At 37.4% G+C, this 144,179-nt stretch overlaps 2 protein-coding genes across 3 annotated transcripts; both read left to right on the plus strand.

Annotated features, from left to right (window-relative positions):
• Positions 1-7,264: 7,264 nt before the first annotated feature.
• On the plus strand, positions 7,265-17,547 carry OTUD6B (OTU deubiquitinase 6B). Its single transcript, XM_021543193.4, has 7 exons — positions 7,265-7,398; positions 9,785-9,939; positions 10,970-11,065; positions 12,458-12,770; positions 14,224-14,285; positions 14,856-14,962; positions 15,461-17,547. The coding sequence occupies exons 1-7, from the start codon at positions 7,308-7,310 to the stop codon at positions 15,543-15,545; spliced, it is 909 nt and encodes a 302-aa protein (XP_021398868.1). The 5' UTR covers positions 7,265-7,307; the 3' UTR covers positions 15,546-17,547.
• A 21,696-nt stretch (positions 17,548-39,243) lies between these two features.
• On the plus strand, positions 39,244-109,839 carry SLC26A7 (solute carrier family 26 member 7). 2 transcript variants are annotated; one of them, XM_077782926.2, is made up of 19 exons: positions 39,244-41,107; positions 41,287-41,584; positions 53,272-53,382; positions 56,992-57,164; positions 64,742-64,906; positions 72,389-72,541; positions 73,884-73,966; positions 75,512-75,659; positions 76,955-77,068; positions 80,302-80,379; positions 81,872-81,967; positions 88,723-88,829; positions 90,961-91,027; positions 94,660-94,776; positions 97,870-97,918; positions 100,534-100,634; positions 102,856-102,910; positions 103,000-103,103; positions 105,085-109,839. In XM_077782926.2, the coding sequence occupies exons 2-19, from the start codon at positions 41,392-41,394 to the stop codon at positions 105,118-105,120; spliced, it is 1,950 nt and encodes a 649-aa protein (XP_077639052.2). In that variant the 5' UTR covers positions 39,244-41,107; positions 41,287-41,391; the 3' UTR covers positions 105,121-109,839. The 2 variants fall into 2 exon arrangements, with proteins under 2 accessions (XP_077639052.2, XP_021398949.2); XM_021543274.3 differs by having other exon boundaries at positions 39,244-41,584.
• Positions 109,840-144,179: the final 34,340 nt, after the last annotated feature.

Below are 144,179 nucleotides of genomic sequence, written 5' to 3' on the forward strand. Positions count from 1 at the left end.
AAGAAAAGGAGAGTTTAACTACTTTTGCTTCAGTATCTGGGCTCAGGTGACCCAGATTCACTGATTATATAGCACATAAATGAGAAAACTCTCAACAAAAACTTAGTGAAACAACAGAGCCATTCCAACAGTTTCATGTATAGCTGTAACCAGCCTATAATTCACTTTAATGCTCTGCAAGAAACATCTTGTAGATAATAGGGGGGATTGAGGTACAAGCTGATGTAAAAGCAGTAAGATAACTTCTTTGCTTGACCAATGTTTTATATAATTTAGCTGAGTAAGATTTGGGTAGCCTTTACTGCTGTCATGAAAACTGTCTGCCAAACAGCTTATTGGCTTTGCAACTGAAGAAATAAAATCAAGACTTTTGGAGAGAACAGAAGTAGTGGGGGAGTTCCACCTCAGCTTACTTGTGAACGAACAACCAACCTTCCTGAAGTTCAGATGTTACTAAATACTGTGACACCACTGAGAGAACGATGCTAGAAAGGATGTCAAAGTGCTTTTAATAATTAATAATTTTAAATACTTTTAATAGCCATGCATGCTTTCCTTCCCAGAAAACAAATATGAAAGAAAGCAAACACAGCAGCTGGTTAATTCACTGTCCAAATCAGCTGATATCACAGGTATGAAGTTACTGACTTCAGTGACTTACTTGACAATATTCAGCCACATTACATTTAATTCTGAAAGTTTCCAATTTGTCAGTGTATAAGACAGACTGTGCTTAGTACAGAGCCTCTTAAGCTATCATTGACTTCAAATGGGAGGCTCAAATTCCTACAGTATGGATTAATGAAGTCATAAATTTTAAAGATAGCTATTTTATTTACAATAAAATTAAAGATGGCTATTTTAATTTACAATAAAATAGTCATCTTTAATTTTAATACCAGAAAGGACCATTATGGCAATCCACTCAGACTGCTTTGAATTCTGAAAGTCAGTAAATGCTGTTTGTATGAAGTCTGTAACTTAGACCTGAGCTAACACATATCCATAGGAAGTTTTTCAGTCTTAATTTAAAGACTTGTGTGACATGAAACCTATCGGACCCTAGATAAAGTGCTTCACAGCTGGTTACCTCAGATTTCAGTTATCTTTTTTTTTTCTCATTTCAACTTCTAACCATTACGTTTCATTACGACTTTATCTGTTAAACCACCCTTTCTACTCAGGAACTAGATAAGCTGAGCTTACATGCAGGAAGGCTCAAGCTAGGTGCTGTAAGACTATCAGAGAAGAAAACCAGAATATGTGGAAAGGAAAATGCTGATGAGCTGGCAGATCAAGAGGCCCCTGAGGAATGAGGGACCCTGGTGCAAGCAGGCAAGGAACAGGCAGGAATAGGGAAGGCCCTGGAGCAGGTGCAGGCACAGGCAGGGGGAGAAGGTGGCACACATGCTGCCCTGGCAGTCCCACAGGGATGTCTCGACTTCGAGTCCCTGTGATGACAGTTTCCCCAAATTCAGATGTTTTTTACAAGAGGATTTCTGATCAGCCAGCAGCCTTTGGTCTCCACCCCCTAGGCTATACTCACACTTGGCGATACCGGAGAGCGTCATTTTCTCAGGTCTCAGCAAATGCCTCCTCCTGCTGCTTGGTTGATCCTCTCTAGCTCAGCTGCTGCTTCCCTTTGATAGGCTCAAAGCAGTTGTCTCCATAAGTTGCGATGTGGCTTTTTTCAAGCAGTAATTTGATATCAGTTGGTTTATAATGCTGGGTCCTCTGTTGTCAGTATTTTCAAGGCCTTTGCCATTATCCCACATTAAACTCGAGTTCGTAACAGCCGTCTTGGCACAAAGCTTTAGTTCCCAGGACAGGCTCTCACCACAGGCTGATAACAAGCACTGCAGGCCAGAACTGGGGCATTGAGCCTGTAGCCTGCTGCTAACAATGGAAGTGCATTTCTTAATAGCTTTCATTTATTCCAGGTTTCATGTCAGTAGAGGAAACTCATCATTAGCTGGCTGTGCAGCATGACCTGCCCAGCATTTATGGTACTGCTGTTCTCAAACGTGTACTCCCTCATACTTAGTGTGCACTAAAATCTCCACTCCTGTGTCAATTTGAGTTCAGTTATATTAAGTGCTGCTCAAATGAGGCTAGCTTTAATCAACTCAACACTGTCCACTTGCTGATTTGAGGTATTTATTATTCTATGTTCTTTTGAGTTAGTCCTAAAGATATGGCAGAAGCCTGGACTAAAAACAGTGATAACTGCAGACTTCACTGGATCCCTGTAGTGACTACCCTTTGACTGGGGATAGCTCTGCTAGAGGCAAGAAACCTCAGCTACCTTTTTTTTTTCCTGAAAGATTTAAGGCTGTAGTCTCCTAAAATACAGGAGAGCTCAGCCTGTGTGAATGACAGAGTGTGTCATATGTCTGAACATCTAATTTTAGTGTCTTGTATGGTAAAAAGAGAATTATTTTTTGTTTTTTTTTTTTTTTACTATGCTGTGATTTCTAACATTCTGAAAAAAACCCTGGAAATGTAGAAGGCTATATGTTAAACAAACTCTCCCATCTGACCATTCTGATGGCAATCTAGGAGTCTCACTTGCACTGCTCCAAATTTTAATGCTGGCACAGATGCTCCTTTGCAGCAAGTAGATCCAGTGACCTAACAGGTTTGACTCCCTGCACACCCTACACTCAGACCTAAGTTCCCCGCATCAGCTTGACCCCGGGTTTCCCATAGCAGAGCCCCAGATGTCCTGTACCTTTCAAGTAATTGAATTGTGATGCAGCAACTTAGAGAGCCTCTGGGGGCTCTGTGAGCCTCTGGGGAAGAACTCCCAAGGAAAAATGACTGGGGTTTTATACCCTTACAGTCTGTGCACCTGTGCTTCAAGCGCCTCTTGATCCAGTGGTGGTTTTGGTCTGGGATCTTCTCATTGTTCACTAGGTCCTGCAGAGTCTCTGTGTGACGACCATCCCTGCCTGGTTGGTGTTGCAGATCCACATGCCCTTTGTCAGGCAAAAGGTCAGGGCTCCTTCATGGCTCCTTGCTTGTGGTTCCAGCCATCTAGTGAGCACATCACACACCAAGCAATCTGAACTGGGTGTATTGCTCAACAGTCCTCCTGCTAATATACTGAAAGGAAAAAGAAAAAACTCTTTTGGTGCTAACTTGGATTTTCTAGAGAATAACTTAAAACTTCATCTCCAGGCTATATACTATATACCTATATTTCAGATGGCATGTGCTGATACAATTGAGCATACTCTTTTCTGCTCTTACATGCTCTTTTTGAATCTACAAAATACACTGTGTCAACAGTACATTTTGAAGGCAAACAAAGGTTGACTTCCTTCATCTATTGGGATGCTGAAAAAGCTAGCTGTTAAATTATTTACAATAAAATAGCCATCTTTAAGTGGTATTTATAAAAGTATAGTCAAGGGGCCTAGCACCACTGGGTGAGGGGTCACTGCATTTTGGTTAATCACCCACAAATCCTGCACAAGTACTCAGGGTCTCCATCTAACCTATTCTGGTTTACAGGCAATATAGGAATGTTATATGTAGACACACATGCTTTAAAATTCCTTTATCTAAGTCTTGGTCTATCTGGTTTTGGACACTTTTCCCAGCTTCCAGAGGAATAGGATATTGTCTCACAGAGGGTGGCATGTCTGCCTTAGTTTTAATGCACATGGGTGGTTCCCCACCTGTAGTGGTCTTAGTCCAGAACTCTAATAATACAGCTTTCAATATTTCTAGTACCTTTTGTCCATTTTTGAAGCTCTCAGTAATCACACTCAGTGCCATTATTAAATCCATTCCTTCTGGTGACACATGCAATTCTGCATCTAAGGCCTGTGGAAGGTCTCTCCCTAAGAAGCACACTGAGAAATCTTTTACTAATACAAATCTTCCCAGCACACTCTTATGTCCAATCATTCATAATATAGGTTTACTTAAATTTTTCCCTGCCTAGTGGCTCCATGTATGAATACTTTGTCTGCTATTGACCCTCTTGGGGCAAAGTTTAAGAGGGCTCCTTTATCTACTAGAAATTCAACAATGACACCCAATCCCCACATACGATATGTCCCTGTTGATGTGGGTGTTCTCCACAAATTGTACAGTTCTAATAGTATGACTTCCTCAAATTCAGTAGAATTGCTGACCTCGTCATTGTGACAATCTATCCTTGCACAACTACTCCCCCACTTGGTTGAAAAGGCCATTCCCTTTGCCTATGTCCTAAATTTCTACAATAGTAACACTCCATTTCCACATTCCTTTTCTGTCTCTTTCTGCCTTCTGATTTAGGTCTACTAATTGTATTTGGTCTTTCTCTCTTCCATTTTCTCCCCTGGAGATTTCCTGTCATGGCAATAGCCATCAGATTTTCCACTTTCTCCAGTTTCCCTTTTCTCCTCTATTTGCTTTGCCCTCTGTTTTTTCTTTCTCCCATCACACACAAATACTGCAACACATTAATTTTCTGTAGTTTTACTCCCTGCCACCCTGGCATATGCTCCTTAAATTACTTTTGGCTGTCTGGTGCTGCCTGACCTACAAAGACACTAATTGTAAGTGTACCATTAAAGTTTTGTGAAGCCATTGCTTCATATTCTAGCAAAACCTGTTGGAGGCAGCTCCAAAAATCTCTAGGATTTTTGTCCATTCTCTTTCTGCATTCCATTATTTTAGTCTAGTTAACCTTTCATTCCCCATTATCATATTGCTTCAACCAGGTTTTGCTAGAAACCTGGTTGAAGCAATATGCAGGCCTGTCGTCTGGGGTATTATCATTCTAATTCGGGTCATTCACTGGCCAGGGGTTCCAGCTTCCTTCTGCTTGCAGTGGCCGTTCTGCTTTTCTATTACTTTTCCCTTTTCACCTGGCCAGAACCATTCTTTCAAAAGCACCTGCATGCCCCCCCAGCTTGCACTTATACTACAGCTGAGCACATTTCTTGCTACCTTCCCTCAGCCTTGGCATCTCACTTCCCTATAATGCCAAATGACTCGGGCTCCACTGGTGTTTGGTGAACACCTGGAGCAGCCCCGCAGGAGAAAAGTTAGATGGTGTTGAAGGAGTTTTTAATGAGCAGGGCGGTGCCGAGGCAGAAAGAGCGCCGGCATTCTGCTTTGGAGATGAATCCCCGCGATCCGGCAGGGCGGTGCCGATGGAGGCAGAACGCCAGGATTCCTGCTTTGAGGCTCAGCCCCTGCCGCCGCCCGGGTCACCGTCGGTTCGGCTTCCCTCTGCCGGCTTCTCATCCGTGCACAGCTGTTCCAAACATGACAATAATCCATGTGATCTAGGAATCCATTTTCCAGACATTGCCGCAGGAAAGTTAATTAGTGTAGATCAAAAAGTGCCTTGTGATGGCCACTGTTCTGCCACTGAGGTACCACTACAGGTTACAGCCGGGAATGCTCCTGGCACAGTTGCTGCCTGCTCTTCTAATAACAGCAGAGCGCCACAAGCGCTGTTCACCTCCAAGTGATTTAATCGTGGTGCAGCTGGGGGCCTCTGGGGAAGGACCCTCCCAAAAAAGATCCCTGGAGTTTTATTCCCTCACAGTCTGTGCGCTCACTCTTCTCACAGCTCTTGGTCCAGTGGTGAGTTTTGGTCTGAGGTCTCCTCGTCCCGCAGAGCCTTGGGGTGACCGGCCGCCCGCTGGCTGGTGTTGCCCCCTGCCCATTCGCACTCGCTGCCGGGGTCCCCAGCCACTTTCCCCAGCCAAGCCACACCAAGATATCCGCAAGGGGTGTTTTTCAAACAGTATAAACCGGTATTCTACTTTTAAATATACAGTATATTCAATATGTACTAAATGTAATAATATTCATATATAGATAAATGTGGGGACAAATATATGCCATAGACAAACTGATATATGTTAGTCAAACCAAATCCAACATGAATTTGTCTCTGGAATAGCAGAATATTTAAAAGGCCACCCTAGTACTTTCCAGTGCTACACTGTTTTCCTAGCTAAAAGCCAATTGTCTCTTTTCTCTTTTCCTAGCAGATTTGTGATATCTTTTATTCTAACAACATGTGAGTAACAGGAGGAAGTAAAAGAAAATTGTACTTTCAGGTATGGATATATGAATCTGAAATGATACAGCATAATTAGAATTATGTTTAGAATTCAACGTAATTCTAAAGGGGATCTAAAAATAGGTGGTTCTATACAGCAAGGGAGTTTCATATATCATGTTATGATTCTGTTTTAGACTCGTGTCCCTTCTTTACACTTGGCACTGTACTCCATAGAATCTCAGGATTGTCTAGGTTGGAAAAGATGTGTATGATGTCTAGCTCTTAACCCAGCACTGCCAAGTCCATCACCAAATCATGTCTCTAAGAAACATATTTGCTGTTTTCAAATATCTCCAGGGAGGTATCATTGTAGACATTCTGTTCATAAAAATGTAAAATGAGTAACAGCAATGACATTAAGAGTCAAGACTATGTCATCTGGCAGTTCCATTACCGGTTTTTGACCAGTTTGAGTAAATTTAAGAACCTTTAAAATATTAACTTTCATAGTCTATATTTTGTCCATATCAACCAAATGTTCCAGCGTTGGTGCCTGCACCAAACAGAAAAGCATCTCACTATGCAACAATTTGTAGTTCACACTTTGGGATGCTGATTTGATCCCAAACGCGAAGTCTGGCTTTTTACTGTAACAAAAATGTTTCACTTTCTAAGGAATAATTTCACAATGGCGAGGAGACGCAAGCACCGCAACGTTGAAGAGTTATCTTTTTCGTGAGCCTTTCTAGTGTTTTTGAGCTTCATGAGAAAAACCAGCACACTGCGTATTTTGCACAAAATGAACAGGTTAAATATTTTTTTTCCTAAATGTGATAAACTGTGTAAAACCCCTAACCGATTCCCTTCTCACCTCCCTGTTTAACAGGATCTACCCCTAGTTGAACTAAACCTATGGCTTTTTCCGAGAGTCCTTTAGCGGGACACTGCGGCGGGAGGGAGTACCCAGCGGAGGCCAGCGGACAGCAACGCCCACGGCCCCCGAACAAACCGAGCGCCGCTTCGGCTGCCCGAGCCCAGCCCGGGTCCCGGCGCCCAGCGGAGGCCGGGCCGCTCCGCCCCTCGGCCGGGCCGCTCCGCCCCTCGGCCGGGCCGCTCCGCCCCTCGGCCGGGCCGCTCCGCCCCTCGGCCGGGCCGCTCCGCCCCTCGGCCGGCCGGTCCGCCCCTCGGCCGGGCCGCTCCGCCCCTCGGCCGGGCCGGCGGAAGCGCGGCGAGCTCCCGCCTCCCGCCGGGGTCGGGGGTGAGCCGCGCCCGCGGGCTCCGGGCGCCCATGGAGGGCTCGGAGGACGAGGAGCCGGGGCCCGAGGGGCCGCTGCAGCGGCTGCTGAAGCGGCAGCGCAAGGAGAAGCGGGAGCTCCAGGGTGAGGGGCGCCACGGCCGGCGCAGGGCGGGCGGGGAGCGGGCTGGGGAGCGGCGGCGGGACACGCGGGGCCGGCTGGGCTCGGCGCGGCCTCTTCCCCCGCGGGGAGCGCGGGGCCGGGAGGGACGGCGGCGGCTGCGGAGGAGGAGGGAGCGGCCCTGGCAGCGCGCTGGCGGGGCACGAGCACGGCGGTGGCGGGCGGTGTGCGGTGTGCGGGGCTGCCTGGACGCCTCGCCCCGGCCGCGGGAGCCGGGCGATGCGCGGGGGCTGAGACCTAATGCTGGGCCATTGGTTCGCGGTCTGGTGCTTAGTTTCAAGGTGAAGAAGGTGTGGTTTTTTAAGGCATTTTAGATTGAAAAGCCTGCATAGGGGCTCTTCCTGCCCTGCCTGTTACGTTTGTTATTCCAACTGCAGTTGACCTGAACTGAATTTTTACGTCCTGTCCAGCCATAATAAAATACTTAAAGTAAAAGATCTGAATGGTCTTAACAGTGCTTCAATATGAGCTTGTAACGCTTTGCATCATTTGACCTATGCTATTACAATATATTAGTATAATTAAGGAGGTCAAATAGATGGACTCTGTTGAATTCCGTAGCTGTTATAACATTTTTGTTAAGCCTTTTCCATTGCTAGTATATTGATTAGGCCTTTTCCTTGTTTGGTTTTTTTGGTATGTGATGAAATAAACCCAGCTACAACCTCTTAACAGAGGGCTAAAGAAGAAAGCAGTCAGGTTACATATTGTCACTAATTCTATAGGAACTTACTGTTCTAAGATGCCTGTTCCTCCCTCAGAATCGGTTGAAATTTAAGAAGCTTAGGAATCAAGCATTGTCCTAGGGTGGCTGGAGTGCATGGCACGTTGATTGGGAGTGGCTGAGGAGCAGAGGGTTTTTACACCTTAGAGAAGATGATAATGGTAGTTCTCCATTACCAAATGGTGGGAGAGGTGTATACATGGCAGAGTCCCTCCCTTTCTTCCCAGCTGGGAGAGGCAGGTGACTTATAGGTACATGTTTGCCTACTAGTAAAATACATTCCTGGTATGTGCATTGATAGCTGTTTACCAGAGAGCAAAACTAAGAATTAGCACAAGGTGCATCTCAACCTCTGAAAATCCAACACCTTCTCAGGTTGATGGTACTTGTCTCCACAGCCCCCTCCCTGCTTTCCACCACTCATACTCTCTCCTGTGTATTTGTGTGTGCCTTTTATGTTCTGTATTCCCTTCTCCTCTATTATGCTAATTTTAGTGAACAAGGCTGCTTTTCTGTCATACTCAGCTTATTCATCTGTGGGGCTGAATGCTTAACATAAATCTTTCAGTATGAGCATTCTTCCTGCCTCCCTTTGAAAAGTTTCATTATCATTGCCATCATCTTCAGCTCAATTGGGTCAGTCAAGGATGAAGGACAGGAAGATGTACAGGTGATGAATAGCAAGCAGGGTGTTAAATAATTGCTGCTGTAACTCTAAAAGTGAATACAGAAGTGACGGAGGTAGAGGGAGTGGTCATTTAGGAACACATGAGAAGAAGAGAAGACTATAGGGGAATGTGGTTGTAGTTTCTGTAGAGCCAGACTCATCAAAGAATGGAGAATGAACTAGAGACATGGGCTGAAGAGCAACAAGAAAAATCTTCATGGGAAGAGTAAGGGAAAATATTTTCATAGCAAGAATCATTAAATACCGGGAAAAAAAGTTTCCCAGAAAGGTTGCAGAATGCCTGTCCCTGGAGAGTGTACAGTCACTTGAATGAATTTCAGGTACATCTGAATTAGCATAACCTGATGCAGCTTTGAATTCAGCCCAGCTTTGAGCAGGAGATAGAACTAGGTAACCTCTGGACACCATTTCTAACCAAACTATTCTGTGATTTTAGAAATGAAGCATTGAATTGCAGCCTAGAAATACTTAGGGACTTTAATCAAGATGTTTTTGTTTTCAAATACCCATTTTGCTTTGAGAAACTTTGTCTCAAGGATGGGTAAACTCAGTTTTTAATTTTAGTCTGCTGATTGTGCGATTAAAAAATTACACACCTTTCCTGTGAGATCTGATATGTTGATGCCCATGTAATCTTTCTGAAGGCAACAGGCAAAAGTGCTACTTTGATGAAATTCATATGTATTTTTATTACTAACCTGGCATAAGTTTTTCTCTTCTTCAGAGAAAGAAAGAAAAGGCAGTTTGCATCTTAAAAAAAAAAAATATAGCCATTTGGAAAATGTTAGGATTAGAACCATCAGTCTCACAGCTAAACTGTAATACTGATTTGTTGATGTTTGTAAATTAGTTTTTCTGTGTGATTTGCAGTTATTTTCTGTGATGATCATAGAGTATATATTAAGAAATAATGTTTTATTTCACTGCTTCTCTAACAGCAAAAATTCAAGGCATGAAAAATGCTGTTCCCAAGAATGATAAGAAGAGACGAAAACAGCTGGCAGATGAAGTTGCCAAACTAGAGGCAGAACTTGAACAGAAGCACAAGGAGGAATTAAAGCAGCTGAAGGAAGCTTCACCTGAACAGAATAAGGTAGGTGCCCTAACTTCAGCTGAAGTTATACAGGTACAATTTGTGTTATGGTTTTTTTAACTTTAAAAAATTTTGATGAAATAATACTTCAAAGTAGTTATCCTATTCTTCACAGTATTAGTAATTGCCTATGTAACTGTGGGGGATTTTTGTTGTTGAGCACTGTTGAGAGAATGGCTTGGTTGCCTAAAGAATCACTGTAAAAGATATTTCAAAAGCAGGTTTATAAATTTGCAAAACCATGACAAAATTCGATGGCAAGATTTACTCTGGTACTGGATCCATGGATGAGGTGTACAAGGAAAATTATTACACAAATACCAAGCTGTGACAGAAATTAAATGTAGGGTAGGAGGAAAGATGCACCACCACAGGGAGTATTTTGTGTTGCTTTTAAGGCTCCATGAGTAAATCAGTAATATTAGAGAATTATTTTTTTAAGTTACTGTTACATTGCCACTCTGATTATCTTATGTAGACTACTCAAGTATTGATAACCTTCAGCAGGTGTTTGACTCATCCAGTCTGTTTTGTCTTGCAGTTTTGTCAACAGTGTGACTGATCTTTTGTATAGCTCATACAGTTACTGAGTTAGGTTTGTGATTTTTCTTGAGAAGTTTCAACTCTCTGTGTTTTTCAACTGCTGGTTATGCTTTGATATAGAGGATAGACCCTTCTGCTTTAGTTTTCACAGAACTTGCTAATGGCTGTTTAGATACCTCACTGGCTGGCATGATAAGGAAGGCTTTTCCTTTCAGCCAGTAAGCAGTGTTCACACTCCAGTATGTTAGAGAACATAGAGCTTAAATTTGAGATGCACATCACTCCGTTGGGACTGCGGAAAAGTAACTAAATGCAAGACAGTAGTTTGGGATGTGGAATGCTTTGATGGCTTCTGTGCTCTACATGGATCTTTGGGGTTAAACTTCATAAAAATAACCTGAAAGAGAACTTAAAACTGTTTCAGAAGATGCATATCTTAGTTATTGCTTATACTAATAAGAACATTTAACTTTTTTTTTCCTTTTAGACAGATTCCATAGTTGATGGGGTTGCAAATATAGAGCTTGAAGGAGTAGAGCAGCAGATTCAGCATCATCGAATATCAAAAGCACAGAAGAGGCGGGTATGACTTCATGTTAAACATTTTGCAAATAACTGATTATGTTCAGCTAAACTTAACTGCAATAGCCAAAGGTAAACCATCTTTTGGGGGACATTTCCTGGGTAATTCTGTATTGATGCTGTACCTACTGGGTGCCTTGAAAATCTGTTAAACTGCTGCCTAGAGATATGTAAGGATTTTATAAATAATAGTACTTTTCTACCCTCAGCCACGAGCCAGGAATCAGAATAAGTTAGAAAATGTGAGCCATAAATAAAGAAATTATGTAAAGCAAATTATTTTTTAAAGACTTCCACTAAAAATGTTGTTAAATAAGTAAAGTAATTGAATAAAATACTCTGTGGAAATTATGCAACTAGTGATACTTAGAACATTAAACGAAAGACCAACCATACTGAAGGAATACTTTTAAAATATTGAGTTGCTAAGAAACACTACCTAGTGTCCTGTTCTGTTAGGCTTAGATATGATTAAACATCAGATGTTGTGATGGATTAACAGTCTCATTCTACCTGGTCAGGGCCAGGGGAACACTGCTTTATTGCATATTTCATCCCCTATTATGTGTTCACAACAAACATGTTAAAAGGATGTTTATAATTCATGGCACCATGTCTAGGCAAACCAGGAATTCTGGTCTAGTTTTCCTATATTCTTGTCTAAACCAGACTGGTCTTGATTTGTGGTGAATTTTAAGTATGAAAATGGAAAGATCATTCTTTGTATTGCTTCCTTTCTTATTTGCTTATTTACTTTGGTTCTTGTATCCTTGTTAACATCAGCATTAACTTATGAAACATTATATGAAAGTAATTTTTTTAAAATTTTTACATTTCTACTAATATTCTCTACATGTACTCTTATCCATCCTTTAGGTTAGGAGGAGTCTTTTATGATGTAGAGTACCTGTCCCGAGGGAGTTTCAGTTTCATGGCATGAGCTCCATTATGCAGTCATATACTTAATTGGTAGATGTCACACTTCTTATGAAAGAGCGATATTTTCTGATGTTTAATTAGAGTTCCCATACTTGAGTGTTGAAATAGTTGATCCTGAAGAAAGCACTAGGATTAACAGATTTTATATGAGTGTTGTAAAGTGTTATTTTGCATGCTGTTATAATTAACATTTCTCTTGTCATATAATTTCGGGTGTGGTTAACTGTGGAGGCAGTTAGGATATATTAGTAACTTAGCATTTGCTAAAGTTTGGGTTTAGGAGGTCCCCAAGATCAGTCTGAATCACATAGTACTGATTTGGACAAATATTTTATAGATAAGAATGTACTGAGAAAACATTGGAAGAGTTAGAAGCAAACACTAAGCCAAGAACCATATGGGCATATTCTAAATTTTAACATTAGATGTAATTTTTTTGTGTTTTTAATCTAAGGAGAAAAAAGCTGCTTTGGAGAAAGAAAGAGAAGAAAGAATAGCTGAAGCTGAGATACAAAATCTAACAGGTGCTAGACATCTTGAAAGTCAGAAACTTGCCTGCCTATTGGCAGCAAGGCATTTAGAGATTAAACAAATCCCTTCAGATGGCCATTGCATGTACAGAGCTATTGAAGATCAGCTCAAGGATCACCAAAATTCCTGGACTGTTGCAACTCTGAGGAACCAAACAGCAAAGTATATGCAAAGTCACTGTGATGACTTCTTGCCTTTTCTTACAAATCCTAATACTGGAGATATGTATAGCAGAGGTAAGACTTATAGCATATGAGATTTTAAAAACTATTATAACTGTTCCTGATAAATCTCAGTTACAGCTTAATTGGGACTTTTATGGTGTTTGTAACTTTGTTACCTTATTGTGTTCCATGGAACACAGAATTATGAAACTTGGTGCACCTGGACCTCTAATTAGTATATTTTTAAAATTAATCTAGGAAATATTTTTCCCCATTGGAAAAAAAAAAAAACCAACCAAAAAAACGAGACCTGGCTGCTTACTAGATGGTGTGAACTCATTCTGGGATGTGATTTGTTATTATAAACAGCTTGTCTACCAGGTTGGGATGATCTTGTCAAGTTTTATATCGACGTTTTCAATGTACAGAGGACGGCTGTTAAAAATGGGTGTGAAATTGAGTCAAATCTGTTTTATAATAGTTTGAATAGATGCATTTTCTTATTTTACCTTATTTGTCCACTGCAAATTATTTTGGAACCATTTTTTACAAATAGACTAAACTAAAAAATATAAAGAGCTTTTCTGTGTAGGCTGAGTAAAAACAGAGTTTGTGTACCTCTTCTTTGAACAATACATAATTTATTCATTATGCCTGAAACACCACAAAAATGACTGCATAGATTTCATTAACTTAATGCTATGTTTGCTTAATAGGCATTGCTGTGGATTTCATGTGGTCACTGGGTGCTGTCTTTCTCATGTTGACAGAGATTATTGTCACAGGCTAAATGTGTCCCAGGAGAATATTGAATAAAATTCTGCACAGTAACAGGGAATTGTGCTTTTCTGTTGTAAAGGAAATGAATGAGAAGTCACTCTGAGCAGTCTTCAGAAAATCTGAACATTCTTCTTTCTCAAAATCTGTTTGTAAGGTTAAAAAGCTTGAGGGTTTGTAATTTACAAACTTGGTTTCTGTAGAACATGATCTGAAAAGATTAGCTATTTACAGAGGAGCTATTAAGAATAAATACTTCAGAAGTTAAAAACAAAGCAGCTAATCTGGAAATTTAAGAAACCCTAGCCAAGTGTATACCTACATGCAGTTGCAAGATTTTTAAAACATACCTGACACCTGGCGAAGAACTAGATATACTACTCGCTGTCACATTCTTTTCTGAAGTTTCTAAACATTCTCTGAAACTCAACATGAAGGGAAGTATGCAATTTCATGTGTGTTGTTACCTGTTGTTCTCTGAATAAAAAAATTTAAGTATTAGCTGTACTTCTTTTTATACTCTTTTTTTATTCCTCTCTTCAGTCTGGAATTTTCTTTTCAAAAGAGAATGAATTTGGGGGATTTTTTTGACAACTGTTTTTCTCTTATTTTATTCAGTGAACATGCATATTTTCCTTTATAATGTATTTGTACTTTTCTGGCTCTAGTTTGCACAATCAGAGTTTTTCCTCAGTTGCTTATTCTCAACTAAAACAAGTACTGAATGTTGTGTTCTCTTTCTCTGCAGAGGAATTTGAGAAATACTGTGATGATATAGCAAATACAGCTGCATGGGGAGGTCAGTTGGAAGTAAGTACTGAATTGATAATTTTTATTTGTGAAATTCTGAAGTTAGTGAATATACATTAAAAAAAAGGGTGTCTTTAGAAAGAATACCTGAAGGCATAAGGGAACATAGTCATAAATAGTTTATTAATAGCTATTTCTTGTGGTTATGGGTTGTTTTCCCACCATCTTTTCTGATGGTGCACCACTGTTCTGATATATTTGACAACATACAAGTTAATGAATTCATTTGGTATAAATATCATTAGAAAGACTGACACAATGAGTGGGCAAGCATTGTTAGGTTGTTGTCATGTAAACGAGAACTTGAGCTTCACAAAATATGTATTTATTTTATTCTTATTTTTTATGAAAGAACAGTTAGCAAATTAATGAAACTAGCCCAATGTTGTATCCTCTAAACAATGATTAGTTTAAAGCAAGCTGTTTTCAATTAGTTTTTAAATTTATTTTAATAATTTCTGAAAATATTTCTAATGTTATGCTTGAACTGGCTGCTAAAATTAAATGCCTAGTCTTGTCTCCTGCCTACGTTGTCTTTAATCCTATTTCTAAATTGTTTTTGCCTTAAAGCTAAGGGCTTTGTCACACATTTTACAAACACCGATTGAAGTAGTGCAGATGGATTCTCCTCCCATTGTTGTTGGTGAAGAATATTCAGGCAAACCAATAACACTTGTGTAAGTATGTAATTTTATCACTTAAATTTAGTGCACTTACTTCTGTAACAGAGGGCTCAGCTTTGATTCTCATCTGCTCTTTTATTTTCTGTTACTCATCTGATGTTGAAACACTGCTTGAGTAATGGTTGTGCAAGTCAGAAATTATATGTGATTGACACGCTTTGGAGAAATTGTAATTAGACAGTGTCTGATGTATATCAGTCACTGATTTAGAAAATGCTGCAAGGTCATTTTATCTGGTAAATAATTACAAAATAATAATGACATTGATACAAGATGGAGGAAACTTTTATTACTTCTTCAGAGTATTTGTCAAACTGCCTGGAACTCACTAGATTTAAAAATCCTCTTTATTAATACTCTTCTATGTAGTGATACTATATATTTTTGTTGCTAAACCTTAGCTTTATTTCCATTGTCTTCCAGTGCTGTTACTGTTTGGCATGATGTATACTTTTTGTTAAACTGAACACTATTTCTGTAACTTTTTTTTAGGTATATGAGGCATGCCTATGGATTAGGAGAACATTACAATTCTGTGAAAGTTCTAACAGACACTGCTACAGAGAACAGCAGCTAGCATACAAAAGTTATGCATTCACTTTGGATAACTGTTGCATCGTGATGTGTTTGGCTCCAAGAAATTCCCAGTAAGACTGGAAATGGATTATAAATTAAAAAAAAAAAAAAAAAAAAAAAGACCTGCAAGGTTTGACTATAAATCAGACATCGCTCTTGATTTATAACAAAACCAAACCAAAACCACATAAAATTTGAAACTTATTGGTATTAATTATGTTTAGAAGATCTTCTGTAAAATGGTGGCTGTGTAGATCAGGTTTTTTTCAATAGAGCTTCCTCTCAGTCCTGCAGAGAAAATATCAAGTAGTAAAAGTTCATTTTGATTAATCTGCATTTCTGCTGAAGATTTAAGGTTACCTGAAGGTCCCTGTTCCATTTCCATTATTTTAGATTTGCACAATAATGGAAGAGTTCAGGCGTTTGAAATAACTGATTGTATTTTGTTTACGGAATAACATCTGCTGTGTTTCTGTAGTCATATCAGGATCTAATTTCAACAATGTATTATTGATTCCCTTCTTTATTTGGGCAGAGAACATCTGGAGGTAAATCCAGCAGCAGAATATCTTGGCTTGGCTGAAGGAGTTGCACAATCTTTGAAGATTTTCATGTAAGATTTTACCAAGGGACGATTAGGGGTTTTTTTGGAGTTTACAGTAGGAATTCAACTCTTGTGCATTGTTATTTATGACTGTAAATTAATTATATTGTCAGTGCAAGTTAACTGCACTGTTCATTCTCCATAGTCTTTCAGCTGTGCATTTCGGTGAATCTCAAATCTTAAAAAGCTCCTCAGTGTCCTCACTTGAAGTAGTGAAACTCAACTAAAAATTTCTGGATCTGCTGATCTAAACACTTTGTCATCTAAAGTGTGATGTTTTATAATGCTTAAAACAGATGGTTGCACACAGCTGTAGAAATAATCACCCTGGGTTTTATCAGTAACTGAAGGTTATCTGTAAAAGAATTAAGTTTATTTTAATTGCTTCTTATGATGTGCAGAGACTTGAAAAGTTTTAACATAGCTTGACTTTTTACATTAGAAATGTAGATTGTTGTCTGTAAGTGTGACTTCAAAATTAGGAACGTACTGAAACCAAAATTTTAATGCAAATGTTTTTTAACAAGATAGGTGATTTTTTTTAATTTTTAAAAAGCCTTAGTCAATTGTATTGTCTGTATTTTACTGCTGCTGAATTGGTTTGGAGAAAAGTGGTTAATGAAAAGATTTAACACCTTTGCCCTGGTTTGGGGATTATGATCTAACAGTATCTATCTTGTAGTCCTTCAATAAAGCCAGCCTGCAGACTTACATTCCTGGAACTTAGAAAAAACTGTTCTTACTTAAGAGGGAGATAAGTGATCATTTTGTGGGTCAGATTATGTCTGATTTAAAGCACTTTGTGAGAGAGGGAGTAAAAAAAATACCAGATAATTACAGCAAGAGTTTTTGGACAAGCAGTTCCTTAGGCTGGTGCCTGCCAGGAAAACAAAGTGTTAATCAGATCAGGAGTTTTTGCATTCTTATTTATCTGTTACAGTGTAACAAATATAACTGGTTTATATACCAAACCAGCTGGCTTACTGTAAAATTTGGTTTACTACTTTGATTGTCTAAAATGATGGTTTTAATTTCAAACAAAAAATAGGATAAAACAGCATGGAAAAAATGCTTCTATTCATAATACTATTGCACATTTCACTAAAAAGAATAATAATAAGTACTCTTCTCTGCATTGCTTAGAATTGATGTGATATAAAATGCACATACTGCATTTTATAGATACACAGTTCTTTGGTTTATTTGGGTTTCAGTTTTGTTTGGTTAACTGAGAGAGAAAAGATGCCAGAATCGGAGAACACCTGTACCAAGAGTTTGTCATGTTGAAGTTGTTTACAGTTTGTATAAAGTTAAATAATTTAATATAGTGAGGTAAAGATCCTTGCTCATGCTGTATGGGACTTGCCAAAAAGTAATAAATTGGTTTATTTGTGACAAATCTTCTTGGGGTCAGTTTTATTTTGTACTCAAATAGTTCACTTATTATTAGTATGAGTAAACGTATCTGTTTAAGTTTTAGGATCCTACTGTAATATGAATTCTAAAACAACTGATTGTATTCAGGCAGACAGAGCTTCATTCCATATGAAATTAAGTTGTTTCTGAACAAAATTTATCCTTTGCGTTTTAGCAGTTAAACTTGAGCTCTTCTGAAAAACTGCATTTGAAAATACTGTTGAATTTCCCCATGCATTAAAAGAATGAAGTGAAACTGAGAGGGGGTCTTCTCACAATAAAGCTTATTAACTTCTTTGTCAGATTACATTTTTCTCTGCAGATTAACACTTTACTTTGAGTGTGTTTCAGTAACTTTCCTTGCTTCTATTTGTAATTCAGTTTCTTCAGCTGCTATTTCTTTCAAGGGCTGTTGGGTATTTTTTGCAAGATTAATTGAGATTATGTTGCCAGTAGGAATGCTCACATGAACAGGAAGGAAGCTGTCTAGTGGTCTGCAATAAATTATGTACAATATTCTGAAAGGGAAGAATGTATTTGTTGTTGAAAACAGTGGTTACATGTGTCTCTTAGTGCTTGTCCTTGTCCCCTTCACTTACTCTGCACCAGTCTCTGCTCTCCTGTCCTGTTGTGTGGGCTGCAGGCAGCCCCAGAAAGGAGATGGGAGGTGGGTGGCAGCCAGAGGGAGTGCAGACCTGTCATAATTTAAACAGTAAATTAATTCATCTAATAATTTATTATTTGGATAGTAAATTAGTTCAAGGATTTTTTTTTTTAAGGAAAGAAATTATATAAAATGTGATGAAGCATTGATGTCCCTTGTGCACATCTGTACAATTCTCATAACTTCTTGGGTTTATGTATATTAAAATATTGCACAAAACTAAAATGGCACATTTTTATGTTGAGGGTGGCAGACCAGTGGGACAGGCTACCCAGAGAAGTCGTGGAGTCTCCCTCTCCGGAGACATACAAAACCCACCAGCTCCTCTGTAACCTGCTCTGGGTGATCCTGCCTTGGCGGAGTGGACTGGATGATCTCCAGAAGTTCCTTCCAACCCTTGTGATTCTGTAAGACACAGTGAAGAGGGGATTTTTTCACAACCACTTGCTTGCTTTGACGAAAAATTGCTTTGAGGAACACTTTTTGCCTCCTCTCCATGCTCTGTTCTTTTTAACATGCCATTGAACAGGGGCTGTGATAGGCTTCAAGGGAAAAAAAAAAACAGTTGAAATTTTGGGTGTATGCAGAACACATCCCCTCTGCTCCTGTGACTCAAGGAGTAAGATGTGCTGGTAGCAGTGACTGGGTACATCTGCTGCTTGTGGGATGGTGGCTGCCCCTCAGCTGAGTTATGCTTGAGTATCAGGTTGTTTTGAATTACAAGAGTGAGAATTCCTGGAGCTAAATGCACGGGTGGCAGTGGAGTCCATGGGCTCGGGAGGGGCACTCCCTGGGGCAGTTTGGGCTGTGCATTTTCTCCAGTTCCTCCCTCGGCAGCACTGATTGCCTTGCAGCTTGTGGGTTCAAGTGACAGAGGGAAGACAGGCAGTGTGCCTTTCGTGGGCAGTGCACACAAATGGAGCTGTGCTCAGGGCAGGCCTGCTCTGACCCTGCAGAGCTGGGCTGCACTAGTGGCATCTGCAGGGGTGCAGCTGCATTCCTGCCGAAGGAGCCAATGATGAATGTCCGGAGATGGCCTGAAAGCTTTGGTGAGAGTGGACATCAGAATGTCCCATCTGCATCGTCTGGGTACTGTGGGCTGTCATAGGCCATGGAATTGTTGCAAGTTCTATTTTTAGCCCTTGAAACACAGCCTGCCTTCCTCTGTCTGCTAGTGGATCTCCTGGGATGTATTTATGAATGATGTATTTATTTATGCCTGTGTTTATTACTTAATCTATAAGGCGTTAAGCAGACTTAAAAATAGGATCTAAAACACAGAAGACATTTTCTGTACTTTTCTGCCTCCAGTGAGAATGCTAACCCACCAATTCCTTTGTTTTGAGGAACTAATAAAAGCAACAGATGGCTGCTTTTATTGATTGATCACTAGAGGCATATGATAGATGCACTTCTGAATACAACTAAAATCCTTAGCAATTGCCTCTGTATGTTAGAAACAGTTATATCATAAAAATAATTATTCACGCACAAAAATATTTGATAAAATTCAGAATAAACTGATGTAGTCTCTGTGTTGAATGTTAAATAAATTCATCAAGGTGTTAATTGAAAAGCTTTATAGTATTTACAAGTTAAAAAAATTGGAGTGCATAAATTTATATAGTAAGCAGATTAAAAAATATTCCCAGGAGCTATATTTTCTGCAAAGGTTCCCTGAACTTCATCAGTTCTGCAAATATTTTGTCAGGATATGTTGAAGGAGTTAGATATGTTAAGAATCTGATGTGCTGTGTTTGTCTAGAAATGGAAACCTTTCAGATGTGAGTAATGCTGTTTTATTTTTTATTGCTTTTCTTTTCTTTTGAAGGATAGTATTATGAAAACATTTGAGGAAGATCTTTTATTTGAAATTATTATGTAAATCATGAAGATGCACATTGGCAATTGCATTCTGGAAGGTATACGAATATTCTTTTGAGAAAGCTAAGGATGTGGAGATTTTAAATGTGTAACTCTTCCACATGTACATATATATATATATATATATATATATACACACATATATCCTCTAAAATCAAAATATAAATATGCAATAATTTGTCATAAATCCTAATAATGCCTCACTGAGTGGGGAAAGAGTGAGGGGCATTTAATGAAGAAGCATTTTTCTTTTAGCTGTTTGCAAAATGTTGGTGCACAAAACAAAGACACAGAACAGGGAAAGTAATTGTGAACTTCGGATGCCTGCATGAAATGTGCAAAATAATTCAGTGTTGAGGAATATTCTGGGTGCTGGTGGCTGGGTGTGCTGCACATTGTGCCCTGGCTGAGGGGAAGTGGCTGGAGCCCCAGGCAAACAGCTGTGAGCGCCCTTTTACACTTCAGTGCTTTTCAACACTTAGACCATATTTATCAGCAGCCTCCAACATTCAGAGTTTGGTGAGAGTGTTCTGTAGGTTCACTGGCAGCTACATTGCATCTTCTTCACTGGTTGGTGGAACTGCAGATTGCATCAGTGGAATTTAAAAACTATTTTGATCTCTGGTATATTTATTAGTATTAGACATACCGTGCTTAATGTTGCTGATTCCTTTGTAGTGCTTGCTGTCTGGTTGATCTGCTGCTTGCAAGTGTTATCCGTCTGCTTCTGAACATTTTGTCACAACTTTTGCAAACAACTGAAGAATTCGAGTCAACTTGGAGATTTTTGAGAAAAACTACAGGGGGCAAGAAGCTCCTGTTCAGTAAAAAGCAATGGAGATACTATTAAGGAAAATTATTTTCCTGATCTTCCAAACCTTTACATTTTAGATTGTACATTTTAGTTGTGACAATCAAAGAGCAATTTTGTTTGTTTTAAATAAGAAGCAAGTGGATGTCACACCTCTTATAGAATCTGTAAAACCTGAGTACATGCTGTCACTTCTAAAAGAACCTTAGCTTTCCCTGTCTTAACAAGTGATAGTCCCCCTTTTGTGGAGAGTCACATTACAAAAACTAGTCTTTTTCTAGTTAGACCATTTGGGAATTCTGTTATTTTTCATGAAACATTTTTGATGTTGTCATAATTATCCGCATAATTGCTATGTCCTACTCGTGCCTGGCTGAGAGCCTTCTATCTACTACTCGTGCCACAGACATCCCTAGAATTAAAAAGAAATATGAAATGGCTTGTGTGGGTACAGACTGTTCAGAAAGGACAGGCTGGGAAGGTGAGGAGGAAAGGGTTAGCTTAGTGCTCCTCCGTGGGACTGGTGATGGGGTCTGTTCATAGCTCATGGGTCAGGATCAGAGACGGGTGGCCTAAGTGGGCTTGTAGTGGGTCCCTGTTACACACCAACAAATGTATTTCATATTTTTATTGAAGTCTGTTGATAGTGTAGGTGTTTTGCACAATTTGAGCTCCCTGGCCAACTCCAATGCCTTAATCTAAAAATAAGGCAAAGCAGACTAAATTAGAAAAGTTTTGCTTTGTAAATACAGCTGAATATGAAATCTCAGTAAAGTGTCTGAAATGCTGTATTTTGTTTCTCTGCAAGACTTCTTTTTGCATTTGAAGAGCACACAAGATAGGTTATTTGTACAACATAAGAAAGCAAGTCTCAGTAGAGGATTTCTGCTAGTCTCACTCCACACAATGGTACACATCCCAATGATGCATGTACTATCAAAGTTTGTCTGATGTACAAACTAATCTATTATTACTTTCACAGAGTGGCCTTTCCAAAACTCATTAAAAATGTTGCATGAGTACTGAAATAGTCTTTATCAATTTCAAATGCATTGGTATGAAACAGTTTGCAGTCAGAAAACAAAAATATCATTTTCCTTAGCCCCATCCCTGGCAATGTTCAAGACCGGGTTGGATGGAGCTCTGGTGCAACCCCACCATGGCAGGGGGGCTGGAACAAAATAAACTTTAAGGTCCCTTCCAACCCAAACCATTCTATGATTCCATGATCATTTCAAGGACTGAAATCAAATATCCATTTTAATAAGGGGAAAAAAATCCAATCCTGTACTATGCACTGTAAAAATAGATGAGAACTACTGACTATTAGAATCTAAGTAAACAGGCCAAGAAGGGAATGAACTGGTAAAGGTATAAAGCTTGATTTTTATTTGTTAAAGCACTGTATATGTTAACTATATATTGTTCAGAGTAAATTCTCAATAAATTTTAATTGAAGAGCCTTAAAAATTATAAAAGTAACTCCACTTCTAAATTTTGCACATAGTACATCTCACAAACATTTCCTTTTGAAGTAATGAAGTGAGGGAATAGATAATCCATAACTATACAGAATAACTCGTATTTTAAATTTTGGAACTATGATTCTGCATGTTGCTTACATGCATATGGACATACAAAAATACATAGACATAAAATATATCTTCTCCATATTTGGTACTTTCTTCCGTTTGTTTTCTAAAGTAATGCAATAGTTAAAAAAAATTTGATGTCAGGGCTGAATGTATCACTAGCACACAAAGCACATGACATCCTGTTCATTCAGTTAATGACTTCAAGGACAGCCTAACCAAGTATTATTGGCACACAATGCACATGACATTCTGTTAATTCAATTAATGGCTTCAAGGATAGTTTAACCAAGTATTTGAAGAACTATACACCAAGATTAAAGATATGTATTGAATAACTTTTTATCTCTTAAATGTAGTCACCTGTTTTTATAATAGCATAAATCAAAAAGCAAAGTGGTGGATGTGGGGTGGGAATATGGGTCTCAAAACTGGAGAAAAAATAGTTAAGGAAATTATTAGTGGCCTCAATAACACGTTTTAAAACTGAGCAAGTACCTTCCAACACTTTACAAAATACCAAAATTTGATCACATTTTTCTAAATGCAGTGTAAAACAAACGAGTAAACATGAAACATGATTTTCAAAGAATATTTTAGTTTTAAAGGGATCCCTGGTGATCCTCCAGACTGACATCCAGCTCACAGCAGCACTAGTTTCAGATAGAACAAATTATTCTGTCTTTCATTTTATAAGCATCATCTTTTATGTGGAAAAAAGGGAGGAGAGGCAACTGAGAACTCTGTAGACAGAGTCAGAAGAGAAATGCATGTTCTGTGACCTCAGGCTGCAGGTCCCTTGTTTCTGTGTCCATGCTGGTCAAAGAGGCCACCTCAGAAATTTTTTATCTGAAGGTTTCCCCAGTTTGAGCTGAGTTTTCCAGTTTCTTCAGGCTCAGTCTCCTAGGTCATAGTGAGGGAGAGGTTTGCTTGGCGTTTTCTGATTACATGGATTGATAGAGCCAGCTGATAGAATAGAGCAGCTTTAAAGGCATTTCTGCTTATTCAGCCTATTTATAATACTGGTGTGTTGTATTCAGTAGAACTAACTCACCTGATTCTTATTCCTTTAGAGAAGTATTTCATTCTATCCTTATTTTTAACTCTGCCTTATATGAGCTATCATGCTTGGTGCTTTTCAGACAAATAATTTTATTAGAAAATAGCTGAAGAGACTGTAATCTCCTTCTGCTAGGGATTGTTTGAGTTACTGATTATCAGTTGTTTCTTGAGACTCCCGGAGCTCTTAGCTGTGTACTCTGGTGGTTGTGAGCACATTCCTTGGCAGAGAAATCTGCTTACCATGTTTGGGCAGATGGGGAGCAACTCACCCTTCATTTTCTGCTTGAATTTCTGTTTGTCATTTTTTGTTTGAAACTTTCCATTTCCAAGGATCTTTTTTTCATTATCACACCTCCCTCTAGTTGAGCAGCAGCTCCACATCTCATTAAAGCAGTTTCTATTTCTTCCACCTCTTTAATAACGGTGCTACAAGGCTGAACTGGACATTACTAATGAACTTTGTCACACAGCATTAGCAATCCTTCTCAACAGATGCCTTGAACTTTTATAATTCTCCCTGAGCCTTTCTACATCATGGAACCAATCCCAACAAATGTGGAGTTTCTGACACACTTTGTTATGTGGCACCAAATACTTTGCTAGTTGGATGTAAACTACACAAGTTATTACACAGAAATTGCTAATTTCATAGACCTTTCACCTCTTTTGAAAAGACTTCTCCATCTCAGAGTAGGTAATCATTTCTTTGCATGTGCAATTCTTGCTGTGACTGCCAGTAAGAGTTCCACCCATACGATGATTTTTTTCAAAACCTGGATTTCATCCATGAGTATCTGGTCTCAGGCCAGGGAGTTAATATCAAATAGTTTGCAGCAGAAACTCTGTTATAACTCACAGAGTACGTAATGAAAAGAGTGACTTGGAAATGGAATGTCCTAAATTCTTTGGCCATTTCCCTCAGCCATCCGGTCCTCAAGACACATTTGCATTTTTATTTACTTTCTGAAGCGCTGATAGCCTTAATTTTTCCCGAGATACTCTTAAAGTTATAGAGTTTTGGGAGTAAAAGATTTGTGTGTTGGATAATGAACTTTCAACCCCATATGAAATGACGTAATGCAGTTAGAAACTGCTCTTGAAAGAGACTGAGGTGGATATGCCTCATTCCAAGTGTGGGTGACTTAAAGGGGTCCCATTATGGAAAAATAAATGGAGCTTCATACTCATAATTACTTTAGCTGACATGTTTAGCTGAGCAGCAATAAAACATACATCATCTTAATATATATTGTTAATCTTGCCAATGATTTATACCATGCAAGATGAAATTACCTCACCCAGTTAGACGGAATGAAGTCAGTGAAAAGCAGCTAAGGATAATTAAGCTAGACAAAGCAGCAAGTAGGTTTTTCACTTCTTAATATATGCTATTATGAATTATTTAAATACTAAAAGACAACATGAAATTCCTTTCTTTTAACCATAATTGGTCCTGCTGTGGATGTGTTCAAACAAAAAAGATATTTCATGTATTTCATAACCATACATAAACATGGTTTATTACATTTGGAGAACTGTATTAGAATGTGCAGGTTTTAGGCTAAGATCTCCTGCCTTGACATCCTTCTGATAAATCATGGATGCAAAGCAACAAAGAAGAGAACTTTGCACTTTTGGGGGTGTGTGTGAATACACTTCTTCTTGGAAGACCACATTTTTGTTTAGGTGTGTTTCTTGCAGTCTTCTAATATGAGAGAAGTCAGCCTAGGGATGACAGGAACTGGGAACCTTTTTAATATGAGAAAATAAAATTGTGTACTCCTCTACCTTTTCTCCTTTTCTATTTAAGATGATTATTCTTTAGATAAAACATACAGAATTTGTACTTCTTGGGGTATTTTCAAGCACTCTAACATAAAAGGAGAGAATTATATTTTATTGTCTAACAATATCCTTCTTTTCAATTTAGCACTCAGGGCAGTTTTTGTATCATCATTGTGCAAGATGGGCTTGTAAGGTTCATATAATATTAAGTACTCCATAATGAAAATCAGATGAGCAATTTCACAAAAACAAAAACAAAAACAAAAAAAATAAAATAAAAAAAAAAAAAAAAGGAAAAAAGTAAAAAATTTAGTTGTTCAAACCTAAGATTTAGGGAAAAAGAAAATCTATGGTTTAAAATATCTTCTTATTGTTGTTTGTCATTTTGTAACAACATGGAGCAATATTTTAGTCCAATATTTCAAATGGAACATGGCTGGCTCTTTAGTCATGGTTAGGCAATTGCTTAAGGCCACCATTCCTTATGTTCTGTATGCCAGTGAACACAGGAAAACACGAACTTCTTCAAGGCAAAGGCCTGATTTAATAAGCTGGTTTCTTAAACCTGCTGGTTTCTTAAAATTTCTGGTTACTCCTAGCTTTTGTTTATGACTGAGTTGTAAAGGACATGCTCCTATGCAAGCCTAATTTTTATGAGGTGCTGTGAATTAAATTTCTATGCTGCCAGTGGAACACAGGTGCATCTTTGTGCTTGTTACACAGGTCATTGATTTGCTGTGGTAGATACAGCCATAGAGGTTAAAAGTTTTCCCTGCAAATGATGAGTTGTACAACAGGAAAGAGAATTTCATTACACAAAGATGTGGGATGAGAAATTGAGATGGAATTGCAAATATCTAGGAAGTGTTTGGATGCACAGTTTCCAGAGAAACAGGAAATCCTGAACCTGTTCAGCATGAACGTAAATATCTATGGAAGTAAATTCATTTTAAAGTGGCCAAAGTATTTGGATTTTAAAACTGTTATTTTTCTGGTTCTGTATGATCTTAGAGAAGAGGATTTACAGTACTGTTCATTGGAAGACTGAATATTTTATTTGTTTCTTATACAGCTGCTTAACTAAAGACTTTATTCTGGTTTATAATTTATAGTTTTATAAAGCATTTTAAAGATATCAAATATGAATGCATTTTGGGTCCCGGTGTATGGAAAGGAAGATTGAAGATGGTTAACACCTCGGAAACCCAAATCTCTTAAGAGCCAATTGAATGTGGAGCTACTCCCAGCCAACAGTAACATCTGCATTTCACAACAGCTTAAATAACTTTCCAGATGGATGTTGCTTATGTTCCCGTTTCCGTAGACACAGTTGACATTGTGAAAAAAGAGTGAGAAGATTGAGGATCTGTTTACAGCATCTTTATAGTGCTTAACTTGTTCTTACTGGCAAGTCATCCATTTCATGGAGCTTGAGTGTCATGGAATTGTCATGATTGGAAGGGATCTCCTGAAGTCGTCCAGCATAACCCCCTGCTCAGGCAATTTAAATCTCTTGGCACGTGTCCTGGTTTTGGCCCAGAGCAGTGGGAGGCAGAATGGCCAAGACCATAATGTTACTCGATATCAATTTATGCAATTGCCAGGGATAGGGGAAAGGGATTCTCTCTTGTTTCCAAGATGAAGGACATTCTTTTCCAGTGGGGAAAAAGCATGGTGTGGTGGAAAAGATGGCATTTGTTGTGTTTTTCTGTTTAAATCCTTTCTTTATCTTATACCTTTTGTTATTAATATTGTTGCTGTTACTGTTTATTTTCTTATCTTATTGCCGCTTCCAGTAAATTGTTCTTATCATAACCCGTGATTTTCACCTTCTATGCCTCCAATTCCCAGCTCCATCTCTGGAGGGGAAAGGGTGAAGAGAAGGAGGGAAGGGTGAGCAATCAAGCTGTGTCTGGTTTGGGAGAGTCCTGCTGGGGACACCGAAGTGGGGAGTACCATTCCTAAACCACAACAGCATGTTAGCTATGGATAAGAATAACATTTGTTTTCTGAAGATATTGTACTGAATGGTGAATAGAGAGTAACATGAACAGTGTCTTGAATTCTGAAGGAGACATTACTAATCTGCTGGACACATCGCCCAGTGGGACCTCACTGGGGAAAGCGGGCAGAGGGCTGCTGCAGCCTGCTGCCAGGCTCTCTGCTGGACCCTGTATCCTTCATGTGCTCCTCTCATTTTAAAGTTCCTGAAGCAAGCTGAGGGCAGTTTTTCCAGCTCAGGCGGGCAACGTTTGTACAGAATGGAAGTGAAGGTATATATAAATATTTAAGAGTGCAAAGTGAGGATTTTTAGGGGTTTGTGGGGATGAAAAAACATCTGGGATAGTGCTGAAGGGCTGAGTATGCAGAAAAAGGCAGAACTGATGAAACCTTATCCATACTGACTTTTGGCTCTGTTTTTTGAAGTGAAATCGCCTCCAAACTTTGCTCAGTTTGCAGCTCAAAAGATTCAGGGAATAAGCAAAAAAATGAAGCAGTGTGGGCACTGAAGGGTCTGATGCACAAGTTCATTTTCCAGCCCTCAGTTGCTTATCAGCATGGATGTTTTTTATGAAGTTCAGTCCTAGTTAGAATATTATTTATACTCCAGTATAAATAATAAATAAATATTAAATTAATTTCTTCTGCCATATAAATAATAAATCGATTTCTTCTTCCTAAATTAAAAATAATTTAACCTGGTGTTCTGATTTCAGAAAACTTACATTCTCTTCAGCAACATTACTGACTGCTCCTCATACGACATGACAGAGAACAGTGGCCCTGCCTTAAAGATCTCTACATTTAAATATTAATCTTGAAGACAAAATTTTAGTGTAAATTCTGCTCTTGGAACCCTTTGTGCCTTCAAAGCCATTTAGAAAGAACCAACACTGTACAGAACATCTGACAGAATTCAGCAGTATAGATTTGTGGAGAGTAATTTTGAAACGTTGGTGTTGCACTGATGTTTCTTCAGAAAAAATGTGTGGCACCTCTTATTTTTGGGAGAAAATGAAAGTAAGCTGAAATGTACATCTGCTAGAATAGAGACAGTGCTGGGCTCCTACCCAGTGTAGTCATGGATTGGATGCTGTTGCTGTGCCATAGAGCAGGCAGGGAATGCACTCACTAGATCAATCAGATTGCTCTCTTTGGTATTGTTTACAATAATTGTTAATTAGTTTCCTAAGATAGTACCTCATTTGTGGTCAAAATAAAATGTACACCAGATGGAGAGAAAATGAATTCCAAAGCAATAATCTATTCATATATATAATTATTCCTTATAACTCTAATGGTGGTGGTTTTGGCTGTTTAAACTCCAGCAACAGATAAATCAAGCAGATGACATTGCTTAAACATTATTCAGGATTTTTTTTGGATAAACCATAAACAATTGATATATGATTGCTTTTTGACTGGCTTCTTTCATGTGTTTTAATTTGGTATTGTGATTAACAATTTTTCATTTAGAGACTTTGAGTTCAAATTTTAAGTTGAAGAAAACATTTGGATGTGCTAAAGTGTTTCTTCTAATATGTTTCAGCATTTTTGCTATAAGTCCTGCCTTTCCTTAGTTTTGAAGCTGGCTTTTAAAATGTGACATATGGATGTGTTTATTTAGAAACAAATACATTCTTAAAAATGAAGATAAAACACTAGGTTTGAAATGTTTGTAGATTTTTGTGTTGATATTTTTTCTGGAAGAACTTTAAATTTAAGAATCTCTTAGACCTCCTGGTAGATAGTCAGAAAGCATGAATTACTTTATCTTTAGAAATGATATATTTATATTCTACCCATGTTCTTATTCCTGTGGGCTATTTCATTTGAATAGAGGTTATTGATACTTTATTTTATGCTAAGAATCTGCTCATTCATATAATTTCTCTCTCCCCTAAAATGAGAGGGTTTTTTGAAAGAAAAATGTTGTTACAAAGACAAAATTCAGGAAACATATTCCTAAGTATGTAATTAGTAAGTAATTTCAGTGGGAATCATAATGCGCTTGAATTTAAGGATGTGCTTAGTAAGCTTCTTCAACTGATACAAATTTACTTATTTTGAAATAATTCTAGTATGTCTACTACTTCTATAGTAAATAACTTTAAGGATAAGTGAGTCAAGTTCCAAAAAGAGGTATGGATTTTTTTTTCCCTATGCAGATATTTTTTGTGTTTAGAATAAAGGATTGCTGGAATGCAAACATTTCTGGAGACTTTTGGCTTTGTGATGGAACCTATGGGGACTTTGAGCTTGATCTTTTTGCTTTGAACAATGAAACTGGCTGAGAAATGAACTTTTATATCACTGTACAAACTGTGTGGGGTATCTTGGCTATCCTCTAAATATTCTGTCATCTTCCTGAATCTCAACATTTCAGTAAGAGGGTGTTTACAGAATACTTAATTCTATTTTGGTTTTAATGAGAATAGAAATGAAAAATGACAAACTAAATATCTCTGTCCCATTAAGATTGTGTTAAGAAGGCTGTAGTAGGTGCCCAAATATATGGAGGTGACAAAACCAACAAAACCAGAGCTTGTCAGGGGACTTTATTTGTGCTTTGCTTTTAAAAGTCTTTAGAAATCAACATTTTATGTGCAGATTGTACTCCCTAATAAAGAAGATCAGACTATTTTCATAACTGTCTAGTCTAAAATATAACATGAAACATGATACAAAAGCCAATTATTTAAAATATGTGAAGATATGCTATGAAGGTTTTCTTTTTGACATTCAACTAATTTATGTAACATATATGGTGCTTTTCCATTGGGTGTGGGATAAATCAAAATCCATGTATGGCAAGGAGAAAAACGTATTACTGAAGTTTATGCAGTACTGTCACGGAACAGATATTCACATGGGCACTGGCACAATGTCTTGGCTGTGTGGGAAGACAGCCACACATACAGGTTAAACATTTATAAGCCTTGGGAAAATAAATGTACATAGATAATTCAGTAGAACACTAAAAATTATCTGTAATTTATGTACAAAATTGTTCTGTCCAGGTTTTATTGTTAAACGTACACATTCTAATTTATGCTGAAATATTTGCTTGTTTTCTTTTACAAAAGAAGTTTAATTACAGCATGAAGTTTCGGTCTTTCCTTTGTGATATTATATGGACTTTGGTTTTTTAAATAACACAATTTACAAATACATGTAGAAATGAATAAGGCAAGATCTAACTGGTAGATATTAATTATACTGGCAGATGGAATAAGTCTTTGGTGGCAGACAGGGCCTCATTTATCAGCCACTGGGATCTAGCATGGCTTGAGGCAGCAGAAGGTCAAAGAAGAGATGGAAAATGGAATCATGGTGCAGTAAAGTGGGTGCTGTCTCTAACAGCACCAAACCTTGGGCTCCGGTGTAGGTTCTCATCACTCCTTTGGAGTTCTTTCCAGTTTGTGTAAAGGATGGTCATGAGACATCTCACTGCTTTATCTTTTTGTAACATTTCTTTCTTCCATTTATGGATGGACAGAGAAATCTTGCATCTGAAATGCAAGAGAGGATCATGCACAGAGCGCCTCTGCCCACGGACACCAAAACGATCATGGTATGTGACAAATTTGTGTCAGTACAGGCAGGTGAAATTAGTCTTGTTTCTCATTCAAAATCCACAAGTAAGCATGGTAGATTTCTTTGAAGTCTGGAAAGCCCTGGAAAGTCTCTCTGAGTTAATCAAAGTTTCTCCCTCTCATTCTGGTAAATAAGTTTTCTGTAGAAATTGTACTGAAGTGTGTTTCAAAGTGAGTTTTTTGGGGTTTTTTTAAGTACTGTATCTTGGAGGAAATTTCCCCTCTCTCCAGTGAAATCCTACTACCATTTCAGCTGTGGCAAAATTAACTCAAAGTAATTATAGTTTGAAACAACAAATCTATGCTATATATACACACTGTTCTGCCCAGTGTCTAACTTACAAATATTGCACATTTCTGAATGAATGATTCATGTGAGGAAAATAATTCTAAACTGGGAAAGTGTGAAAGTGATCATTGATTAAGAAACCCCCAGTGAATAATTGCATCAATGCATTTGAGGACATGGGGACAGGTTTTAACAGGGTGCAAGGGAAATGCTTGGATGGAATAAGGGTGTTAGAACAAAGAAATCTTTCAAAAGAGGAGGAAAATTACTTGCAAACCAGTGTAATAGAAGACAAAGGCAACATAAGAGCTAAAAAGTCTAAATTTTAGAAGTAGCAATGTAAAAAGAAATATGAGAGGAAAGTAAAAAAAATAGTTTGTCATTTGCCAAGATCAGGAAAAAAGCAACTGCTAAGCACCTGACTCAGCAAACTATCCAGCCATATACTCAAGTGCATTTTTACTTAACAAAGCACTCCACAGTCAATTAAGCAATCACTGGGGTCAGGAGGAATCTTTCATAATCCTCATAACAGCTATGAGAATTTAATATCTTAGATTTTTTTCCTTTTTAATTTAGTAACATGTAGGTTTTGTGTTCCTATTGTTTGTTTATGGGATTAGACAAAATGAGGCTGAGACAACAAAGATTTTTATAGTTTCTATATAAAATTTTAAATGCATATATAATGAAAAGTACTCGCTTTCTTTTTACAAAAAGTATTTGAAAAAGTTGCACCAATTGCTGGGTGTCTGTTTTGGAAAGATGACTTAAAAATACAGGGTTTGAAGTATGTAGGAGAGAAAATTAGCATGAAATGGTCTCAGTTGTGTGTACTCCCTCTCCATGATAAGGAAGAGTGGTAACTGTATAAGATTTGGAGCTATCTAGGACAAATATTGATTATCTGGGAAAGCATAAAGTTCTGCAACAGTTGCTCAGGAGCAGTGGTGCATTTCTCTTGCCCTGATGAGCATCCCTGCTCCCTCAGGCAGCACAGCATGCTCTGTGCCAGCCCTCTTCATCAGCTGTCCTCCATCCTCTGGTGGGTGCCACGTTCATGTTCCTGGGAACAGCGAGACATACTGCACTGTGTGATGTGGATACTTGCCTTAGAGACCCAGGAAAGGGATCATGGTCAAAGCCTTGGATATTTACTGAGACTACCTAATTTACTATTACCTATTGTTAAATTGTCTAATCTAAGTAACAGATGATAATTAAGAAAGCACAAAACTACTGCCTTTTCTTCATCAATGAGGTCATTAGCAATCACATCAGAAGAGGAAAAGAACATATCCTAATTAGTGTGAGGCAGAACTATAAAGACAGAATGCATTGTACAAGGCCACATAGAAGAGATTTTTTTGCTGTAAATATAATTAGGACAAATTGTCCAAATCATAGAGTTGAGTACATGCAAGCATGATCATACATGGAATTACTTTATAAAATAATAAATGTAATAAAATAGTATCCAGTTGCACAAAATGAACAAATAGCAGCATTTGGTTGTGTTTTCTTCTCAATTATGTAATATTATGCAAATTAAAATGGACTGTGGTTTGGGATTTGGGTACTATGGAACTCTGTAATGGGCATTTTGATTAAAATATATGGACTCATAATCTATATGGCATATATGATTGAGCAATATTTTTTTTTTTTTTTGCTACATTTTAATGGATTCTTAAGCACCTGGCATGTGAGTCATGGTGTTCTCAGCTATCCAGCACCAGTGAACCAGCAGGTTGTTTTTTTTCCTACACTTTGGAAGAAATTGCTGAAGGAGTAGCAACATTTCTGATTTCAGGGCACTTGGCAAGTATACTAGGAAATTTAGTTTGAATTATTTGTATACTTTTGAAATTTGGAATTATTATATTTTTATAATCAATGTATGGGGAAGTCAAAAATACGTTCTTCAAACTGAAGTATTTTGCGTGTGTCTAGTCACTATGTCCCAGGCAAGGATGAGAATTTTTATTGAAGCAAGCAAGATAGTTCAGTGCAGCTGTTTGTTGTGTGACTTTTCTGACTTTTGTAGTAGTGAAGCCGTTTAGAAAATCAATGTTCTTATGTCTCTATATATATTTCATGCTTATTTCTGGAACTAGTAAAATCTGATGTTACAATTTGGATTATTATTAGTACAGATATTTTTCTCTACTCTTTAATTTGGCAGCAATGGATTTAATGTACACTCACTCATGATTATAAAGTCAGTGTGGCTAACAACAACAACTTTGGGGAGAAGAATCATTAAAATCTCAAGTCTGAAGAGTAACCTCTTTTTTTATTCAGTATCCACTATGCATTCTTCATGTAAAAGTTTCTGTTAAGTTTTCAGACTATAAGGTAGTGGTTTGAGATATTTTTTGAGGTTTTCAAGGTTTTCAGGTTTTTTCAGGGTTTTCAGATATTTTAAATTACAATGAAAAGACTGCATGGATATGTTAATGCTTTTAAATTATTTATTTTCAAGAACTGTTTTAGCTTTCTCACAGGCTGCATGGAATTTGCTCAGGTGTGATCCTGGAATTCTGTCAATTTGCTGTCTCTTGGGGCAGGAAGATATTAGCTACTTAAATACTAAATTTTAATTATTACACTTCATAGGCTTTCCTTTCTGAATGGCTATACTTTCTGTCACATGTAAAATCTATTACCACTGTGATTTATATTATGAGAGCCTACAGATCTGGATTAATATGCTGATTTATAAATACACTGTTAACTTAGTTTCCTCAGTGAGGTAATTAAGTATCTGTTTCAGCTGGATGAAATTAATTTAATGAGTGAAGTATATGGACATTCTAAAATTGCAGGTTTTCTGATTAATGCTTTCATTGACTGATGTGTCACTCTAAAATACTTAACACCTCCACACTGTTGTAAGACAGGGCAGAAATGAGGCATTTAAAGGTCTTTGCTCAGGGAGAGAAGAGTGTGATAAGATATTTTGTCACAGGATGCAAAAGAAAGGATTTCATCTGCTGAAGGTTCTGGAGGCAAGGTTTTTCTGATTACCCAGTGAGTGATATCCTCTCTCTTTAGATTGCCAGAACAAAAAACAGTATTGAAGAAAGTGTATGGGATAATCTGTGATTTAGTATTCATTCCACTGCCATTAGATGATGTAACCCTCAATAGAGAGGAATGCAGTGCAGGGGTTAAGCGCAAGAACAGTTTGTCCCTCCTGAGCAAGGTCCTGAGCAACTTGATCTGTCTTTGAAGTTACCCATTCATTGAGGAAGAGTTAGGACAAGATGGCCTTCAGGTGTTCCTCCCCTCTTAAATTATTCTATGCTTCTAAGGTTATCTGGAGATAAAATCCTTCAGGAATGGTTTCATGATACTAGTTCCCAAATTGTTCTCTCATGAGACAATCCATAATAAGTAAGCAGTTAAATGTTCTGTGGTTGATGACATTATATTCATTCAAGTAAATGGTAACTTGACAGGTTGTACTTCTTGAAAATAGGTACATTTTAGACCTATCTGCTGTTTGTGTAACTCACAAGACTGCTGCACCTGAATTCCAGGGGAACCCTGTCATGGGAGGTGTTAAGGAAACTTTCCTGTCTGACCATGCAGGAGTGGCTCAGACAGTCACAGTCCCACCACCTGAGCTGGGACCAAGGCCCCTTCACAGCAGGAGCCCCAGCGACCTGATGAGTGCCCGGCACAGTGTGTGATTCCTACACATTCACATACTCCAACCAGGTTTGCTAACTGGCTCAACCCTAGGTTTCCCATATCAGTCTTAGAGCTCTGGATCCTTAAAATAATTGAATCATGGTGCAACAAGAGAATAACAGGTTGTGCCAAGAAGTGGAGCCTGAATAAGGGAGTCCCTGGGGCACACCTTACCTTAGGTGTGCAATGGTTGAGGTCACGCTGTTGGTTCACCGGCTCCTGCTCAGTGTCTCAGTGCCCACTCACCTGGCTGGTGCTGCAGGGCTCCTGCCCTTTGCAGCTTGCACCTGGCACTGCAGCTGCACCCTGAGCTGCCTGCGCTGGCTGCATTCCTCAACAGGAGCTCAGGTTTGTCCCTTCCTGCTGCATCTGTGCCCCAGGGTCCCACAGCCTCTGGTGGGCCAGGTCTCAGCACCATCACTTACAGATGAGGTCTGACGTGAGAATGGATGTTCTTCCAGATGTGCTTAAATGCTACGCACCGCTTTGAAATGAAAGGATGCCCAGAGTGAGCAGAGGCTTTGAATCTCATTCTCTGGAGGCCAAGGCTAGAACTGAAATCAGTGAAGATCTCCTTCTGTGGTGTGGTTACTTCATTCCACAGGCTGCTGAGCACCCACCAGTCAATAAGATATGCAAGAGAAGGGGTCACTTGAGTTTGAATATTTTGGTTTCCTAAGTTGAAAAGTTCTCCTTTATTTGTGCGGCTTATAGGCTGGCTTGTGCACTCAATAATCAGAAAATCTGGTGTATTCTCTTATAATATTTGGTTAAGTGAAATAATATGAAGAAACCAATGCCTGTGATTTAAATAATTTTTTCAACATGCGTTTTTGATGTTGAAACCTTAAACAGCATTTCTCTTGCACAGACAAATCTGTGTCAAGGGGAAGGGTTTACCAAAAAATATTTCTGTTAAATGCCAGTGTCTGTGTATATAGATGTATGTATTTTGGCTATTTCTAGTCCATTCTGTGACACTTAACCCAGTTTAAAAAGAAAAAAATAAGCTTTTACTAATTTGAAGGTAACCTTCAAACAGCTGCTAAAAACTTTAAAAAGAAATGAAAAATTACATTTTCTTTACAGATATCTTCCATAAGAAGTGGGCACTACTATGTTTCTTATTGTCATTTTAGATATGCTAAAATGATTGAATTTAACTTATTTAACTTGCTAATTTTTATTTTTTTTTATTTCAGTAGCACCTGCATGGCAGTTTATTAGGAGACAGCTGTAAGGATCTCATCAGGAACAGAGTTTAAGAGGATGGTTGCACTATAACTTCTTTTTTTTTTTTGCCTATTCTACACTTCCTTTGCCATTCATTAGATGTGCTCAGAGCAGACTGATCCTGAGCATAACGAGCTCCCATGGTTCAGTACCTTGCTAATCAATCAGCCGACCTCCTGCCTTAAATTTCTGACCAGTAAACACATTGAAAATTTCGGGAGTAAAGCTTTTTTTGATGCTACAGGCATCTGATTTTCAACTAACTGTGTTGATAAACTATACAGTTAATATTATCGAGTTCAAAACCCACCATGTCACGCACAGCATGAGATGGGAATAGTGGTCTTGCATCCTGCAATAGCCAAAGGCAAATACCAAGCAAAGCCACTCGATGTCAGTGTTGCTTCACCGAGTTCTGCCTAACACAGAATCCTTAAAAGAGCTGAAAAACCCATTTATAGAGATGTTTAAATAGACCCCAAGCCTTTTGAGCCATGTCTGGCTTCTTTGTTTCCTCGATGTTACTGTCCCCAAAGCCTCGTAAATTATCTGTATGATGAAGGGATGGAGATTACAGCTTTATGGGTTTTGTGAAGGGTGGCAATCATATCTTTGTCAGTTTAGGTCCACATTCATGTAGTTGGTGACTGAAATCAGTACTTTTGAAGTTAATTATTACTGAAAATGCATTGCATCCAACTGTGGGAGATAAACTGGCAAGCTTTGGAGTTCGTGGATTTTGTCTGGCTTTGGTACAGCAGAATTTCAGAGGGGGACGTTTTTTAAATATCAGTAATAAATGATTTGCATACTTACACATATGCTTCTTCTTTGCCTAGTGTTGTGGTTTAACCCAGGTTTATGTAATGCATGTGGTTGATAACCTACTTTTTTACAAATTCTCAAAATTCAGGAATGCTGTTTTGAACAGTGTGGATTTCTATCACTGTTTTTGTGTTGTTGCATTTGTCAGTACTCTGTTTTAATTCTAGTAGCTTGTATTTATTCCCATGTGCTATGTTCTGCAATATAGGAACTGCACAGCTTGGTGTCTCTAAATTAGCTCTTATCACCCTCTTTTTAAAATTTGACTTTCATTCCTATACAGTTGTGCTTTGTCAAAATACTTTAATTTTTCATAAATTTTGTCTAGGAATTTTAGGCATAGTTGCTAAAGACACAAGCCTTATGTGACCAAAATTCTTGGCTGTCTTTCATTTATTATCACCTTAATCCTTTAGCCATACTTAACTTATTTGACAGAAACAGCAGTACCAAAACTGATTTCATACAAATTTTTGGTCAGTATAGAGAATGAGGATGAACAGGAATTAGTTTCTGCACAGAATAAAAAGCTGAGGAAAGCTCAGTCATTATGTATTTATTATATATTAAGATCTAAATAATATATATATTTTTGCCAGTGGCCAGCCAGAAAGGTGCTTGTAGTTTTGGATTAATGACAGCACGTACTTCCCTTTACCCAGTGATGGTGGAAGGGAGAACTTCAGGAAGTGAGTTGGCTGCTCAAGAGTATTCATTCTTGCGGGGAAAAACTATGCACAGCAGCAGGAGCACAGGTTTAGTTTGTTCACACTGGTTTAATGCTGGATATTTGCAGATATTTAGTTCCTTCCTCAGAAAACTTAGAAAGAGCAAGTCACACTGCAGAATCACACAGGTTAAGGATGGAAAGGAGTGCAGTGGTCCAACCTCCCTGCTCAAGCAGGGCCATCCCAGAGCACATGGCACAGCACTGTGTCCAGATGGTTCCTGAATATCTCCAGAGAGGGAGACTCCACATGTTCCATTTTTTCCATCTATGCCTGCCTGAGGTGTGAATAACTTAAGTTCTATGAGTGTATGTAAACATAAGTATTGTTTTTGAACTTGCCTGCCAGTTTGTGAAGTCTAAAAGCAGTTCTCATGTAAGAATCCAAATATTTCCTGCAAAATCTGTTTCCATATGAAGTGGGATTTAGGGCTTCTCTGTCAGAGTTTGCCTCAAATTTTTCCTTTTGAGGTCTAAGTTGGAGTAAGGTGTCAGATTATTATTTTTTTTTAATCCCTTGAGGCCAGAGCTAGAGAATCAAATTCTCTTTTCTTCATATATCCACCATGTATATAAACTTCTCATATATGGAAATGTTAGAGGAGCTGAGATGTTATCCCATTTATTTTGGAACCTGACTCAAATCAGGTTTTAAAAGCCCCACCATATCTCATCTATGATGCAATAAATATCTCCTTCTATATATTATTTGTGTTCTAATTTTTGATTTATGGTAATTATCTTCTTAGCATTGTACATAAATATTCTGCTGGAACTAAACTTTTATGCATTTCTAGCACAAACAAACAAACAACTATGTAATTACTTGAAAATAGGTTTTACTTATATGAGATTATCAAAAAAGTTAATTGTGAAGTATCTAATATTACAAAACTATGTGTGAATACACTGACTTAAATGTACAAAACTGAAGGTTTATCATGCTTATCATTGGTGTTCCAGAAAATGAAGTTTTATTCACTTGTTTCAGAGTAAGAGAGGGTCTCATAATCCTGGTAGTTCAGGTACATCATGATACAATATAACCTATGGAAAGCCTGCATAGTCTTGGAGTGTATAGACTAAAGCTTTATAACTAATGAAAACCAGCTGACGGGAAAAGGTTTAAAAATCGTGTGTGTGTGATACAACGTGTTTTCATTAGAATATTGAACTATCCTTCTAGGAAAGTGGAAGAGTTTTTATGTTTTCTTAAGAATCAAAGGTTGTAATATTTTGTAGTGAGGTATACATACCTATACATCAGTTTTCCCTTAAAAATGTTGTTTTCTTTAGGGTTTGTAACTGAAATGTTGCTTTGTTTCATAGGTAACTAGGAGTATTTTTTAAATTCAGAGTTACAATGGAGAATGTATTTCAATAGTGATGGTGTTTCCAACTTCATATTTATGGATAATGCAGTTGTTTACTTATCAAAAATAATTGCTGGGGTAAAACAAAATTTCCACAACAATTCCCCACAACAGCTGTGGGATGTTTGCACTCATACATGCACACACCCACAGAGATACCATCCCTTCTTGTTGGTGGGAGACAAAAGTCTGTTGATAATGGAAATCCTAGGTGTTCAGAGACTAATCTGGGATTGATGAAAACTTGTCCAGTTTAACTGACTCAGCAATTAGGAGGTGGAAAATCTCAATTACAGACTTTTCAAACATTGTCAGCATTTTGGTGCAAGAACTTTGAGGAATGGAGAATATGTCCTTGTGTGTTTAGCAATGGTTCTTTGGTTTCCCACTGTGGGTTTTTTTGCCCGTTTCAGAATATTCAGAGCTTCTAACAAACAATGATTTAAAAAAAAAAAGAGGCTAGGCTCTTTTATACAAATACCTATATTTGGGGATGTTTTTGCACATGCATATTTATGTGTAGAAATGTATTTTGATTTTTATTTCATAGTAAATACTGTTATAGTTAGAGGCACTGAACATTTCATCAAAACTAAGCAGCACCTGACTGCTGAGTAGCTCTTGCTGTAGCTGTGAGGATTCCTGTCCACTTCTGACTATTGAAAGAAGGAAAAATTTGTGTTGTGAAAACTTGGCAGACATAAATTCCTCAATTATGAACTCCTGGAACTGTACTTTCCTGTTAAAAAAACCCAGAGAAAACCAAAAACACAAACCACAAAAAGAAAATATAAAAGAATTTATGCTTAGAGGTTTATTCTTTTTACCTTTCTTTAAAAAGTTTATGTTGTTAATGGGTGGGCAGGGCAAAGAATAAGCATGCCAGGAATAATTAAGAGTCTGTCTCAAGCTAAGAAATTCTTTCTTTTTTTTTTTTAATCTTTGCAATGCTATGGGACACAGTTGTGGACATCAACAGAATGTAACTCAGTAGAATGAACTGATGCATTTGTCTTTGTGCCAGTCTACCTGTTGCATTTGGAAGCAGTCTCATTTTTCTAAAATTGTATTGGGTGGAAAATGCATCAGGTTTTTTTGCCTTAATCTAAAAAATGAAATATAAATTAATTTCTATTTTAAAAAAGGAAATATTTTAAAAAATGCTTTTTTTTTTTTTTTTTTTTTTTTTTTTGCTTACTACACAACAGTGATTGGGAAGACACTTCACCCATAAAATGGATCTTGCATTTCAACTTCAATTTCTTTGCCATCCAGAGATACAGGAAACTTAGAAGAAAACTTATTGTGGCCTTGCTCCATATCAGTCAAGGCATTTAAATGCCTGGACATTTAAAGCTCTTCCATGTCCTTATCACTTTGTGTCTGAGCACTTTGTATCGTACACAAGGTGCATGACATTATTACAAGAACAAATGTTACTTGGTGAACTGTCTGTGCTGAGAGAGCCTTTGTTGAATGGCAAGCCAAGAGCAGAAAGGACTAGCTTTGAACAAGAATGTTTGTCACAAGAATTTTTGGCACTGCCCATGTGAAGCCGATACCTTGCAGTCCCTCTCTGCACTTTGAGCTTGATACTCTGAAGTTTGAGGTTTCAGACTACAGAGAGATTCTGTGTATGCTTCTGGTAGGACTTATTGCTACCTGATATTCTGCATTTGCTACATAAATAAGATTTTTGTGTCATTTAGAAGACAAAATGCTGATGGAGTAAGACAAGTCTTCTAGCATGAGCTTTACTGAGGTCTTAATGCGTTCCGCCTGTGGCCGGAAAAGCTCCCCCCAGGAGGGACAAGGCTGCTCTCCCGGGCTTGGCAGGGAGATGCCTGCTCTGCTGGGCACTTCTTGCTCAGATTAGCATAGCCCAGCCTATATCACACACACACACCCAGTAATACCTCATTTTACCACTGGAATGAGGCCAAAAGCACAGGCATTGCAGGGATATAAAGCGGGAAGTTACTGGAAAGAATCACAAACTAACGTGAGACTAGACCAAATTTTTGCAAACAGCAGAAAATGTGATCTTTGTTGTAGATGGCTCTTGCATTTAATGTAGCTGTTTATATGATTGAAGCACTTAATAAGTGTTTTTATTGAGTATAGTTACAGAACAGCTGCAGAAATCTTAAGTGCTTCTGTTCATTTTTTTTTTCTTTGTAGTTTGGAACTGAAAAATCTGAGAAGAAAACTGGAGACTGACAGAGATCAGGGTGATTCCTCAACTGTGCACTCTCCTGACAGAAGCACTGATTTTGTGGGGTAGGAATGATGACAGGGGCAAAAAGGAAGAGAAGTACAGTCTGGAGGAAGATCCAGGCTGTTCGCTTTGAAGATATCAAAGCCTGGTGTCTGAGAAGGCTGCCTATCTTGAAATGGGTGCCTGTCTACAACTGGAAGGAAAATTTGGTTCCTGATACTGTTTCTGGGATGATGCTAGCCATCCAACAGGTGACTCAAGGTACAGTTAACTCATTTCAAATTAATATTTTGTCTGTTCATATTTAATGTTTATTGAATCCAAATATAAATATAAGGAAAAATATATAGTCTTAACTCATTAATGGAGTGGATAGTGCAAATGTGGATAGAAATGCATTGTGATAGTTTTTGTGGAACTTTACTATTTATCCCATACCTTTGACAATTTTTCAAACATTGAATATGGAAGGTGAGAGAGCAGTAACTTTGTTAATACAGGATATGGTTATATATGATGTTTTATCAGTTAAATGACCATCTTTTTCTCTATTTTGCATGAAAAACAAAATTCAGCTCAATGATAATTGCACTATAAAATATGCTATTCTGGAATAAACATGTGCATGATACTATTACCTGTAAAATTCCAAAACACAGCAGGAAAAGTTCACAACTTTCTGTGCATAAAGAGTGTTCCTGCCAGGGACATTACCCAGGGAGAGGATCTGTGGCATCCATAGCTAGTATGCTGATTTAATGCTGTATTGCATTACCTACCACACCTCTTTTCAAGCAGCAATACAAAGTAGGGTGGAGCTAGATTCCATTTTACAGCATTAAAAAAAAAATAAAAAAAGAAAGAAAGGAAGAAAAAAAGGCAGAAAAAGGAAAAACTTCCCAAACCCTGCACAATGACCTGCAGAAACTTTAAGTTCCAGTTGTCTTGTTTAGTAAAGTGATTACTATGAGGAAATGAATACTTTCAGTTTTTGATGTGCCTTTGATAGTGTCACCTTCTCTTGACAATATCTTATATTTGTCTCGGACAAATCACAGCTTCTTATCTCAAATGGACTTTAAATCCTTCCATCATGTGAATGACATATATTGTGTCCTAGCAGTCTTCCATATTAAGTGTGCTTAACTATAATTCATGTTGTTAAACACTCCTTTAATTGAATTATGCTGGAACTTGAAACAACTGATTTGTATAAGCATTTGTGATTTTAAAGTAATTAGGAACATCTGTATTGGCATGATTTAACTTTAAGAACCTTAATACTGTAACTCTGCAAAGTATCTAATTTCATGGTATGTGTGTATACAACAATTGTAATTAAAATGCTCCTAATAACAGTATGTTGAAATTCATCAAAAATGCTATGTTAAACAGCATTTCTGAAGTCTTGGTAGTTTCAGCCAGGATTTTCATGTTTGACTCTTGTACCAAGAAGTTGTTTACTATAACAGATAAATCTATAAAGACCCAGTGAAGACAGAAAATACAGGTTTGCATTTTCTGGATTATTTATAAGTACTCTAAAAATAATTTTATCCTTATTTTATACTATTTGAAAATAAATACTTTGAAGCACCTGATATATTTCTTCTTTCTCTGCTTGCTACTTCTCAAGATTTTTGAATGATTTTAGGGAATGAAATAGGAAGAGAATTAGAGACAAAAGCATTTCATCGTGGTTGTAATGCTTTAATTTGCATGCAAATGTAAGCTCTTTCTCTAGTGTTGTAATCATTCCAGTTACCAGAACTATCCTAATATTTTCTCAGGAAGAATTATGGATGAAAAGAAGTTCCATTTGTTATATAGCACAAAGCAAAAAACCCCAAATTTTTAGAGGTCGTACTGTGACTGTTTTCTTCCACCCACAAGATAAACCAAGAAATTTTGTAATGCAATGCAAGGCAGAAATTCTAATAATAGTAGGAAAAAAAGGTAACTGGTGTTAACTGACTTGTTGAGCATAGTGTCAACCTCAGCAACAGGTTTAAGCAAATTCAAGTATAAGAAATGAACCTGAGTAATGGAAGTATTTGGAAAAATGTATGGTTGTATTCATATGCAACAGTTTTCTGAGTGATGAAAGCTGCAAACTCCAGGGTAGAGAGCAGTCCAGTAGCTTGAGAATAATTAAGAAAAGCCTTCCAAATGAGCTGTGTTTTTCAAAATTTCCTTCTGTGGGATTTCTTACTCATCTGGCATTGGTCATATTCAGACTATTCAGGTTAGCAACTGCTCTGATCTGGTGTAATGTGTTTGTGTTTCAGCTTCTAATCTAAATTTTAGATTAAATTACTGATTTCTCTTTGTATTGTACAGAAGAAGAGATAAAGGTCACTGTCCTTACTGTGTCATAGTGAAAGTAACAAAACTGGGCTGGGGAAGAGGAGACTGAGGGGTGTAGCAAGATGGAAAGTAAAGGCATGGAATTATCATAATGTGCTGCTGGTCATTTATGATTAAAAAGTCATTGCTGAAACCAAGCAGTCATTCTGAAAATGTTCTTATAGTTGTTCCATTGCCTGCTAAAAATAATAAATAAATAAATATTGATTTAGGAGTCCCAAAATTCAATGCTCTTTACCTGAGAAAATACTTGTATTTTCTCTGTTGTATGCCCTAGTTTTTTTATCGACATCTAGAGAATATAGAGAAATAAATGTCAAAGATAATTATGTTTCTAAAAATGTTATGAAAATATCACATAGAAAAAAGACCCTACAAGTTCTAACAAAAAAAAAAAAGCCCTTTCAAATACACCAATTGGTGCAAAGGTCCAGCTGGACTTGCACAGTCTCAGACTGCGAAGTCAGCCAGCCACAAGTCAAAAACAGTAAAGGAAATCAGGCTTCATCAGTTCCAGCTATTTAATATTAGTTCTAAATGTAATTTAATAATGCTGACATAGAATCCTTATTCTTACTTTGATACCTAAGGTTGAAAAAATAATCTTGGAATATAAAATGAGCATCATGATGCAGTCTTGAAGTTTGCTATATATTGTAATAGAAAGTTAAGAAATTTGATCTTTTATGTTTTGGTAATTGCTAAATAATTTATCTCAAAAAAGTCTCAAAACTTATTGATAGACCAGAGCAATGTGTCTCTAAATTAACAAAAGAAACCCCTAATTTTCTTGTTGGATTAGCATTCATTGCTCTCTTCCCTTTCCCTTTAAAACTTATTAATACCTCATCAACAGTCATTCTATGAAGAGCCTTCTTTCCATTTAATTCTGTATCACTCATGCTGGCAAAAAAAAATCAGTTACTGAATCCATGTGTCTCTTAAGTGCCTAACCTTCTTTTTCCTTTCCAAATTGAAATCATACTAATAAAACAAAAAGTCTGCTGTGCAGGTAAGTAGTTCTCAGCAAGTTTTTGTGTTCTTCACTGTTCAATGAAGACTTAGTTGATAAGAGTTAATGAACATTAAGTTATTAGAGAGCATCCAAAAGAGGGTAATGAGGATGATGAAGGGCCTTGAGGGGAACCTAAAGGAGGAGCAGCTGAGGTCACTTAATTTGTTCAGGCTGGAGAAGAAGAAGCTGAGGGGAAACCTCAATATGCTTGTGAGAGGAGGTGGAAAGGCAGGCACTGATCTCTTCTCTCTAGTGACCAGTGACAGGACCTGAGAAAACAGTCAGGAAATGTTTAGGCTGGATATCAGGAAAATGTTTTTCAACCAGAGAGTGTTTGAAAACTGAAACAGCTCCCCAGAGAAGTAGTCAAAGCACCAAGCCTGACGGAGGTCAAGAAGCACTTGCACTCAGGCACATGGTGTGAGTCTTGGGGTGTCCTGGGCAGGGCCAGTAGATGGACTTGATGATCTTTATAGACCCCTTCCAACTTAGTTTATTCTGTGATTCTATGCTTGTGAGAGGTGCTGAATGACTGCATTTACATCACTTCTTTTCTTTCATTCACTTATTAAGTTGTCTATCTTGACTGACAAGTTTTCTCACTTCTGCTTCTCTGATTCTCTCCTGCATCCTTTGAGAAGGAGTGAGTGGCTGGCTGGGTACTTAACTGCTGGCTCGAATCAACCCACCACAAGCGTGATTCATCTGACTAAATCTAACCATCTGCTTTGTTAAGGTTGATTAATTATATTAATAAGATTTCCTCTGAGTGTAACAGGGGATGGGCTCAGGTATAGACACTGATCAAAATTTAGGTGTCTTAACCATTGTATCCATGACATTGTGGGTAATAAACAGTTAATGTTTAACAGTTCATGGTTAAAGGCAGGACTTACTGTTTTCTTTTCTGTAATTCATCCATTAACCTGTCACAATAGAATTATTTGTGGGTTTTTGTGTGACATGGTCACCCCATACTCATATAAGAAGAATACTTTGATCAACCTGGGTGTGAATTTTTCTTGGTTTCCTTACATGATGAAATTAAGATACATTATGATGCAGTCTTTTCATGTAGCTAAATCTCATTAAACTGCCATCATGTTTTTTCTGTAGCCTTCTGAACATGTGCTATAGTCCCATCATATCTCTTCAGAATGTATCTGCTTAGCTTATTTTCACAGTGGTAACTTCTTTGCACCAAGCAAATTATTCATCTTTACTTTCAAGGCCTTTCATAGGTGATCTTTCCTGACATTATTTATTCATTACCAAACTCTTGATCCATCTACTATTAATCCGCTTTGCTATCCTTCTTCATTGTCTTGTCTTTTCAAACCAACAGCTTTTTGCCTCAGGATTTATATATTGCAGTGTATATTTGTTGGTAGTCATGCCCCAGTATTTTGCTATTTAGAATGTGGAGTTTGGGGTTTGTTTTTTTCATGTTTTGCTGTTTGTCTTTTCCTAGACAGAATTGTGCACACTGCTAACAGAGGCTGGCATATAGAAGCCATGTAGCTAGTACCACGACCCATCAGTAAGCTTCCCTGAACACAACAGAAATAAAGCCAAGTTTTTCTGAGAAGTTTATAAAAGAGACCCTCTGTCATGCAGATGAGTTCAGTGCCAGAGGAATTATTACCCAAGATAGTCTGCTTGAATATATATTTTAGTATATGTAACTTATTTATGTTCTATATACAGGTAAAGGACACAAATGTGTCTGAAGCAGTTTGGTCATGAAATGCTGTGAAAATCAAGTGTTCTGCATAACAGCTGAAGTTGTTTTACTCTGTCTTGGTGTAAATTCCTAATGTAGGTAGGAATGTAGAAGATGATCTCAGTAGAAGAAAAGGCTAGGAGAAGGAGCAGAAAAACAGAGATTATATGTGGGAGAAAAATGGCCCAGACAGGTTAATTAAAAGGGTTGATGACAAGATTTTTTTTCTTTATCAGGAAAGGCATTCAAATTAAAAGACAGTTGCAGCACATAGAGAAATGAAAATAAAATAACTTGAATCTGTTTAGATTTAAAATTGGAAGTAGTTCTAAAAATATTATATTTAATTATTGGGTTCAGAAATGGATCTCCTTATCATATAATTCCATTCATGGATGTGCTAAATTACAAACAATTGTGTTTGGCTGTCATAAGGGGGAGCAGACCACAGGGGAAGGTCTTCATAATTTAATGCTCCCTTTCAATTTTATGCCCTTTTTTGAGCTGCTGCTAAAAAAAACTAAATAAAAAAAAAAATTTAAAAAAAAAAAGTGAAGTTTGGAACTTCTGTATATATGTGAAAAAGTTAAGACAAATGTGTAGGAGTTTCAAAATGAAAACACTGTCACTCTATTTCTGATTCAGTCTTTGCTTGCTAAGTTTGTGGAACCATAAACATTTCTTGGTTTATTTTGAAATAAATATTGCATGTACTCAATAGCTGCCCACTGGAAACATGAGGGCATAAGATTTGGACTTTCAAACTTAACAGATTGCAATGAAGTCAGAATTTGCAGTTTAAAAAAAAATGTATTTTTTTGTAGGCAGCTAGTACAGGGATATGCTTAATGTAGAATTTATATATAGTATTATACATTTGCTGCCTTTCCTGTGACCTATCATGAACAAGAAATGCTTTGGCTCAAGTGGATTTTGGTGGGCTGTTTTTTTGGAGGGTGGAGAGCCCTTGAGACATATTTCCTCTAAAAGTTAAATATGTAGATGGCATCTGATGAAATCAGTATTGTTATTTCTGCCAACTTCTTTTCTTTTTCATTCTTCAAGCCCAATAATAACTCACTGAGTCTTGGTGTGGTTTGTATGTTTTAATTAAACTTAATTTAATCTGGAGCTGGATTTATTGCTGAACAACTAATTCCGTAACACTGGCTGGAGACCCTGACATTAAAAAAATTAACTATACTGCCTTCCTGCATTCCAGAACTGGTGCCCAGTGTTTTGGAAGGCATGATGCCAAAAACTTATATAATTTTTTTTCCTTAGCTTTTCATGGAGGAACCCCAGCTGTGTCTTCTCAAGGATGATAGTTGCTGGGGGTTTATTTCAGGCTCGGATCATAAATGTAGACATAAATATACTCTAAGCTGACTAACTGGAGTTAAAAATTTTATTAAGGGGTAAAGCTGCCTTGTAAATATACATCTGGCTTACAAATAACATGTGTAGATGAAATAGAATAGGCACATTTGGAAACAGAGCCAGAAAAACCTCCTACAGAATGCATTGGAGAATCCATGATTTCTGGAAGAGTGTCCAGTTGAACTCTGTTATAGTTCTCTCATGCAAAGAATAATGATGTAAGCAGAATATGAAATTTAACATGTTAGTGGGAAAAAGTGGGACAATATTTCACACTTTACAGCTCTCCAGCGGAGCAGCAAGGCACTTAGGCTGCTGTGCATGCAATATTTTCTTTCTAATGTCTATAAAATGTCTTCCAAGTTTCACATGTACTAATGCAGACCTGTCTAACAGACTGCTAGAAATGCGAATTCAGCTTCTGGATGACCTCTGGCTCCCTTGGGGCCTCCTGGCCGGGTGCACTCTGGTGTGCATCACTGCATGTCCAGAGGAGCCGCATGGATCCCTGTGCTTGGGGGTGCCTGAGCACCATGGACAGAGACTGAGAGACCCAGGAAACATTGATCCATCCTTGAAGGAAGAAATGACACCATACATAATCTTCCAGAGCAGAAAACTGTTAGTGTTCAGATCCTTGGCCACCAGTTTGCCAGAATGGATGCCCTTTTCATGGATTTCAGCAAGTCCAGCTCATCTGGATTAAGGCCTGTGATCACTCGTGACAGGCTTTTGCTTCTCCACAGCATTGATGCTTCTCAGAGGATGACCTCATAGTTACCTGCTTGCCAGAAGCTTCTGAAGGCTTCATTCTCTGTTTATTCTTACTGAAATTCAGAGATTTTTACCTATAGTCCACTTTCAAAATTCTTCTTTGTTTCTGGATGTGGCTGAATTCTTCAGGTATTATCAGGTATTATCTTCAGTCTTCAGGCTGACTAGTGGGTAATAGCTCATAGAACTCACTGTGAAACAGTTTATACAATCTTTGTTGTGTTCAAATACTGTGTTACATTAATCCTAAAGGGGTCTTAACGTTTAATCTCAGATTGTCTGTCAACACTGATAGTTTTTTTTTTGAGGAGCTCTATTAAAAGAAAATAAAACACTGGAAATTTTTTAATTATCTGTTTTGTATGTATCTAAACTCTATTACATACAGAAGGGTCAAGCCTTGAACAGTGAAATCATAAGTGGGTCAAGCCATCCACTTGTTTCTTCTACCATAATGCTTGCATATTTTCCTTTTGAACATTAAGATACAAATGTCAGTATCTGGAGATCTGTAAAGTGGCAGAATAGAACCGTGTTTTCTCAAATCTACCTTTGATGTGCTTGTCAGATGGTACATTGGGAGAGCTGCATTTCAGAATCTGTGAAATACTGTGAATTCAGGTACTGTGGCTAACAGAACTGAGGTGCTTGACTCTCACCAGGCTGAAGGAAACAGCTGCATGGGAAGGAGCCACACTGAAGGATCCTTCAAAAAAAAACAGGGGTTGCCAAATCAACATTGTGTGGCCTCTGAAAGATTTATGGCTCATTTTTGAGGCTCTGTCCTTCCATTTTGTCTTTACATTCTTCATATGCCTCAGGGTTTGAATGACAGAAAAACCCAAGGAATGATTTTAAGCTCTTGGTACTTTGTCACTAAAAAAGTGAGACAGAAGGTAAAATTCACTTGTGCAGCCCCAGCAAACATGCATTGAGAGAACTTATACTGAGCTTCCCAGTTTTTGGAGGTTAATGATATTATTTTCAAAAGATCATTTTGTGTTAAGAGCTTTTATGAAGCCATTGTCAAAGAACCCTCCAGAACTAGGAGGTTTGTGCATGAAAACTGTTATGAAATATAATATTAATTTTTTTCCTGCCTGGAAAAAAAATTATGTTTTTTTTCTTAAATGGAAGTTAGCTATCCTGGACTTAGAAATGAAATCCAGGGATATGAATCATTTGTTGTCTGATTTGTTAGTTCTCCAGGAAGTATTGATAGGAGTCTGATTGAACGTGTGTCAGTTCTACATTTTAGGGCATCGTCAGAAAATACCTTTTTTACTACATAATAGAGTTTTGTGAACAAATGGAGAAATTATATTTTTCTTAAGCATGAGAGAGTGTCCACAACTGCAGATACATTTTTGAGTGGGATAAGATGAATTTGTGTTATTTAGGGTTCCATAAACCTGGGGTCTGACCATCTTAGTATAGTCCCACTTAAGAGTAAAAGGTTACAATTACAGAAAGTTGTTTGAATATACACTCTATCAGAAAAACTTTTAAAATATATATAACTTTTTACAGTAAATATTAAATTATACTAGGGTTGATATTCCTCAAATTAATTATAGGTGTAATACTTTTCCTGCTTCTAAATTTAATTTCTGGTTTACACCTAGTATTTCCAAAAGACGGCAGAGTTTTCCTCAGAACAGATGTATGTATCATGAGCATATGTCCAGATGCAGAAAATTGTTAACTAGTTGACTATACTCTGGCGATTCATAGCTCTTCCTACGGAAAATATTTTTTTATTGCTACAGTTTTGGCACTAATCCAATTAGCAGAAACTTCCAACTTAAACTGAGACCTTTCTCCTGCAGTAGGAGATGGCCTTGTTTCTCTTTATATCAAGTTTGTTATTTTGCAGTTACTTGCATTGACACTGAGTGTTAAACATCTCTTCTTTTCAGTGTGATGTGCCAGAGGACTGTTAAGCACCTGGTGCTAGTCCCAGGTCATGGTTTTCAGTGAAAGTGTGTCCCACAATGTTATCTTATGATAAGGAGGTAGTTAAAACAAACAATATTAATGTACTGTATCCAAACTTACTGTTCAGTATTTGTTTGCATTTCTTCTCATGGAATTTATATTCTTATATGAAAACCTTAATGTCACTGCCATGGGGGCTTCTCCATATTACCAGTGAAGATTATGGGAGATCCTTACTTTATGATCTATTTTCTTTAAGTATACTCTTTGGAATAAAAAAAAAGAAAATGTTTCCTGTCTTTTGACAGCAAAGTTCTTGAGCAAACAGAATGCATTGTAGAGAAGTTTAGTATGAAAATTAATGAAATAAACTTAAATAGACTTCTGATTATATCTTGAAAAGTATTTGAACCTTTAGAGCATTTTATGCCTAATAAGAAAACCAAAGTCTTTACTGATTCTATTTTATAATGCCTCTCTGTTCTTGCACACTTCAGTAAGTGCTACACGTATGTAGTAAAATGGGAGTAAAAACCTAACAAACAGGGCCACAACTCAAGTCAAAGGCTCTTAATTTTAGCTCTGGTCTGATTGCCATGACCTCACCATGAAAAAAATTGCACATTGCTTCCAGAAACTTAGTACAAAAGAATGTGAAAGATCTAGGCATGAATCTAGAAATGGAGGAAAACAGGGACTGAATTTAAATTCAGATCAGCAGCAGATCATCTGGATTTATAACCATAACTAGGATTAACTGGCTCTTCCCAGAAACCTTCTAAAGTACACATCTGGCTCAGCATTCAGTAATGAAGCTTGTGTATTCCCCTCATGCTTGTTACAGACGGGTCACTTCATTTCAATTATGTTGTTATAATTTAAATGAGACTGAAATTATGCTGATTTTTCTGATTCCTTCACTTTTTGTAGAGTAAAATAAATTAGCCAGCATAATGCTTTGTTGCAAGTTGCAATACTATGTTGTGAGTAGCATTCAACTAGTAAATTAATTCAAAATTTTTTTTTCTTTTTGGTTTTGTTCATAAAATGGTTATAATGGAAAAGCTTTCCAGTGTTAAGCAAGCTTTAAAAACTTGTTTCTCCTCTTCTCATTTCCCCACCCTCCTCCATGCTCAATTTTATCTGGGTAGAGTCATGTAGTTCTCTCCTGTGCTGTTTTTATTCTCTTCAGGCACACCCTTCTGTGTTGCTCTTGGGTCAGAATCTTCTTTTACCTCTATTGATCACGTGAACATGGACATTGCACTACAATTTCAAAGAGCTTTCTGGTTTGTGATAATGCTGTGCTAAGAGAAAAACACAGAAGTGACTATCAGTAGATGCACTCAAAGTGCTACTTTGCTGAGCACAATGATGATAAAAATGATCCATGTAGGATTCACCTCAGCAAAATCTTCACTGTGAAGTTTTTCTAACAGATGAACTGCTTCACTGAGAACTTGACACTTCTGACCTTTTTGTATTTTCTTGCCTCCCCCTCACCACGTTCACTTTGTTACAGACTCAAATGAAAATGTAAGAAGATTTTGAATAAAAATGTTCAGAATTGCCTCTGAAAACCCATAAACAAAGACACTCTTTGTCACTGTCCATATTATCAAAGCCCCATAACACTGACATTTCAAGTAAAGAACACTTTCTGGAGCATTCTTTAGGATGCTGGGTGAGAACAATGAATCCTACAGGTTTAGTTTTCTTTGGGGGTTTCACATGGACACAGAAGGCAACTCCATTCCACAGATCTGAATCTCCTCTGTTACAGACCACACGTGGTCATTCTCCCGAAGGTGGACTTCAGAAAGGCCAGTCCTTTCTTCCAGACTGCATGATGAGGTATTCGCCAAAATTTATGGAGCAATTGTGCAAGATAAGCTCTCCTGCTCTTAGTTTCCAGAAGTGAGAGCTGTGAAATGGCCGTAGATCCTGCTGATCTGAAGCAAGTCTGGGGAGTCTCCTTCTGATGACTTGCAAGAAGCCAATGCAGTCTGACTTGCTATCTTAGGTATCTCAAATTGAAAAGCAACCAAATCTGATGCTTTGCAGGAATGTTTCTGTTGAAAGATGAGTTCTTGTCCAAGACTTCTGAGAAAAGGGTGGATGCTAAGCAATGAAGGTAATTAGTGAGTCTATAAAGTTAAACCTGAACGAATTCTGTTCATTCTTCATCTCAACATGAAAGTCAAATACTTTCTGTTTGTGAACTGACAGCTTTACATGATGAAAGAAATGTTAATGTTTAAAGGCTTATGAACCCCAGACACCTAAAGAGGATGAACTCTGGAATATATTTTTTATTTAAGAAATTAGACTGAAGGGGCTCCATCCAAACCAAAATTACAGGTTTTGAAATATTTTTAAAAAATAACCATCCCACTGCCTGGAGACCTGGCAGTCTCAAAGCCATGTTTGTGAGGGTGAAACAATGCTGCCTCCTCCTGTGAGGCATGGCTATTAAAAGAGGCTTGAAACCACTAATGGAGACAACTTGGAATCATGGTAGGATATGTGGATTTTGATGATGAAATGGAAAACCTTCTACAGTTATTTCTGATTCTTATTGTACAGTAGCTCATTTGCACTCTAGTAAAGGAAGGTGAGTTTAGTAAAGGAAGGTGAGTTTTTTCCTGCTCTTAATAAAATTGTACACATTTCCTCATAAAAATAAAAAACAACACAAGTAGAACAGTTTTATCTTCATATAGTGAAGTAATTATCTTTAATTTTCTATAGGGCTGGCCTTTGCTGTTCTGTCTTCAGTCCATCCAGTTTTTGGTTTATATGGATCTTTTTTCCCTGTCATTATTTATGCCATATTTGGAATGGGACGTCATGTTGCAACAGGTAAGGGTCTGTATGCTAAAGTAGTTTTCAAAAATAGGGAACTGAATGCTGAAATATATTCATGTTTAAAGGCTGATGGAAGGAAAGTTATCTATGATTAAACAGAAAAAAGATGGTTTTGTGCTTGTCTTTACAGCAACTTTTTGTCAGTTTAAGTACTTTAAAAAGCCTCATTAAGAATATATTGGGGTTACTCCTGCCATTATAATTTAATATTGCACTGACACTTCCTTTGTAAATGTAATTTAGTAAGAGCTTTTTTTATTTTAACTCTGCTTTAGAAATCTGCTTCAGGCTAAGAGTTTAACAAAGGACTCTGTCAACAAGATGTATGTAAATGGAAATGAAAAATGTTCAACTGCCTCGTAAACCATAGAAAACATACATTACTTCTCACCTGTCTAAAACACCAATGTTGCATTTCTCAGGAAAAGAAAAACACAAACGACCTCCTGAGCCCATTACTTGCTATTGTATTAAAGCTAGAGATTCTCCCACTAAGGACTCATCCTCTTGCAGAGTAGTTGGGTAGATAGGGAAAGATGCTGCTTGGTTACTCTGCTGGTAGTTATGAGTTACTTGTTTACCCTTCAGCAGCTGAAGAATTGAATGGCTTTGTGCTCCTAATAGGTTGATACTCTGTCCTAATACTCTGTTTCTGAGCCCAAAGAAATAAAATTATAGAGGGCAGCTGGAAATAATACTCATTAGATTGAACCACAAATATTTTGTTGTTCAGAAGTGGGCACTTGATAGCCCCTGAAGTTTGCAAGAAGGGTGAGATAGGCCCAGTGGCAACACACAGCACAGCTGGATGAAGGGAAGCAGCCCCTGAGGCTGTCAGAAGATTTAAGCAGGGAGGATGCATCTCTTCCTTGAAGAGGAGAAAATCTCCTGAAAGAGATTCTGGGTAATCACACTCAAAATGAACTCTGCAGAGTCTGATTGCACTAGTGTATGCAATGTTCTACTAAGAAGTTAGCAACACATTTTGAGCACCCTTTTTGATCAAAAATATTCAGTTACATTTTTAAAAAATGCAAATCTGAGCAGCTATAAATAGTCTTAGAGAAAAAGGAAAGCTAAAAGTTTGTTTTCTCTAGATTTACAGAAAGTATTTGAGTCTTTTGATGTCTGAAAAGGATCTGTAGATCCTGTTATTGTCCTAATGTTGTAATGACTATATACAACTCATGTTAAAAGGGAAGCATTGCAAGAAAAGATGAAAATTTTGAATATAGAAAAGATAGATTAAAACTTTAGTCTATATTAAAAAGCTGTTGCAAAACAAAAAAAATTAGCAGTGTATTGTCAGAAGTTTGTTGTATGATTATTAGGAAGACAAGAATCCATCATATGTAGGAAAGATAAGTAAGCATCTGGCTGCCATAAGTTCTAGTAATGAAAACCAATTGATAAAATAGGTAAGTATGCTGTTAAGTCTGATGTTTTATCCTTGGGAGGGAATAGTGTTCAGAGAATGCCTTGCTGAGTTCCACAGTTCTGCAGATTTCTGCATGGTCCTTGTTGTGGAAACTCTTTCCATTAATAATTCTATTTCAAAATTTTATCTCAATAAAAAAAAAACAACAAAAGAGTTTTCTTGCACACATGCGATCTTTTTAAATTAATAAATTTGAGTGACATATATTGTTGATATTTTCAGAAGGAAGGTCTCATGCAGTTCTTGTTTCAGCCTCAGTTAAGGCATTGTGGTGTGTAGCTGAGTGCATAGGAGCCATGCTGCCTGCCTCAACTGCTCCATAATTCCTTATGGACATTGGAGACAGCCTCTTCACTTACCAGAATTTTCTGTAAGATCTGTGGGGTTCTCCATATGTACACAGGCTGTAAAGTTGTTTGTTAGTGAAGGCATGAACTAGTGAAGGCAGTCATGTTAGTATGAAATGGAAAAGCCACCAATGGCCCTGTTCAGTTAACTTTTATTGTCCTGTAATGCCTTTTCTTTGAAAAAGCTGATCTACTTGAAGAGCTTTCTCACCTGAGCAACAAACACATACACCTTTTCTTGACTTTTGTTCACATAAATGATTTTGAACCATTCTCTGAGACAGCTTTATCTGCCATAAATAACACAAACACTTTGATTTAAGATAGAATTTCATGTAAGCTGTTTTCAAATTAAATTTTATGCAAACATCTTGTCCAAGTTTGAAAGGAACCTTAAAGGTCTTCTAATTCCAACCCCTCTGCCATAATCAGAAACACCTTCCACTAGGTCAAGTTTCTCAGGGCCCCATCCAGCCTGGCCTTGAACACTTCCAGGGATGGGACAAAAAAAGCTATGAATAATCAGACCCTGTTGGTGAGGAGTTAATTTGACTTCTGTAAAGGAAAATCCTACCTCACAACCTTCTAGACTACTGTATGAATGTCAACAAGTGTGTGGAGAAGGGATACACTTTGAATAAAAGATATCAGAATGGTCAAACAGCTACTGATAAGGTTCTACACCAAAGGTTACTGAAGAAAACAAGTTGTCCTTGTGATAGAAGAAATGTCCTTTTATTAATTATTAGCAGTTTGAAAGATATGAAGCAAAAGGCTGGACCTCTTGGTCACTTTCAGTGTGGTGGTATCCCTGGTGGGTTCCTGAGGAATTCATGCTGTGAGCTTTACTCTGTGAAGGCCAAGGTGAGGGCAGGATTGTGTGCACCAGGTCTTGGAGCAGTAGAAAAAAGGTGAGTTCAGAGAGAAATTGTTTTAAAATACTTTAACGGTGTAGATAAAAGAAAACAATACAGCAGATGCTGAACTTCTGCAACCTGTTCTCAGAGGACATTGTGGAAGGAGAAATTACAAACAGGTTCAGACAAACCTTTGACAAATTCATGAATACTAGTCCACAAAAAAAAAAAAAAAAAAAAAAAAAGCCAGCTTAGGAAGTAGTTCTCTAACACAACAGCTGTGGATGCCCACAGACAATGTCCAGGCTTGTGTGCTTTCCCCAGGTAACACCTCTGACTATCACAGCTGGAGGCAGAGTACTGGGCAGGATGGGTCATTGGTCTGACATAGCAAGATGTTCTTATGCTCTAATAGCTCTGCATGTTTGTGTCTTTTAATGTTGAATTGTCATCCTCATTTATCTTTGTGTCATTAAATGTGCTTTACCTCTCTCAGCAAATAAATGTTTTTCTCATAATTTGCCTCCATTTATTGAGAGAGCTAGGTACTATTTAATGGACTAGGTACTATATATACATAGTATGAATTAATTGCCCTAGAAATTTGAATGGTGAACACTTGGGAATCTCAGACAGATAGCTAATGGATCGCATGCAGGGTGAGTTAAAAGCATTTTTGATAACTTGAAATCATTGCAAATTGTTGTATTTGAATCTCTTTTGTAAACCTGTCTTAACGAATGTGCTAAAAAAAAGATTTACATTTAATTTGCCTGTATGAATGGTATTTTATGGGAAGAAAGGTATGTTACATAGAAAAAATACCTTAAAATTGTTCTTATGATGACAGGAATGTAAAAAAATGTCACTTTTAATAATAACAGCCATTTTGAAAAAGAGACTATGAGTGATGAGTACAGATCTACAATTATTGGTAATTAACATGTGGCTTTTTTTACAGGAACTTTTGCTCTAACTTCCTTAATATCTGCCAATGCAGTTGAGCGCCTTGTTCCTTCAGTCACAACTAATTTCACTGCAAACAATAATTCAGGAATTTTGGGTTTGTCAGAATTTGAAATGCAGAGGATTGGAGTTGCAGCAGCAGTTTCATTTCTAGGAGGAATCATTCAGGTTGGTGGTGATCACATTTTCTGTATACTACTGATGTACTGCCTTTGTGACAGCTATGACATTTGTAATACTTTTTTTACTTCTCTGAGAAAAACTAATAAAAACATCTGCTTCAATGGTCATAAATGATGAAATTAATGTGCTTTAAGAATTTGCTGTTCCTTTGTAGTAATTATCTGTACACATGCTTCCAGTGTTTTACAATATGAAGCAAAAGCACACTCAGTCAGCTCTACTATAATACTTGCTTGCAGTTGGTGTCCCCTTTCTGTCTTCAGAAACAAATATGAATCAGCTCCTGGTAAGCATTGACATATTCCTGAGGCTTTCTGTTGCCCTTGGCTTGAAAAGCAATACTATACAATATCCAATAATTAAAAACAGTAGGGAAAACTTTAAATTCTCTTTAGAGTTCACACACCCATCATTAAAGTGAAATAGTAAAACAGATGTCTTCAAATGATTCTCTAAAGTTTATTTAAATGATCAGAGGTCTTTTAAATTTCTTCTTTTCTCTTATTCTGGCCAAAAGGGTGAAGTTTCTTTATCCATTGCCAGTTGCTTAGGTCTTCAATGAAGGCTTCCCTTTTCCTTGTAAATATTAAAATAGAAGTAATGTGCCAGGGTTTGACATTGCAACACCTAGGTAGCTGGACTCCTGAAACAAACTCAGACCCCTCCACTTGGTGCTTTGGATCCCTCTCCCATGCAGAGGATGAACAAAGGGGCCCAGAATGGGATCTTCAATAGTCTACGTGCTTGGCAGGAACTGGGGCGTGTACTTATGTCAGTCAGTAGAAAATATCAAGAAGCATTGTTATTTTTGCTGCATTTTTATAATTCTTCTATTGGTTTATGATGAGGATTCTGTTATTGGATTATTACAGCCTGCAGACAGCACAGAAAGCAGAGCTGATGCAGATTGTGCCTGGCTGTGCCTGCACATGCTGTCCCAATGCATCTGCATGTGCAGCCCAGCACTGCATCTTATGCAGGGTGCTCACAACAGCAGAGCATGAATGGAGCTCTTCATGCAGGAGTCCAGTGCTCACAGCTTGGAAATCTCCTGCATCTCTCTCTCAGGCCAAAATGTCTCATGTGGGAAGTTGGTGCCTGCATTCATTTGATGTAACTTCAAAATCCAGTTCAGAAATTATTTTGCTTGGTGGCTGCAGAATCCCATTAGGTGTGTGAGTCCTCCAGACCTCTTACTCTTTCATCCTGAAAAGTTCTGCTTTTTCATATGCCTTCCACTGCATCAGCTGATTTATCTCAGCCTATGTCCTCTTTAATCCTGACTGGAATGAGAAGAACTGGTAAATCCTCTCTGCATCTTCAAAGCAGGTCTGGCAGGGAACCATGCCATGTGCATGGGCTCCTCTCCCAGGTCAATAATGTCACTTGCATTAGAATCATACTAACACATCTGGTGCTTGCCAGGCTGCCACTAGTCCTTTATGTGAGTTTAATGGTTGGAGGCCAGAGAAAAACACTTATTTCCTAAAGAAGTGCCTTGAAGCTACTAATACTGCAATATGCAGGTGAAAGCCTGATCAAGGCTGAGATTAAACTTTGCCATCTTCCCAGGTGCTAAGTGTGGGAATCTACGTCTCTCATCAAGATTCCAGTTTCCCAGCTAACAGTTGCTGCAAACCCCAGATAAGGTGGCAAGACACATCTTGTTTTAATGTAGAGCTAAATCAGTCACTTTCTTCTATTTATCAGATTAGAATAGAAACTAACTAATAGCCTGAAATTAATGTATGTTCTGGAACAAGAATTGTATGATACATTTTGAGGCAACAGCTCTTCATTGAAGACATCCTGAAATACAAAAAGAAGTTGTATTTTCTGTGTAGTTGGTATCTGTGATGGTGCAGCTCTAGGAAGGGAGCAGACCTGGCTTATGTTATCTACTATAAGACTTAAATTTTTCTGAAAAACAGTCAAAATTCAATTCTCTAATCAGCCACTAATTGCACAAAAACAACAGATGCTGTGATTAATCCCTACCTTGGGCACCCTCCAGACGAAGGATGAAAAATTCTTGCCAAAACAGCTGTTTCCTTCTTGGAAAGAGTAGGTAAAGAGCTGAACACCCTTAGCCTAAAAAGCAATTTGATGCTATTTTTCCAGTAGCCTGGCTAAATACTCCAATCAGCAGATAATATTAAAATAAAAGGGAAAACATACAAAATAGTCAGTAATGGAGGGAAGGTGGGGAGAAGGGGGGAGATGTTTCTGAGATGAACTGCTGTTGGCTAGTCGGTGTTTATTGCAGACCACAACTGTGTATTTCTGTTGTGAGGCAAACTCTGAGCAGGCTCTGTGAATTTCAGAGCCATCTCGGCATGAAATAAATCAGCATTGTTTTCTGATCATAAAACAAGGATAGGTAGAGATTGTCACAATTGAAATTTGGGGCTTAACCGCTTAAGTTTTTCTCAAAGAAATGTTTCAGAGTCCTAAACTACTTCTGAAATCTAATATTTGAGGAAGTGTTCATAAAAGAGAAAAGATATTTAGTTATATTAAGAGGTGTTCTGATGACATGAAAATAGTATTAAAATAGAAAATAAGTAAACATAAAATAAAAACTGTAATTACCAAAACCATTTAATATAATGCATTCATTATTTCATTTTAAAAAGCAGAATGGAAGGCATAGCAAAGAATTTCTTATGTTTATATAGCTGCTACTCTATAAAGATAAACAGGGCATGGAAAACAAATCAAACTAATGGAAATCTTCCCTGATATCAAATACCTCAGAGGTATTGATGGGGAAAGAAATGATAGAACATAGCAGAAATCTATTGAGTCATTTTGTAATTAAAATAGGATGCTGCCTTTATAACATTAAATAAATCCTCAAAAGAGCTTTTGGGTAAGATTTTTCTTCCCCTAGAAATGCTTCCATGAATGCTTCCATAAATATATGTCTCTAAAATAATCTCAGCATACTAAACTGAAATTCAAGATTAAGATTTGCTGAATAAATAGAGGAAAGCTTCTTGCAGATCAAACTAAAATACCCTAGGGAAAAAACCCCATAATTCTCTGTAGACCACTGTGTTGTAGACTTCAGTTGGGCTATTCTTCTGTAGGGGATAAATAGCTGCTTATTGCATTCCAGTCTCGTAAAATTTTTATTAGTAAGTTTTTCATCTACTGTATTTTAAAAACTAACATGTAATTAGTTGCTGATATACAGTGTTGGATATAGAAATGTTTCTGGTTTTCAAGAGAACAAATTTACACAGTCCATTATCAATCTGCTTAATAACAAAGGAGCACATTTGAATAAGAAGGGTGTTTTTGTAAGGCAATATTCTTGTCCCAGTCTCTATTAACCTGTGGGAAAAACGATGCTGTAGTATTTCTGTTACACATTGCTCTGCATGAGGTGAAAACATGAGTCTACTATACGGTGATAATCAGGGGAAAAGTTCATTTTTCTTTTACAGTGGAAATACCTTATTACAGGCTCATATTCTGTATTTTGAAAACTACAAGTAGGCTGGGTGGGAGTTCTGGTTCCCACAATTACGGTAGAGCATTCTATGTGTTAGTACAGAAGGACCACAGAAAAGACTTTTTCAGGTCCTGGAATGAGGAAAGTTCACTCTGCACACCATCAGAAGCTACCAGACACTCTCAAGACATCCAGAATGAACATAGGTGCTGCAGCTCAGAAAATCAAAAAATAGTGGTCTACCATTTAGATGTCTATTGAAACAGGCCATGGAGAGTTTTAAATTGGCAACCCAGCTGAGCTGAACTGTGTCTGACTGTTGTCTTATCTATGGATAAGGGTCCATAGATTTCTTCACTTTTGCTACCTGCGATAACCAATATAATGCACTAAATGACAGTCTCACAGTCTGTGCTGGTTCCCTCCAAGAGATGTTCCTGTGTCTGGTCTGGTCTCATCTACCCAGCCCATGCAGCAAATGATCAGAAAGGGCCCCACCACTTTGTCTGATATAACAGTGGAAAACCTCTTCCAGTACAGTGGAGTTTTGAGGGATTTAAAATTCATTTTCCAAAGCTGAATCTGTGCAGCAGCTAACACAATATCAGTCTTTCAGTTTCTGGGGACAGAAAATTTGACATTAGTGATTTCCAAAGAGCTGTTAAGTGATAAAAATTTTTACTGGCCAAGAAGTTAAATTGACTACACGTTGAATGGAATTTTAATAATAATAATAATAGACTGAGCATGTTGTCATGGGAAGAAAGTATTGAAAGTGGACAAGAACCAAAGGTTCTGAATAATGAACATAGAGGGCTTTGCTTTCTGCAATTGTTCATTTTTCTTCTCCTGGCTAAATTCCCATTCTCTTCTATTTGTCAGAGTGAAATTATGGAGTAGTAAAGACAGCTGAAAAAAAAGATTCCCTTTGTATTGTCTTTCTTCCATTTGGAAATTTACTCCTTTTTATCAATTTTTTTTTTTTTTTTTAGAAATCACATCTTCCACCACTTCTTCTAATCACTTCATTGTATACCTCATTTCTGTGATCTTTTCTCCTTTACTGTGCATTAATTCAAGGCTGCTTTCCCTAACTTTCTCATGTATTGCTTTTTCTTTTCCCTGAAAGGTCTTGATTTCATTTACATGAATTTATTCAAGAATGTATACCTGGCGAAAGCAAAATTTATCTCAAGAAAGTTATTTCTTAATGAACCTTTTTACATGGTATTATGTACTGAAAATGCACACAAATAAACAAGAGCCAAGTGCCTTTCAAACAATTTTTATACTGTGCATATTCTTTCCCTGAAGTATGCTTTTATCCTTTAGGAAGCAAATTCTTAAAAATTAAAAATTCTGGGTACAATTCTAAAATATGTGAAAATTTAGTTTCTTTTACAGTTTAAGAAAATCTCAGTATGACGACAAATAATAAAAAGACAAAAATATTTGTTTTTATTCTGTTTTTGCTGTTCTAGCACTTTACTGTCACTTTTCTCTGTAGTTTGCATCAGGAATGAAAAGAAATCATAAAATTTACCAGAAAATAAAGTAGATGCAAAAATGAGTATCACAACCAATAGCCAAGATAAAGCAGATTGTTAGACACTTCTTTAAGAATACTGAACTTTCTACAGTTTGGTCAGTGTTACTGGGTGAAAGATTTTATGACATAATGCAATGTAATGCAATTGAGTGCTGTCAGCTTAGCTAAGTTTCAAATGGTGTTTATTCAAAATGCAGTGGCAGCCAAGCTGGCTGTTTCCCAGCATGGAGGGTTAATTTTAGAGTCAGTCTGGGCCTGAGTAAATGCTAATAATTTTATCTGTCAAGAAAACTCACATGCAAATAGATTTGGGAGGTTTGTTTCAAAACTTTTTTCCTCCTTGTGATCCATTAAGTTTTTGTACATTATTCACGTTGCAAAGACAACATGAGGTTTCCATACCAGTATATGCCGGGAATTACACCCTCCACCCACAATCTTTCCTCTTCTGGTTGCTTCATTTTTAGATCTTCTCCATGGAAGATGTATGGGTGCACATCATATTTATTTAACTATCATGTAAATAAAGAGTAGGATGTTCATGCTCATGAAGTACTGCCTTTGTTTCTGGGTGTCCTGAGCTACCTTCTGGAGTAAGGAGAGGGGACCAAGTATAGGCTGCTGCTTGTTTAATTGAGTGGCTGCAGAAATTGTCTAACTGGAACCATACTCATGGTTTGCAAGAATTTTACATTGCTTACGGTTACGTGCAATCAATAAAAAACTGTGTTTGAAATGTGTTCTTTTAGTTAGTACCTGTGAAGCATCCTCTTAAAATGCTGAAGATTAAAAGAAAAAAAGTAAAAAACCAAAAAGTAGATCTGAAAGTGATGCTGAAATTTTTAAGCCTAGCAATCATTTTGCCGTAACTCACAATAATAACTTTCTCTGAAATGCTAATAGTAACTAATACTTCTCTGTGATATTATGTAGTACACAGAACTGTCTCTGTGGTTTTGATTCCATGCCTAAATAAACATCCAATTTCCTGGATATGAAGCTGTTACACAGTTAGAAATGTCACATTCAGACAAAAGAAACCAATTTCAGAAAACAAATAAAAATTCACAAGGGAAGGGAGAATTTAATTCTTATTGAACTTTGCTACTGTGAACAATGTTTTAAATGTATTAGTAGACACACTGTTACAACAAACAGCTAAACAAAATATCTGAAATTAGTAATTATCAGTTTTAGGCCTGACTAACAAAATTGCTACTCACCGAGGGTATACAGTAATTATCATTATTGGAGTCCAATCTTGAATGGCAATCAATGTTTCAATTGCTCATAGTAAGGAGCAATTTACATGCTGTTAGTGGGAAGTAGAAGAAAAATCTCAGATTTAATCTCCCAAATGGAAGAGGATATTACTCACTAGAGGTTTTGTGGTAAATTAAAAGACACTTATTTTGATATTTTTGTTTGTTTTGTTGTACTATGCCCAAAGCTCACTGCATACAGGTTGAGTTTTATGGTGAGAACATGAATGGTGTTCAGGCATAAATAATTATAACATCTGAAAAGAATAGTTTTAGCTTCAGGAAAAAAAAACCCAAACCCAAAACCAAAAGCAAACCAAACCAAACAAAAAACAAAAACCAAAAAATAACCAAAAACAAACAAACAAAAAAATCAACAAAAAAAAAAAGCAAGGGAGACTGTGATATATTCAAAAATAATATTTAATATGGTAAACACAAAATAAAGCCCTTAGAAAGTATTGTAACAAACAACTCTGTGCCAAGAGCATGTAATTTTTCAGGGAGAAGAACAGCAAATGCAAAAGACCATAGAAGAAACTGCAAAACTCATTGTGAGAAGAGATAATGTCAATGTAATTTAATGAGGATCAGAAAAGCATTAAGTGATATGTAAACCACAGTAGCAGCTGTAGTTATGCAACAACTTTGTTCAAAGAATTAAGAGTAGTCAAATCTCATACTTTGGAGGGAAAGAATGTTTGAAGCCCAGGATAAGGGGAGAAAACTGTTGAACACAACAGTACCTACAATAGCTTTAGATCCTGCTGTAGCTTAAATTTCTGGATTAGAGGTCTCAACACAAGAGTCTTTATAGCACCTCATAAATTTGGTATCTGTTGAGATTACTAATGTTGGGAATCCTGATAGTGACATTATGCCAATCAGTAAGCTGGACCAAGATGTGGCTCTTGGCCCATTTAGGCTGCATAGCAGTGGAGCAGGAATAAGTCTTAGAATCAGCCTCACTTTTTGAGCTGCTGTACTTGTTGCAGTGTTGAGTTGATGTTTTTATGGTGTTTATTGTGTTCACATATTTGAGCAGGTGTGAGTATTTAGAGTTTCTTTGTGTCTGTTTTTTTTTACTAAACCAGTGTTAGAGTCGGTAAACTAGTGAGTATACTGTAGGTAAATCCACAGAACTTCAGTGCATTCCATTTTCAGATAGATTTGTCTGCCAAATTTGTTGGCTGTGTATCTTTAGCTCATTTATCTTATAACTTATTAAAAGGACTCTGACTCACTGTTCTATCACCAAGAAGCTGCTGATCCTCCTGCTTTTGCCTTTTAGGTAGCAATGTTTGTGCTGCAGCTGGGCAGTGCCACTTTCTTGTTAACAGAACCCGTCATAAGTGCCATGACAACTGGAGCAGCTACACACGTCGTGACTTCACAAGTGAAGTATCTGCTGGGAATGAAAATGCCATATATATCAGGACCACTGGCATTTTTTCATGTGAGTTCAGTGAAAGAGATATTTCATTAAAATTTCATTAGATAAAATTCTATTATATGCACTATTTGTCTCTGTGTAAGAGTATGGAATTTGTTATGCACGTGTGAATGAATAGAGGATGAACATTCATCTTACTTTAACTGTTTGTAAGAAGAGAATTGGAAAACCTGATAGAGAACTAGCAGGGATGGGTACAGTAATTAATTTTAAATGTGTTTCTTAAGGTGTCAATAATCCCTTTTATTATCCTGAGCCGTTATGCACTCATACAGAGAGGGTAATCTCTCTCTGGGTCAGAATGTGGAAGGAATATAAATTTAAACATATTTTCTTCAAATGCTGCTGAAATCTGACCATCATTGTGGTAAAAGGAAAATGACCCATTATTTGTGCATCTCCTATGCAAAAATTACTCTAGGTATGTTTATTATTTTATGACATGTTGCTACTTTGCCATAAACACAGCAAGCACACAACTTTAAGGTAATTTTTATAAAATGCATGCTGCATTTCATGCAGTATTGTTGCAAATGAGCGGTTAGATTGCCTAAAGAATCACCATCAGTGATATTGGTAAAAAGCAGGTATGAGTTTAATATGAACTTATGAAAGTATGACTTTAACAGAGTTCAGCAGCAAGGTTCACTCACTTACTCCAAGGATGAAGCATTCATAGGAAAATTATATTAGTATAAATTTAGATTAATTACATGGAGACTAAAGATGAATACGGGTAAGGGCTCAAAGGGTATGAACACAAAAAAATAAGATGTGCAAAAGGGTTTACCAGAAATTCATCATTGAGTAATTTAACATTTATGAAATGATTCAATGGGATTTTTCATAAATATATCCATTACTTAATTACAGTTTCATGATAATAACATTCACACCATAATAAGTTCACATGCACACAGGCAGAGATAAGTGCATGTCTGTCTGTGAGTGTAAAGGTACTTATCAAAAATTCCCCCTGGCTTCAGGGAAATATTCATAGCAAATTCCTGAGTGTTTCTGACCAGGCAAGGCTGCACCTCAAGGAGTCTGTGTGCATGTGTGTGTATCAGCCCAGGGCTTGCTGTGATGGTCTTTCGAGTATTGCAGACTTGAGGGCTCTCGAGCTCTGGGAGGTGCCCCACAGAGAGGGACACCAGCCAGCACAGCCCACTGTGGCCCTGAAGAGCTCAGAAGGCCTCACTTGGGGCTGGCATGTGCAGGGTCACCAGCTGATTTGATTTATTCATCAGTTTGTTTCCATCCTGGCCATAACCCGTGCTGGCAACTGCAGGAATTTCCAAAACATTTGGAAATTGTTTCCAAAACTTCGGCAACAATGGTGGTATTCTACTTGGGCTCCAGCTCAGGTAGGGAATGTTCCAAGGCTGTCAGGGGATGACTGATCACCCCTTGTTCCCCACCCCAGCCCCACAGTGGATGTTGCTTTACAGTGTTTTCCCACCTGTATCACGTGAAAGCGCCTGGTCTGGTCCCCACCTGGCTGGTTTGGTCAAGGCCATGAGGTGATGCACCACCACCACCAGTGACATGGTTACAGCCCTTGGGAAGTACAGATTTTTGTCTGAAACCTTAAAGAGCAAAGATGTATAATCTTATTACACAGAAGTCACAAATATATTCTTGGTGGTAACTTATTCCAGCAAGCCCTGAGTTTCGGTGCTGTGAGAATAATCTCTTGGCATTATTAGTGTTACAACAGTGCCTGTCAAAATGATATTTGCTCATAATAAAACTGTATTTATTTGCTGAAGTGATATCTACATTGCACTGATAGTGAGACTTCAGCTAATCAGCCAATAAATTAGGACATCTCATTTAAAAGCAATGATTATGTCTTTGTGCCCTACTACATGCTTTATTTTTTCCTATTATTTGGAAAACTTGTTAATGTGAAATCTTGATTAGAAGATGTTGCTTTTTAGAATGTTTTTTCTCATAGTATTTTACAAATCTGATAGCTTTTCATATGGATTATACATTTGTTAAGTTTTTTACAGGACCATTTTATTAACAAAAATTAGGAGCATGTAAAAAACACAAGTAATTTATCCATTTATCTTGTAGGGATATGCGTAAAAGTGTCATAGCTATTTTTATGAGTGATCATTTGGCTTATTAGACTATCAAAATGGTTCTTTTTTTTCATGACTTAAAAACCTTTTCATAAATGATTCTTAATATAAAATGTGAACAGCCCCCTTTTTGTGGTGTTTCCATGGAGACTATACTTACATATAGGAATATTGTCATCTTGTAGAGATGACTGGTGTTAAGTACTGCAGCCAAGGCATAATCAAAATACACATTATGAGCAACAATAAAGAACAGTGGTGATATGAAGAAATATTTCCACCTTGGTGTGCTGATGATATCATAAATGAGGTCATTCAAATGCTTTGAAAGAAAGCTATTCCCTTATCCCTTGTATTTTTAATGCATTTGAAACAAGTTCTTTTCTTTTCTCTTCTGAGATCAAACCCCTTTGAACATATTCCAAAAAAAAAACTTTCCTGATTTTTTTTAAGGTTCTGAATTGCTCTGTAAATTGTGTGTCTACTCTGTACAGCTTGAAAGAATGATTAAAAAGGGCAATTTTACTATATAAATGTTTTAAAATATTTCTGGTGTCTGTTCAGACTTACGAATTGCCTTCAGAGAAGGTACAGTATCTCAGTCAAAAGCACCAGAGCTAGACTTTAACAATAATTTTCTCCTGTGGTTGTCGTTTCATGTGAAAATTATATTAATTAGATATAAGGTAATTTGCACATGTATCTAGAGAGTGAAAGGCAACTTTGGCATGTCTCTCTGGACACGTTCTTCACTTCAAATTCTCAAAATCCAAAGACTGGTACTTTTGCTATATTTTTTTTTTCTTTGTCCACTCCAAAACACCTCCCACTCAAAAAACCAATTGCTTTGCCTCAGGCAGCCTTTGGGCTGGCAAAGCAAGAATAAGAATGTTTAATAAAGTGTGATAGGAGAGTTGCAAGCATAGCAAGCCAGTGAAATGAATTCTTTATAGCATGTGAGATCATGGTTAAATACCTACGTATGGAAGGAACTTTGCATATGGAGAACAAATCTAGTACACTGGCCTTGAGCCTGTGGTACTTCTGTGTTTACACATAGGTTAAGTAACTTAATAAATTTTGTTTTCCTTGCACATAGTTTGTCACATTTCAATTGAGCTGCACAGCGCAGCATCAGCTTGTGTTTTGCAAATGGAAAAGGAAAAGTGAAGGTGAAGAAGAAAAACAGTGAGGTAATAATGCATGTGAGATCTAACTTTACAAGGGAAAAGAAAAGTGTCATCAAGTTTTACTCGGCACCTGAAAATGAAAGCACATACTTGTATTTCCCCCTTATTTGTGTATAGATATATTTCTCTTTCCACATGTTTCTGACAAAATACAACACTGCAAAATGAACTGCAATGTAAGAAACTTGCTTTGCAATACTGGGTCTTTTGTGGTTGTGTTGCAAAATCCTTGTGTGGTTTTGCTGCTATTCTTGAAAAAAAACCCTCAGACCTTCACATTTTGCTATCACCCTTTTTTTCCCAGCTACCTCTATAGTTTACTATATTTCCCTGTACATTTTCCCTCCAGTGTGACATATCTAAAAAATATCAGAATGAAATATTTTTGACAATGAAATTAATTTGTCCACTCTTAAAATGTATTGTGTTAAATAACATGTTCTTTTAATTCCTTTGTTTGCTTCAGCCTCTATACATATTTTAGAGCTAATCTTTTGGGGTTTCATGTAGACATTAAAAAAAAACAACTCAGAGCATTCATTAATACATCCAAATACACACCCTTTCTAGGGCGATATTGAACATTACAATGTTCAATATCACCTCAAAATTTATGGTTTCCCATAAGAAAAGGAACATTCAGTGTCTGTTTACATATGTGCAAAGCTTGAATATTTTTTGTTTCACTCAGGTCAAAATTTGCATTGATTACAAAAAAGTCCACTGTTTGTTCATAATAGTGGCACATAGGTTTTATTAAGAGTCTTTATACAAAATTAGCACTGAAACTAAAAACATGAGGCAAACAGCTCAATTACTATGTTATTGCTTATTTTCAAAATATTTTAAAATATAGAATGAAAAAGATTTTTTAAAATAATTTAAATGATAGAATGACAAAGACTCCTTCATACACTGCAATATCAAGCTAAATTCTGCTGCCTAATTTCCAAATAATTTCTGTAAGTGCATCATCTTAATATGTGAAATGCTGAACTTATAACTACATTTTTGATCAAAATATTGTAAATCTTTTGAATCAGATGCCAATTCTATTGCAAGCTTGAACTTTATGTACTTAGATTTAGGATTTATAGTTTGATCTTGGATGAGTACATTAACTGACTGGACAGAATACAATACAAAATATACAGTTTAAAGAGATGTCTGTTGTGCATGTTAATTACATTCCTGTTAAGAGCCACATGCTCTTTCTTTCTTATGAAAGGGTTTCCTCGTTTCACTGGTCATGCCATGAATTGAGTGATTTTAGGTTTTCAAAAAATGGTTACTCAGGAACCAACTAGTGAGTGGAAGCTCCTTAGTCTGATGCAGTAATTAATTTAATATTAATGTATTACTGCCAGAATTGTTTTGGTGTACTACAGACACTTTGGGGATAGGGCTGTTTGGGCTACTGAATTCAAATTAACTACAAAGCATTGGCAGTTCCATCATTTTTTATTTATTGTCTGATGTAGACTGCATACAGAAGAGTAAGACTTCAAAGAAACACCAGAGGATGTACTAGGCAGGTCATGTAAAGATTTTGTTGCAGAATCTGAAAAAACCTATGGCAAAGGTTTACAAGATTTGGCCATATATTTTTACTCTTTTTTTCTCAGTTTGAAAGACAAAAATTATTGAAGCTTGTGTATATTTCTTCACTAAAATTTTATTTATTCACTCAGTCTTTTGTCTCACTTTGTCTAGGAAGATTAGATTTGATGCCATGAACATAGATAGCTAATGCTGACACTTTAATAGCCAGCATTCATTTCAAAACAAATCCCATCTCTCTGACTTCAGCAAGTAGGAATCCACCCATTTCTTCCTTTTTCTTGCCTCTTCACCTTAGATCTAGCTCAGTCTTTAGTGACTTTGTGGGCACAATTTTCCAGTTTGCCTCCTTTTGTCTTAATTAATCACAGCTTCTGTTTGGGCACTCAGCTAAGTCCTGTGACCTCTTGAAAATGCATTCTTGGAAAATTATGGGTACAGGATCTAGTCCCAAGCCACTCAAAATACAATACACATATTTTCTGATTACAGAGGGGCAATATGTGGCTAAAAACTGTGGTTTAATTCCCATTTTCAGATTTAAGACATATCTAGATCATATTACTTAACAAGTTGACTTTAAAATATTTTCCTGGTTTCCGAGAAATGTTTGTGCTGGGTTATATTGTGCATCCTTAAAACTCCAAGGGCTACATTGGATCTTTATGAGGTAAGTTAATTTTCTGAAACCATATTTAGGTTGGGCTTTTTCCCTTTCTAGATTATGAAAATATCCTCAGAAAGAAAAAATCAGGAAGTGATTTGAATTTACTTATTCTTCAATATGAGTATCACTTCTTTAATGAGTGACAGAATCAGAACAGTAGAAATAAATTCTATCATCATATTGACTACCTTTCTGCTAAAATAGGGTTCTTTCCTAAGATAATTTTTCTAGTACTTTTCCCTGTCCAATATAAATTTATGAATTTAACCTACAAACTGTCAGAACTTGTTAGCATTATGCATGTAGTTGAGAATAAATTCTCTGGAGCAGAAAATTATTAATCTTTATTTTGATAAAACTACAAGTGTGACTTTTGATTTAAGAAGACTTTTGGTCTTCTTAGTCACTGCCAGAGAAAACACCTGCTTTTTAATATTACTATTATTATTTCAAGTTCACTTGCTTTATTTTATTATCTTGTATGTTGGGGTTTAAAAAAAAAGTTATTTGTGATGATGTCTAAATATACATCTTAATCTTAGCCTGGTTCTCTCTATGGTTTATATTACAGTATGCACAATATTTTCCAGAATTTAAATGCAGAACGCAAAGGTCTGAGCCTATCCGTTTTTTCCCTTACAGCTTTAGTAAGCGTGTGTATTGTATTCATTTTTATGGCTTGCTGTTCTTTCAGGCAATATTGCTTTTCTTCATGAGGCCCAAAAATAAATTGTGATGAGATCTCATGATTTTTTTATTTATCAGGATAGATGGTCTCTCTAATTTTCTTCACCCCATCTGTTTCAGTAAACTTGTAATTTTTTTCATTACTCTGTTGATGTACTCCCATACTGATTTATGCCTTATTTCCTGAACCCACAAATTCAACATAGAGCAAAAATTACAGTTCACTGTGTCATCTGTGCTGCTGCAAAGGCAACTGCATTCTCCCAAGTCTGTTACTTACAGCATTGTATTCATCATCGAAGACCTCTGTTTCTCATCACTGTTGGTCATTCTATTCCTGTTCCGTATTTCTATTCTGCATGTTCCTTATAATTCATCACCATATTTCCTTTGTTCATTACAGATCCAACTACATTTTTCTAACCTGTTTTACAGCTTATTGCAGCACATATTAACTGGTAAAAAGCTGAAGTACTCCTGCTCACAGTTCCATAGCTTTTGCCTGGTGTCCTCTTTCCCCCTTAACTCTGCAGTCAGCAGAAAAGGAACAAACAGGGCAAAGCAGATAACTTCAGTTATTTAAATGACCAGTAGCATATGTATGCAAGCTTGGCAATTATTTAGTGTGTGCAGCACCTAGACCTGACCAAAGCATGCTTCATGGAGCACTGTGTAAGGGGCAAGAGCAACCAACGGGGAGACTGAGGATGGCCTGCTGAAATTACTCTGGGAAAACATTACTCTGGAAAAACGACCCACAAATCGCAGAGAATGCCTGTATTGAAGATTCCTGTTGGATCTACTGCATTTTCCTCTCCCTTTTCTTTTTTCCTCTCCTTCTTTTATTTTCTGTCTTTTATTTACTAGCATTAGTACATGTTATATACTATGGGCACTACAAATAAACCTTTGTGCAAGAAACTTTTCTCAGCATTTTTATGTGACACTCATTTATCTCACTGAACTTAATGAGACTGAAAAAGAAAAGTAAACATATCACATTTATTGGAATTTTATAACTTGCTTCTACCAATAGAAATTTGTAAATTAATACATACAAATTTTTTTTTTTTTTTTTTAGTTTTCCAAAGTACATAAGAGTGGTAAATTGATTATTTTCTTCTCTGTAAAATCTAAAATACAGGCCAAAAACTTGTCCAGTGACTCAGCTCCTGCAGTATTGATTCAGCTGTCACTCATTATTTGTCCTAAGTCATGAGAAGATGCCATGGCATGTGATCCAGAATATATTTTTTGATCTGTGATTGTTATTTGCTATTCACTGTAGATTTATGCCTATGTGTTTGAGAATATCAGATCAGTTCAGTTGGAGGCATTACTTCTCTCCTTGCTGAGCATTGTGGTACTGGTTCTTGTTAAGGAGCTGAATGAAAAATTTCACAGAAACATTAAAGTTGTCGTTCCCATCTATCTACTTTTGGTAAGTACAAAATTATATATAAGGCTTTTTCTTACAAAACTTTCAATGGCTCAATCTGCTGAAGTTTACTGTGCTGTCTATAGTTACCCACACCCACACCCACATCTTATTAAATAGACAACTGATTTTCAAGGCTGTAAGTTAATTGTAAAAACAGGAAATAATTTGGCTTAATAATTAAGATCCCAATTTGTATAACATTTTTCATATGTTTACTACTTTTTACATAATCACAAGAACATAAAGCCTAGAATGTTGAAGTGTAAGAAGTTTCAAATAGAAAATAAAAAGTAACCGATATACTTTAACTCCAAGCAAGTCTTGTGCTGGGTAGTTGTGACTTAGATGTTGCTTGTGATTTAGCTACAACAAAGTTAAATAGCTATGCTATTGCTTTCTGTCATTTTACTAACATGTTTTCTTTTAACATGGTATAGACTAAATTAAAATTAGCAATTACATTATACCCCCTGCTTTAAGGATTAAAATGTAGTCAAATGATCATCACCAGATCACCATTAGAAAGTTTCTGTTTTTCTGTAAACCACTAACAAAAAATACAAAGTATGAAGGACAGTTGGTTTTCAGAGCTCATTACCACAATTACTCTTCTGTTGCTGGAAAAGAAAATATTTACAAGGGCAAAAATCTGGAAAAGGAAGTAGTGTAATCCTGGTCTCAGTGTTACCTTTTTAAAAAATATTGGATAAAATGTACCAGAACCCTGTTCTATTGGGATTTGTGTGTGCATCTCATTTGAAATACAGGAAATGAGTTTGAACCTCCTCAGAATCAAACTTTATACTCCCTCTGCAATATTTGTACCTGCTAGAACATAAAAACAAGAGGCAGACACATCTTCTGCTGTGGTCTGTGCTGAAGTCAACACTGCCAGTCTGGATTAGACATGCTCAGAGAACATCTGCTGAGTCAGATTACTCAGGAACACCTAAATCATGAACTACATTAAGCTGCTTAGATGAATGGCAGTGCTCTGGGGCACATGCTGAACAGAGGGGCTCTCAACATTGACTGCCAAGGTTCTTGAGGCTTCACAGAGAGCCATACAAATCTCTTTCATTAACACAAAATGTACAAACTGCACTGTAGTCCCACATCATTATTGTGTCCAAATCTTAGTTTCTTTTGATGGTCTTACATATTTGCAAAAAAAACCCCAAAAACACCTCAGAAAGCCAAAAAGAATTGTAATACTTTCCTGTTTTACTGGATTGATCTAAGGATAAATGTATGAACAGTGCCATGTGCTCAGGTATGGCAATAATAGGGACCATATCAGAAGCAACAGAAATATAACATCTTTTTCTGTTTGAACCAACAGATAATTGCTACATCCCTTGCTTGCTACTATGCTGATATGGAGTACGTCTACAGGATAGAAGTTGTGGGAAATATTCCTAAAGGGTAATGTGGATTTATTAGCTTGTGGCTTTTAAATATTTTTATTTCTGAGAGCAGTCTCTGAAAAGATCAAAGTAGTTTCTGAAATAAGAAATGGTAAAAATCTATTTTGTTTTTCTCCTGTCTCCTCAGACACTCTCTCACAATTCAATCTAATGTTAGTAAGTTATATGTGCATAGATATCATCACAAAAATGCATCCTTGTATATTTTCATAGCTTTTTATTGCTTTGTGGAATAAAAAGTAGGTACTAAGTAGTTGATGATGTATGACAGGAGGGCAGAATACTCTTTACAAGATTATTGCAACCTGCTTTTTGAGGGCTGGCTTGGGTTATTGTAGCTGAAAGGATTTACAATGAGATAAGATTTGTAGATTACTACACTTCATTCTTCTCCACCCATATAGTAATTTTAGAAAATGTGGTTTCTGACAAAATGTGAAAGATTTAATTATGCTTAATCTAAAAGAGAACTTTTTTGCTATAGTTAATGATACACTTTCCTCCATGAACTTGAAAAGAAGGCCAAAAAATTCAATATAATTTGCTAGAAAGAGAAATTAGATTAAATGTCAAAGTGTGCAAACTCTACACGTTGGTATGGAAGAGCACAGCTGTTGTGTTATCTCCTGCTTGTATATAGCAGTGTTTCCCTAAATTTCACAAAGCAGGAGTCCAAGACAGCATGAGTGCATGTGTGGCAGCTTGCACTGAAAGAGATAAAAGGGACATCTCTTTGAAAGATTATGTAACTATTTAGACCAGGCTACAAATCTGAGACTAGAACACAGCTAAATGTGCCCCTTCTAATAAACAAGTAAACTGTATTTGTACAAATTTAATCAAGAATTTATCTTTTGTGCTATCTCATACAAATAGTGTTGAAAAACAGAAGCAGAGCCTGGATAATTAATACATATTTTTTAGGCATTTTCCTGAAATACCTAACTGCCTTGTCAGTGTAGATCATCAGAAACCTTAAGAGCACAATTTAGTTTTCCGACAGTGTGATTTATGCTCTGGAAAGACCAAAGTCTTTTTGAAGAGTTCAGAGACAATATGGGATGGGTTGATTCATAACTTGATTCCCCATTAGACGGAATAAATATCTGTACTGTCAGTAAATGACAGGAATACAAAATTTTTTAAAGATTTAAATTTAACGTTGCAGGAAAGCCAACTATATTAAAAAAGGAGAAAACATACAGTAGTCTTTTCTACTGAACATTGCAAAATTAGTGAATTAGTGACAAATTTTGTCAGTCACATAGTTAATTTATCAACATCTCTTTATAATTTATCAAATTGAAGTTTTCAAATTGAATACTCCATCTGAAGCTGTTTCGTCATCTACAAATTCTCTTTTGCTGTTTCCAACAGACTGAGATCTAAAATATGAATCTAAAATATTGAAAAAAGTCACCTTACAAGTAATACAAAAATTACCTGCTCCTGCAGACATTGTTTCTGTGGTATTCACATAAATTGCAGGTATATAGAGACTATGTATTGAGTTTTGCAAAAATTGTTGTCTTTATTTTTATAGGTTGCCACCACCAAAAGCACCACCCATGAGTGTCCTGCCTGAAGTAGTCACTGAAGCTTTTGGAGTGGCACTGGTTGGTTATGTAGCCTCACTAGCGCTTGCTCAAGCCTCTGCTAAAAAGTTTAAATACACTGTGGATGACAACCAGGTAAAGCTCTTTCTCCTTAGTGTCACTGAGTCTTGAAATCACTTCACCATTTGGGGAGAATATTATAGATGAATACCCAGTAGGAAAAGTTGTGTTCCATATAGCATCCTGACACCTTCTAGTGTTTACAGTAGCACCCAAATTTTGTTTAAATTATCTGTGCAGAATGCCCTCATTGGTTGAACTGCTCTTTTTGGGAAAACTCATCCTTCAGGATAATCTTGTAATGCTACATTCCGTGCAGCATTTGGGTAATAATGCATTTTTCACTGCTCTAAGATGGGACACCTTCTCCTCCGGCAGTTGAGCTCTTATAGACAAGCTATGATGTTAAATCAGCTACTGTTAATGAAAAGCAATTCTAAACCAAAACCAGGTACTTATAGCCCCAGTACTTACCTGATGTTATAATAGGAAATTATTTATATTTATGCAAAATAGAAATGTCACTGGAAATAAAGGTTTATTTTTCTCTAAGAAGCTGGGTGAGTTCAGAGAGTGCTGCCAGATTTACAGCCAAAGGAGATTTTTGTCCCGAGTTCCATTTTGCAGAGGACATGCTTAAATAAAATGGGTTGTCTCTACATTACTACAGTGCTTGTTATGGTGGGTGGGTAACTCCAAGCCTGCTGGAAATCCATGGAGATGCTAATTCAAGCAATGTGGGAAGAAAGGCTAAATTTCAGATAACTGGCACTATTACTGTGATGAAAATGTTGCCTCCACCTTTATGGTTTGGGATAAATGACATAGGGGTGAATGAAGAACAGGTGTTTTGCAGCTGGATGTCTATTTGAACACCCATCTACACAGGCTGGTCTTGCTACATCAGGTCCTGTGCTTTCATTAAAACATGCTCTAAAGGAAGAGAAATCAGTGGCTCTCTTTTTCTAGTGAGCCATACACCAGAAATTATCTGGATGGTTTCCAGACACCAATACTTGGGGCTCTGACCAGTTAAAAAGCAGACGTGGATCAAGATGTAAATATTTTGGTTGAACTTAATTTTCAAAACTTAGCAATAGCATTTATTCTGGGAATAAAATGTACCTCCTGCTCTTGATGAATCTGGTTCAACAGCTCTGTCATTCAAATTAGTTCTGAGTTGGGAGAAGATCTGTTCTGTTGGGAAACCCTTTAGTCATGTACCTGTGGGATGTTTTCCCTCAAAAATGTGTCCATCCTTTATCATTGCTAATATTTATATAGGGGACTCCTTTGCTGCTTTTGTTGGCAAGAGGCATTGAAATGACAACACAATATGAAAAAACATCTTCTATTTAATGACGTTGCAGGAATTTTTGGCTCATGGCCTCAGCAACGTGATTCCTTCATTTTTCTTTTGCATACCAAGTGCCGCAGCGATGGGACGGACGGCGCTTCTATACAGCACGGGCGCCAAAACACAGGTAACGGCTTAGAGTGAAGTGCATCAGAGAATTAAAGCTGTGATTCTGCTCACTGCAATTTGTACTGATTTATCCATTGTATTTCCCTAGGCTCCCTTCTCCTCTTTCCCACGAATACCTCTGCCCTGTCATTTTTAAGAATCTGCATGAAATTGCATCTGATCAGTGGTGCCTTTCTAGGAAAGACAATAGTTCCAGTTATTAATTTTTACCTGTTTCATTCAATATGAACTGTAAGGTCTGTAGCAGCAAGGAAGTTAGGAGTTGTGCTTTCAGACTGCAGGAAACTATATGAAAGCCCTTTCAGTTGATGTGAATTTGTCAGCATTGTAACAAAAGTGCCCTCTAATGGTGTTTAAAGGATTTAATGGTATAGTCTAAACCAAAATTTTAGGAAAAAAATTACATTTCATGAATCTCATTTAATTTATCTTCTATCTGAGTTCCAAAATAAAATGAAAGCAACCTTTAGAGCTGTTTGTTAAAAAAACCACATGTAATATCCCAGCTTCTGCCTTGTGACATGGTGTGCTTGTCCTATCCCTCGGTGTAAACTGAGCCTACAGAGACGACATTTAGATTTTTGAGGTTGTTTGTTGCTATTTCCTACTGAGGAAACTAAATGCACAAGCTGTTATTACAGTAGCTCAGGAAAGAGGGGACTGTAATTGCTGAGAATAATAATTGTGACCCTGTCAGCCTGACATCTGTCCAAATTGTGCTTGTGAACAAGAGGGGTGGCAAACCACCTGGGGCACCCCACAGCATTGCTCTTCCTCTGAAACTCAAGGGCCTTTCAGTGGCAACCTGCCAGATCAATGTCATGTCCTTTGGAGTTTGTTGCTGTTCTCCCAGGTACAAGTGACAGGACAAGAGGAAACACCAACAGGCTGATCCAGGGAAGGTTTAGATTAGATATCAGAACTTGTTTTTTTCACAGAAAGGGCTATAAACCATTGGAACAGACTGCCCAGAGTAACTGCAGGTGACCATCCTGGGAAGTTTTCAAGCATTGTGTTAATATGGCACTTGAGGACATGGATTAATGGTGAACACAGTGGTGGTGCTGTGTTGACGGTTAACTTGATTACATTAAAGGTTTTTAACCTTTAACATCTTTTAACCTTAACAGTTCTATGATTCAATAATTCTAATTTGATTTTATAGCTGTTTCTCTCACCTGTATAAAGGACATTAGCTGCAAGGAAAAGGTTCATGAGGTACAAGACTAAATACAATCCATAGGTACTGTTTCTCCTCAACCATGCCTTGCAATTATTTCTCATGCAGATGCCACAATATTAAGGAATTATACAGGGCTTTACTCCAATAATCTACATGTTAAATAATTGCTAATTAGCCTACAGAATACTCTGAACTCAATCATAATGAATAATCTAACAAATAATAATCTTGAAAATATTTATATGCAAATATTTTAGCTACCACTTGGCTATTAGTTATTTCATGTATTTTAGTTAAATCTTATGTCATACAACGAGTTGCTATCCTCACAGATATTTTCTTCTGTAATTGGTTAATGTACTGATTGTGCAATTTACAGTAGTACTGCATCATGCTGTACTGGTTTTTCCATGGAAGATTTGAGGTAACCTGCAGACTTATAACTTTGAAGCATGTGGAGTATTTGAGCATGTTGGCTCTGGTGCACGTAGGGAAAGACCCTGATAAAAGGTTATTCAATACATGAAATGGAAAAAGAAACCCCTATAATTTGATTTCAAGACACCAAATACACAATAAAAATCCCCTTGGTTTATCTGTTGGTTTCACAGTATAGCAGTGGTGGTGTCTAAAAGTTAAGAGTGTGGCTATGAGTTAGCACTATGAGAGTATTTTATTAGGAATAACAATCTCTCCCCTTGGAAAGCAACACATTAGCTTAATGATATCCTTTGTGGCTGTCCAGATAGAATGAGGAGATGACAAGTTCATCACTTATAAATATTGGTCAGGTCATAGGCAAAAAGAAGCCTTTCCTTAACTTAGAGAAAAGTCAGTTTGGCGTCACACATGGAAGAAATGCAAAGAGCCTTTCAGGGGCACAGAGCAGCTCTTTTTTCTCAAATGGCTATACCTGGATTGCAGTTTTGTCATTTGTTCCTCAGTGATATATATTTCCTGTGAGAAAAGAGAAGTGAGGAATTCTATCATGGAATAGAAGCATCCTTCAAATAAAATCAACACTTTTTTTCTTGCTCTTCATGAAGGCAGAAAGAGGGAAAAGTTCCTTGTGACTTTACCAGCAGATTTTCTGTCCCTTTTTATGTAAACACTCTGTCTATCCTTCTTGATGGTATTTTTAAGTACACCATGACTTTAATTTTCTAGTGTTTTAACAACTTGTCTGGTTTTGTTTTTAACAACTTGTCTCTTAAAATGAAACCTAATTATTTTAGTAAAGAAACATATTATCAATATAAAAATAAAGTGAGCATCTGTCTACTTAGCGTCAAAAACCTTCTGTGAATCTGAACTGTATATTTATAAGACCAGAAGTACTCAGTGAGCACTCAGAGTGGTATAGGACAGTGCAATTTTACTGTAATTTTCCATCAGATTAATACCATGTATACTGTGAATAATATAATTATTAGACCATATATTTTTCTGAATTTATATTACTTGCATTATAATCTTTAATTGTACCTACATTTTTAAAGTAAATACACTGATATTAAAATGAAATTTTTAGTGGTTTCTGATTTAAAAATAGTTTTATTTTAGTGTCAATCCTAACAAAAGAAGTTAGAAGTCTTCTCTTGTGGAAAAATACCATACATAATTCTTGCTTAGTGCTATGACAGAACTGTTATTTAGTACAACATAGGGTGCATGGCTATAAATAAGTTGCAGAATGACAGTGGGTGCTGAGAAAATTCTGGGATGAAACATTGCACACACACGTTCCATTTAATACCCAAACATGTAAGTGATGCTCTGATCTGTGTCAGTGTGCTGGCAGCAGGGTCAAGCACAGATGTTGAGATCTCTCACTATGTTATCACTGTAGTTGATTAAAGGCAATAATCCGAGATTAAAATTGAAATTAGATGCATCTACAATCCACAGATACATTAATAGGTAACACCTTCAACATCTGATTCTTGACTTTGTCTACAATATTTTATAATTAATACTTTTCCAAATTTCTTTTGTGGTTTTTGTTGTCTTTAGACGGAATGATATGCAACTCTTGTTTATTGTTTTAGGTGGCTTGCCTTATCTCTTGTGTAGTAATTCTTGTGGTGATCTACACAATTGGACCTCTGCTGTACTGGCTTCCTATGGTATAGTGCTTAACCTTTTTAAAGATTATGATGTCAAACATTTTCTAAGGACAGTTTCTTTTAGGGAAAGACAGTGCAGCCTTTAACACAGCTCTATTTAATTTCAGTGGCCAAAAGAATAGTAAGGGTGTGCTAAATCTTGAAATCATAAAGTACAGAGGTGACAGCATAAGACATATAGATTTTATACATATATAGTTACATATATATGCTCTTATGTAAGAGTATAGAAGTGAATTTCTCTTCTACTTACTTTTGGCATGTAGTTAATGAAAAATATACACCCAGGTCACTGTGAATTTGTAAATTGACAAAGTGTGGTAGAAATTAATGAAGATTCATGATATTTCTTCAGATATGTACATGATACACAAATTTACTTTTTGAATAAATTTGACACAAATTATTTTAGATAGTGATATAAGCTTAATTACAAAAAGATTGTAAAATATTCTTATATTTCTGTCATGGAATACATCTATGCTAAGACTCTTTAAAGCAATGTGGCATCTTTTCACATAAGCTATATCTATCTTTTGGTATTACAAATTAATAGCTAATTTTAACTAGAGGCATGTCAAAGCTACTAAATACAGCTCCAAAATTATCCACAATTCTGCCATGTATGTACATGAAGTTTTAACTCAACTATGTTTTAAACTTGCTTTGTGCTATTGTTTACATGGTGTCATGAAAGTTCTCACTTTTCAAACACAGATCCTTTTATAGTTTATTTTAACCATGCAAAGTAAGGACACATGAAGAAGGGTGCACAATATGTCCTGGGTTTTTTTTTTGCTATACTTCCCTACTTTCATTTCTTTTCATATGGATTATAGGTAAATTTTGACCAGTTTCCTGTAGGATTTTTTCCCCCCATATTTTAAAAATACTTTTTGATTTTTGCGTTCTTGGTAATTTGTTTCTCTTCTAATATGCTTTTTCAGCCCTGTCTATGCACTGCAAGTCCATCAGTTTGTACTCCTTTTTTTTTGGCTCTAGATGATTTCTTCATCCATCCCCTCCTCCCTCCTGTGTCAAAGAACAAAAAAAAGTTTTTTTTTTGCTTAAAAATTAATGGACTTTTGCCCTAGAGGACTTCTCTAGGGGAAGGGAAGGAAGTGAGGAAGGGGAGTTACAATTCTTCACTGCATGGAAGCAGAGTGTTGATTTGCTTTTGAGTCCTTCAGACTGTGGCAGAATGTACTTGGTCTGGTGATGCATGGAAGAGTCTTTAGTAGTCCTGAGGTTTCTGTTATTTTTCTCTCAATGAGGTAACCTGTAGATTTCCTTCACAAAAAAAAAAAAAAATGGGGATAGGGTGGTTGTTGCTGTTATCAGCTGTCACAAGGACACCTGTGCTTATCCTATTTTCTAAACACCTACCAGTTCTTTTTATAATTTAATTATGATATTGACTGCTCAATAAAAGAAACAGCATTTGTTTTCACTAGCAACTCTTCAAATGGCTTTTGTGTTTATGTTTTTGCAGTGTGTGTTAGCAAGCATTATTGTTGTGGGCTTGAAGGGGATGCTAATGCAGTTCCGTGACTTAAAAAAATACTGGAATGTGGATAAAATAGACTGGGTAAGTAGAACTTAATCTAAGGAGGTTTTCCTGAGACCATTTGGAAAACATCTGTTAACTAAACTTTAACAATTCTGTGGTCCTAGAAAAAATAAGTGTAAGATATCATTAATAGTACTTTTTGTGCACTGTCAGCTCAGAATAACAGCATCTATCATCTGTAATATCAGTTCTATTAAAAAATATAACATTTTAACAAAAGATAAAGAATCAAACTTGATACTAGAGATGTGTATACAGACAGATCAAGTTAAGATAAGCAAGCATGTGTCTAATTTTTATGTCTTTTCTATCTATTTAGCATGCTTTTGCTATTGTAGCATAATTAAAGAGATTTTGGTATCATCATCCTCTGGGAATAGGGAATGACCACATAGGTCAAACAGAACTGGAAACACTAGTGATGCAGAAAGATAAATATTGAGGGGTGGTGTAAGTAAATTGTCTTGACTTTTTCAGATTTTGCAGAAATCTATTCTATCTACTGTTTGAACATAGTATATCATATTTCTATCTACTGTTTGAAAGAGTCTGCACTATGAGAGAACAAATGCATCAGAAAAAGTAGACAGGTGAAAGTATGAAAATCTAGTTTAATGAAAAGTCTAAATAGTCTGAGAGAATTCACACAGAATTCCAAGCAAATACTAAAGATGAATCCATGTGTAAGAAGACTCCTGGATTTCTCTTCTGTGGGAGATATTTGGTGTAATGGCCAATTAGTGGAACTAAAATTTCTATGCAATTACATAAATACATAGATGCTGACATCCCATATGTTTGTGTTAACAATATTCAGAAAGGTATTTTGGCCACATAGTCCTTTTCTGTGGTGGGACATATAGGTAATTGGAGTTAATATTGGACTTTTTTGAATCCACCAGGTACTTACATTCTATAGCAGTAATGGTTAAGTCTAGAAAGAATAAAACTTTTTTTTTATTGGAGTACTGGGTTTTATTATGGGAAACAGAACTGAGTGAACTGCATCAAGTTCGACTGTGAGACTTTTTTGCACTTGGTTGCAGAAAACTAGAGGTTGAGAAAACCTTTTTTGGGAGGGTTTTTTTTTTTGTTTTTTTTTTTTTTTTTTTTTTTTCAGCCAGAAGAAAAGCTCTGTCTTTCCTGAAATATTTTATTCCGCAAGCAGTAAATTTCTGAAAATATTTTCTATCTCTTGTTTTGTATTTGATCTTCAGCTTAACTCATATTGCCAATGACAGAAATTATGGATGATGTGGATCAAGAATTCTTTGGGGAACAATGGACTTTAAAATATTGATAGTTGTGGGAGAGATATATATCTTCTCCATCAGTTCATTGAGATAATAAGTAGTTACATTTGCCAGCAGGATATTCTGGAATCTCACTAGATTTGACATCTCTTCACAGATAAACTAACCTGATTGATATTTGCTTTTCTGGTTTTGGCAGAAAAGGTTGTGTGAGTAGTTAGTTATTACATCTCTGACATCTGTCATCATTTCTAAGAGAGGTTATAGAACAGGGGAGTTTGCTGGGTTCATCTTTTTGACTAAACATACTTGAGAAATGATTTATCTTCAAGTAGTTTTACCATCAGTCCTTAGCTTGACAGGATAAATCACCTTGCCTTAAATAGCATAATTTAAAGTAAGGCTATAAGCATTGATCTTGCATTGCTGCCTGCTCTTAGGAGCCCCACGGAGGCCGGTGATTTTTTTAACTACCCTGGTGTTGTTTTGACCTGAAAGGATTCACTCCAGTAATTGACAGAACATTGGAAATGAATCTTTCCATCACCCAGGTTGTCCAAAGTGCTTTGAAGATAGACACCCTAACAAAACATTTGGAAATAATTAGCAGTTATCCTTTCTGGAGCTGATTCTTTGAAGGGTGTGTGTCATGTAGCATTGAAGTCAGGTTTGTTTTTGCTATAGGTCTGGCAAACGATTGTGCATGGAAATAGAATGTTATGAAGTTTGCTACCCTGTTTCTTCACACTTCTTTAAGCATCTCATTAAATGGGATGAATAATAATTATTTGTTGATTAGTTCTCTATAAGCATAATACTTTTAAGTGTAGAAGGTATGATACTGTTCAGGGGTTAGAGTTGAGGAAATTCATTGGTTCCTTGAATCACAGGATATTCTGTGTTTTATGAAATCTCTTCTTTCAGCCATGGGTGGCTTTTTCTTTCAGATTTACATCCTGCCTTTCAAATCACATTCAATTACTTTTCAGCTACTATCCCACTGCCCTTATTTTACAGTTTTCTTTCCTGACATTTGAACTTTAAATGTCTCGTGCTTCAGTTAAGGTCTTCTGTCAGTCCCTACACCTTGGTTGGATGACTTCAACAATCTCAGATCAAGAATTGCATTATTCCACTGCATATGTTATATGCATAACAGAGAGTGACTTGTCTTGATCTTTTTTCCACTTTTTTTGAGGACAGCCAGGAAGCTAATCTGGCCTTGTCTACAAATACATCTCACTTCTCAGGTCCTCAGGTCAAAAGATGATTTCCTTGTCCTTCCTGATAGCATAATTTCTTATGCAGGCCAACTTGACTAACTTGTTTTTATTCTCCAGCTCGACAGTGCTGGTGAATACTCTCCTAGCATTACTAAAAAGGCCAGTGAAGTTCTTGTTAACTTTTGATTTTAAAGTTCAGGATCACAGATAAGCTTTTTTGCCTTTTAAGACAGGCAAAAAATTACTGCCTGGCAATGGACTGCTGAGAAAGAAAAGAAAAGAAAAATGTTATATTTGCTGTTAACAGTTGGACTTAAAAATAACCAAAGATGGGGGAAAAACATTTTAGAAGGTGATGTTCTGAGTGAAAAATTATAACAGAATAAGTATACTTTTCATAAGTTATATAGGAGGGATTTGAGAAGTTCAGTAATGAAATACACTGGCATTAAAAAAAAAAAAAAAAAATTTTGAAGCTGCACATATGTCTTGACCAGAAAATTATCACAGCTCAGACAAAGTCAGGTTCTATGCCTGACTTTTAAAGCAGGAAGAATGGCCAGAATTTATGGTAAAAAATTCATATTCCCAACATGGTGTTGTGATGAGAGACAGTTATGGATGCATGAATTGTAATTGTATGCACATATAGTAATATTAAAAGATGTAAGGAATGCTACTAATTCAGCACTTAAAGTAGATCCAAGAATGAGGATCTCATTTTTGACAAGTATCCTCCAAGATCTTGCCATTGTGAATTTCTGAGACATGTATCCAACACCCTGTCAATTTATTTTGTCAAAATATTTAGAGGAGAGGGCCTAGAGATGGTCTTCCTTGAAATCTGGATCTCATTAGTGTAGTTTCTTCGGGTCTTTTAGAACTTCTTCAGATATTATCCTCAGGAAGACAATGGCCTTTTAAATTTGTTCACCACACATGGGTCCTGATTCATGAGAGGGCTCTAAGAGTTCTCAGGGCTCTGCTATATAAACAATTTTCTACAAAGTATGAAACCATCTCTTCTGTGAGAATAATTTTACATCAATGACTCTATCTTATGGTATCCAAGGTAGATTTTATATTTTTCCTGCATTAGTGAATATGCTAGTGTGAGTTATATTACTTGTGCTGTAGTTGGTATCCAAGAACTACCACACCACTTCAGTATCATTAAGGATCATTTAGGTTGGAAAAGACCTTTAAAGACAATCTAGTAAACTGTTAACCCAACAATGCCAAGTCTACTCCTAAACCATGTCCCTAAGTGCATTAGGCAGCTCCTGCTCTGTGGCTGTGGTGGGCTTCACTTAAATGCCAAGTTTTGATGAAAGGTGTGTGCTGAGGATGAATGCACACATTAGTCATTTGTCTGCAGAAGGATGTGGGACCATGGCCTCATCACTCAGTCCTTTGAGCCAGAGCCTCCTCCAGGACCCCAGCATCTTCTGCTGAAGCACTTTTGGAATGAGCAGGACTTTAATGGGATCCTTCAATTGGCTTTATGCTGGAGGGCCTCTATTTGAGCAGCTCATCACAGCCTCACATTACAGATAACACAGAACTGGTCAGCTGAAACATGTCCATTTCTTCTTCCATTAAGCAATAACATAACCAGGTAGGAGTTAGATGAACTGCATCCTAAATTTTATTCATTCTGATTATTAAATCCATTGATTATAGTAGGAAACTAGACAGCTGTGCCCATTCAGTCAATAGCTGGTTGTCTCCTCAGTTTGCAGTGAAACAAAGGAAGTGCATAATCTGGTTTCAAACTGGTACGGAAACATTTATTATCACCATACCTTAGCATTGCATTGTTTAACCCTAGGTTCAGAAAGTATTCTGCAACTTGTTTATATGATTTTTTTTCCTACCAAATGCAGATTTTAGACTGTCATCAATGGTGGATGATTAGACTCTATGAAATGGAAAGTCTAGAGGAGGCAGTTCACAGTCACTGTACCTCTCAGTGCTTCTGATACTTTCTGATATGTACAGGAGTTGACATAAATATATTTCTTCTGCTTGTTTCTTTTCTCCCTCTTTAGAGTTTTTCTTTAAATTAGTACAGTACTTTGAAGGTAGATTTTGTTTTGATTTTTGATATTAACATGTGCCTATAACACATTATTGCTAAGATTTGAAGATTTATTCGATTCTATCTGTCCTGGAGTTTGCAATAACCATATTGAAGTAAACTGCTAAGGAAAACTTTGATATTTTTATCATTTTATCACTTCTGTGTTGAACTTTGCAGTAACCTATGAATTTAAAAATAAAACAATAAAGTCTATCAGATCAACGTAACTTCTTTCTACAAATTTGATGCTACCCTAATTAAATAAGAACTGATTCCAGGTCAATACAAAGCACTGAAGGGTGATTGATTGAGAGTATGCTTGTTTTGGCTCAGCCTCTACAGCAATGGCAGTCTCTGATTACTGTTAAGATGTGAAATACTAGACTGCTGGAGAGGCACTTAACTGTCTTTCTCAGTAGTCAGCAGTACTTAAACATTTCTGGCTTTGATTCTTCCTATGCAGATTTTGTATTGTGTTTTTATGCTGTTTTCTTCTGAGACATAAGAATTTTGCAGGTCTGCAGCAGTGATTTAGTTAGATGTGATGAGGTTCAGGTCTGCAGCTAAACTGGATTGAACTGGAGTGGATTCAGGTGTTGTCAAGGGTTCAGCCTTATTACGATAGTCTAATTCTTGAGGTCACTTATTTTCAGGTTTTTAGTAGTTCTGTTAGCCTTTTCACATCCAGGTAAGCTTCTTTATAAATGTATATGGGATTTATAAATCTTAGCATTCTTTCTTATTCATTAATCAGAACTCAATATCTGTTGCTCATAAAGGTGATCTTTGCAATATGCACACAACAATTCGTATCAGATGTCATGTTAAAATACAACTAGTGATTGAGGACAGTTTCAGAGGACGGACTCCCTCCTTACCTAGCAGCCCTCCTGTTGAAGAAATTGGAAAGTCTTTTGCATTAGTTAGGAATCTTGAAGATATGGGAGGAAAAGGTTTCTTGATGGAGTCATGTAACACTCTGTTCTCTGTGAAGCACAAGCTAGTATGGTACGACTTACACTTAATAATTCATAAAATAACAGTTCTGAAACCTGCTCAAGCAAAATTCCTGTGGTTGGGCTGAAAGTATTCTGTTGTCTCTGACTTTCATGAGTTAAGTGAAAGCACCAGAAAAGATAATCTTAAGAATGATCGTGCTATTGCAATATGATCTGTTATTCTGCAAACGTGAACAAGCAGCAGTGCAATTCTTGAAATGGGCACCTGTGGTGATCAGTATATCCAGAGGAGTGAAAATACTTTCCATTCTTTTTAACACCTTTTATATAAAGATTAGTTGGCAGTCTTTGCTTAAGGCTCCCTCAAGGAAAGAAAGATGTGCTTTATGATACTAATTAGGTTGGTAAAAGAAATTGAGTAATTTGTACTTCTTTTAATTGTAAAATCTGCATGTCTCATCATTGTCTTATGGAAAGAAAAGTGATTATTTCCAGTAAAAAAATAATTAAGAAAAAATTGAAATGTGAAAGCTTTGTAAAGTTTTTTAAAATTTGTTTTTAAAGTTCAGATTTATGTTCAGATATGCTTCTGAGTATTTTTTAAATTTGTATTTTAAATTAATCCAAAGTTTAAGTAATCAAATATTGAAAGATGGGGAAGTAATATGAAATCTCACTATTTCCATTGGAAGGAATTAATTCCCCAGTAATTTTTATTTGTTACAGAGTTGTTTTAGTCAGCTGTACTCTGATAAAAAATGCCACTTTTAATCAGCCTCCTTGCCAATCATAATTCCCAATTATATGATTAGTGGAAGAAAAGCTCTCTGTATGTGACCTCATTAGGGCACCTCATTATGTGAAAGGAAAGGAGGATTTAAAATCTATGCGGTGAAAATGACAAGAATTTGCAATGTGAAAAATAAAATACAGGTTTTCCAAAACAACAGAGTTTATTCTGACTTAAGCTGTTAGCAGAAGTACAAATTTATAGAATAAATAGAATACTATTTTAAGTAACCCTGGAAGGAGCCTCTGTGAGCACTGGGATGAGTTGTGCCATGCTGCATGTGGTCCCCCATGGAGAGGCATAACTTTAATTGCTAATTCAGTCTTCAGTATTTGTCAGTTCAAAGATCCAAGTGTTCACATCTGAGAAACTACCTTAGTTTTAAAAATCTTTATTTCTGATTCATAAAATGCATATTGCTATAAAATTTGAAACTAATCACTTCTTTTTGCTCCCCTCCCAAAGAGCATCTGGGTTAGCACCTACGTGTTTACAATATGCTTTGCTGCTAATGTGGGACTGTTGTATGGCGTTGTCTGCACTATAGCAATCGTGATTTTCCGCTTTCCCAGGTAAGAAGCAATTTATTAAAATGTTCCACTAGCACTTCATTATGTATTCATTCTGCATATTGCTTCACAGTCAGGATAGACATACGGTATACTAAAACTTCAGTGTTTTAGTTGCAGAAAATTTCAAGATAAGACAATTCAAAAGTAAAAGTCACATCTGTCCATTTACCATAGACTATGGAATCTCTAAAACATTTTATTAAATGGCATTATTTTGTGATTTTTCTTGTTATGACACATCTGTAGGATTGATTATGTGAAGGTAGCATCAAATAAACTAGAAGATTAAAAATATTTATTTCCATTAGATATTTATTTGCTCCTTAAGGAAAAAGTATGTCTGGCAAGCTTTAGTAACTGAGAGCTGTTATAAACTCCTAGGTACTATGTTGCACAGGAGTTGGTAGTTGACAATTGCGCTGCTAATATAGTTTAATGAAACATAACTGTACAACTATTCTAATGTCTAACAAAAAGTGTAAGTTCTATGTATGACTTAGAAAAGTCAGAACAAACAAAATAGAGCAATCAGAAGTTGTTTTTTGGGTTTTATTTTAATATATTACAGTTGCTACTTTGGATAATGAGTAAAAGGAAATATAGCTGAGGTTCATGATTTATTTATGCTATAGAATTAATTCACAACTCACCAGTCCTGGAAATGACTTGCTGCTTGTATGCAGTTGTTTGCATGAACACTGAATCCCACTGAAATTAAGCACAATATAGACACCTTGATTAAATACTTGTTAAAGTTAATGGTGTTAGACATGTGTGCACAGCTCTATTCTCATAGAATAAGTTGCAGAACCAGCATGAAAATAGTTCAAAATTTCAAGGCAGTTAAAAATGATGAGAGATTGCTTCTAATTGAATCAATCAGTCCTTTTGTGATAGCATTGTGCTACTCCACAAACTAAATTTTTGTTAAATTCTGTAGTAAAGCAAAAGGCAAGTTTTCATGGTGCTTTTGTCCTGAGCCTGGATATTAGAGGTTCTCCAATGGCAAAAACGGATGAATATCTAACACAAAAGAGCCTGATCTAGTGGAGACCTCAGTCTGAGCCTGCACTTATTAATGTAAATAAGACTCTTCCCAGTGATCTCTGGGATCTTCAGTAAAGCTGTACATGGTTGTCCATACCATCTAAAGGCATTGAAGAAGGTATCAGCCTTAAAATTGGCACAGCACAGATGGAGTTAACAAGATAACATATAGTAAGCCATGCAGTCATGAGCAGAAGTGTTAGCAGAAGTGAAGCAAGGAAAACACCATAGTTTATTTATTGTAAAGTCTCTGTTCAGATGTCAGGGTACTGGATGTGGTACATATTATGTATCAGAATGTATTAAAACCAGGAGCAGCTACAGCTTCATTTATGTAAAGATGAAAAAACAGCTGATGTTTGCAAGGCTGATTTATCTGGCCCAATACCTGCAAATACTCCTTGTATATTGGTGCATCTGTGCCAGAGGATAGATAGTATCGTAGTCTTCTGAGTCTTCTGCAGTTAAATGTGTTCCTGTAAATGACATGTTGAATCAGAAGATACTAACACTGAACTCCCTTTCCAAGGCAATATTCTCTTTTCTCTGTGTAGAGAGCATAGGAACACTGGTGCTTTCTAGTAAGTCCCCCATTTTGATAGCTAGGATGCAATGTTCTGCTTCATCATGTCAAGATGTGTCAATTTCCATGACAAATAAAATATCTTTGTTTTTCATAACCAACACCTATTCTACATATTTATTTTCCCTTTCCTTACAATATGATTTTACAGATAAAAAAATATTAATTAACCTTCTTTACTTTTGCAGATATAGATTATATACAAGCTACTTTGACTTGAAAGCAGCTCTGGCCAGAAAATGAAAATTAAAATTAAGATATTATTCATAAGAGAATTTAATTAATCATATTTTCAAAGTGATTTCACAATTCTAAAATGAGCTTTTTACTCTTTAAAAGGATGATTAGAAAAGAAAAGGTCTATAATCACAAAAATACTCACAGATTGCATTGTGGGGCCTTTAAATTGCTATGCTGTAGCTTGGGGTGTGTGTCTTTTTGTTTCTGCTCAAGGCTACTAATGATTAACTGTACAGATTTTTCTCTATATATTGATTACAGAGCAAATACACTGAATTTGAAAAATATGAAAGAAGTGGAATATAAATATAAAGCAGAAGATAATTGTGTAAGTTAATTTATATTTTTACTTTTTGTGTGTGTTTTCCACTAATTCAGATTTGTTTTCTCTAGTTAGTTATCAGATTGTAATTGGGAATTCAAGGGAATGATTTTATGATATGACCACTTGAAATCTAAAGCCAGGCTAATATAATAATATTATAGTTGGCCATCAGAAACTGGAATATTTTCATGGTTCTGCTGCTTGTCTGCAAAGTGAAGTTAGGCAAGTCCTCTTAGATTTATTTATCTTAGTTTATTTGTCATTTTTAGTTATGAATTGCTCTTTCTCAACACTTCCTAATTCCTAAATTTAAGGAAATATCTTGCCGGGAATGGCAAGGGCAATCTGAGCAGACAATAGCAATCTCTGTATTATTATTGCTTTTCCTAAAACTCCTTTGTTATTTTTATCATCTCCAATCTCTTTTCTGAAACCATTTCTGCCACCAACCCCTTGTGACCAGATTGTCCCAGAGGATACCATGAGGCTGGGCAAAGACGGGCAGCACCACAAAATTGTTATAGACTGCTTCACAAATTTCATCACCCTGTGCACATGAAAAATTATGGAAGAATTTCTTCCAAAGACTGTGCCTTTTAAATTTAGCTTCTTACAAACTTAAACCAACCATTCAGATTATTTTGGTTATTTTAATTACAATTACTGTCAAAGTTGCTCTTTGCTCAGGTCTATGGTAAGAAGAGAAGGGTAATCACCCAGAGAGGTGAACTCCCTCCTCCAAGATGAAATAGTAGGTCAGCAGCCAAGAGAGAAGTAGAACCATGTGTCCTTTCAGCACAGAGCCCCATCACCAGGATATCCTGCCTTCCCCACTGTTGCAGTTTCTCCTGTGTCCTTTTTCCCTTCCTAGTGCTGATGAAGGGTGTTACGTATCAATAAATTACATGCTCAGCAGTTAGTGCTTCACCATTAAGCAGATCTTCTTTAAAGAATTTATTATTTCTGGCAAATGTCTTCCATCAGAGCCATCTTGGGCTAAAAATCTGAACTTCCAAGGGCTCAAGGGCATTTACGGTTTTGGCATGCTGAGAAACACTGTAATAGGAAAGGTATATAAGAATGGGGATGGCTCTGAAATGGGAATTCAAAACACTGTTGTTGAGGCTGGACCAGCTGTCAATTATTATATCACTTTCTTAATAAAAACGTTGGAGTAACTTTGTCAGAGACGGATAACCAAAATTTGATTTGCCTGCTATTTTTCATATCGGTTCATGAAGCACTTTGTATAAATGCCTATATATATTTTTTTAAGCTTACTGGTCCCCTGCTTTTTTTCCCCCTAATTCAGTAAGATTAACGCCAGTAACCTAATAACAAACTAATGTCTGCAGACAGTGGGGAAAATAACATTATGTTAGAGAAGCAAATTGCTCAAGAGCTATTACACAAAACAAAGAAGGAAAATATGCCCTTTAATTGAATTTAGAGTCACTGGGTTGCAGCAGGCATTTAGGGTAATTTTTAATGTATGAATGTTAGACTGATCCAAGTTTCCCTGGTAAGTAACAGATTAGACATAAACAACAGGACTTTTAAACATGAAAATATGTAAGCTTAATGATCTACCCTGCCATTAAGGTCTGTGGATTTATAGGGGTTGTTTCATCAATAAGAGAAAAGACACTTTAATGTGGAAAAAAATCAAAGGGTATTTAGAAGCTTATGTGAAACACATTTCATCACAGGCATTCCCTGGCACTGAACTCGTACCCAAGCAGAGCCAGTGCTGTGCTGAGTGCACAGGGCAGTCGCCCAGGGCTGTCCGAGTGGTGGCAGGAACAGACACGTGAGATAAATTTCCTGCTTTCTTAGCAAGGACACAACAAAGAGGAAGTTTGTTTTTCTCTAAACAGTTCTTGTTAACAAAGAGGCAAATTAGAGCTAGGAATAACTGGCTGGTCAAATTTAGGCACAGTTGATCTTGTCCATTCTGGACAAAAATTATACCTAAATCTGCCATCTGCTTGATCTGGCCTTATGATTTGAGCCTTTCAAGTTTTGGACCTTGTAGTTTTGGAAGCTTGATCATCACAGGATTTGATCTTTGCACATCAGTCTTCCTTTATTTCTAATGTTTTATCTTCTACTTTGTCATGGCAATAAAGCGTCCACTTGTCTCCACACCAAGCTGTATATAGCATCATTTTTGTGTGAGTCTGTGGGATGTCAGAGCATTTCTCCATTCAAGCATATACCATCCTTCATTTTGCCCTTATTTTAGAATTCTATTCCATACAAACTGAGACATTTTAACTGCCAGTTGAGTTTTTCCACGTGTCTCACTGGCAAAATTCAACTGTGGTATTTACTGCAATCACACCCATAGGCAAAATCCCTACACGTAGTCTGGGCTTCTTTGCCTCAGTTTGGGATGTTTGAAATATTTCCTTTATTTCATGGTCACTCTTGTGGTATCTGAGAGATCATGTCATCCCCAGAAGTCTGAACAGTAGTCTACAATAAGGAGATAGTTTATGTGGTCTGTGGTGAGATTTCCATTACTGTTTTGCGCGAAAGTGTGTTGGGAAAACTGCATATCTTCAATGCAATCCCAAGCAATTTTTAACTATCTAAAAATGGTCTGTGTTGACTCCAGTTACTTGTGTTTGACTGTGACCTTGTTATGCGACTTTTGTTAGGAAGAAAGAGAGTATTTTTTGAACTATATTCACTTGCAAATTCTTGATTTTTGCTTCCATTGTCATACAGCCTGTGGAAGATTGGGAGTTCAGTAGAATTAACTTCTACAGAAGTTCCTCTACAAAACCAGTCTTTACGCATGTCTTGCTGCTGTCCAATATTAATTTTCTTACTGGCTTTTGAAGAAATTTTATATGTACACCTTGAGAGTGAGAGAAATAACACTTGTTTTGTGCAAAATATCTCCCACTTATACTTGGGGGTTTCTGAACATTAGCTGGTGTCCTTCCAAAATTGTTCTGCTGTGTAACATTTACGTTTTGAGCTACACAATCTGACTGGAGGTGCTGGTAAACTGATTGTAGCTTATTCAGTGAAATGCAGAGACAGGTTCAAGGGCAACGGAGAGTTATGTAGGTTATTGTGTTGATTATAGAAATGTGCTGGTGAAGCTTTAAATGCGCCACTCAAGGTTGATCTAGATCCACTAAGTATTTTCATGGAAAACTATCTCTGTCCTAAGGTCATCTTCAGACAATCAAGATGAATGTTGCCAGCTTTCAGCAAACTACCTGAAGTGTTTGCCCTAAATTCTTGTGTACTTTTTCAAGATGTGTTTGTCTAATAAAATGTATTCCTTGTCTGCAAATGTTACCTTGCCTATGCTTTGGGATCAAATCAACTATAAAATATAACATGCTATTATAGTTGTTAGCTAATAGTTCTTAGTATTATGCTTCATAATGTGTATGCTTTTTTCATGCTAAATGCCATTATAGATAATTTTTGTTATATATTACTTGTATTTCCATTCTTCAGTTATGTGTGAAGGCTCATCAGTAGAATTATCTGTTAAATCATTCTCACAATCCAAATACAGTTATTTTCAGAATTTTTAAAGAAATTAGTCTGGGGTTTGTTTTCCAAATCCAAGATGAATTTTTCAGTATTATGTTTATTTCATTCCCCAGGAATCACTAAAACAGGTAAAAATAGTTTCAGTCAACAGCCCATTAGTCTTTTTGAATGCCAGAAAATTTCACGCTGACCTGTTAAAGATAATCCAGAAGGATGGCATGAACAGCCAGGTAGGTGATATTGTAAACAAGGTGGGATGTCCCTTACACTTCAGTAATCACTGTGACTAGGTTGAAGATTGTATTTGCTTTCCTCGCATTTCTTAGAGAATTCAATCATATACTGAAACAGGTATAAAAAAGTAACATTAGAAATTATTCATTTAGAATAAAGCTAATCCTAATCTTAATCAGATTCAATATGGACTATTTCTGTATTATTACTTGAGAATAATATCTCTTCTGTTTCTGCATGTGATTCTGTAAGAGACATTAAAGCACTGATCCAAAACTCAAAAATTTCTAGAAGAATTTCCATAAAATCAGATTATATAAGGCTGGGATTTTAGAAAGACAATGAGTAGCTACATATATGCTTGAATAAAATGTGATTTTTGTTTTCTGGAGATCAGTCCATGAGAGATGGACATTTCACTTCTATCTATAAATAATTTTTAGAGAATTAGGAAGAAAGTGGCTCCTTTTTTTTTCCTCAACGGTATTGTCTCTTTTTCCTCTTTTGCACTGATCATATTAGAGAAATAAATAGTATACAAATGATATATATCACATTTTTTGAGAATATCCCTGTAAATATAGTATTTTCCAAGTTCATCTGCATGGATGAACTTCTTGCAACACTTCCTAAAAGGGAAAATATAAACTATCATTTTTCTATCAGTACCATGAAGATACTCCAATAGGATTGTCATGGTTTTACACTGGCACAATGCCAGCACCCCTATGAAAATACAACCCCCAAATGATTTGCTGTGAGATATGATCAGGAACAGAGCAGAGCAGGCCCAAGCTTAATAACAAGGGAGAAACTTTATTAAACTACTACTACTATAAAAGGAAAAAGAAAGAAACAACACACACTAAAACCAAAATTAAAACCTTCCAAAACATTCCTCCTCCTGCCCCCACAATTCCAACAAACCACAGTGAGACACAACCTGGACCCCAATCAGGTTCTCACCCTCCAGATAATCTATACTCAGTCCATCGAGGGAGAGAGGAGTCCCTCCTGTGCCACAGACCCCTCAAGAAACACAGCTCCACATCCTGTGTTTCCATGTCACACATGGCACCGCCCGGAGAAAATCTGCCAGTGTGACACTCTCCTTTCCATGCACAGTGCTCTCACCACCGTGCATGGACAGACTTCTCATAGGATTCTTCTTTTCAAGGATGCTTTGCCAAGAGGAAAAAACCCAACAGTTCAGCTTTTCATTTTTGGGACTTCAGTCACCCCCATTTCCCTCTGGGGCCAAGGGTCCAAGAACAGAGATCTTTTTCTCTTCTTCTCTGAAGACAGGTGGCATCACCACAACCCTCCTCAACTTTTCTCTGTTTGCTCTACTTCTGTCTTTTTCTCAGCTGCTGAAGCAGGTCTCTTGGCTCACCACGCATCCTCCTAATATACAGTCTCTCTTGGAGGAGAAAATTGGTTCAGTCTATGGCTAACAAGAAAAAGTCAAGCCAAAAGCCACTCCATCATCTTCCCCCCACAACCTTGTTTTCATAACATCCCAGGTCCCAGGCTGTCTCTCTTCCTCTCTTTCAAGCCGAGGAGGAGTGAAATTTCAGAAAGCTTTCATTTCCCAAGAAAGGGCTAAAAAGTCCCAACTCCCTGGATGGCTCTCAGCCCAGGCTCCAGCTCCCACACTGTTCCCCCCCTTCCACCTCCTCTGCCGGTGTACTGCTGGCATTGTTGCTGTCTCTTTCTCTCTCTCTCGAGAGAGAGACACTGGGGGGAGAACAGAGACATCCTCCACCCTTCCATCTGCAGGGGCCAGCCCGGTTCCAGTCCCTCCACCCTTGGGCCCACCTCAGTCAGCCCATGGGCCTTCCCCTCCCCACCCAGCCATGGCAGGGGTGCAGCTGCACTGCGGCTGACCGGAACCAAAGAGAGCGAGTTCCCCTGGGAATTCTGCTTTTAACCTCTCTGTGTTCTCAGAGGCGTGTCCACCTTCAATGATCAGCCCAAGTGTCAATATCTAACCCCAACCACTGATTGGTTTGACCCTCTTCCTTCTGAGAAAATTCTTTTCCGTGTCAAACCACGACAAGGATACTATGCTTACTGTAGACAATTTCATCCAGTTTGGCAAATTGGGCTGAGGAAATCCCAGCTGTGCCTTAGATGGGTTGTTAAGACAGCAACATGTGTCTACCGCCTCTGCTGTCCCTTGACAAAGAGTTATGCTACCCATATGGTATAAATTCAGCTCAGAAAATGTGATGCTTTTTTCCCTTGGTTTTGCTAGGCTGAATGATTTGGCTTAGTATGATAAAAAGCCTCCAAACAGAGAGAAATTACTTAGGATTTGCACGGAATTAATTTGAGTCAATTTAATAAGTTAATTTGTATGTTACTTATAAAGGAGATTTTATCCTTTGTCTCTTCTGTAAGGTACTCAGCAGTACAGCTGCCTGAAACACTGTGTTTTTTTCTTTAAATTTTTTTTTGTTGAGTAAATGTCTTTCTGTAGCACATAATGGGTGTGAAAAAAATGCAGTTTTAATTTTGCTTCTGTGCTCTGTTTTTGGTTTTAACTCATGTTTCCACTGAGAACTAGCATATTGGAATAACTAATATAAAAATTATCCAGATAAATTTAATTATTTAATAAATTTACACATCAAAAATGTTCTTACTAAAATATTAGCATAGCAGATGAGATTGCAGCAAGTAGAAAATTAATCAAATTTAATCTTATAAAATCACTGCCAAGAATTTTTCTTGTCAAGAATATTTTTCCCATCTTTTGACCACTTCTAAACCACTCCCCCACTTCCCCAAAAACATTGCATCCAGAATTTGCTTTCTAGTATATCCGAATTTGACAGAGGTTGAGTCAGCTAAAAAAAAAAAATGCAAAATATCAGTTTGAGTATGTATCTCAGTATTCTTCTAAAGTTATACCAAAAAATATTATATATGCAATAGGCTATTTCATAGGACATGATTTTGGAGTGAAGGAGTTAACTTTGGTACTGAGAAACAGAATTCTTATGTAGTGCATTGATTTTTCTCTTGTTACTGTGCAATGGACTGGTTTTCCTTGGTATGTTAATCATTTGTTGCTTTTATTTCAGTGTGAGCAGAACACATTGCTCTGTTCGTTTTCCAATGGAAGTTGCCATGGTGAGTTTCTTATCTACAAATGTTGTTAAAACCAAGATGGATGTAAGTGTGCAAAATAGTTCCACATTTTTCTATATATTTCTAGGTGCACACAAGTTTTATGGAAATAAATATGTTCAGTTAGACCAAACACTCAATGAAGCATGAATGCTAAACAGTGTTAAATTATGCTAACCTTGGCCTAATAAGTCCTGCTATTCATTCTGGTTTTGACTGATTTTTTAGGATTTCAAAGGCAGGGAACCCCTTGAAAATGCATTTTCTACAGGAGTGGAAGGTTCTATTGGAAATCCCATTGCCCACCACACAGGGTTTGGAACTGGATGATTTAAGGTCCCTTCCAATCCAAACCATCCTCTGACTATGTCCCTGCTTATTGGACTGGAATGTGTGTGTGTAAAGAGACAGGTACATAGTGGGGGAGTACTTCCCCACTATGTATTGCTGCCTGGACTGATCTACAGACCAGGCTAAAGAGATTGAAGGCTCTGGAATTGGGTGCTTTTGCATGTCAAGTTGAATATTAGTATGAAAAAGTGAAAATAAGATAATAACCATGTTAAATCTTTGGGATCTTTAAAGCCACATATGAGAAAATCGCAGAAAATTCACTAACTGAATTGTTAGTGACACGATAACCACCAATATTATATAATATATAATAAAAAGCCCTAGGGATTTTCTTTCAAGGAATAAGCTGGAAACTCCACTCTTTACACATTTTGTAACACTTAAATCAAGCCAGACCATATACGTTCCCATGGGAGAGCTGCAGCAACCTTTTGCAGTGAATACTTTATACAGATTACTTCATTGTGGATAGAATTAAAACAGTGTTTATTTAAAACACTTATAAGCATTAAGGCTGCAGTAGAAAATCTGATTTGGAGGCTGTTGTCTGAATGTTTGAATTTGTCAACTAGACTCAGAACATTTTTATGTCCTAACCACTACAGTGTTTAGTTGACCTTGGGATGACAGAGTGCTTTGCTGTAGTATAGCAGCCTATGAAAATGGTTATTGAAGATGATATTGTATTTTATTGACTATATGGTAGAATCTTATGTTTGAGAAGATTGTTCCAGCACATATTCCAGTCATCTTGAAGATGAACTGGTTTCATATCACAAAACTGACAGAAATCACAAGACCTCTTTTCTGAATGCCTAAGTCCTGCCTTGATGACTTAAATGCTGCCATTACTTATATCAACCACTTACGGCAATTCTTCATGGGGTCTTTTAAATAACAAACACAGAAAAAAGAAAAATCCCTTTAAAGAGAAAAGCAAAATTCTGAACTTACATTTTCAAGGACAGGAGCATGAGGACACAATCCTTAAGCTTTATGGCAGCTGTTCAGGAAACCATAGAAATGTATGTCTTTGCCAAAATCTTTCCTTTCTCCCTTTGGGGAATACAGTCTGTATCAGCACCAAATGAAATGGCCACTCTTGCTCATGCCACTCATCTAAAGAGGGTGCAGGTCTTTACCTATCCCCCCATTTAGAGGCCAGGCAGTCTCTACTGCAATTCAGGATGCAGCAGGCAATTATTACACTGAGCCTGAGACAGCACATGAACCTTATCAGGGTTTCTCTCACAGTAATTTTCAGTAGCTTCCCTTTAAAATTCTATATTTTTGTTTGGATGTATCTATTAATGTATATTGGACAGTACAGAGACAGTGAATGTCTGGAGATACAAGTCCAAAAGTCTTTGCTCTCAGACGATTGTCAGGAAGGAATTACCACTACTATAAATTTGCATAATGGGGAAATTCCAAGTCCCCTCAATAGTTTAAAATCTTTACCTCTGCTCTGCCAAAGCCATTTAGCTCAACTCATTTTTACAATTAGAATTCCTTTCCTTCATTTATTTTTCAGTTGCATGCATTATGATAGCAAACATTTGCTCACAGAACAATGTAAAGATGATGTGTATTATTTTCTAGTTTTCCCTTTATGAAAGCCATGAATCATTTATCTGTGTGCTAGCTCAGGATGCATTTAGAGCAGAGTATGTTTTGATTATACACAAGATGGCCTGAGGTTGAAGAATTAGGATAAGAACTTTGCAAACCTTACCAACACAATTTTCTTCTCCAGCCTCATTATGTAATTGTGTATTAAAAAATTTTCCAAGCAAAACCATCATAGTAAAACCTTAGGAAAATGAAATACTCTACATATATTTCTTCCTTATGGGTGAATATTAAGTTAAGCCATAGGCAGGTATTTAGGGCCCATGGAAATCAGTGTCATATCAGAGCTTAAAAGAAAAATAGAAATATTATCTGTTTATACCATGAAAAATGTTCCAAAGAATAGAAGAGGACTCAATGAGAAATTCAATTTGGAAGAAATAATTACTTAATTATTGAGACACTATTGCCTAAAACATCTCAATTAATATATTCTGTCATCACTTTCCATTCCCCTAAAGGTTCTTCATTTGTTCTTCTAAAATATGGCAGTTACTTTCCTGACACCCCAGCACGTAACAATAAAAATTTTATTGTGATAGTTTGGGCTCATTTTGTTGAGCTATCATCATTCTTATACCCATTTCTTGAGTGTTCTTTTAATTAAAGGTTTTCATTTATCAAATGTGTAGGTGAGTTGGTGCAGCCATGTCACAGTGAGCGACATGTTTTGATATTAGACTGCAGTGGACTGAATTTCTTTGACTACACTGGAGTCTCTGTGCTTCTTCAGGTATTAATGACATTAGAAATATTCTGTATATGTTATACATATGAGTTATTGGGGCCAACTACTAGTCACTCCACCTATGTCAGTGGATAAATCTTTCACCCATAGAAAAGATGAACAGTTTGATATTAAACTGTACAATGTTTATTTATAAAATTACCTTAAAGTATTTCTAAATATTTTGGGTAACAAAGCAAATGTACATATCTATATGTGATGAAGAGGAGTTTTGAAACTTTTCCCTTTTTTTTTTTTTTTTTTTGAGTTGGTTTAAGTCATATTTGATTTGACCCTGCCAAGTCAGTTGTAGAGACAAATAAATTTACTGCTTTAAAATTTCAGCTTTAATTCTGTGATTTTATCTGTATGTTTTACTGTCTTCTAAGCCAGGGGTCAAAACATGATCTCCATCCTTTCTCCTGTGGGCAACATATGTTGCAGACTGGGTTTAGGCAGTGCAAGAATTCCAAGATGCTCCCAGAAGACTAAACCCAGCGGTCACTGGTTACTGTGATGAATGAAACTAAATCCAGATGGTGGCTGGCCACAGTTGGTGTTCCTTGGGGCCAGTCCTGTTTAATGTCTTTGGTGATGATTTGGACAGTGTACCCTCAGTGAGTTTGCAGATAACCAGGCTGGGTGGAGTGTTGATCTGCTGGAGGGCAGGAAGGCTCCGCAGAGGGGTCTGGGCAGGCTGGATCCATTGGCTAAGGCCAGTTGTGTGAGGTTCAGCAAGGCCAAGTGCAGGGTCCTGCACCTGAATCACAACTCCAGGCAGTGCCACAGCTGGGACAGAGTGGATGGAAAGACACCGGCTAGGGGTGGACTTAGCAATGCCAAGCTAGAGCTTGGACTCCGTGATCTTAAAGGTCCATTCCAACCTAAACAATTCTGAGTCTATGGTTCCACATAATGAGCAGTGATATATGCTGGATAAAAAAATTATGTTCAAAACCTGTTTCTTACACTTACATCAAATCTGGAGTTTAAAAGTTGTGTAGTGAGTACAGAGTTAAGTGGGGATGGAAGGTTTGGTTTGCTTGATTTTTCTGACTAAGATAAAGGACTAGATTTGAACTTGGGTCTTGGCCCAGACCTCTTTTTGCCTTAACAATTTTCTCAATTTACTGCAGTGATTGCACAGTGAAGTAAGTGCTGCCTTAAAATATTTTAGATTACACATAAAGGCAGGGATATAATGAAAAAGAAAACTGTAAAAATAAGGTTAGTGGGAGTGACTATTAGCTATCCCTTTGAAATATAGGGCATTCAATATAGTAATAGTTTAGAAATTTGTGAAACTGATTTCCAACAAGTCTTGGAGACCTCCAAATTACAAATTATGTCAAAGAAATGTTTGTGAGAGGTAAGTCTGCTGTGGGTTGAGAAGTGCATGGGTTGGTAGTGCAGCCTCTGGATAAACGGTTGGTCCAAAACCAAGTTACTCTTCCTCCTACCAAGAGGACCACACTCAACACGTCCTTGTTGTTACACTCCTTCCCAAAATATCATCATTGATCTCAGAGACAGAGGATTTTTGAACTAAGATTTTTGCTTTATTTTAAAAATAGAATATTCTGGTGGGGTTCTCACTGAATCACCTCTCTCAGAATTTTTCTACTTCACATGGATAATTTAAACATTTTTTGAAGCAGCAACTGCTTTGGATATTTCCCATTTGGCAGAATAATGCCCTACTCTCGTTTTAGAGTTTTGTTGTTTTTTTGTTGTTGTTGTTTTGTTTGTTTGTTTGTTTTTGGGTTTTTTTGTTTGGTTTTCTATCTTATTAATATTTTGTCTCTGGGGAGTTGAACACTTTCAAAGGAAGAATAAAGAACAACTTACCACTGAATGAAGCATTATAGTTATGGTGCCTTTTTTTTTTATGTAAGTCTCAAAGTTTTCTAGGTCTGATTCCTGTCTGTGTGGACTGTTACTAAGCATATAGTACGGACATGAGAAAACATGCAGAAAAAAGAGAAAAGGAAAAAATACCCCTAAAAATTACAGTCAGAAGTTGCAAAATTATTAATCAAATTCAGTTTTAATTCTCAGTAGAGCTGTAGAATACTGTAAAGAGTTGGCAGGAAATAAATGTGATGTTTGCATTATAGAAGGGCTCGCTCTGGTGGCTGCTGGCAGTATAGCTGCTTCTTCTACAGTACTTTCTTCTATGTCGGTATTTAAAACAGTTTTTAAAAAAATTTCTTGTTTTCAAACATAGATTTACATGGACTGTAAAAACAGATACATCGATGTGTTGCTAGCACACTGCAAAGGCAAGTATCAGCTTACAGTAAAAAATTTAACATGAGGGTTTATATATCTTCACTACCTTCTCAGTGCTCATGTGTTTGCTTTATTGCAGGTTCCTTGATAAAAGCAATGCAGTACGGTGGAAATCTTGACTCTGAAAATCCTGTATTTTTTGAATCTATTTCTTCAGCAATTGATGCCATTCAGGTTCACAGGGTAAGACTTACAAACAGAAGTAGATGAAGCCTGGAGGGCTCCTTGGATGCTCACAGCAATTGGTTAAAGTCTGGGAAAGTCTTATCCACCCAGTGAACCTTTTATGTAGAAATCTTTTATCTGTCTGTAATCTACAACTGGTTCTCAGCCTGAGGAACGCAGTTTTCCATTTTTTGCTGCTATCAGTCTCTTCCCATCACTACATCTCCTTTTGCAACAACGTCTCGATCTTCTATGATAGATCCAGAGGTGCTGTGTCGTGCTGCTTTAATCTGGGCTCATTCTCCGCTGGAAAGATTTAGATCATCTAGAAACACTCAACACAGCCTCTCAGTGAGACAAATTAACTCACAGCCAGTTCTGCCACACGCCTGTTTCTCAGCCTGGGATGCTTGAAGCTGCTTTACACATCAGAGCACTGGTCTGACTGAAATGGTTCTGGATCCCCAGCTAGTTTGGTCTGAGTTAGAAATCTTGTCTCTGCCCTGCATTGTACCATGCTGTGTTGGCTCACTGGTGGAAAGAGGGGAATTGCACAAAGTAGAAGAGAGAGCAAGAGGGAGAAGGGAGGCTTGATCATCTGTTTACTTGCTCAATGATTCTTGCATTCCTTTTTAAAATGACGGTAAACCTGGACTTTCCTCTTGAACTATGTGATCCATTTCCACAGCCATGGCAGTGGGAGGGTGCATGAAAAGCAGTGTGCTTTCCTATGGTTTTATTTATGATTCAAACATGCCTACAGCTTGGCTCAGAGCCTTCTCCAAGAGACATTAAACTCATCATAGTCTGTGGTTTGGTAGTTTGTCTTTTTTTCTTCACTTTGTATTTAACTAATTAAATCAAACTTGCCTATGGACAAAACCACTTTCCATTGATTTATCCAGATTAAGGTGAGTTGGCACAGTTGGTCTAGTGAGTTGACCAGAAAAACATGTTCTCTTGAGTGCTTTTCAACATTTTTCATTATGTTGTCCTACAAAAAATAATTTGTTGAAATGATAACTGCAGGGCAAAAAATAATGGAGTTGGCTATTGCATATTTTATCTGGGTCTGATTAGATGAATTAGAACGACTGTTGTGTTATAAAATGTCTGCATTTTTTATTGGCATTGTTAACTTTCCTAACATTCTTGTAAGATATTTATGTACTAGCATTCCCATTTTATGGAACTGGGACATGGATAGACTAGGACAAACGTTCATAATGAAAAGGGGGAGTTAAAATTCAAAGTCCACTTTTTAAGGAACTGATTGATTGTTTCTATCATAGCTGCTAGGCAAGTCAAACCTATGCATAGTGGCTTAGCAGTTTAGTCTGAAAGGCTTGCATGCAACCTTAAATTTTAAATGTAATTATGAACAGTATACATATACTGCTGATGTTTCTTCAGAACATTCACAGTATGTGCTTCAGGGATTTTTACGTATTCATTGTGTTGAACACTGGAAGATAAGGTGGATAGGAGTGAAAAGACAGGGTGACTGCAATAGCAGCAGCACACTGTAGCTACCAGTCTATGTATTCCTCCTGTGCCTTTTTAAGGTGCTGAGATCATTAGGACTTTTGAGTGTTAACATGGCAGGATAGGCAGAATAGGATAGAAAAAAAATACGAGGAAGGAGTTAGAGACTAACAGAAAGTGATTTGTTCCGATTTACACTTCAGCCTCACCATATAGCAGGAAAGTCTTCCACTGTCAGAAATGTACAGGTAAGAGGGCTTTGTCATTTTCATCTCTGCTGCTGTTCAGAAATGCAAATATATTGTAATCTACATGCTCCAATGAAAACATTGAGTCATTCTTATTTTTATGTTTATAAATTTATAAGATACTTGCCTATTACTTTATGCAGTTAATTTTAACCATAAATAACCTTTTGAAATATTACTTGCATTTTCAAGCTATCATTCTTAATTTTACATTATATTCTAGGAAAACATTATAATACTTTTTTTCCCTGTTTCTTTCATTTTAGAATTACAGCAAGTTCAGTGAACAGAGTGAAGTGTGATGCCCACCCATGGAGCATAGCGAGTTTCATCTACTCATACGCAAAATTAACTACATCATGGCTTCTCATTCACTTTTTTCTCCAGTGGATCTCATAGATGATCTTTTGTATGCCATATATACTTAGAACATTCAGTAACGACAGACCTGCCTTTCAGAGAGAAAAATCTTTCAGCTGTGATCACTCAGAGAATTTTTATGCAGTAATTCTATAGTGGTTTTATAAAATATTTTTATATACATTTAGATACAAGTTATTAGAAAGCAGACATGATGTACTGTGTTTACCAATTAAGTGTATTCTTTTAGGTATCTTCTATTGTAACATTAGATGTAATATGCATCTGTAGTTTTGTGTATGGAATAGAGACATGAATTCTTAAAAGAGTATGTTATAATTGATACAGGAACTGCAGGAAGGTATATACCAATGCATACTTTTTTATAATGGCTTTACTTACTCTTTCCTCTGTTCAAGACGGCCATATGCAGTAACAGCATCATATCACAGCTATCATATGGTTCCCCTTTTTGTACTTGGTTTTGTATGCTTTTTAATGCCTGCTCAGATTAGTAGGAGAACTTGCAAGTATATGCAGAAAAGGCAGACACATGTTGACTAAGAACACTGTATTGTTTCCCTCTATATTTGTTGTCTTGTGCTATTATGGTTTGCTACATTTTCAAAGCCACAGGTATTTTTTAGCTCAGTGTGAAGAGGAAAAACTGGGGTTTTTTTCCAAAACTTATTCTTTTTTCCAGCACATTTTTTCCAGTCTACATTTCCAGTTTGATCTGTGATTTTTTTTGGTGTTGAAATCTTCAGCTGAGGCAGCTGAAAGGTGACAGTAGTGACACATAAGGTGTGTGCCACACTTCAGCCACACTCCTGACGTGCAGTATACTCTGTGTGAGCACACAAAGTAGGTGGAGGATCTCACAGGTTGAGTATTTGGTTTATATTTATGGGTTGTCAGCGATCGCATTAGATTATACTATCACATAGCTATCATGTTATTTGGCAATATATTAAGGCTTGAAGGAAGCCTACAAGAAACATAGAGACTATTTGCAAGAGCATGTCATAATAGGACAAGACGGAATGGCTTCAAACTGGAAGATAGTAGGTTTAGATTAGATATTAGAAGAAAAATTATTTACTGTGACAATGGTGAGGCACTGGAACATGTTGCCCAGAGAAGTTATGGATGCCCTGACTCTAGAAGTATTCAAGGTGAGGTTGGAGGGAACTTTCAGCAATTTGTTCTAAGGGAAGGTGTCTCTGCACATGGCAGGGTGTTGGAATCAGATGATCTTTAAAGACCCTTCAAGCCTAGGCCATCCTATGATTCTACATATGATTTTTCTCCTCTTGCCTTTGTCCCCTTATGTGAACACCAACAGTAAAATGTGGGTTGAGCAAAAATGAATTAAAATTAACAAATGAGAAAGATAAGGAAATAGGGGTTTTTGTTTTGTTTTGTTTTGTTTTGTTTTTCATCAGCTTAAAAAATCTATGGAAGCTAAAGGCTAATTAATATGGCACAGCCATAATGGCCATCTACACTACAGAGAGGAGGGAAGTACAAGGAGGCTTTGTGCGGCTGACACATATAGGCAGAATCTAGTTCTAAGCATTCTGTTTTCAGCAGCAGTTACATCTGTATGCTTGTCTGGACCCTCCTTGCTCTGTCTGCCCAAAGCTGCTGCCAGCAGGAGATGAGGTGGGTCATGAAGTCACTTTTGCATCTCTGCATAGTTAAGACATTGATAAGTTTTTCTTAAGTCTTGGTCACTCTACACTAGTAGATGATAATGGGAGAGAGCCATGGGTTTTTTGCCCTTTCAATTATGAGTGACTCTTGAGTTATTTCCTGCTTTGTCCCACAGAGGACCAGAAATGTTCTGTACAAGTTCTTCTGAGACTGCTTTGGTAATTACTATGCAAAAGGCTGATAAGTAACTGTGAGAATCTCATTATATGTAGAAGAAATAAATTCTATCTATTGTCCCAAGCACATTAATTTCAGATGCTGTAGTTGATTGCAAATGGCTCATTACATCACTGGACTCAGTAACAGGCTATAACATTTGATTAATAATTTCCTGAAACAATTCTAGTAATTTATTAACACTTTAGAAACTATTTACAATGTACTTTAATTGTAGAAGCATCAATTTTATGTCACAGCTGAATGGAGATTTCTACTTAACTGCAAAGTGAATAAATGAATAAATTATATCTTTTCTACTAGGTTCAGCATTTGCTCGTTGACAGCTAAATGTTTTTTCTGAAAATTTATAGATTAATTGATTAATGAAATTGTTAAAAATAGAGTCTTTAGCAAAGATAACATCATTGACTTTTCATGGGACTTTTGCTTTTATTTTGAATGATCTTGTAAATGGAACAACACAGATACTTTTAAAATTCCTTGTAGTATTAGCCTTTTAAGAAACCTTCTGCATTAAATAATCAATTTTGTAGCACTTATCAAAACAGCTTCTAGTTTTTACTGCTTTCAATAGGAAAAATTTTTGTTCAGTTAGATGGCTAGTTTAGGGAAGAACATTTATCTCCCATTAGCTCGAACCTTCCAACACTGGGCTTTGGGGTAATATTTCTGTAAACTATTTTGCTATATATAATTAGTCTAAATAGCTTTCCATTTCTGAGATTATGCATTGTTAATTATATTCCATGTCTGGCAAGTGGCATCACAAGTGGCATCAGCAGAACAGTGTTTAAGGGACATGTGAAGATAACTGCCCTTTCAATTTCTTCTAAAATACCTGTACTGAGTTTAAGCTCTGTCAAACCAGAACTGCTCTACAGACCTATGGGCAGTGAGGGAGGGAATGTGATTTCTTTTCTTTTTCTTGGAAGAGCAAATTGCAAATTACAAATTACTGATGCAGTTTCCATTTCTCCCCCACCCACCCTTCTGAGCTACTAAAATGTGTGACTGCGCATTGTCCATCTTCAAATGCCTGGGAGGCTGTTGCCATCAAACCTTGTGGACTGCCAGCTGGTGACTGGGTAGTCAGCTGGTGGGATGGGAGTTGCTTCATGTGCTCCCTGAGTTGCTCTCTGTAATCCCTAGTGATGATGTGTTTGTGCCACTCGCAGAGTCAACTGAGAAACAACTGCTTCATTCTTTGGTGAAGATTTAAGGAAACACCCTCAGCCTTTTGGATAAAGTTTTGGAGGCAATCCCCACTATCAATTTCGATTTTTCCCTCAGTGCTTTTTCATATATAGTGTCTGGCCTTCCTCTGGCTTTCAGAATAATTATGTAAAATATGGAAGCCCAACCCAAAACATCACAATTATCTTCACTGGAACAGAATTAGAGTAACATTTGAAAGAAACCAGCTGCAATCATCTAGAACAACTGCTGTTAATATAAAAGAATATCATATTTAGAATAAGCCATACTTATTCTTCTGATCCAGAAGGGCAAAGGGAGCCAAACTCATCCTGTAGCAAAGAGCCTGCACAAAGTCTGTATGTCCTTATGGCTGTGCAGGCTTGGCCACTATCCCAGTGGAGGTGAATTACAGGCAGGAACCATAAGGGGTTTAGTTATTTGTGCTCTGCTGCTACAGCTTTGTTTACTTGAACATCCCTAGGGACTCTCCAGAATAATGCATAGTTTCATTAAGTGTGGTTACATCTGTGAGCCTATGCAGTGTTAGCAATAAGAGCAAACTGTAGAGTTCCCTCTGTCCTCAGTGATTTCTAAAGGTGTAATAGAGAAACTGCACCTGCCAGCAGAGGCTTAAGAAGTCTCTCATTTACAACCAGGTTTCAAGGAAATGAAACTAATGCGTTTATTACTCTTACTAAGCAATTCTGAAAAGCTAACCATTCACTTTGATACCTGTATGTTTGCTTCCTGTATACTTAGATGCTCAGATTTTATATTGCAAAATTCAGTATGTAAGTCATCAAGCTTTTGCAAATCAGTGCTTCAATTTTGCACATTTAGTGTATTCTGCACCTCATAGGAGACCTTTAATAAAATATTGTTTTTTGCAGAGATGGTCCAAAGTTATCAGAGTTTATATATCTACTTGACATTTTCAGGAATTTTTAGTTATTTTAAGGAACTTATTTTACATTTTAAATAGTAAATCATGCGAGTAAAGAGTTTTTCTCAACATTTAAGATTTGCTAACCAGAGTATATTAAAATGGTGATCTGATCATATGCTTCTTATAGAATTTGTTTCACACATTCCAAAACAAAGCAAGCAATGAGGAAAAAAAGAGAGAGCAAACGGGTGTTAAAGAATGAGTATAATGGCAATTAAAAATTAGGCATAAAATATGTAATAAGGAAAAGACTGTTAACATTATATTTATGCAAATTAAATGTTTCTAATTCTTGTCATATGTCTTTCATTTTAAAGGTTATTTGCCCTGATTCTATGATTCAAGTGTCACAAGGTCTGGCTGTAGCTGCTTTGACATAATTTATTTGACAGCTCTGTGTGTCATAAATATATAATGTAACAAGGAAAGGTATCTTCACTGTTGAATGAAAACATTAATGTGTCAATACTGTGTATGAATACTGTTTGACATTTACTAGTTTCAAAAATAAAATACACAGTATGCCTTGAAAATATGGTATTCCTATTTTTGGAAGATACTTTCTTTGTCTACAGGAACTCATAAATAAATGAAGGAGCGCAGTTCCAGAGTGAATGCTAAATGGTGCCTTCATCATTAAGATAGATTTTACTAAAGATCACATAATCTGTATGGTTCCATATGTTTTATAATGAATTTAAATATTTTTTCTTTTTCTGTTTCTGTGTATTAGCATATGCAAGAAGAAGTTTATACTGAAATAAATTGAAATAGGAGACAATTTGCATGTAGAAGGATGAAAATGCCCTCATTATTTTAATTCTTTTTTTTACATTCTGTACTAGCCACTTCGTTAAGAGATATGCTGCCTTCTCCAACCTCAAAATTTATTAAATCTTAACAATGAAAAAAAGAGAATTTGCCTTGCATTCAGAAATTGTATTTCCCCACAGCTCTTACAGGAGTATGGCATATAACACTTTTTTACCTCCATAAGATATACAGAAATCCTGGTCCAATTTCTCCAGTATTGCCTCTTTGCATGCACAGTCATTTGAATATATCTTTTTTTAATTGTCATTTGCATCTACAGATGGTGCACCTCATATCCAACTGGCACATACTGACGACACTGCTTATATACAGTCTGTGGCTTATCCCAGAAGAGAGGAAATGATGGGCAAACCTTTCCACCACCTCCCAATAACTGTAATGACATTAATGAAAAATGGATTGACATATCTTTAAAAATTTGGCCTTGAAAGTAGAAGCTTAATTTTTCAAACCTGGTAATTTATGAAAACATTTGCGTCTACAAAAATGATTGCAATTGCTACATTATTTTTTTTACAGTGGTTTGAAAAAGTATAAACAATTTACAGTGCCATAAACTCCTAGATGCTAGACAGCTAAATATTCTTAATGTTAATGACATAGGCTATTTTCTAGAGCTAGGCTATTTTTTAGAGCTATCCTTTCCAATTACATTCACACAATAGCAAGGAAACCTTCACGTTATCTTACTTTAGAGTGAGATAAAAGAAAATATCATAATTTTTATTCCCAGAATGAGTATGTAGAAGTCCAAGATCAGCTCTCATTAGGAACTTGAAAGGTAACTTGAAGTGCAACTCCTTCCCTACTGGGAATCCTTTGGTTCCACAGCAATTCTGGAGAGCATGACATGCAAAAGCAGAGAAATGGCTGCTTGGTTAATCTTTTTCTCATGTGTTTTCCAATAAAGATGTCTTTTGTGCTGGATACATTCAGGTGGTTAATATTTAAGAACAACCAAGAGAGTGGCTCATGTTGTTACTCTGACTGACTCGATGAGAAGTGTTCTCATTCCCATTGTGCTTTGATTGTGATACTGTTGCAGTTTAAAAACACAGGAATTCTTTTAAAATCTACAATGCTGGATTAAGCTGTTAGACACACTGTTTTATATTCCATTTGAGAGGCAAAATTATCTGCTCCCTTAATTGTTACTTGCAACTAATAGTTGTAAGATTTTGGGGAAGGTGCTTTTTTGCACATTTGCTCGGATTTATAGGCTCAGGTAGTATAGTAAAAAATATGTGCTGCTCATTGGGTCTGCAATTAAGATCCTCTGAGTTCACAGCAACAGTGCTGGAATTGTGAGTTGATACTACAGAGTGGGTAGTTTATACTCCAGTATAAATTAATAATTTCAAAAACTCTCAGCATTTTGCTTCAATTTCCTTTTCTTCTTCTCTGTTTCTGTGACTGTTTTTACATCTGAGGAATTTAATTACTTTCTAGTTTAGCTTGGTTCCTATAGCCAAATTCTTATTTCAGAATACCTCCATAAAAGAAGATCTGTTTTGAAAGAACAAGAGCAATCCTAACTTATCTCTTAGGTTAAAAAAAAGCATTTTTTTTGGTTCTGGAGTGCATCCAGACTTGAAGCATGTTTTGGAATATTACATCTGCAGTCTGTAATTTGTGATCTTATTTTTAGTAATAAAATTGTGTTTAAATCTGCTGATCACAGCTTAGTTTTGGTGCTGGTCTGACTTCACTGTTGCCCCGATTTCAGCGATCTCCCATCTATCTCTCTTTCAGTTCCCAATCCCATGAAATAGAGATGGTGACTTGTAGTGACCCATGATGCTCTTCAGACCTGAGGACAGCTCACTTTGCTCCTTCTTTCTGCCTCTCTCCGAGCAGGAGACAACCTGCTCTACAGGCTGCAGAGCACTAATGGCTGCAGAAGTGATCAAAATACAAATGAAATGCAGCAGATGCAGAGCTGGAGACCAGGGCTAAGATGCTAGTGTGTTGTGCATGGGAATGGTAAGAGAAGGGTGGTGAGATGGACAGCAAGATATGGGAAGAGGAGAAAAAGACTCAAGCAAATAAGACTGTGATACTGTGCATGAATGAAAAAGAGCAAAGGTGCAGCTGGGATGTCAGGCTGCATGGAGGTGCTGGATGAAAGGGAGGCAGACCACCAAAATTTGAACCAACTCCTACTGTCAGGCCCTTGATCACTACACAAGGTCATTTTCTTCCAAACTGTAGTTTGTTTGCTTCACAAGATAATTTCCTCATAAGTGTGGTTTTACCAGCATTTCAATTACTTCATACCAGTAAGAGTTTGGGTTTTTTTCTGGTGTCAGACATCTTTTTCAGAAAAAATGCAGCATTTATAGATGTTTCATTATATAAGTATGAAGTACATGTTACAAAACTCATATCTGCCTCTTTTCAGCCTCACAGACTACACCTTTCTAGAGAGACAGGTGGTTCATAAGGACTAACAGGTGTACCCCAAGTATTGCCACCTTCACGTTATGGGCAGCCCTTGCAAACACTGTGCTCAAAGCACTTCAATAATTTCTCCATCATCTTCACCATTCAGATACTTCACCAGAATCCACCCTGGGTACTGGCAGCTGCATTCATGTCATGCATCAAAGAAAATTTAGCACAGGACTAGACACATGCAACAAAAAGAAAGTTAAATGGGAAACATTTTTAGTTGAAAGACTAATTCCAAGCTAGGATAACAGTTTTAGAATAATCAGTCCATTAGGGTTAATCAACAGTTCTCTATGGACAACGTTGGTAGTTTCATGGGGTACACTCTACCCTGTGGCTTGGTGAGTGCCTCCACTTTGCCTGCACAGGGAAAGGCCAAACCAGGCAGTGCAGTAGAGTCTTCAGTACCTGCAGTAGTCATGAGAGCTGCACTGAGATGCACTGCTCTGGAGACATGCAGGCACTACACAGAGGACCACTGTGACCCACTCAGCTCCAGGCGGCCAAGTGTTAGTGTAGGCTGAGACACAATTGCACCTTTTATCAGGAAAGACATACATGTGGCTTTGGACAGCTGCTGAATCTGTCTTTATTAACATGGTCCTCAGCTTAGAATGGCATCATGCTGCCTGCCTGGGCTGTGCACACCAAGGTGTGGTCTGAGAAGCTGAACCACGTGTTTCCAGATCACCAAAATCTACTGTTCCCAAATCTGGAATTACCTCAGGAAAGTACCTTAACTCTTCCAGGATTTCTCCTTCCTGTGGACATTATCTGGCTGCATACAGAAGAGGGCAACAAGATTCAGTGGTGACAAGGGCAAAGACAGCAGAGGGCATGAGCTGATGATCTAAGTTCCTGGGGTCTGGTCTTCATAATGGTAGTCTAACATTAAATACATATATTGTCCTAGGAAGAGGGAATGGTGCCCATGACTTCCCCAGCCACAAAAAAACAGTGTCTCCTTTTCCCAGGCAACCCAGTTAAGGCTTAAACTCTTTTTGGCATAGTTTTCTTGTAAGGTACCCTCACCCACCAGTAGAAAGGTTATTACCCTGAAGGTAGAATGGTAGATATGAATTTTGGTAGCCTGAGAAGGAAGTTGTTTCTGGATTTCTCAACTCATATGGCAAAACCTGGGCTATTGTATTGAAGGAGCTGCCCTAGCTTATGCATGAAAAAAGGACTAGCAATATGTTAGCTCTCTGCTGTCAGCACAATGGACACACTGGAAAAAATCAATGAGAAGTCTCACTGCTTGGTCTGGTCAGCTGTGGACAACTCTGGTGCCACCAGAAGCACAAATCTGGGACACTAGGTAAAAGCAAATAAAAGTGTTCTAATACCTAAAGTCATGAGCAACTGCCTAACCTTTTACTAGGTGCTGGAGGCATTTTCTCTGCCCACACAGTTGTCAAAAAGAACAAGAAAAAAAAAAAAAGTGATGTTTAACTCTGCGGGATGTATAAGTGTTTCTGCATCAGTGATTTCTCCCCCGTGGAACACAGCAGGTAAGTATTGGTGACAGTCAAACTTAAGCTTTTTTTTTCTCCTTCAATTTCCTGGCATTTGCAAATATGAGATAGGTCCTTAATGTTATATTAACATAGATTTTTATGTGTCAATTAACAGATAAGTTCATTATGAAAACTCATTTAGGAAAGGGCTGACACCAGACAAAGCCTTGAGGCAGCTGTGGAGTGCTGGGATGAAACATCTGCTCCATCAAATTGCACTCAGATGCTCCCATTTCTCAGCTGTTCATCCCTGCTCCACAGCATCTCAAGCAGCCATTTACCTCCTCAGGACATACAAGTTCGGACACAGACCCACACAAAGGCCAAATGGCTCCATCAATTCTTCCAGGCATAACCAGCTAAAGAAAGTTGTCAAGATATGCAACACTTTGACATCATGTAAGAAAAAAAATCTGTACAAGCTATATGCCATGTTCATTTTTCATATGAGATTTGCTGTTGTTGACTTATTTACTCAGTATTGAATTTGACAACCATCTCAAATACTGAATCCATTTCTGAAACCCACCTATTTTCTATGTTATGGACCTCATTTGCTATTTTAGCTAATGTGAAAATTCCTTCCATTACTAGCTGTGTTGCTTCTCATGACATAATAGGAATTGACTCAGAAAGTAGCATATGCTGTTATCACCCATAATAGATCAGCCACATATCAAGGATTGGAAGCCAAAATTACCATTTGGCATGTCTGTAAATTCAAATATAACGTCTGTCCTAAGTTGGAAATTAATGGAGCTTTATCTATTTTATAGATATATATCAAAGCTTTCACTACTGCCATAAGAGATTTTTCATTTAGTATTTGTTTTTAAGAAATTCTCTGTGGGTGTTTAATGCTGTTGAAGATCTCATCAGGCTGCAATTTGTAAAACACATCTCCTTCTGCCTCTCTGCAGATTGTTTCCTCCACTTTGAAGTTCAGTGCTTCCAGAAACACAGAGCTAGGAGAAGCTCCTGAGAAGCTGCTTCTCTGTCTCTATGTCCAAAGGCAGGACCCACTAAACCAGTTCCAACAGTTATTTCTCAACAAAATAGAAGGCAATACTAAAATATTTTACACTTATACACATCCCCTTCATATATGTGTAGTGTATGTCAAAAATTCTTCCCTATTGGTTGGTACTATTTACCTTTAGTTTTTAAAGGACCAATAATACAGAAAAAGGCAATTATTGAGGATAAAACTTATCTGAACACTTTCAGAACAGAAAGCTCCCTGACAGCAGTGAGATTTTCATGCACATACATGGTAGGATCAGACCTTTCATGAGTAGCTCAATTCCTGCCTGTAGCTGGGGTGTATTTTCAACCAGCACACAAGCTCTGGTGGGGAATTTTCACCCAATTGTACAGACTTTTTTTTCATCCTCTGCCACTCATGTTTTTGATGAGCATTTCTTTTCAACAGCTACGTTTTCTAAAAGGGACAAATTATGCGTCCAGTTCTGCAAACCTGCCTGCAATGAACGCCTTTAGAAATCAGTGGAGCTTTCACATGGCAGATGGCTTCCTAGGATTGAGCTCTACATAATTTTGCAATATTTTAGCTGGGGATATTTTAGTGGCTTTTTCCCTATGCATGACAGCATGATTTGCTAGTTGCTAGAAAATGTCATCAGACCCTTTCTCATTCCACAGTGAAACCTTTGGATTTGTTTTGAACAAGCAAAATTGTTTTCCTTCCCTGTTGTACAGGACACTCCTTTCCGATGAAAAATATTTCTAGATAAAAACATTGACAGTAGAAGGGTAGAAGGGTAAACCAGCCTTGCTGTGATTCAAAATAGATGTAAAGCCAAAAGAAGGGGGAAGAGGTTTTGCTACAAGCCTTTAAACAAATGTTCTATCATTGAAAATGCTTCCATCCCCTAAAATTCTTGTGGAGGATATTTTAGTTATTTCATTTGTGGTGTCATCTGATTTCTCTTACAAAGCAATACATGCAAAAATATGATAAATTCACCAAGTTTAGTGTTTTGCATTTGTTCAAAATGGATGAATTCAACAATTATTGCATGTCAGTCCACATCTAGACTACCTCCTACAAAAACACAGCAAAAGCAAAATGAATTGAATAAATTAATTCCCTTTCCCTGGCCAGGCCTATATCTGCACACAGAGATTGCAGTGGATTATTTTACACTAGTTTTGCCAATGGACTCTGCAGAGAACATTCTCCTTCAAGTTGGTCACACAACTGGTTAGGGGTAACAAGACATGTTCTAACCAGCTACTTGAGTGCTTAAAATGGACTTGCATGTCCAACTGATGTTTAAATTCAAAAGACCTGTCAAAGAGTGACATAAAGATTACCCAGCTCCCTGAGCACTTAATAGAATGAAATAGGAGCCCTGTTTAGATAGTTTCCCACTGTGTCATTCCCCTGGAAGATATATGTAGCTATGACTTACCATCTCTGGCTAGTAAGACTGATTCTGCTGTCAATTTTTTTTGAATTTTTTTAAAATCAAAGCATCTATGTCTCTATTCTTAAGAAAAGCAGATATTCTGAATACATCTCATTTCATCCTAGAATCTGTAGACTGTAATATCATTTACAGCACACACAAATACACAACTCCTTTTGTAGTTTTCTCCATTCTGATCTTGTGACTAATTATTCCTTTCCAATGTTTCTACTTGTTTTTGTAAGTCATTCCTTCTTCTTTGACCCTTCAGTATGATGGCTATTCAACAAAACTAAAATTAATGTGGCTTCCTTGTTTCCTTCTTTATACAACAGTGCAATCAATAATATCATCTGACTTCTGGAGACAGGAACTGTTAGTTAACCTTCCTTGCTGCTCTTGGCTGAACAGTTACTGGGCATTGCAGCATGTAAGACACTGTAAATTATAGAAAAATTGTTGCTATCTTCAAAAATATGGTGATACAGCAGTCATTTTAACAGCAAGATATTTTGATTCATTGTTCACATTCCCTGTTCACATAATAAACACTTCAGGACTTGAGTCTGGGCTGTTGAAGAGGAGTTTTTTGTTAAAAATAATTCATAACCATTGTGCCAGTGGTATTCTGAGTCAGACACTTGATCAGAAAGGTGTGGAGCCTTGGGAGACTATTCAGACTCCCACTTGAAATTTCCAAGCAAATTTCGTATGCTGTTCAGCCTGAGCATGGAAATACAAACAGGAAAAAACTCACTAAGAAAATAGCATTAATCATGGTAAAGGATCATGCTTTTTTTTTTTTTTTTTTAAAGATATCGTATCAGATGGACAAGAAAAAGTTATAAGAAAGGAGAATGAATAACAAAGAATTTGCTTTAGCACTTGAGAATCATGAATGTGTTTTGCAGCTGGTAACCAACACAACCAGGGAGGAAGAGTGCTCATTACTGCACCAGTGATAACAAGTCAGTACATGAAGACTTAATAAGACCACATTTAGAAAATTAGGGAAATGGGACCTTAAGGAAGCACTCCAAGGCATAACATGCAAAGCCATTTTTGTTAATTAAAGAGGCATTGCAAACTTGGCTGACATTTGCTTTAATGAAAGACTTTCATTTTTGTCCAGCTCCTCCACAGAGTTCAAATCTGCGTAGCTCAACTCTAAACTGTCTAGCATTTTGTGTTGAAGGTCTGAATTTCTTTGTCAACAAAGAATTCAATGGATTTTGCATTCCCAATTTTCAAAGTCTTTTCAGCCAGTGTAGGTGAGCTCTTACTTACAGTCACAGACTTGTAGACCTACGTTTGTTCATGAGGATAAAATAGGAATTAATTTTGCTATAGAATTACTACACTCAGTTTAGCATTCTTTGTACAAAGGCACTGAACCAGACCAGTAACCTCCTTTATGCATTCACTTCAAAATATTCCCATCTCCTCACTATACAAGCACTCCTCTCTATTTTGTAGGAACGTGTTTCTTGTCATCTAAGTAGAAATCTACACATACACATGTACAATATTCTAGAAATAGGCAGTCTCTTGGTCTCATTTTATAATCCGAAAGATAAGTTATATATTGGATTATAACTTTAAAACTGAAATATCCATTTGAGTTTTTCTCTGCTAGGGTCCTTAAAAAGTTCAGTTAGCGTAACTTACATCAGAATTCAATCACAAAAGAGAGAAAATAGGGAATATTTACTATGAGAGGTAATGTTTTCTGAAATTGTCATAATTTTTATTACAATTTTTTTGTGGAGTCATGTCTGGAATAAAGGCAATAGTGTTGTCTTATCCCATCAGAGATTTGAGGGGAAGCAGGTCTTACCACAGCAAAAAAGGCACAGCATCCCTGAGATCAGTTTATCTGCCATCAAAAAACATGATCAAAAAAGAGCTGAATTTATGGACTTAACCCTTTAGAAGAGTTGATGTACTGAGATATTTCCTGCTTTGCCTCATAGGTGAATTCTGATAGTACCCAACAGCATCCCAAACCAGAGCTGGTTAAAGAGAAGGTAAGTATGTAAGAAGAAATTAATTCCTATATTTTATTCTGGAAAAAAGCCTTTATTTTCATTCTTTGAGAAGGGATTGAACAGGGAAAATAAACTCTTTTGATTAAAAAAGCCCCTTGTTCCACCAGTTATACTGATTTGGCACCTGAAACATGAAAGTGAAGTGCTTTTTGTCTACTGGTAACAGAAAAAAATTTCGTTTTTATTTGAATTTTTGCACTATTAATTACAAGGATGAACATTTTAAAATTATTTTAGAAAAATTTCATTTTATTTGCAAAATAAATTTTCACTGGGGAAAATAATTTGATGGAATGTTGCCAATTAAGCCTGATGTAAATGAGAATGCAATCCTTCCATGTTGCTAGTGAATAACAATGATGTAAATGAAATTATTATCTATCAGGGAAAAGCAAGTTTAATTTATGGGAGACAAGAGCCTCAGTGGCTGTTCAGCTGAAAATCTTTAACATCCTTCCAAAGGCTCAGTCTGTATTGCATCCGTGTTTTAGCTGTAAGATACAGATTTTAATGTACAGATTTTAATTTTACAAATTTTAATTTTAATTCCAAAATCCAGATTTTAATTCAGATGATGGAACTGTCTTGACCACAACTTCTGTGGTGGTGTGTTTCCAAGCTGTTATCCACTCCAGGAAATGCTAACACAGGCAGACTGAATGGCTGACACCCTTTTAATACTTTGATGCTGTTCTATTAACTTACACTGAGCTGAGCTATGGGTTTTTTCATTATCCATTAACAATAAACAGCAACTCAGTTAATTAATCCATGTATTTCATGGACTGCCAATATTGAAAAAATATGAATTTTGGTCAGTATTTTGCACATCATTCATACCAACACTTGAACAACAGACATGTAAAGTTCCTCTACTTCTTTGATAGTGATTTTGAATAATGGACAGCTATGCTTGAACACTATTATGAATGCAAAAATAAAAATGCTCTTAATCTAAGAACAGAAACAATGCTCTATTTACACAAGATGCTTGTAACAATAATATTGATTATGTAAACAAGGCTATTGTTATTGGTTCCAATAATTTGTTGGCATTTAGGGAGATTTCTGCTGAAAACTCTTTGCACTGAACTTACATTTGAAAATGTTTTAAAAAGCTGAACTAAAACTGAATCATGAAATCTATGGGTATTTCACCGCCTAACCAGACTTGTGACTTGCTATCTGAGAGAAACAGAAAGCAATTTTATGAAACAGCTTCCTGTTAAAGTTGCAATTTCATTATTCTTAAATCACTGATTCTAAGCAAATGTACCATGAAAAAGGTAAAAACAAAAATTTATTTATTCTTTAATTACTTTAATTGACTATCCTATTCAAATGCATTGAATATCATGCTATATGTAAAGGAGAATATAATATAGCATAAAGTCCAAACAAAGTATCTAGAATTATAACTGGAATCTCAAGAACCTTTGCAATTTGAAGTAGAGTGATTTTTATTTGCTAGACTGATGTTATTGAGATTAGACTACACTAATAACAACACTAGATAGATTGTCAAAATAGATTGCTTCAACCAGCACGCACTAAAGATTTCTGGATTTTTTTTAATTAATGAGAAATTCCAAAATTTCATCTCTCCCCTTAATTTAATTCAAAGGAGAAAAAAAGACATTATCACTCAAAAATTTCAATGGCACTATGAAATAATAGAAATTAAAAACTATGAAAGTAGACACTGGGAAACCTTGGTCTCTGAGGCTGCATGAAGACTGATATTTCTTATTATATTAATAAATCTGAAAATGTACGTATGTTAAATAAAACCAAGGATTTTAGCCTGACAGTTAAAATATTTGGGGTTTTATTTTTGAGGGTTCAGGTTTGTATTGTCTTAACTGGTAGAGTATATTTATCATTTTTATGAGGGCACATAATTTATACCTACTTTTCACTTGACCTAAGCCACTAAAGCAAATGGATTACCATCAGTTCAAGTCAGTTTATACAAAGACCCTTTTCACTGACAATGCACTGCTCCAGCACAATAACTTAAGAAAAGCCCCACATAAAAGACTTTGTAGTGTATTTTTAGGGTACTTTGTATAATTTTGATCTACTTCAGTATACTTTGCATACCTTCTCTGTGTATATATTATTTGAGTTTTAAGTACAATGGACTTTGTATAAAACTACAGAGGAATGAAATAGGGAATTAAAGAAAAAAAAGAAGAATCTCTTCAATGCTTCCATTTGTGGTCAGTCACCACTGTACTCCCTCTCATTTCTTTTGAGATTTGTAGCCAAGCCGAGATCTACAGCCATCTGTTTTTAATCTCTATTCAGGATGATAGTCTGTGGATCAATGAACTCTAGCTCCAGTCTATAGAGAAACTGCAAATCTTTTGGGGATAATTTCCAGAGGATAATAATATTCACAAGAGACTTCTTTTGCCTTCCTTATCTCCAACTACAGTTTTTCATAAAAGAATGGTATCATAGCTGCCTGTTCCAACAATTGCTTCTATCATGATGCATTATTGCCAGCGAGCTAAACAATTGAAGTCATAAATCTTTGAGCTTTTAGCTCTGCTACTACTGCCCAAAAGAGATTTTGTGAGACACAAGAGCTAAAGAGAGTCAAGTGACTAAATACAGAAGGGTGAAATGGGACAGAAAAACTCTCCTTCTAATATATTGTCTGAATTTTCTTGCAAGAAAACATAGCATGAAATGAAGTTCCTTCACAAGTCTGAAATTCAGCACAGTGCACTTCCTTGAGTTAATGCCCATTAGACACCAACCATGCTGGCAGAAATGAGTAACTCTACTAACTGTACATTTCATTGAGAAACACATATGAGCAGAAAATAATAACTACTAATTCCTGTCCTGATGCCCATTGACTTGGCATCTGCTGAGGATAAAATGCAGAAATGCATATGCTAAAAAGGGTTAATCTCACTGTCTCTCACACAGTTCAGTGCTGAGCACTCTCCTACACTCATGTCTGTGCACGACCTGCAGCCATCCTGCCAAAGCCAGAAAACATGTGCCTTTGCAAACCTGATAGGGTCTGCACTGCTGCTGCTTCTTCCCTCCTCATACTGAGGAAAAAGTGGAGAGAGCAGCTGGGACTGAAGGAGGTTCAGGTACCCCAAACCCAGTCTGAATTAACCATTGGACTGGTGGACAGCACAATACTCTTCTCAGAATTGCCTGAAATCACCAACTCTAAAGGATCATTACAACATAAGCAGATCCATTCCTTGCAGAGGGGCATGAGGGCATGATAAATCAGCCTACCAAACTGCTCCAAAGAAAAAATAAATATGCAGCAGTCCTTAACCCTTAGCTCTCCCAAATGTGCTTTGTTATTTCTTTCAGACATCTGTCCAAAATAAAACTGGCATAAAATCAGGACATTCTTTCTGATCTTAAATTCAGGCCTCTTATCTGAATTGCATCACTGCACTTAAAAATGACATTCTTGTTGATGTGAATATCTATCTTTTCAAATTATTATTCTGTAAGTTGCAGCATTCTTATCTCTCTTGAGAAAAAAACTAAGCTTTTTTTTTCAGATTCTTGCAACATTTTTTTAGGATGTTGAGATTCTACATTTTAAATATGAGCGACTGAATTCTCTCCTTAGATACATAAATGCAATTCCCACTGAAATCAATTAAAGCTGTCTTGAAATCTCACAGAGTACCCTTAACCTTATATCCATTTATATCTTGAAAGTAATTGGACATGTATCATGTGAATTGTCTAATGGAAAGATGAATCACCCCCAATTCACTATCTGGAAGGAGAGTTTGGATACTTGATACACAGCTTTTCACTTCCTGTAAATTTTCAGAACCACATCTTCTCTCTACACATCCATTTGTATAAAATATTTCAATTTCATGGTGCTAATCCTCTTTTTTTGTGAGCTTTATTTTGATTTCTTGCCAAGAAAGGAAGAACTATGGGAAAAAAATTAGTTCTTAACTGAGTCTACTCTCACATAAAATATTTCTACTCTACAATATTATGGGGAACATTTTAAAACAAAACAGACTTTATAAGAAAACTGCAAGGCTATGGTATTAACCTGAGAACTATTTACAAGGAAAATGACTACAGTGATGGAAATTCTAGTTGTTCCAGACTAGCTCTTACCCCATCCAAGTCAATAGATTTTTTACCACTGATTTTTGTGCTGGACAGTTTCACTATGCTCAAGGGCTGGGACTTCTCTCTTGCCAGTGGATTCTTCAGAGCATGTGATAAAAAAAATGAAACAAAATTTTCTTGAAAATATTATATCAAGAGTCCATAGTAACACTGATAAGCATGTTGCTTATTCTAGAACGACTTCTTAATTCCAGCCATCTCTAGTTTCTATTAAAAATGATTGTAGTATTACACAAAGTATTCCATATTAATTGCAAAGTATTTTTTTCTGGAGCAATTTATTATATATTAGTTTCACTGTTTAAATACAAGCAGTTTCTTTATTTTTACAGCTTTAATTGTGATTTTAATAAAGTTAGGCTAAGATGGAAAACCCACTTTTAAAGACATATCTGGCTGGAAGATGTAGGTACAGGTCAGAAGCTATCAGAAGCCTTTTTAGATAGCCTGTGTGAAGCATCATTCTTGGGAATGGGAGTATGAGGATACCTGGGAGACAGCATCTGGAGCCAAGGACCAGGAGAAGCAGCTTTTCTGTCTTCCTCCCATTTCTACCACAGACCCAGTTATCTTTAGCTTTAAATATGAAATTGCCTTCCTGATGATACTCTTAATAGAAGAGCCATAAACTTTTAATCAAGTGGTAATCTGAAAAATACAGCATATTTTCATAGAGTAATAGTCTCTTGCTGGTGGCAGACAAAGCTTTGACTGAAATGAGATTTATCTTCAAAGCAGAAGATATTGATCATATGCTATTACAATCACAGCATTATTTCTTTTACCAGGTGATGGACAGTGAAGCAATGATCTTGACTGATGGGTGTCAGTACACAAGAGAGACAGTGGTGTAATGTTTTTTTTTTTTAAGAGCAGACCTCTGAACAGTTCAAGTTATAATTGCCCCTTCTGGGGGCCAGAAAATTAGAACAGTTTTGAAATGAGAAAATAATGGGAATTTTGTCCACGGAATGAATTTTCCATTTGAAATACCATGATTAGTCTATTTCTCAATCAATAGCCTTATAAGTACTCAATTACAGTAATTTTAAATTATTTCAATATTTTTTTTCCTCTGGAAGTAAAACTATTTTACTAATAAAGCATAATAGAGAATAAAGAATACTTTTTCTTTCATTCAACCTGAAAGTTTCACCCAAGAGCCATGAAGTGATTCTATGAACACAGAGTATTCCTACTGCAATCACCTGCTTGTCTATTTTTGGATGTTGCCTTCATTTGTCCACAAATTACCTACTGGAATTTCTGGCGCCCCTCTCCTGTGCCTATAAGAATCTCAATTATGTCAGAAGATCAGTGATTAATTCTTTGTGTATCTTAAGAGATGGGGGATCTCCCTTCTGATCTCTTCTTTGGGTACAGCCCTGCCTAATCCTACTTGGTCATCCATTTGCACTTTAAAAACATCCACAGTTCATTCATCCTTTCTCAACGTATAAAGTATGTGAAAATGCAATTTTCACATTTTAAAGAGAGGTGAGAAAACCTAGGTTTCTTTTATGTTGGCGATTTTGTGCTGAAAGATGTAGGTAGGATATCTTATTCAGTAAAAATGGTAAGAACTCTAGCTATGGCTTCCTTACCCCTTATTTTTTTTCCATTTCAGATTATGTCTTGCTCTTGAGAACTTGTTATATCTCACAAATCACGGGATCTGCTCTAAATATTGTGGTTTATTAGCTTTCCAAAGTTCTGGGCCTTTCTGCCCTAATGATGATACAATAATATTGGGTAAAAGTGATTAAGCATTTTTATCTTTATTTCTACATCTTTGATTAATTTACTGGGATTTAGAAGCTGTGAAAAAAAAAAATCATGTGGCTTTTTAGATATTATGGTGAGTTGGGAGCCCTACAGAACACATGAGAAATTACACTCATATCTATTTTTACAAGTTTATTTGGTTGGCTTCAAGTCTCCTGTACTTTCAAAGAAAAAGAGACACAGAAAGGAATAAAGCATTTTTAAGTTTGGAAAAAATATTTTTCAAAATAGGGTGCATGATAGGTCTGGCACTGTCTGCCAAATGTAGATTTGTGCTGTGGGTACCTAATGAAACAATGCTGGTAAACTCAGTGCTTAAATTCCCTTAAGAAGTGAGGAAAAAAGGACACGGGGCTTTGAAGACCTCCAGAGGCAGGTCTTTTCTGGGAAGATGAGCCATCTAAATGAGGACTTCTCTCTGGGGCCTGAAGGGGAATCTAGGGTTTTGATCACTAATCACACATGATGTAAGAGTCTGTGTTCCCATCTCCCATCTCCCCCTTGCCCGAATACTGCATCCCTCTTGCTCCTGCTGTGGGGAGGGGAGGACCAGGGCAGGGACTTTTGCCTTCACTGGGAATTTTCTTGGCTCACATCTTGCTCTCTGGTTCTGCTCTAGTATGCACCGCAGCTGGCACAGGCTTCTGTTGTTGGTAGCTTTGCTACCGTGGGGTGTAGGGATGGATCGAAGTTTGGGCATGAAATGAGGAACTGGGACACAGCTGAGAATGAAAACGGAACTTGCTTTCTATTTTTACACCTGTCTTTGCCGCCTTGCTCGGTAGGCTTGGCCGTGTCGGTGTCCCGGGGCCCCATGGAGGGGCTCACCCGCTGCCCGGCTCTGAGGGCGCTCCCTCCGCAGCGGCACCGACACCGCTTCGGCCCCGGGCTGCCGCGGCCCCCAGCCGTGTCCGGCTCCGGCCAGGGGCAGGGCTGCGTGCGAGGTGCCGGCAGCAGCGCCTCGGCTCCGGGCGGCAGGAGCCCCGTGGGGCGGCAGGAGCCCCGTGGGGCGGCAGGAGCCCTCGGCTCCGGGGCCGGCAGGAGCCCCGTGGGCCGGCAGGAGCCCCGTGGGGCGGCAGGAGCCCCGTGGGGCGGCAGGAGCCCCGTGGGGCGGCAGGAGCCCTCGGCTCCGGGCCGGCAGGAGCCCCGTGGGGCGGCAGGAGCCCCGTGGGGCGGCAGGAGCCCTCGGCTCCGGGCCGGCAGGAGCCCCGTGGGGCGGCAGGAGCCCCGTGGGGCGGCAGGAGCCCCTCGGCTCCGGGGCGGCCCCGGCGGACCCTCCGCGGGGCCCCGGCACCTGCCGGCGCCGCCGGGAGCCGCCCCGCGCCGCGGGCCCGCCTCGCCCTTCGCTTGAAAATAAAGCGTCATCAAAACCATCCGGGCGAGTCAGCTGGGACACCGCTTAATTCCCAAATCCGTACCGTGGGTGGTTTAGAAAGGACAATTAAAAAGCCAGGGAACGCTCTCTATGGCTTTTTATTATTTTATTTTTATCAGCCGGGAGTGCTGCCTGCCATCCACTGCACTGAAAAAAGTCTCGATACACAAATTACAATGGTTTTATAGGTCCCTGCTTGGTTTCCCCTCTTCTGCCCGAGACTGTCAGAAAATGTTTTCTTGGATATAAATAATAGTTTTATTTTATTTTATTTTATTTTATTTTATTTTATTTTATTTTATTTTATTTTATTTTATTTTATTTTATTTATTTTATTTTATATTATTTTACTTAATTTTATTTAATTTTTTATTATAATTTGATAGTTTATTTTAGTTCATTTTATTCTATTTTATTTTGCTCTGACTGTAGATTTAGGGCTGGATTGAAAATAATCAGAATGAGAATGGCAATGAGGCAATCGCCTAGTGTGAGATCAGCCTTGACTTACTGTGAGCTTAACCACCCTTCTCCTGGGCAAAGTAAAGAGCAGCAGGGATTGGGAATGAGCCAGCTCCATCACAACTCTGTTATTATGCCAGCAACCCTAGAACATAATTCTCTTCAGGACTGCGACCAAGGGTTCAGTCTCACCTTGCCTGTCCAAAGCCAAAGAAGATAGGAGTTGAAATTAAAATGGACACAATTCTGCTTTAATATCTATTAATTCTGGAGTAACAAAACTAAGAGTGATGAAAACAAGAATCACAGGAGGATTAACAAATAAAATTTTTGTTCTCATGTTGTCCTCCTGGCTCCTCAAAAACAAGCTAATACCATGCGAATGTTCCTTTTAATAGACACTGCATGAAACTCGCCTGTTCACACCCTGCAGTATCTGAAAAAGAACCTGGCCCAGATCGTATGTTCTGTGTCTCCATCTGTGCTGATGGGTCAAACTGCTCTGTGAAAAGAGCTCTCCAATAGCTCCTGTATTCAGCTAGACTAGTGAGAATCTTAAGTGCCAGGGATTTGGATTGAATTCAGCTTTCCTTTTGATTCAAAAAAATCCAGATGAACTCACGACTGAAAACCTTCCTGTCGTTCTCAGGTTAAAAGGGGTGAGCTGGAGTAGTAGGTGGGAAGGCCTTTGCTCTCTCTGCTGGAGCAGAGCAGGGCATGGTGCTAGAACAGCAGAAGCAGTAGATACCTCTCATGCCTCAAGTGAAACTTAGCAGACAGAAGTTCCCCCAAAAGAGGAGATCTAGTTCACAACAGAGGTCCCTGACTGTGCTGTGTCCAGTGTGTGAGCCTTTGTGAAAGCCCTTTCTCTCTTGTTCTTCACCCCAGACAATTAATGATGCTCCCTGGATAGCATTAATGGAGTTATGTTTCCTTGCATTTTCCACAACTGCCTGTTTTTCTACTTGTCGTCCCTTTTCCGTTTCCTGTTGGCACTGCTTCCTCAACTCCTAACCTCTTACACACATGCACTGGATTTTTTCACTTGCTGGAGGAGGTGCTGCACAATGAGACCCGTGTAGTGAGAGTTCAATTCTACATGTCAGAGCACGGCATATGCTAGCCAGTTTTCTCACCCACACCCCTCTCCGTGGGATTTCTCAGCACATTTGCTTCCCAGCTCCTGCACTCAACATGTGCTGCAAAGTGTAGTGGAATATCTGGGTCTGAGGCCCTGCAATGTACAGGAGGACTCTTCCTGACTTGTATTAATATTGCTGCCAGTGAAATCTGTGGCATTTTGATTGCTTTGGAGCTCCAGTGCTGAAACGTCTTGCTTTCTGCCTACCCATATGACTTTCCTTTCAGCTTTTTGTCTTCACATGAAAGAGACCAAAAAAAATCTTTTGATGTTTTTTGAGAATATTGCAAGATATTCTCATGAAAACGCCATTTCATTTGCTCAGGCTCTTGTTCATACAGACTTTCATGACTTCCAGGATTGACTATTTTAATTTGTTCCTGGTGGTGTTCCAGATTGTTTGCTAAACTGGCTGCAGATGGTTTTGAATGTTGCTGCTGCCAGAATTGTTACTAGGACTTGATCTGCAGATCATATTTCTCTAGTCTCACGTTCCCTCTACCCTGGTGCCTGTTAAGCAGCATATGGCTTTAAAATTCTTTGCTGACTTTTAAAGCTTGCACTGGCCCTGATTCTTTTTACCTTCCTGGCCTTATAATGCTTTTGACTTTGGCTTAGGCTCATGGCTTATCTGATGTAATGGCCACTGACAGTTCAGAGCCAGCATCCAAAAACCAGGGTCGACTATTGCTTTGGGTTTTGCTCCTTGTCATACTTCTCTTTCTGTGAAATGAAGGGAGTTGATTTTTTGGTTCTGTTGCCTAATATTCTAATGATTATTCCAAGATTTGCACTAAGCTCTTCTACATGGATTTACACACAGATGCAGACATACACATAGTCAACATATAACCAGCATGCTTCTCCTTTAAAATTCAGAAGTGCAAACAAAAGAAGCTAATCTGATTCCCTGCTGATGTACAAGAGAACTGGTCTAATTAATTCTGGAGAGCCACTTCCTGAGGACACTAGGTGAAGAGGGATAGGTCCTTGTATGTACATGGCATGGAAAAATTTGGGAACATCACCTTCTCTTATTTGCCTGCCCTTCAAATACTTTGATTACTGAAAGCTAAGGAGTGTCACTCTTAACTGTCTATCAACTTTCTGTTGCCTCAGCTGAAGAGGAAATATGCAAGAACACTACCTTGCATAGGTAAATTTCATCACACAATGTTTGGTTTTCCCCCTAACTAATGAAAGCCTGCTGCTGGATTTGATCCCTGCCAGATGCTGAACAAAGGACAATAGAAGGGGACTGAGTTATTTTCATCTGTTACTGAATGTGCTCTTCGAAGTTTTATTAATGGAGGTACAGCCCGAATGTAGAACGGATGAAATTTTTTATTTACTGAAATCTATGGGAATTTTCTTGGTGGCTTTATTAGGCTTTAAGGAACAAGGAGTGGAAGCAGAGTTGGCTTGTATTGCAAGGTCAGCAAGTAAAGAGTTTTTACTGTCAGCAACTTAAGTGAGGATTGCTGTGGGGTCACTGAGGTGCAATCAGGGATTGCCATAGGTTTAGATCACCTTCCAGAAAGCCAGTCTGCAAGCCCAACCACTGGTATTTATTCTTTAAGGGTTAGTTCAGGTAGAGTTCCTGTGCTCTTGCTATCTTTTAGCCCCTCTGGACACTGAGATGTTCATCTCCATGTGGAAAGAATTCACAGTGCTCCCTTCTGCTCTCACCTCAATTTGCATGACCACATCAGGACCACCCCAGTGTATCCCAATCCTTTACCTTCACTGACTGCAGTGCAGTTATTTCTGAGAAGATATGTACAAGTTTCTTTGTCCTGACTAGTTCTGAATTTATGGCTTTCTTTTTCTTCTTAGTCTGTCTCTTGGTGAGGTCCTATATATTTTGTACTTATTCCTTCTCATTCTTTCAACAAAGTAGAGGTAGAAAACAGGTTTTACTTTCCCAATGGAAAACATCCCAGATTTTTTTGCTTCTTTCACTTCTTTCAGAATTGACCATAGCTGCAGGTTACAAAAAATTCTAGAAATTAAAATTAAAAAAAAAAAAAAAAAAAAAGGAGGGAGGGAGAATTTGACTAGGGAAAAAAAAAAAGTGGGAAAAAGAGGAAAAAAAAGGAAAAAATAGAAAAGTTTGAAAACTTATGTCAACCACCATTTAATCAGTATGTATTCTGTGTGTTTTGCTTTTATGTTGTTCTGTCAAAAAAAAGGAGGGGGAGGAAAGGGAAGAAAGTATGGACATATCAGCACTTCTTTATAAAAATCCTTTTATCAAGAGAGTTGTATATTTTATGAAAGAAAAAGTCAAAGTTCAGGTTACCTTTTAGATCATAGAATAGATTAAATTTATTCTTGTGTGGTAAATTTGTCAAGGGAGAATTGTAGTACTCTATAAAAAGTTAAGAGTGCCCTAGAAAGTATTGAAAAGCAACTGTAGCAGTAAGGCGGGGAATACAAGACAAAGGACATGGAAACTCATTAAAGTTCATGACAATTTAGTGCCATGATACTGAAGCCAGATGATTTAGGAAGTTCCCAGGTATACAGTCAGGTCAGTGATAAGTAGAAATCAGGAGTTATTTTCTCCTGTGTGTGCATTTTAAGACTAGTGTAGGAACATGACACACGGGACCGCAAGATGTTGAGCAATTAGAAAAAAATTAGTTCTGGAAAATAAGGAAAAAGAGTAAACAAAATTATCTGAGAGATAGAGAAGTTACTTTCCCTCCACAGACTGGAAGCACAGTGTGTTTATTCAAGTGAAAAGGTGGATCTTTAAGTAATGTCTAATCAAATAGATATGGTCACAGCAAGAGTTATGGCTGGAAGATCTGGCCAGATGAAGTCAGAAGAAAACATGAAACAGGCCCTGAGCAGCAATGGCAAGAAACTACTGCAACACAATACCAAAAAAACCCCAGTGATACTGCCTAAACAAGTCTAAATGATTTTTTGAGAGACTTGTGTTCACACAAGTTTTACATTAGTCACACACACACTGAGTTCACTCACTGCGTAGACACTGGATAAAATGCTGTGCTCTGAGATGTTCAGAAGAACAGACTGAAAGAGATGTTGGCTCACTCTTGCCTTAAATTTTAGCAAACTGGGAGGTCACTTTTTGGATCAGGCTAGGTTTTTGTTACATCTTGCTTCACACAGAAAGGTAGAACAACAACCCCAAGACATGACTTGTCTTTGTATTTTAATAGGGAAAACAATTAATATCAGTATTTTTACAGAACTAGTTAAAATGCATTTCAGAGATGCTTTCAATTCCTTTGACTGAAGTTAAATTTCTTAACAACTCCAAATAAAATTCTTTCATTTTGATTTATTTATTTGAAGATTCTGAGTTCAGAACTCAGAGGGACTTTGATTCCTCATAGGAACTGTAGTACAAATGCAGCATCCCCATTTTTCCTTAGTGGTTTGGGGTCCCCAGTTCAATTGGACCCGGTCTGATGTTTCAGCTTCAGGAATGTCTATGGTGTAACTCAGACAAGGAAGCTTTTGCAGGAAAGAACTAGAGCATGTATTATCTGAACTAAACTGCCATGAGACATTTCTTTGACTTTTGTGACTGTGAGGTAAGGTCTAACTGATCTGGTCTGAAGTGTTTTAACCAACCAAGTGTTTTTCTTGGAGTCAGTGTTGCCCAGTGAAGATTCAGAAATTTCAAGGAGTATTATTGTTTCCTTGCAGTAAAGTTCCGTTTTGCAGAAAATGCATTTTATATGAGAAAGCATTTGTGAAAATTTCCTGACTAGTTTCATTTAAGAACTAGAGAACCACCTCTTAATTGAAAGGGGGATAGTGCCAAATATTAACACCCCCAGGGACAGCAAAACTGATTAAATATGTGTCTAATGTTCTGTTTTTAATCCAAAGGAAACTGCTTCGATGGCATACATGTTGTTTCAGGTTTTTTTAATTTTCCTGGAAAAGTGTCTAAGTGAAACAGCATGTTCTTTATGCTGGGGTCCCATTCCCTCAGGTTACTCTCATTGTGCTCACAGCACATAAGTGCTGCTCTTTCCTCTGAGCCAGCAGCATGAGGGCTAGAAACAACAGTGAGGAAAACACTGCAGTGGTCCTTATGCGTGCCTGACTAACTGCTGATCTGCTGGGTTGTGAACTGCAGGGATTATTGACCTGAGCTTTCTTAAAATTGTTCTACATTGATGTGTCCCTTCCTGAAGTTACTGCTCCTATGAACAGCCCCACTTGGTAAAATGAGTGGTGGAACACTACAAAAGGCAATCTGGAGGTCATCTGGTTCAGTTCACCCCACTCAAGCAGGGCCACCCAGAGCCAGTTGCCTAGGACCGTGTCTAGATAGCTTTTGAAAGTCTAGAAAGAGGTAGACTTCACAGCCTCTCTGGGCAACCTGTGTTAGTGCTTGGTCATCCTGACAGTAAAAGAGTGTTTCCTGCCATTCAGAGGGTACCTCCTGTGCTTCACTTTGTGCCTTTTCTTCTGGTCCTATCACTGGGATCTGCTGAAAAGATCCTGTAGCCATTGATATAGTCTCCCTTGAGCCTTCTCTTCTGGGTGAACAGCCCAAGCTCTCTCAGCCTTTCCTCATAGGACAGATGCTCCAGATGCTTAAACATCTTCAGGGCCCTCTGTTGCACCCTCTCCAGTATGTCCATGTCTCTGAGGAGCCCAGCACTGGGCACAGCACTCCAGGTGTGTCTTCACCACTGCTAAGCAGAGAGGCCAGATCACCTCCCTTGACCTGTTGGTAATGGTTTGCTGAATGCAGCCCAGGCTACCATGTGCCATTTTAGCCACGAGGACACATTATTGCCTCATGTTCATCTTGGTGTCCACTGGGACCCCAGGTCCCTTTCACAACACTCATTTCTAGCAGGGTTGCTCCCAGAATACAGTAGTGCATGGAGTTGTTCCTTCCCAGGTGCAGCGCTTTGAACCTGTCCTTGCTGAACTTTTTGAAGACTTCCTTACAAGGTGTTACCTTTGCTATTCAGACACAAATTACATAAAAAGAGAGTGGAAAATTTAAATAAAATCATTCTGATCTTTTATCAACACTTACAGGTTACATATTCACCAGCATCACTGTCAGAGTCATTAAAGTATCCTACCTCCTGCCATACCAGATCTACCTTCTGAAAATATCCATGTTGTTGATGTGTATACTTTAGCAATTATGAAAATTGAATGAGATGGAGATATTGATGCTACCCTTAACTCTGAAATAACACTACCAAAGTTTCCAAATCTCTGCTGCCAAGAGAAGAACGAAAACATTTTGATTTTTATCCCTTGACTTACTACCATTGCTGCACATGCTGAAAGCGCAATGTTCCATCTATGAGAAAAAATCACATCTCTGAAGTACAGACCTTTAACTTACAGACAGTGATCAGATGGTCTGTTGCAATACAGCCAGGTGACTTTAGGAGATATAGATCACAGTCAAGGTTGCCTTGGCAGCTCTAGCTTTTCAATGATTTTAAATCTGTAGGATGAGTTGTAGCAATGTTACTGTAATGTCATCTGTTTTAGTGCTTATTAAGCTGCATCAAACTGCATGGTTTTTCCTGAAAAACATTGCATATTTATAGGTATGTGCATATACAGTTTTTTAAAATTAAATTTGTAAAATGAGCAGCTGATATAAATCTAGGTGCAGTGCCACACACTTTATGGTACTTACTTCCTGGAAAGGCTGATGAATAATTGTAATTTTGGAAATACATCTGCTTAGGTGACTCTAAGGCTGAAAAAATGTCTTTATAATCTGGTGTTAAATACCATTTAAGAAAAAAAAGTCTCATCCAAAAGTCATGTGCAAATGTAGGGAAAGGTTAAATCAAATCTGAACCTCTTTTACAGGACAGAAATCCAGAGCTGAGATCACATTAAACCACAATCCAATTTTGTATAGAGCATCCTGAGAAGAAGCAGAAATTTTGAGAAAAACTTGTCCATCCATAACAAGCAGGTTCTTCTCATCAGTGAACATAAAACCAGAGGAAGAGAAAAGACCAACAAAGCATTACTTTACTTTGACCACTAATTTGTGGATGGCTGATTGGAGATGACTGTGTAACAGCAAGCAATAAATGCTTAGTGTTTGCATCAAGTAATCCAGTGAAATGGTCAAAGACAAGCCAAATCATTTACAGGAGGCTTTCAGTGTGGCAAAGGGTTTCAGAGAGGCTTTGCCAATACACAGCTAAGCTCTGCTGGAGATGTTGCATTTAACTGATTCTTTGTGACTGATCCTGGGCTCTGGATGCAGGAGTAGAACGATGTCTTGCCTGTGTAAAAGTATTAGGTTTCTGCCTGCTGCTGTCTCTCAGATGGTTTGGAACTTGGAGTTGGAAACCCCTTTTGGGATTGCCAGATAAAATCTCTAGAAAATAAATGCATTAAATATTTCCTTTCATATAGGCAGCTTTAAATTATGGTATAGAGCTATTAAATTTTGAAGTCACAATAAATTAAAATTGGGAAAGGTAGGAAACCTTTTGAATAGCAACGATACAAAACAGATAAACCTAAGAGTTCAGTGTATACAGGTAGGAGTTATCTCTGATCTGCAATGCCAAAGGGACAAAGCAGAAGAATTGTGGTGATTGGCACTTGTTTCCAGATCTGCTCCTGGATTACATTAGGACTGCTGTATTTGTAACAAGGGTTTCCTGGCCAGAAGTATGTGTGCATGAACCACCCAGGTGGCCTACATATGAACTGGAAGTGCATCCCAACTTCAGCATGTCTGATGTGCTCTGCATGTGCTGTGCAGCTGTGCACAGACAGTCAGATGGGTCCAGTACACGCTGCATTTACACTGTCAGCTGCACAGTCTATAAACTACTGGGGGAATGAGGCAAATGACACATGTACACAGTGTAGGATTTCTGGTTACTTTTGGACTTCCTACATACTAAGATTCATTATGGAGGTAAAAAGAGGACATGCCTGGGACAACCCAGATGCATGGGAATGTTATTTCTTACGTATGATTTACCCAAAAGATGATTATTTAGAAGCTGTAAAATATCTGTTGTGCATTTATGGACTGGGACAGGTTATTGTATGAGCAAAACCAATGCTTTTTTCACCCAATGAAAGAAAGCATTTAATACATGACTCCTGGACCAAGCTGAGAATGAAATCATATCAAAGCAAAAATGCACCATTCAATCAATGCAACATAGCTCCCAGATGCATAAACCTTTGGAGTAAAATAAAACCACATGATCCCCATTCATAAAAGCAGCCTTTGGTGGCATTTGCTCTGCCTTTGGCTTGCAAACATTCAAGTGTGAAAGCTTTTGTTCATGAGGATATCTTCAGGGATGTGAATACTCCTACACATGCACTGCTGATATTAAAAAGTATATAGGTATACGAACCCCTGTGTAAATAGGCATCTCCTATAGTGATTCTCCTGAAAGCTTAGCTTCATTTTAGGAGTCAGGAAGCAGGCACTGCATGGTTTTGATGAGCAAAGGCAGACTTGGAAGAACAGAGCAGATAAGCAGTTCATGTAAACTGCTATTATACAGAAGTATTTGAAGAAATGCGTGAAAAACAATTTTCTACTTTGGTAAAGCAGTGTCTGGGAAAGGGAATATAAAGGAGATGATGCAATGCTTATAGTGATGGATGTGCACAGTTTCCGGCTATTTGTAAGGTAACATTTATTGTTCACAAGGAGAGAGGCTTGAAAGATTTACAGAAAGGAAATAAACAATAAAAATATAGTGAGTATTTTTGCCAATAGCAGAACCTCTTGCAGCATGTTTCTTTCCCTTGTCATTTCAATTCAAGACCTAAATGTTATTCACTGACACACAAACTAACAATGACATTTTAAAGCCTGCACAGTGCACATGCATCCAGCTCCCCTAGGAAAAGTCAGGCAAACACCTGATGCCTGCTGGGAATTTCGCTGTGGGTGCCAGACAGCTGCTGCCCATCAGTGTTTCCAGGTGTGCTTATTCGGTTGGGAGGTCGCTCCAGCTGCAAACGCAATCATAGCAGGGACTCAGGCAGGCTGGAGAGACAGAGGACATGCTCAGATTTTGCTGCTTGGGCTGTCTTGGTTTTGCCCTGATTTAGAGCACCTGGCTTGTTTCAGGATGCAGATGTTTGCTCTGTTGCCCAAGAACCAGCACTTCATTCCCTTTATAATGAGCACTGTGACCTGGGGGAGTTATTAAATCTCTGGTTCAAAAGAGTCTAGTTTTTCTCTCTTTTTTGTTTCTCAGCTGACAGTCTAAAGTTCACAAACAGATTAGTGGAAGGAATATATAGAAATTAAAAACTTAATTTTCAAACTCCTCTGAGTAAAATCTAATTGACAATTTGAATTATAGCCTGGGCTGTTCTTTGTTTCATTTTTCTTTGGGGAAATCCCTGCTTATAGTTTTGCTTTGTCCTTTACTATAATTTTACAAGCCTATATTTAAAAATTATTCTGAAACCAACTTCTAGAGGCTGAAGCAATTTTAGGACTACTGCGGTGCTGGTATGAGACCATGCAATATTCAAAATTGAAAAGATTATACCTTACTCAGGAGACTAGGTACCTTTTTTAAGACCACCAATTTAATTAAAAAACACAGGCTCTATATTAGCAGCAAGCTTACGGATCACCATATGCCAGTCAAACATAATGAAATACATGCAAATGTTAGATGGTGTATTCTTTTGTCTCTGAAATTAGCTATTTCAGTGAACAATCTCTGTGCTGTATGTGGGAATTTACTTTTTTTCTTTGTATTTAAAAAATTGTGCCTATCTGAGCACATACCTTTTGAATGGTAAGAAAAGTAAGAAATAATCTATTGTCAACCATGCTTTCTTTACAGCTCAAGGCTTGGAATTCTTGTCTTCCGATGAATGCCTGCATCATGCACAACATCCGCATCACATTGAGGTGTCCTCTTTCCTATAAACACATTTCTGCCTTTGGAGGTTGTTTGCATTGAAGGGGAAAAAAGTCATGAAATTGAAGCCCTGGAGAAAATCACTTATGCTCAAGAAACATATTTCAGCCTTTCTGTCTGAACAGGTTTGTTTTCAATTCCAACTTCATTCTTCATCACTGTCACCCATGCACTCGGCCATTTGTGTTTGAGAAGCTGGGACAGGAGAATTTTTGCTCTTTGTATTGCTGCCACAGTCAAAAGCTGTAGCAGAAACTGCAGAGCTGCAATGTAACAGCTCCACTGACTGTCTCTGAGAATCTTAATAAAAGCAAACTAATTTTAAGTAAGGAACAACCTCACAACTGATAAATGTGCAAATAGAGCAAAATACATTGGGAAGAAAATCTGGAGTGTGAGCCTGATGTGAAGACGAGTGCAGCAACAATCTTTCTGATTTATACATCTGATAAGAAAAGAGAGTCTTAAGTTCTTCAGGATGTCACCAGTATATGGCACTAAATTTGTGCCAAAGGAAAAGAGGTCTGAAGTTGTTTTCTTCTACAGAAAATTGTTATGTTGCAAAGCTTTTGTAAAGTTCTTTTAGTATAATTTTTGGTACATTACCTGAAAATAGTATCTTTCTTAAGAAAATATTTCTATCAGTACAGAATCATCAGAAGTTCATAATGAACAAAATAGTGCAGTGTAAAAGGGTCTTATGAAAAAATTACTTTTTAAAGCAATATATCAGATTTTTTTTTTTCCTTTGTGAATATGACCATGCTTTGCTTAGTTATTACATTTGCTGGTGCTCTCAACTTACTCTGGAGACATGCCATCATATTCTGAATGAAGTCTGTTCCTTCAAATACATTCTGGTAGCAGTGATAAAGTATTTCCAAAGACCAAAATGTGCTTACAAAAGAAAGGCTTAAATCCTAGACCTGGCAAGACTTTGTTTTTCAAAAGCTACTTTTCATATCTATTTTTAAGGTTTTTTATAAGTTATTTTCTCTTATTATTATTATTATTTAAAATAATTCTATTTTGATTAGCATTAAGCTAGAATGTCACATTTAGTAAATGTCTTCATGCCTGCAATTCACATATACAGAAAGATTATTGCCCAAGTAAAGTGCTATCCTTTTTTTTTTTTTTTTTGTAGCTAAAATTTAGATTCTATTCTTGCTATGCTATATAGGAGAAGAAAAAATACATCCAAGAAAGGGTAATGATAAAAACACTGTGTTTTTACTATAGTTGAGCCACAGGATGTCACTGTTCCTCTTTCACAAGAAACAAACTTCAGCTGTGAAAGTAGACCAGATTCTTCTTAAAATTAAAGAAATGCACAAAAATGACATAAAAAGCACAGAAATTAAGTCAGACATTTCTTTTTGTATGTGTGAGTCAATCTAGGCAATGTGTTGCCTATGTAGAATAACAATTTAATATTCAATTCAGTCTCATCATGTACCAAGATTGATATATTTTTGGTACATCCCTCCAGACAGAACTGACACATATCAATATGTCCCATATTGCATAAAGAGTCAGGCAGAGCTGAATAGAGTTCAGGCGAAAGTTAATGTAAGACATTAAAACTTCTTGTAGCCTTCCCTAGTTAGCACTGAATTTCTAAAATTTAGCACCCTTTGCAGCCACAAAGCTGGATCTTGACAAATACATGCTGCTTCTAGAGGTTTAATATGATCCCTCCATAAGATCTTTGGTTGCCTTCAAACACAGAGTTCCCCATCCTAAATGTCCCAGGAGGAAGGTGGAAATTAGCTCAGAGAGGCTTTAAGATGTCAGTGTGTTTCAGGCAGTGTTTTTCATCTGAGGGCATTGCAGAATAAAGTCCTTTTCAAATGGTTATCCTGATGCTTTTCTTCACACACCTCCATGTATCTGTCTAAAGATAATATTTCTATCAGTAAAGGATCATCAGAAGTCCCATAATGACCAAAATAATGTAGTGTAAAACGGTCTCATGAGGAAATTACCTTTTAAATCAATATATCAGGTCTATTTTACCCAAGTCTTTTCTCATTGCAGTACATGGGGCAACTCCCTCCCTCACTTGAAATCTCCTCCAAAAATACCTTGTTCAAAACTTGAGTAATATTGATCTGCCAGTTCACACAAACCCAAATCCAGTTTGGTTTTTTTTAATTGCCATTGGCTATTAATTCCACTTTCAGACTTCTTGCATTTTCTTAGGGAGTTGTCTTGTTCTTTCTGAATTATTTCTCTATGCTGAGCACACTGCACACAATACATGATGAAGGAATTAGATTAGTGGCAGGGGTTTTAAGAAATATTGTCTGTGGAAGATGACTGCTCCCTGTTTTTTCTGGAATGGCTTGTGTGAAACGGAGGCATTCTGGCATATTTTACTCACCTTTCTGGTTTCTATACTCTTCTCACAGCTTTGGTAAAATGGACTCTTCTATTTCCATTCCTTTTGTGGGATGACATGTAAAATATATGGAAAATGTGTAGGAAGACTTTTCACAATCACCAATTTCATCCCTGCAGCCCACTGAGATCTCGAACTGAATCACACCCCATCTTCTACATGTCTGAAATAATTTCCATACTGTTCTATAAAATGGCAGCCAGGAGTCAGTGAGAGGCGGGTGCAGAGACATGAAACAGAAGACAGTGCAGTACCTGCAGAAATCTTTTTTCTAAAATCAATTACTAGATCATCTGGCATCTCTGTCTGAAATCTAGATTTTCCTATCACTGAGGAACTCCTAAAAATAATTATGCTTTTAGTGTTCTTTATAAACAGTGAGGGTACTTTGCATGAATCTGTCTTCATAGATATTCTTCCAAAAAAACAGAGGAGGTAGCAGTTTGGGGTGAAGGATTGTGTGGTGGTTAGCAAGACATATGGTGTGCAGCATAAGGACTTTACTGGATACAACTCAAGGCAGTAGCAAAATTCCCACCCACATCACCAAATCCAAACCTGGCCCATAAACACTTTCTTTATTTGACAAACCATAGTGTAAACTACTTTATATTTTATAAACTGACTCTATAATTCCCCCGAATAAGGGTTATTATGAATGCCACTGAGCTCTCCCATGCCAGTGACATCTCACTGCCATAAGAGCTAATACATTTGAAATATGGGGAAAATGTATGAAGATTAAGAAGGGTTTATAGGACATAGGCTAAATATGTAGCAACAAGCATTTCCCAGAAATACTTCAGTATTCAGTATGAATAGCATGGAGGTAACCATTGGCTGAATAGTGAGGTTACAGTATTTTATCTGTTGATGCAAGTTGGCTGGACAACACATTTGTTCCTTGAGATTTCTGTTCGCACAAACTGCGAGGAAAGTTGCCTCCAAACACTAAATCTCCAAACACTGTGCTCCCATGGGTCAGCCCATGCTACTCTTGCAGAGTCACTGGGTGTCTGACAGAAGTGTGGCGGATGCATCCTCAGTAGCTTCAGGAGGGCTAAAATAGAAGTAGCAGCACAGAAGATGTGGAAGCACAGATATTAGCACAGGCTACCAGCTAAACACTCCTCCTGTGTGACAAAGTTCAACTCGGGGTCTCCACTGCAGTGTTCCTGGGGCTGGTGAAACATGGCATCTTTGCTGCAGTCATACCCTGTGGTGCAGTAATAAGTTGTTCTGTGACAGCACTTTCATTGGACCCTTTCTCCATATACACTGCTGGCAGAATATGCAAACACACCAACAGTCCTAATTCACAACAGACACAGTTATACTAGCAATATTTTTTGCCTTTTCCAGACCATTTGTCAAATTCTATTTTTCTTTGAATGAAAGCAGAATTTTCTCCAGTAAAAAAGACAAAGGAGATCCCATTAGGTTGAAGATGAAACACTGTAGGGAGAGTGAGGGGGTTACAAAACTCACCAGTGTCTTTTTTTCAGCTGTATTGATTAAAAAAAAAATTCTATTTCATTTTAAATGAATTAAAATAATTTGTAGACCTTAGGACCCTCAGGGGTACTGAAGCCTGCAGCAAATTTAAGCATACTTACGACTTCAAAGTCAACTGGGCTTTCTGTTATAGCAGACTAGTTAGTGTTGCAGGAGGAAAAATTCTAGTGTATTTCTCACTGGAGATGACCATGGAAGAAATGTGCTTGACTTCCAGCAGAAATAAGGTGTTTTTGAAATGTTACCTTTTTTTATATAGGGCTGTTCCCTTTAACATCTCCTCAATCCTCTGTTGTCCAGACAGTCACGGCTTCAGTCAATACAACCTGCACCATTCAAAATCTCTCCAAATCTGAGTAAATGGGCACTCTTAGGGCTTTCAGATTCAATGAGTTCTGGTTTTGGTGATCTTAGGCATGTGTAGAAAGCTGTTCTGTGTTTGAAGGGACAATTACTACAAATTTGTTTGGTATGTTGTGGCTGGACTAGAAGATCCCATTGTAGATGTGTGCCAGCTGTGCAATGTGTCAGATGATAATGTATATGAGGTCTTAGTAAGTGAGTATCTAAAGTACATACTTAGTTCTTTCAATGTTGTTGGGGAAGCAAACTGAGAGATTGGATGGAAAATCCTGAGTTTCCCTCATAGTCTAGCCAAGAGTGATGGCCGAAAAGAAACAGATTTCATGGGGTTTTAAGTGGCAGAAACTGGAGGGCCAAACTCCGTTTTTTGGAGCTGGGGCATTGGTACCAGCCCATGGAGGCCACAGGTGCTTGATTGCTGCTCCTTGAGGAGTTCTGCCACAACTTCAGAGACAGAAATTTGTTTGGTGCTGATGGCATCTTGGCAATTCCCAGTGTCAGGCACTTAGTATCCTCAATACCTCAGGCGCCTCTAAGATAAAGCAGCAAGTGAGGTGAGTAGACATAGCTGCCAAGTCCCTTGACTCTACCTATACCTGAAAATTTCATAAATAATTTTTCCCAGCTCCTTTTTCTCCAGTATCAAGAGTATGTTGGATCAGTAACTGATGTCTTAAAAAAAAAAAAAAAAAAAAAAAAAAAAAAAAAAATACTACCCCACTTCCTATTTAAATCACCTGAAAAGTGGTATTTCTGTACTGAATGAGGCCAGTTGTCAACTGGGTACAAATAGCACAAGAACAAAATAAACTTCTTGCTTCACTTCAAAACCCATGATGAAGCCACATCAACAATTTTGCATATTTCTCTCCCCTCAGAAGTACACAGGCTACATTTTTTGTAGGTCAGAACTTCACAGGCTTCTTGAAATAAACAGGGTGCAAAAGAGAAGGGAAAGGGAATAATATTGTTGGCTGGATACTAATGTCCTCGCTTAAGCTAGCAGGTCTCATTATGGTTTTGCATCTTTCAGCTTACTCTGACCAAAGTCCAGCACTCACTGATACTGTACTCATTTATTTTGTGGACTGCATTTCTATAGGCTTATAAAACAAGGCCTGGATAATGCTTATTCACAGATTTACTATATTCCGTTTTCCAGTACAAATGTACAAGAAAATACATTTAAGTATTTCAGACTTCTTTGTCATAAAACTAAAATAAAATCAATCTAAACCACAACTCATTTCAAGCATCAGCAAAACATATTTTTCATTCACCCTTTCAAGGCCTTTCCTGCAACAATCCCCAGGTCTTTAAAGGCAAGCACTGTACTGGGAAGATCATTAATACATTTTTTTGACCAAGTGGGGAAGAAAGTTCAAAGAAGAAGGCTTCCCACAGAGAACAAACTATGCTGTGAACATCTGAGCTACTGGAGTCAGAGTTTCTACTAAGCTATGTCTTATGATTGAGTTTGGTATCTAAGAAGGTGCAATTTTGATTTACATTTTGGGGAAAATTGTTTCTTTCTTGTTGGGTTTTTTCTCCCTTCCCTACACGGGTCCCTCCCACTCCCCCCCCAATGATAGAACCATGAAGTCTCTGTCTAGAATAGATTCTTCAGTTGTTTTCACATGGCTGTCTCATAGAGGCTCTCTCCTTAACTTCTCATATTTTTTAAAGATGTTAATTACCTTTAAATCCCTGCATCTTTGTCAAATTTGTTTGAATCAATCCAGAAGGATCAAACCCTTTGTGTCTGTGTGGGAAGCTGGATTTGCAAAATACCTGGAGACTCTATTTTTAGGATACCAGATTCTTTAATAATCTCCCTTCCTAAGTGATAAGAGATACCATTCTTTGCTGACAGTAGCTAAGGCAGTATCCCACAGGTGTGGGATCCCTCCTCTACACAAGCATGGTATGAATATGACATAGCTTAATGAGCTATCCAGATACAAAATGAGAGAGGTGACTTGCAAGTAGGATCATTTTACACAGGAAGCAAGGTTTGCTGTCGCTGACATTCACTGCCTTTGCCCAGTTGTGGCGCCAAAGCTGACTTTGAAGGTAGCTCTGTCAGCAATCCCATTACCAGTGATTCCCTGGACTTAGTCACTGCTAAGTGACTCAGGCTGTGCATGATCCTTCCTTGTTACCTACCTGTTGCCTTTGCTCCTCACTCCTCTCAAGACCATCTTTGTAAAAAAACCTACTTAGTTTCCAAACAATCAAGCAGAAGTTTCCTCTTTCCAGCCTCCCCTGCCCAAATATCTGTTTTAGAACTCTAAGAGCAAGGTTAGACTAGAGACATCTGGCTTCCCTCATGCAAAAGTACCACCTTATGACTGATGGCTAGAATTTGACAACACTGTGGAAGATCCAGCAGTTTATTTCTTTTTGTGGGAAAAAACAAACAAACAAAAAAAGATAAAGTGGCAAATGAGCAAATAGAAGGAGGAAGTAAACTCCAGGGGGATCACCTCAGGGCTGAGCATTGCATTTCTCTGCTTTTTAAACCACATCCAGCCCAGAGTGACTTGTTTTGAAGCACTTAAAAATGCAACTGAGTGCAAATTGCTGAACAAAACATATTATAATGAGCATGGGAGTTTCACTGAAGTAAGAGGCATGTTGCACACTGTTTTGTCTACTGACTAATGCCACAGTCTAAGGGACAGGCATCACATCAAACAGAGAACAAGAAAACAGTGGCAACCCCCACTCACCCCAGCTGTGCTCTCTTGGCTCTATACTGAACGTGGTGATCATAGTCTGGCAGCGCTGTTGTAGAAAATGAGGTTCTGGAACACTTAAAAACATTTTGGAGTGAATTCTGTTTATTAAACACCACTGAGACCTTTTATATCAATTTTCAATCCTTTCAATAACTTGTTTTCCAACAGCACTAAATCACCCACCTCTTCTTCAGATCTTAATTAGGCCATCAATTAGGTAAATCACATCTGCTTGTCCTTTTTACTACAGTTCCCTGTGTACAGCAGCTCTGGATATTTTAGAGTATACATCCATGTTGGCAAGGCAAGATTGGCACTGCTCCCAATGCTGTTGCCACCCACCCTCTGTTCTCGCAAGGGTGCACACAGATGTAGCAGAGTTGAGGATCACTTCTGCTGCAAATGATTTGGGTCTGAACAAGGGAGTTACTCTTGGCTGAAAACCCATTAGTATACAGAAGTATAAACAAAATCAGCAATAAACGTGATCAGTTTGCATGACTCTGCACTCAGACTAATGATGAAATAGTTGCCTGGGCTTAAGGAGCTGCCAACTGCTGCCACTGCATATTCCGTGTTGTGTACAACTTTTCTGCAGCATGGAAAAGGAGGAACAATTTCAAAGAGGATGCAGGTGTTGACTCACAGCTGGCATGTCAGGAGGACATACCTCCTTCACTCTGCAGGCCCACCATGCCGTTGGCAGATGGAGTATCAGGAGCGGAGCAGCTCCTGTGGCTCCTTGGTCACACGTACTGCGTGCCGGGTGCCAGGGACATTCCTGCAGGGCAGGCTCTCCATCCTACCTCCAGCCCTACTGCACCTCTCTC

This window comes from Lonchura striata, chromosome 2 (assembly GCF_050655825.1).
Source record: "Lonchura striata isolate lonStrDom1 chromosome 2, ASM5065582v1, whole genome shotgun sequence".
NCBI classification, from domain to species: Eukaryota; Metazoa; Chordata; class Aves; order Passeriformes; family Estrildidae; genus Lonchura; species Lonchura striata.

Coding starts and splice junctions, on each gene's coding strand:
- OTUD6B (XM_021543193.4), top strand. CDS start 7,308: ATGGAGGGCTCGGAGGACGAGGAGCCGGGGCCCGAGGGGCCGCTGCAG. Junction 11,066..12,457: donor CAAAAGCACAGAAGAGGCGG/GTATGACTTCAT, acceptor TTTTAATCTAAG/GAGAAAAAAGCTGCTTTGGA. Junction 14,963..15,460: donor GGCAAACCAATAACACTTGT/GTAAGTATGTAA, acceptor ACTTTTTTTTAG/GTATATGAGGCATGCCTATG.
- SLC26A7 (XM_021543274.3), top strand. CDS start 41,392: ATGATGACAGGGGCAAAAAGGAAGAGAAGTACAGTCTGGAGGAAGATC. Junction 53,383..56,991: donor GGGACGTCATGTTGCAACAG/GTAAGGGTCTGT, acceptor CTTTTTTTACAG/GAACTTTTGCTCTAACTTCC. Junction 88,830..90,960: donor GTGATTTTCCGCTTTCCCAG/GTAAGAAGCAAT, acceptor TATTGATTACAG/AGCAAATACACTGAATTTGA.